Source organism: Rhinolophus ferrumequinum, chromosome 16, assembly GCF_004115265.2.
Source record: "Rhinolophus ferrumequinum isolate MPI-CBG mRhiFer1 chromosome 16, mRhiFer1_v1.p, whole genome shotgun sequence".
NCBI lineage: Eukaryota > Metazoa > Chordata > Mammalia > Chiroptera > Rhinolophidae > Rhinolophus > Rhinolophus ferrumequinum.
The window spans coordinates 7,602,034-7,705,142 of record NC_046299.1 but is presented as its reverse complement, the minus strand read 5'-3'; the positions used below and the strand labels follow the sequence as shown (position 1 = coordinate 7,705,142).

General features: G+C 48.5%; 2 protein-coding genes across 47 annotated transcripts; one reads left to right on the top strand and one right to left on the bottom strand.

The window, feature by feature from the left end:
* Positions 1-23,431: 23,431 nt before the first annotated feature.
* DMBT1 (deleted in malignant brain tumors 1) lies at positions 23,432-89,489 on the top strand. 46 transcript variants are annotated; one of them, XM_033130279.1, is made up of 41 exons: positions 23,433-23,548; positions 27,989-28,048; positions 29,677-29,706; positions 36,560-36,589; positions 37,364-37,390; positions 38,032-38,361; positions 39,322-39,351; positions 42,111-42,161; positions 43,389-43,415; positions 44,056-44,385; positions 45,347-45,376; positions 46,146-46,196; positions 47,355-47,375; positions 48,145-48,195; positions 49,341-49,370; positions 50,137-50,187; positions 54,127-54,177; positions 55,405-55,431; positions 56,071-56,400; positions 57,362-57,391; positions 58,161-58,211; positions 59,370-59,390; positions 60,160-60,210; positions 61,355-61,384; positions 62,151-62,201; positions 63,428-63,454; positions 64,099-64,428; positions 65,389-65,418; positions 66,186-66,236; positions 66,883-67,212; positions 68,173-68,202; positions 68,970-69,020; positions 69,691-70,020; positions 70,824-70,853; positions 74,966-74,995; positions 75,255-75,405; positions 76,825-77,033; positions 80,634-80,818; positions 85,020-85,408; positions 87,192-87,463; positions 88,886-89,489. In XM_033130279.1, the coding sequence occupies exons 1-41, from the start codon at positions 23,488-23,490 to the stop codon at positions 88,897-88,899; spliced, it is 4,311 nt and encodes a 1,436-aa protein (XP_032986170.1). In that variant the 5' UTR covers positions 23,433-23,487; the 3' UTR covers positions 88,900-89,489. The 46 variants fall into 46 exon arrangements, with proteins under 46 accessions (XP_032986192.1, XP_032986170.1, XP_032986172.1 ...); XM_033130281.1 differs by lacking the exon at positions 47,355-47,375; XM_033130282.1 differs by lacking the exon at positions 50,137-50,187.
* A 7,902-nt stretch (positions 89,490-97,391) lies between these two features.
* Positions 97,392-99,453, bottom strand: C16H10orf120 (chromosome 16 C10orf120 homolog). The gene is made up of 3 exons (XM_033130330.1): positions 99,254-99,453; positions 98,967-99,042; positions 97,392-98,141 (listed from the first exon to the last, which is right to left on the bottom strand). Exons 1-3 carry the CDS (start codon positions 99,451-99,453, stop codon positions 97,392-97,394), a joined length of 1,026 nt encoding a protein of 341 aa, XP_032986221.1.
* Positions 99,454-103,109: the final 3,656 nt, after the last annotated feature.

Here is a 103,109-nt window from a genome sequence, read left to right as displayed (position 1 = left end):
TGATAGCCTGGCTGCCATTTGAGTGTTTTATAACATAATGGAGCAATGAAAGCGACTGTTTCTGGCAGATTACTTCTGTGCTGTGGATTATGGATGTCATCTGAACTGCAGAAATACTGTAAATGATTAACTGCCGTGTAAAGATGGACGTTCTGGGTGATGTCCCTGCATTGGAAGGTAGGAGGAGGGCACGGTTTCTCATGTTCATTTTCACGCAAAGGAAACCAGCCTGATCAGCTGGGGTAGGCAGCTTCTGAGGAGGTGGGTTTCTGCAGCACCAGCCCGGGGCTCGTGGTTGAAGACATGCATAGCTTATGATAAAGTGAATGGGAAATAGTGAATGGTAGACATCTTAAAAATGACATTGACAAAGAACGTGGGCAGGAAGGCTTTAACTCTTCTAGATCATGGAGCCATGTTGTGTGGTGCTCAAGTCTAGAATTATACTGTATTTTAAAAATGACTATTTTTGAATAGGCTCCTTGGAAGACCAAGCATATAGAACACATAAACCAAACGGTGCACGTACCTTACAGGAAAGGGTTTGCAGCAGGATCCAGCGGGAAGCAGGCAGGAAAAAGCATAGGGTTCAAGCTCTCGCTCAGTCCCTTAGTTATTAGCTCTGTGCCACTGAGCAATTTTCTAGACTTTACTTCATCTCTAAAATGGGCCAGTGAAAACTACCTCATAGAATCGTGGGGCTTAGAGACACTGCACATGATGTACCAGCCCTGATGTCAGTCCTCATTCAAGAAAGGTGACAGCAGTGATCTTCACCATTGTTGTCATCCTTCAGCCCAACCCCTTAAAACATTTAAAGCAATGATTTGTGCCCGATCTTTAGAACTACTATATTGAGTACATTAAATGTATCCTGCGTCCTTATTTTTTTCTGGGAGGGATATATGAAATATTTTGTTCATCTTTATGGCCACCTTCCCTTCCACAGTTGCCTGGGGCATATTGCCTTGCAAGGAATAAGTGCTACCTACATTATGGTTGAGTTGAATTACAAGCTTTGGCAAAGCAATCTTGACAGAGGGTGGGGAACTTGGGTTTTTCACCCTTGAGCAGACCATAATTAAATGTCTAGCCCTGAAAAGAATCAACAGAGACCACTACGTCCACCTATTTACCTGCAGTTAAGATGCACAATGGTTCTTTGAAATACTCATATGTATTTCAGATTTTCTGCACACAACTTTGGAAGCTTCTGGCACTGGGCTTTGGACTTGATTTTAATAGCGAAGGGGATAGTTCAAAGCTCTTCAGTATCATGGTGCTTTTAGGTTCCCAGAGGAGATGGCAAGTGCTTCTGACGGTAGGGAGAACACATATAAGCCAGTGGTTAAGCAGGCAGGTCTGAAACCACTTAGACCTGGACTGAACCCCAGCACGGCCACTTATTATTGGTGATAATAGGCTACTTGCGTAACTTTCCCCAGCCTCTGTTTCCTCATCTGTAAAATAGGTGTGATATTATGAGTGCTTGTCTTATAAGCTATGGGAAGATAAATGAGATACTGCAGCTAAGGTACTTGACACAATGTCTGGAGCCTAATGAAGCTGATTGCTGTTACTGTCGTCTGGTCTTCCAGAGTAGGGTGGCACCCTCCCATTGGTGACCATGACTGTAGGACATGAATTTGCTATAGGCCTCCCTTCTCATGGCTGGTGGGGATGAGAACATCAACCTCTAAAGCTCAGACTCTTCTGAGAACTGGATGAAAGCCATGAACTCTATACCTAGGAATATGTACACATACTCTTCAGGTTAAGTGTCCATGGGACCCAAGCCCATAGGTCTATGGGACCAGGTTTCTCAAAGGAAATTAATAATGAAGGGATTATGGCGCACTTACAACGCACTAGGCTTGAGACTTGGCAGGATGCAAAATGGCACTGTCAGTTATTACTTCTCACCAGCCTTTTACTCTTTTGAAGCTGAGTGTCCAGGGGGCTGACCCCAGTCTTCTTCCTTCAATCACAAATACAGCCATAGTCAGACTCTGGGTCCTCAGTTGGGGGAGCCTCTCTTGGCTGTCTCTTCCAGGGAAAGATCTGGATGCTCCAGTTAGAATACCCATACTAATGCGGATCGCCTTTATGCCTCTTAAGTAAGAAGTATTTCTGTGGTCAAGTTCAAGCAAGCTAGCAAATAACCGCCTTATGGGAAAGGATGAGGAAAATCCTGCTTACACTGTTATTTTCTAGTGGTCGTTAAGTACATCCAATAAGTGACTTGGGTGACTAAAATAAAATAGGAGTGGATAAAGGGGAGAAACATTGGGTAAGTTCCTCTTTACCTGTATGTTTGCTTGTCTATTGTCCCTTCTCTAATCTGGAAGCACCAGGAGGCCAGGCCCCGTGTTCTTGGCTCAGTGCCCAGTGCCTGGATCATAGTGGATGCAGTAAATACTATAATAAATGAGGGAATAAATTGTGCAGTAAATGATGATCCCCGATTCCACTGTTACATGGCAAAATTCTGCCATCAAGCAGTAGAAGTGCTTCCATGGGCATGTTTGAAGGACCTAAGATCCATGAAATGATGTTGATTTCTCTATTTGTTGTAATATATATATATAGAGAGAGAGAAAAAAAAAATCATAAGTTCACATAGAGCAATGAGCCATCCCATACATCTTCCCTGAAGTCCTTGTAAACTAACAAAGCTGACACTGTTAACGCTAATTCAAATGTTTCCTTCATGGTTACAGGATCAACTTCACTTCAGCAGCATTTGCTGAATCAGTGGTTAATTTGTTGTTGATTTCTTGGCTAAGAACATAACACCTAACTATGACGTTGTTTTTATACGCTTTTCGGGTTATTTTCCATTAACACTTTAATAGTTGTTTTTATTACGAAGATGTTGCATATATGTGCAAAAGATTCAAACAGTGTCAAAGTTTATACAGTCCAAGGGGAAAGTCCCCTCATAAATGTGCACTGTCACTTTCACAGGTAAATATTCTTCATATCTCGCTGTTTAGTGATCCAGATCTTTATGGATGCGATAATTTGCTGATAGGACTGATAGGCCTGGAGATGATCTTGGCAGTGCAGGAACTACTCGTGTGAAAGAGTCTGACTCTCACAGTGAGGAAGTACAACCTCGTCCGTTCTCTCATACTCTGTCCGTTAAGTCAAAACATCCCGGTTTGGTGCTGGACTCCGTGCGTCTCCCTTTTAACAATACGGCAAAACTCAGGTGCTCATCCATGATAATCCAATCGATGTTTTGAAAAGAAGAGTGTGTCTTTATGAGCACATTTCCTGCCTCCAGGAGCTTAACAGTTTCGCTCAGGAGACGAGAAGTAAACCTGTAAGAAATTTGACAATGGCAAGTGACGTTAGTGAAATGCCTGAGAAGTGGGCAGACATTTTCTCATGCTCCCCCCAAAGTGGCAGTCGCAGGTGGGTCTTGACGGGTGGATAAGTTTGCAGAGGGAGAGCTGGGCTGGTGTAGGAAATGATAAGAGTTGAAGAAGGGTGAAGACTTGACTCGGACGTGGGGGGCTGGGAGAAGAACGTTGGTGCAGAGACAGGTAGATTGGATGGAGAGGGTGGGGGCTTTGCATGTCAAACTTGGAAGTGTGTCCTGTAGACAGCGGGCATTGAGGCTTCTAGAAGATTTGTCTGATAGCAGCTGGAAACAGGTCAAAAGGCTAAAGAACTGATTCAAAGTCCAAAGAAGATAAAGCAAAGTGGTAGCTATTACAGGCCTCTAGATCCATGAGAAATTGCCGCAGAGATGAGCTGAGCCTCTTTCTACAGATACTAAGGACATCTCTCTCTGGCCAGCTGTGGACAGGAGGCAGTCACTCAGGCTCCTGCTTGCTTCTGAAGCCCCACCTCTCACACTTGTACTTCTCACTTGATGCTTCACTCGCAGTTCTCCCAGTGTGCCTGTGCTTCCTGTCATCTTCATGGCCTGCACATGTTTTCCCCCTGCCCTGAAAGCCCTCCCCATGGGCCTGTGCCATCCCCACCCTCCTGCCTTATGACCTGTTATTTCATGACTTAGCCCAAGCATCGTCTTTCTGACTATGTCATCGTCTTGCTCTGTGTCACTCCCTCCAGCATGGGGCCTCTCCCAGGTGCCAGCAGAGGGTTGTTACCTTATCACACTGTATGGCTGTTACCTGCTTGGTAGGTCTCCCCACTGCATCTTAAGCTCTTCAAGGACCTTGTTTTACTCATTTTGAATCCCAACACCTGGCCCAGGACCTACCATGGAGCAGGAGCTCTATAAGTTCTTATTGAATGGGTGGTGCAGATTAACTATTCATTTTTTTCCTCCTGGGAACTGACTTAAACTAAGGCAAAATGTTATGAAGGAAAGCTTCTAGGATGTAAGTATAGGGAAACCCTAGACCTGCGGTTCTTAACTGTTGCACTGTGGAACCTCCATGTGTCATGAACTTTTTTCTAAAAGGGTCAGTAGAGTTGGATAAATACTTGAAATACATTTTTGTTATAAAAAATGTTATAAAAAATGTTTCATTATGGTGGTGTTGATCATAGGCTCATTGAATTAAGCAGGGCATCTGAAGCAAGGTCGCTCTTTTGCTGATCTTACTTCAAGGAAGAGTTAAGAGGCTTAGTGTAAAACTGAGTCAGAAACAGTTGTGGATGTGAATATATAAGAGACATATAGTCAGGGCAATATGATTCCTGATTAACAGAAGTTTGGTGGTAAAAGGCAGTTAAGTGAATGTCATATTAACTGTGGATACTTAGTGTGAAAATGCTGTTGTAACCTTTCATGTTGTTTGGAGTCTTTTGTTACTCAAATTCCTGCCAAAATTCGAGATGGGTACCACTGCCTTCGCACGAGTTCCTGAGTGGTGGCTAGGCCAGCAGGCCAACGGTCAGTGGGTAGCAGGTCTTAGGGCAGAGACCATGGGAGACAGGGTGGCTTTCTTGTTCCTTAAGCCTGATGCCATTTTAAAAAACCAATTACACGATAAAAAGTCAAGGATTTCTTTGCTCTTGTTTTTATGAGATTGTCACCGTTTGGCAACTTTCATAAATGTGTCTTGTATTCCAGATTATTTAATCATTTCCCAGTCATGCTATTCATGGGTAAATGATTTTCAGGCTGATAAGAGGAAAGACATTGATAATCACAGTGTGAAAACTTCTGCCTTTTCCGATTTATCTGAAATTGCATTAGTCGTTGGATTTTTATCAGGGTTTGGTGACTAATAGTTCCCTTTCATATACACCGCTTCTATATTCTTAACCATTTATGCTTACTTGATCTGTAAGTGTCTGAGAAAGAACTGCTAAAATCCCTCACCCTTGTGGTTTTATTAATTTCTCCTTACAATTGTATCAGATTTTGCTTAATATGTTTCAGGATTATTTTGGTAGATGCAACCAGTTTTCGGTAGAATGTTCCTTTTTGTTACTATGAAGCATTCCTTTTTATCCTTATTAATGATTTTTACTGTAAGTTATGTCATATTTTACTATAAACTATTATCACCATACAAACTTTGATTTAGTACTTTCATGACTTTTATAGACAGGACATAGCTTGATTTTTAAAATATACAAATGGATAGTCTGTTTCTTTTCAAAGTGTGCATAGTTTCTTTACATTTATTGTGATTTCTTATATATTTGAACTTATTTTAAACTTCTTTTGTATTTTGTGCTCACCATCCTTTTTATTTACTTTTTTTTCATCCTGCCTTTATTCCATCCTGATGAAATTTTTCTTGTTTCTGTTTCCTTCCTTTGCTGATACGGAAACTAGAAATTATGCATTTCTCATTTTAATTCTTACCCTTAAATTTCTAAACTTTATACGTAACTCTAACTTTTTCTAGAAAAATATAAAGTTGTTCAGTACCTACAGTCTACCATCTTAGTGTAATAGCTGTTGGCATTTGATAACTTTAGTTCAGTGTATTTATTATGTGTAAAAATGTTGTAGTGGCTGGTTAGCTCAGTTGGTTAGAGTCTGGTGCTAATAACATCAAAGTTGCCAGTTTGGTCCCCACATGGGCCACTGTGAGCTGCGCCAGGCAGTGATATTATCATAACTTACTACACCTTCACAGAGACCTACAAATATTTTATTGTGCATGTCTATTGTTGTGAGTATTTTGTCTTCAATTCTTTTGATAAGAGCTTTCCTTTTGCTTTTGGAAACTACGTCTTCCATTTGAGTAGGAATTGCCATGTTCTTAGAGCCTCCAGCAACTGGTCTTAGCTGATTGGCTCAGGGGTAAACATCTGACATAAATTAGGCCAACTGGAGACCTTCCTTGATTTTTTTGAGTGGGAACAGAAAAAAGAGGGATTGTCCTCTCTAGTCACAGACACTGTGATAGCTGGTATATGGCACAAGCATTGTCAGCAGTAATTCTCCAATCCACAGAGGAGGAGAATGAAGAAACAATAATACCCTCCAAAAATCAAATGATTAAACAGCACTTGGCTCTTCAGAAAAGAGGTCAAGAAAGAATATAAGAAACTCGCAGGAAGCTGTGTGAACAAGCAGAAGGGCCTGGGTGATCAAATGGAACACACAGCGTTTAGGGAAGAAAGTCCCTTTTATGCCTTAAGTATGAGTTATTTCCATTTTTCTGTGAGAACCGAAAAGAAAGGTCTTTCAGAATTGCCATCATTGCCTTCCAGGGAATAGTGCGACTGGGTGTGATCAAGAAAAGGTGTCCATACACACAGATATGCCACCATCTGAAGAAAGACAGAAGGAGGAACATTGGGATAAAAAGACGAAGCCAGAGTGAGATTGGAGACAAGTCTATGAAATCAGGAAGGGTGATAAAGTTATTCTTTCAAGTCCATGGAAGTGGTCCATTTAGAACAAGGAAAGGAACCATGAAATATGTTATGTTGGGGGAGGTAAATTCATACAGCACGTGAACCTGAGAGATGATGCTGTCTAAAATATAATGTTCAAAATAAATCTTGAAAAAATTCTGAATGACAGGCGTAATTTACTATGCAGCATCTACCTGAATCTCTTTTCATTCTCTGTGTGTGTCTGTGCATGCACATGTGTGCACATGTGTTTGTTTAGGGCCGAGGGTGCATCCCTGCCAGATGAGAGAGAACATGGGTCAGTTCAGCCCATTCCTATTTCTGCAGGTCTCAAGGAAGATGGAGGGAACGTTGCCTAGCGATGCCAGGACAAAGGGACATGGGTGTTTTTCCTTCCTTATTTTGGGCAGTGTTTAGAAAACTTTTATTCTCATGACTTTTGTGCTTTATTTCCCATGAGAAAGAGTGACTAAGAGTCGTAGACCCTCATTTTTTGAATGTCTTTCAAAACATGTAAATTTCACCATTTGGGGATGGTTCAGACATATTCTAACCTGAAGACTGAGGGATGGATACGTTGGCTACTTAGCAAGTCCTTTCTTGTTTAAGCACCCAGATATTACACCTACGTGTTCCATGATGAACACGGTGCGGCCCCAAACCCTGGCCAAATGCCCTAAAAGCGGGCGCCTAAAGGCACACCGTGCAGCTTTGAGTGTTAATTCACAAGCATGTGATGACTGATGGCTGCAATACTCTGGACACATCCCAAGGCAAAGAAAAACAGAGGGCGAGCCATGTAGGAAGTCTGTGAAAGAGACACCTGGGGAGGGATTCCTGCTCCAGACACGTGCCAACAGGAAAGTCATCTGGATGGAGACGGGCAGGTACCAATGGGGTGGGAAGATCTCAGGCCTGGCAGCCAGGCCAGGAATTAGAAGCCCAAGGCCCTTTGGCAGGACCACGTCTAACTTCCGAGACGGGGCTGCCCAGATATGGAGGAGCTGGTGAGAGGCTGAGCAAGGAGGCCCTGAGAGCAACCAAACAAAGCAGCTAGGAGACCTGCTGCTTTGGGTCCAGAAGAGCAGGTCAAAATGAAAGAGTGAGGCTGAGTAGGAAGGAGCTGAGAAAGATTGAGGCCCTGTCGCATGGAAAAACAGGTGGTAGGCACTGACTATGCAAGGTGGCAGAGCAGAGGTGACAGGGGGAGTTGGGCAATCTGTGTTGGCAGCATGAACAGGAAGCTGCCCCTTGATTTTTCAGCAACCTCTGCCACAGTCACTGCCACACAAAGAGCACAAGATAACCTGTCCCTGTGCGGGGCTTCTGAGCTATGGTGGATATTCATTAATGAAGAGTTTGCCCAGTCCTTCCGGAACACATTAACCTGCGATGGCACCTGCACAGCTCAGAAGCTGTGTGAGATGCTCCCTTACCCTACAGTGGCCTTGTGTGCTCGAACCTTCCTTCCCGTCATGCGTGTCCCCCACGGAACCCTCTGGAGAATAAGCAGCTCTCTGCCCGGGCCTGCAGCAGCCCCTTGCAGGGGGAGGCCTTTTCAGAGGCAGAGTGATCAGTGGGAGGGTCTGGACTCACTCCTTTGAATTTGGGGGGGTGGGGGTGGATTGATCTCCCTGGAGCTCTGCTTCCTCATCTGTAAAATGGGGGGAAGGAGAAGAGGACCGGATGTGAATGTTTACTGAGGTCCTCGCCAGTTCTGGGATCCTGTGACTTAAGGGAACCTTAGCTGCAGGTGCGGCCCTTTCCTCGCAAGGCGAAGGGGTCTTGAAAACTTGCATGAAGGAGCCAGGCCTTCCTACAGATTTAAGGCTGGATGCTCCCGCTCTTCTGTTTCAAGGCCAACCAATCTGCCTCCTGAATTTCCATTTCTCAGCCAAAAGGGAAAGAAATTTAACTCAACTGGAAAAGTCAGCTACACCTTTGAGGAACCCAATGCTTAAGAAGCCTGATTTACCCCCAAATCACTAGGAAATGGATTTTCAATGTTCAAGAGGGGTTCCCATACAAACAGGGTTCCAGTCACACAATGCTACTCCTGAAGTTTTGAGAGAAGTTCCATGTGCGAAGAAAAATGTAATAAAGGAACGTTGCTGGGGCCATTTCGAAACTCATCAATCCTTTGGGAACAGGTGGGAGCTTGTGTATGACAGGAAGCCATTTTCAAATTTTGTAACGTATTTAAAAATTATATTTGTCGTTTAAATTTTTGCTGGTAGAATCAATACATTGAATAGTCCATGGTGTCATCAAAACACAAATTTATTTTTGTCTTTGTCTCTTAAAAATTTCATCAGTGGGGGTATCTTCACCTGTGCCAGGAAGAGAACTGGGGCTGGACCTTCTTCAGAAATAGAGTGCCATGGTCACTTTAAGTCAAACGAGTTTGGGGGCTGCTTGACTGGGGGCCAGCAAAGGCCTGGGCACCAAGCCCAGGGGCTTGTACTCTAGAGTCACCTGCTACTGTGTGAGCCAGCTGGCCTGGGCAGGACGCAGGTCAAGGAAGACCACCTCTATGAAGTTACATGACGGGTAGGTGGGAGGGGAGGAACAGGGTTAACAGTGCCAGTCAACCACAGGGGAAGGAAGCGTTGAGGGGTTGGGGCGGGGGGAGTCTTGAGACCACCTAGGAATTGCCTGCGACCAGGTACCAGCCTAGGAGGCAGGAGGACCCCTCAGGAATGATGGGTATCGACCTTCTCATCAACATTGATGAAGGGGAGGTTTGTGTCAGGGTTTGATTGAATTAAGAAAAATTGATGTTGAATTTTTTCCATCTGAATATTTAGGGCAATTTATCACCCTTGTATGATAAAGATACAACTGTATTATCCTCAAAAATATTAATTTGGAAGGTGTATTTTACAGAAAGTATAAAGAAAAGGCAGTTTATCTTGATCTGTTTAGTCCTTTTTAATAAAATGAAACATTTCCCCCCATTAAAAAAAAATTGGACTTTTTCTTCCCTTATAAAATGAAAAATGACCTGGAAATTCAATTTTGATCATTTGTTGCAGCAATGTGTTGATGAGACCATTTTAGATCAAGCACAAATGATAGCTCCTGACTCAAATGATACCTTATTTTAACTCAGTCTGGCTGCTATTCTGTCAATACATTAGAATTTTCTAAAATGGGTTGTGATCAGACGCTCCCGGGATCTAGGGACCCATCTCCCAGCAGTAGCAACGATCGCCTTGACAGCGTCTGCCAGGTCCAGCCGAAGCCCTGAAGGGCTGTAAGTCTGGGCGAATCCCGGTGGTTGCTGGCTTCTGCAAGTCACCACCAGACCCAGCATGTGGTACTGCTAGTGATTTCATTGTTACCTTTTAAATGGAAATATTTCTGCACATACAACTCTAAACAATCAGTGATTTTCTAGTTCTAAAAAAGTGATGTATAACATACCGTGTTTCCCGGAAAATAAGACCTATCTGGACCATCAGCTCTAATGCATCTTTTGGAGCAAAAATTAATATAAGACCCGGTATTTTATATTATGTAATAGTATATTATATTATACCCAGTATTTATATTATATTATATTATATTATATTATATTATATTATATTATATTATATTATATTATATTATATTATATTATACCCAGTCTTATATTATATCAAAATAAGACCTGGTTTTGTATTAATTTTTGCTCCAAAAGACACATTAGAGCTGATGGTCAGACTAGGTCTTATTTTCGAGGAAACACGGTAGATGAAGACCTGAACGTGTCAATGTCTGGGCACTGCCAGGTACCATCTTGTAAATCTTTCACTATGATTGATTTAACACTTATCTGGGCCCCAGAATTCAGCTTGTAAAGGTCTTTGGTTTCACCTAAGTCTTTTTTTCTTAATCCAAGGTCGTCCGATGTATCTGGTGCATGCCTCTCACATCAACTCTGATTCAGAGGTCTTGCAGGGGCCAGGTGCTTTCCGTTGTTTGTTTTCTGCCGTGCTAGCGATTTTGCTCTCCAGCTGGTTTGTAAATTCCTTCAGGCAGGAATTACTTTATTCTTCCCAGTGACTTTGCAGACCCCTGGCACAGTGTGTTGAGTGTAGTTGTGCTCAATAAATATGTGTGCACCTCCATGCATTCCAATCTGGACACAATGTCGTTTCTTCTTCTGTCCCCTGTCTTTATACACCACCACTCTCCTCCTCAAAACCCTGCCAGGGGTTCCCATTTCCCACAGAATAAGATACAGAGTCCTCCGCGAGCTATTTAAGACCACCGCCTTACAGCTCAAAAGGGCCTTTCTGCTATTCCCGAATGAAGCTGCCGCTGTACCATCTGAATGTCCCCCTGAGTTTGCAGCCAGGTGGCCAGGCTCACAGTTGGTCTCTCAGGTCCCACACTTGGGTGTGCATCAAAATCATCCGGGAAGTTTAAATAGAGAACTCGCTAGGCTCAACACCAAACTTAAGTATATCAGAGTCTTGGGGACATGGGGCCTGGGCATCAGTCCCTGATTTTGGAATCAGCCCTAAGCAATCTCAGCAGCCCGCCACTGCACGTAGCACTATTGCAAAACACAATGGAAATTGTGTTACCTTAACCAGTGTAAGTTTCTATTGTTCAATGAAGACAGCTTCCAGTGGGACCTGGAGAAAGCACCCTCTTGCCTCGCCGTCCTCAGGAGGCCCATCCCCAGGGAAGGCCCTCCTCACCTTTGGGCCACAGGGCGATGGAGGCAAGGTGGTTTCTGGTTCAACCAGGAAGCCAACTTCAAAAAATCTGGCTCTCTTATCATCCCTTATCTAGTAGCTTTCGTTACAGCTTACTACTGGAAGGGCAGTAGTTATCAAGGAGCTGCAGGTAATAAATCATTGGAAATGTGTAAGGAGGCAGCAGATGGGATGGGACGACCTTTGATTAGGAGGGCAGGAGATTGGGTTCCAGACTCAGGAAGCTTGGGGAAGATTCCTAAACTTTTGGGGCTCAATTTTCCTCCTTGGAAAATAAGGGGCATCCATTAGGCGACCTCTAAATTCTCTTTTTGTATTGGGATGATATGTCAGAAAACAATCCTTTCTAATAAATCTGTTTTGTTGATTCCAACATACAGGCTATTTGTTCCTTTTCTGGGAATTGCTTCCCGACTGAGACACACTTTTAATATGTCGTTTCTTCCTTGTTCCTCTCTTAGCATGGTGACTAATCCAGTGGTGAGACTAATACATAATCCACGACATACTACACTCATGGACATTCTGTATGGTTTATATGGGGAACACAGCCTTTCTTTCCCTGTTGAATGTGTAGCTTTTCCCTGCTTCTCCTTGCTTTCTGAGGAGAGGAGAGAATTCTCCACAGGAGAATTGGGTGGGGTTGGGGAAAAGAGGTTGTAGGGAGTGGGGGCGGAAGGGGAAGGGAACGGGATCCAGATGTGGTGCTTCTTGCATGCGACTGAGATTCTTGTCTGTCTGTCTGCATAGAAAAGTGTCTCCTGGGGTACTAGAAAATAGAATAGGACGGAAGAATTTAATAAAGTCAAAGTTGAAATTCCTGTTGGCTATTAATCGAAACGCAGCAGGTGCCTATCTCTGGACTGCACAGGCCACCACGCATTGTAAGTGTTACCAGAAAAGAGGAGTAACTACAGTGCTGGAGCTGAGGTTGGTGGGGAGGAGGAGAGTGCAGAAGGAGAGCCAAGCCTCTCACCCCCTCTTCATCACACCCATGGCATCTCAGGGATGTGGGAATGTGGCTTAAAAGCCACTATCCTCATCCAGGTAATCCCTCCAGGAGCCCAAGTGGGAGACACTATGTCAGGCCTTGAGAACAAGAAAAGTAATGTCTCTAAGAATGGCAGATGGGTTAAATCTTATACTGATCTTATTTCCTTCTTTGCTTTGGCTGCTAGGAAGCTTAGAGCCACACTTCCAGTTGATCTCTAGTGACTAAGGTCCTCTAATGTGGGGCCTTATAGTATTCCTCAATTATGTGTTGTAATTTACCCTGGCTTTGTTTTCCTAGCCTGCCATTAGTTTTCCATTTACATTGTCTTGCTGAATATTTTTTCCTTTGCTGTTGCGTTTTATGTGGTTTTGAAAACTGCAATAAATTGTTTTGGAGCAAGACAGGGTGCAAACAAACTAGCAGAAATATATCATATCCCATCAGGGAATCTCAGCCAAGAAGATCAGTGAGTATCACCAGGAAGCTCCTATAGGATCAGAGTCAGGCAGTGGTGGGTTTGTGTCCTGAGCCTTCCCCACTCTCCTCACTTATTCACCATGACCTTCAGAGTAAGTATTTCACCTCTGCGGGCCTCAGTTTTCTTCATCTGTGAAGTGGGGATAGCATGGCTCTACTGCCACAACTGAGCCTCATCTGAAGAGTGAACATGACATTCTGTTGCCGTGTAGAGGGTGACACTATGTCAAGCTGACTGCGATTGTTTTTGCACTCTGTCTTCAGGTGCCGTTTGAGATCTGGCTGGCTGTGCAGTACTAGGGGAGTAGAAGCTCTGGCCCCCGATTTCACAAGGAGGATGCAAGATGGTGGCACACAAAATAATTAGAACCCAGCCCAGTGTGGCGCGTGAGTTATAGGGAGACCGAGGGTGCATGGGATGTCACCGTGCAGTGCTGCGGCTGTCAGAGCAAAGAGGCTTCGTGGAGGAAGGCAAGAAGGATGAATCCAACTTTCTGAAAATGGGTGAGGCGATGACAGAAAAGGGAAGAGATCTCTGAATAAGGCTCTTTGGGCTAACGGGGAAAGGGTTAAAGCTCTTTGCATGCCCTGGCACTTTTGGCATGAGGAAAGGGTTGGATGCTGGCTTGCTTCCCAGTCCGGGGCCCCTCGGCAGGGCTCAAGCCACCAACGTCTCAGGAGTGACCCCAGAGATGGTGGAGGGCATGGCTCCCAACATCCGGGGAAAGCGACTCCTCCTAGGGCTGGGAACCTCTCCTGCTGGGCTGGACCTCCTGCTGCAAATCTCTCAGCTTGAACGTGTTAAAAATGTGTTCATCCAATTCTATCCACCAACATGGCTGGTCAGGTGGCTCCTTGTAGATATATGTGTGCACACACATACACACGTACACACACATACACACTGGCTCCCTGGGCCTTGTGTCGTAACAAGGAAGAAGGAAATATGAACAAAACATTTCTCACTAAAGGAACCAGCCTGAGAGTCGGTGACAGCTTTGTAGAGGCCATCATTCGCGGTTTCCTTCTTCCCGGGTCGTGTATAAGAAGGTCCTTTATGGCTCTGCTGTTCTTAAGCTCTGGTGACACCGTACCACTTCTGTTTTCTTTGGTTTGGCTGTGTGTTGCGTGCCTTTCCCTGCCCTGTATGCATGTAAGAACCTCCCTTTGTTCCAATTTCCTTGGAGTTAGAGTATTTGTTGTGGTTTTCAACACTACCTGCTAAGGCCGACTAGGGGGTTGTTGGTGAACAAAGCAGTGGATTTGAACCATTTCCAGAACCCAATGTGAACCAGCTCTCCAGAGTGGGGGTAGGGGCATGGCGACGGTGTCTAGATCCCTGGGCCACACCTGCCACCTGAGTTCACTTTGGCACTACAGGGAGCTCTTCAGCCAGTGTGGGCAGCAGATGACCCCCCCCCCCTTTCTAAATAAAAAGCTTTCCTTTTGGGTGATGGGTGTTCTTTGGGTTTCTGCACTTGGCCCACTTTTCTTGCAGTTCGGAGCCACTGCCTCCATCCTAAGAGTCAGAACGAGAGGCTCGGCAGAGGTGGCGTCTCTAAGACTAGAGAGTTGTGGCTTGGGCCTGATGTCCCAACCAGAGGCCTGATGGGGACCCTGCAGGGCTCCTGCTGAGAGCTGGGCTCCCTTTGTGCTTTTCCTCCATTTGGGGGGCACAGTAAAGTGTGGGTATGGTCAGACTGGGGTGGAATCTGGATCATTTCTCACCAGCATCAGTCCCCTCCTGTGATACACCTGCTGCTTTCCTCTTTGCTCGGTTTCCTTCTTCCACTCTGCTTTTGTCTCACTGGTTTGAAAGGCCCACACTCCTGGTTGAAGGAGAGAGAGGGAGGTGGGCAGAGAGTTTCCAGACCACGAGGGGAAAGGAAGACAAGCTGCGCTGGAGGCCAGTGGGCAGGGGGCAGACATGTACAGGGAACAGCCTGAGTGGGACGTGACCTCATCATGTCATCCCACCCAGGACACTGGGGAAGGGGAAGGATGTGCCAGCAGTCATGGCCCTGGCGTGAGAAGTAAGAAGCGGGGCTGTCCCCGGACAACTGGACACGTGGTCCCTACTCAGAGGTTCTGCTTTGGAGCTTGGCCCTTACACGAAGCAGCATGTGTATCACCGGAGGGGACTGGTGCTGGTGACAAATGACAGGGTTGCCTGTCATGAGCCAAACGTGGCTATCAAAGTAGCAATCGCATACACATCTGTGTCTTTCCACAGCGTCGTCCTTTATTAGAGTAAAGCCATGGATCTAGTCCTACTGACTCGGTTTCCCACGGGCATTAACACGGCTCTGGCCACAGCGTAGCCTCCAATAGTCGAGGTAGAGAGGTTTCACATAAGAGGGTCACACAGGTTCGCAAGCGATAGGGTTAGGCAGGCAAACAGAGTCTAGGAAAGAAGGATGAGAGGGAGAGTCTGGTGTTCAGCCAGAGTCCCTTCCACCCTTGGGCCTGATGTCTCAACCAGAGGCCTGATGGGGACCCTGCTGGGGTGCGGAGCGTCAGGCATCAGGCCGGGCTGGTGAAATGGTCAGGAGGCGAGGGTTCAAGGGCTCCGTCTGGGACGAGCGCAGGTGCAGCTGTCAACTTGTTGGCTGGTTGAGGCCTGAGTGATGAGCCGTCAGACAGCTCTGACCTTGTGCTCGAGACTGGGTGCAGTGCACCCATCTGCAGTCCCATAAAGCCGTCCAGATGGTCACACTCCACCCTGTGCCGGCAATTACCTGATTAGGGCATTCACTGGGTACACCTTTCACGGGATGCTCTGGCAGAACTGTCACTTTGTGACTGACAGCTGTCACAATTATTAGAGTCCATTTTATGTTCATAATTAATGCTCTATACAGTTGCCCCTGGAGGCTTTCAGCAGGACGACACTGGGATCGCTTACGTGCTTTTTAAAGCTCATGCTACCTCTGTGTGGATCAAAGAATGGAGGGGGACAAAAGGAGTTGTGGGGCCAGGCCTGGCTTGGCTGGGGTCTGGCTCTGGGCTGTGGACTTGGGGGAAGCTCTCACTGGCCACGGCTTTGGCCCCTCTTAGCTGGAGATGCCCCTGTTGATTTCTGCCGCTGGCCCCCAGCGGTTGGCCCACGAATAGTGCCACTATGACAAAGACAGACTGGTCTGTGGCCAAAGGAGGAAACAAGGCCCCTTCTCTGGAAAGACTGTCTTTGAACCTGATTTTCCATCATTCCTGCCTCTCCTTCTTTAAATGTGCATTTGTTTTTGAAATGGTGGTGATGAAAACAGGGCTTCACAAACATCTTCACTTACCAAATAAAAGATGACAGCCTTGTGTTTGTTCCCAAAATAAAATGTGCTTGAACTTGACGGGTCCATAAACTCAAATGTTTGGAAACCACGGGTCCACCTTATGCCTGACGTGCAACGCCCAGCAGAGCCTCGCAGCTCTCAGACCTGCTCTGCCCAGCGACCTGACTCTCTTCCCCATGGCCACACCCTGGACCTGAGCGGCGTCCAGAACCTCAGCCTGATGTGTTGCTGCCAAGCCCCACTGTCCACACAGAGTCCCCACTCTCCTGCCCTCATTGCCTCCACAGGAATGGTGACAGATTCAGACCTCATTTCACTGGCAGCTCCACCCCCTGCCCCTCCAGTTCATCAGCTATCCCACCCCCAGCCTCACTTCTCTCCTTTTCATCACACCCATGTCCCTTCTGTTGCATGTGCCTTCCAGAGCTCCACCCCTGGAGCCCCTAACAGATGTCTCCACCCTCCCCCCAGGGGAAGAGGACATCACAGTCCAGTGGGCCTGGGTCCCTCTTATTTGTGGCCCAATGTTAGCCACCCCTGCTGCCTGTTAGTCCTTTAACATATCTTTTGCCAGGGTCCCTCTCCCATCCCCACCGGGCCTAAATCAACTAAACGTGTAGGTTAAGTTTTTGTGCAGGTGGAGATGACCAGCAGGCCGTTAGAAGGGAAGCTGGGGCTGGGTAGAGATAGTCGGGGTCCGTGGCACATCGAAGGTACATTAAGCCATGGGGGTACAGGGAGTCCACTGGGAGGAGGAGAGAAGAGGGCTGGGCAGGGCCCAGGAAAGTGCTTCGTCCCCACCGCCGAGGTCCCCTTCCTCCGAGGTTCCCTGTCTCTTGTGGTGGCTCCATCAGCTGGCGGTCCAGTGACTCAAACTAGAACTGGCCATTCTAGGCTCCTGTGTCTCCTTTGTCCCTATCCCTCTGACACACAGTCGCCCCCAGCTTCTCTTGCTTACTTTCGCTGCTGTCACCTCTGGACTCTCCTTCCCCACTTCCACTGACCCTGCTTTGTTCCTGCGGTGCTGACCTGTGTGTCCCTGGAAGGGAAACAGTCTGGCACGTAGGCAGTGCTCCTGGCAGGGTTGTTTAGTACAGAGTCCTCCATGATGAGAGCACCTCAGAGTAACCTGGACGACTTGTCCAAACACAGATTGCTGGGGCCCACTCTGCAGCCTGAGTGTGCACTTCTAACAAGTTCTCAAGCGGTGCTGATGATGGTGGTCCAGGGACCACACTCTGAGAACCAGGGGTTTAGAGCATGGAATGACGGGTGAACCTGAGCTAGTACTGGAGGTACGGTCTGGTCCGTCCGGAGGGAAGTGGGCTCTTCCTCATTCAGGGCCCCGGGCAGGAATTGGGACACTCTTAGGTCCGGTCACGTTTGATTGCACCTTATTCCAGTGTATTCCCATTATGTTTCCAGTCAACTCTGACCCTCCACTTCTCACACGCCCTCGGCGAAACCCACCCCACTGCCCCCACCATCCAGGGCAGGTGCAGTTGAGTTTTAGACTCAAGGACAGGTCTGATTCGGGGCACATTTAATCATGTTTGGTTTGCCCAGTTGTTCAGTCTTTCTAGATTTTTATGCGTAATGATGATAATTCTGTTTTCTGTTCCGGCCTCCCTGTATGTCGTTTTCCAATCATGGGAAAAGGAGTTGTAGGGACTGGGGATGAGGGACTGTCCTGCAGTTCAGGACGCCCTTTGCGTACACTGACCCATCATCCGCCCCTTTGGACCCAAGATTTCTACAGTAACTGAGCTCCAGTCTCTTAATTTAGCAAAAGGACCACCAAACGCCGCCCTTCTGAAACAACCTGAATTGAACGTGAATAATTATGAAACAAGCCCAGTTGGCTGTGGCCCACGCTCTCCCATAGTCTGGTTTGGGGGTGTCCTATTTAAGGGTCTCCTGTGTCTTACATACCAGGGGCCTCTTATCTGGGATTTGGGGGGGGCAGTCTTGACGATAAGCATTTAGAGGTGCCCAGAACAGTCTTTATGGAGTTCCTTCCCAGGAAAGGAAAATGATAGGCCCCATTATATTGATAACAGTTTCTTTTGGACACCATCCAGTTTCCTTGTTCTCATTCTTTGCTCCCCAAGCAAACTATGGGTATGTAATTTGGTCTCTCAAGCAGAATAATTCCGGAGCCAAAGTATACTCCTATTGTAAATGACTGGATTGACCTCCTGGCTCACCAGTTAGTGTCTGGTGAGTATAATTAGTGCAACTGGATTTGCTAGAACCTGATCGCCTTGGGATGAATTGAACTTGAAAAGGCTAAGACTCCATCGTGCTGCCATCCCACGTGAGGCACCCACTGAAATACGTGTCCCTACCCAGCACCCACTCCAGTCCCACCCCATGCTTCCTTCACTTTGTCACTGGACCTTCACTTTTAGGGGTCCCCTGCTCAGTCACAATAATGCCCTGGGAGAGGCAGTGCTGGGCTTCACTAAAATTATGTGCCTTAGTAGGAAAGAGTTGTAAATATAATAACTCTGGGGAGGATGGTGATTTTTGGTGAAGGAGAAATGGCTCCTGGGTGTCTGAGGGTGGGGAGAGAGAGGGAAAGGAGGGGAGCAGAGAGGGACCAGGGAGCATAATTCTTAGCATGCGGTCAGCACCCAGTAAGGTAGGACTTACTCTGTGTGGAGAGTCTGGGTCCTCTTCTTCCAGATCTGCTCAGACTCATTCAGTCTGCTCAAGTCAGTCTGCAAATGTTTCTTGAGCATCTACTATGTGCTGAGCATTGTTCTAGGGCATACAGCGGTGAACAAGACAGAAGCAAATCCCTGCCTTGTAGAGTTTGCATTTCAGTTGGAACAGACAGGAAGAAGAATAAAGTAAGGTACTGCAGGAGGCCAGATGGTGAGAAGTGCTATGGAGAAAGGGCGAGGGAGTGCTGGGCAGGGGTGGTCAGGGAAGGCTGCACGGAGGAGATGACACGTCAGGAAAAAAACCTGAAAGGGGAAGGAGCAAACCTACAGATTCCTGGGGAGGGGGAAGGGAGAAGTCCTCCCGGCAGAGGAAACAACAGGTGAAAAGCCCTGAGGCTGGACTTTCGCTAGAATGGGCTCAGGGGGAGAGAGGCCGTGGGAGCTGCTTGTGTGGGCCTTGTAAACTATGGCAACGGCCTTCAGCATTAGTCTGAGAAAGATGAGAGGATCATATCAGACTTTGGTTTTTCAAGGGTCATTAGAGGGCTGTGTGTGTATCCAGAAGATTCTGTAGTTGGATTGCATCCTGATGAAGAGAAAGCTAGACCAGCCCTCCTGCTCTCCATCCTTCTGAGGGGAGGCAGTTTCTGCTGTGAGTGCTACCTGGACACCGGCCCAGCTCTGTGTGTCACTTCCCCTCTCTGGACCTGAGTGTCCCCAGCTGGAGATTACATGTTGGTGACCCTGGAAAGCAGGAGCGCGGGGTCACTCTTCATACTCACCTTCAACAGCCAACGCCTGCTGGGAACCTGCTCTGCTTGAGGCTCTGCGATAATAGAGGAGCAGCAGGACATGAGGACACTCAGCTTTGGCCTCAAATCATGGCAGGGCGGGGGGAAGGCGGGGGTCCCTTGTAACCTGGTTGGGAAAACAGGCTCTCTGAAAGCCAAGCTGGGTGGTATTGTAAGCCTCAGATACATACATAGGCCCAAGGGGTGGTTATGATGGCAACGATGGCTCAGTTATGGTGTGCTACTCAGTGAGAGTAAAATTAGATTCTGGGGCATCAGTCCGACACCTGCAGGGGAGCCAAGGTCATACAGACTTCTGGGACCCGGTGCTGGGAAGCAAACAGCGATACCTGAAGACTCTGCAGCTCCCTGACCCTTCCCACGGAGACTCCTGGTCCTGTCTCTCCTCACCTAAGCTTAATACCCTTGATCTGTCCCAGGTCACGGGGCTCCCAGGCTCAGGGATGAGAGACGGCGGGCTATGTTACCTGCAGCCTCCCAGAGTGGCAGGCAGGGTGCTTGTCTGTGGGGTGAGCCAACCTCTGGAAAAGGGGCGCAGGCGACCTAAGTTGAGGGCAGTTGCCTGCTCTGGGCCCCCAGCTCAGCAACAAGGCAGAGCCCCTGGCAATCCCAGGAGCCTTGCTGGGTCTTTAGTTCCCTGTGCTGAGGGAGGGATTGGCCTCCTTCAGGGAACTCCCTCCTCTGCCTGCAGGCTGCACGGTAGGAGATGGCGGGTGTGGGGGAGCAAAAGGACGGTGAGGACAGAAGGAGGAAGAGCTGGCTGAGGTGACAGGGGACTCCCCAACCATAATCAGAGAGCTTCCACTGACCTGTTTTATGCTTTGGGGCTTCCTGTGAGGAAAGGGTTCTCTGGCTTAAAAAAGAAAGAAAGAAAGAAAGAAACCTTTCTTTTTATGTGCAACCCCTGTAGTGTTTTTCTCAGTGAAAACACCTCCAGGACTGAGGTCAAGTGCTTCACTCTACCTTCTGGAATGTGCAAGAACAGGTGATCATCAGGACCATATTTGCCTGGGGAAAGTCCCTTAGAAATGGGGCCGGAAGGCCAAGTCGGGAAGATTTAATGAGCGCCTCCTTCTTCCTATTGCTCTTACTGGCAGTTTTGGTTAGTAAGTGGAGCTCTGTAGCTCTGTTTTTTTACCTAGACATGTTGATGATGCAGATGCTTCTAGACGCTGGGTAGGGAAAAGGTGAGGTGGGCCCGCTAGGAGGGAGCAGACTCTGCTGGAGGCATGGGTCACCCCAAACTCTCCTTTCCACACAAGGGGAAGACCTCTCTGAACAGGGCCTTATGAACAGCACAAAGGACCTTGGGACAGGTAGCGTACCTGGTGATGAAGGACCCACACCGTGGTGGTACGTGGGTTCGTCCTGTACATCTAAGACCTTCACCTCCTTCCTGCTCCACTGACATCACCCATTTCCCCACCTGGGACACATTCCCAGGTGGCTTTGAAATGACAGGTAGCTTCCTTCCACTTCCTTCTTTCTGGTGTCTTCTGAACAAAAAGCTCACAAGCCTTTGTTGTCTTAAGATCTTTACTGCTAACCAAAGGGGAAAAGGACAGAGTCACCAAAATAACAAAAGTGGGGAGTTGTGCCATTGGGAGAATCTCACGGAGTTCTCAAGCAGGATGTTCCTGGTCTGAGCTGAGCTATCGATGGGGCTTGCGCCACCATCTCCTGGCAGGACACCTCCCTGCCTCTGTTGTCACACAGGCCTGCAACGTCACTCCTTGTTCCTCATCCGGACTTCCTATACTTGGTTGCCAGGTGACTCCTGTTTATGTTTCAAGACCTGGTTTAGGTGTCACCTTCTCTGAGAAATTACTTCTGCCATCTGATTTAGATGCTTTTTCTGTATGTTTCCATACAACTTGTATTCATACTTACCATGTTTCCCCCAAAATAAGACCTAGCTGCCGGACAATCAGCTCTAATGCATTTTTGGAGCAAAAATTAATATAAGATCCAGTATTATGTTATATTATATTATACCCGGTATCATGTTATATTATATTATAAGCTCCAGTCTTATATTTTGGTAAAATAAGACGGTATCTTATATTAATTTTTGCTCCAAAAGACGCGTTAGAGCTGATTGTCCGGCCAGGTCTTATTTTTGGGGAAACATGGTACTACTGCCTGTTAAAATTGTCATCATGCCAGTCTGTCTCTAAGATCAGGCAGTATGTTTCCGTGGGGGGAGGACACTTTTTATTCTTGTCTACCTCACAGATATTTAGTTTTCCTACCACCACTTTTCTATGTGGTGCTCAAGGCAGACATTACTAATCTATCCACCATTCTTTTTTTGATGATCCCAGATCCAGCTTCATAATCATTCTCAATCCAGCACTCCAGGAACCAATCATAACCCCCTATAAGAGGAATCTAACATGCTGTCTTGTTTTAGGCATGCCCTGGCAGATAGATATCTTTGCTGTCTTGTCATCTGATACTTACCAATTGTTGGACTGACAGTAGGAGAACTGAAAAAAAAATGAAAAAAGAGAGAGAGACTAGCCTGCGGAAATATGCCCATTCACACCAGGGGGAAAAGAGGAATTTGGGAACAATAGAAAAAGTTGTGGGATTAAAAAAGAAATCCAAGGTTGAATGTATTTCATCTGGATGAAGCCACATGCAGACAAGCAGCCCTAAATGCTCACTGGTGACTGACATAAGGCATGGGTTCATAGTATCTTTCCAGAATGAAGCACCAGGAGACTCTGGGTTAAGAAGGAATGATGGCAAGGAAGCCAAGGTGTCCTCCAATAGCCTCGGTGTCTCAGTTGAGAGGCAGGACACTGCTCACCCAGGCCAGGATAACAGAGGTAGTTCTGCAAAGCCATATGCTTCTAGCCAAGAGTTATCAACCACCGAGAGCATTTGGCTAAAAAAAGTAAGCGACAGGCAACCTTCTTGGTAGATTGTGGGGGGTTTACTAGAGGCTGATGATGAAGACTAGGGGTCCCAAAGGGCAAAGCAATATCTGTATAACAAACCCAAGGAGAAGGACTGTGGGCAAGGCAGGAGGAGGTTAGGGCAGGTTTCGTGGGTATGCCAAGCTCCAAGCATCCTGCAATGAATGCCAAGGGCAAGAAATGAAAGCCTGTGAAATGGTTGCAAGGGGTTCAGTCTGAGGTCCTGTGTTTCTGGAATTAGTGTGACATCCAGAAGATGGTGGCCAAGCTAGTATAGGCCCACGAACAGCATGGACTCACCCCTCATGCCTTCAGCTCTCTAGTCATGTCTGCACTAATGCCACTCTCATGCCTCCAAGGCAAGTGGCCAATGAGAAAACGCCCTGCCAGGACAAAGTATCCCAAAGAGATGCTTTCCCCCTTGGTACCATGCCCTGTATTTGCCCAGAAGCCCACATCCTGCTGTGCTCCGAACCTTGGGGCTGACTTCCCACAAGTTAATTCAAGTTCTCTATTCAGGGAACACTTGAGAGTCTTCCAGGCTCATCTAGAAGGAAGTGGGAAATTGTATCACGAATGTCAGTGCTGTTGCAGTTGGTAACTAGCCAGATTATTCATACGCAATCAATCTAACACACCCAAATTGTTCCCACAGATTAGTTATTGACTGTTAGGAAGGTCCCTCACTTCCTTTATAATGACTTATGGCAGCAATAAAAATATACCACCCCAGGGGGCACGCCTTCTTTCAGCTAGGAACATATAAATATCAAGGTGTTTTTATTCAAATTGAGAACTACCCAGCAAAATGGGGATCTCCAGGGTCATCCTCGAAATCTGTCTTTTATTGGGTCCAGTTCTATCTACAGGTATTATATTTATTTATTATATTTGTTAACTTCACTCCTGCAAATCCAAATGATGGCAAATTATATTTACTTGTTCTTGGTGCTAGGTTGCATCTCGAGGGGAATTTTGTATCAAGGAGGTTCTTTGCTGATAGTCGTAATTGCAAATATTTAGAAGGAATGGCTCTGTTTTGTTTCTGGCTGAGAAGTACAATGGTTGTGGTTAGAAAAAGTCAGTTACTATGTCAGTGTTTTCAGTGAGTCACTCAACTAAGGAAATGATTGATTGGTTTTAGAAAAAGTCCTAAAGTTGAGGGAAAGTATATGTGTACTGTTAAGAGGCCCTAAAACTTTGCCATCATTGGTTAAGCACACAGTTTGTGTACTATGAAAGTGGGCATTTACTGCCCCTGTAAATGCTTGTTATGTGACTTCTTTCTGCAGGTGTGTCTGGCTTGACAATAAATATTTACTGAGTAAAACCAGGTCAAGTAGCTGAGCAGACAAGATCATTAAGAGTCCAAGTCTGTGTCTGTCATTCACTGTTTTAGATAAATGATTTGAAGCTTAGAGTAACTCAGCATATCTTTATGTTCTTAGAGTGTCAAGTGATAAATTGTACTTGAAAGAGCCAGGGGCAAATCAGTGTGACCATTGACTCTCAATGTCGTTTTTACAGAGGTACTAAGTGAACAGGATGATTAGCCAGTCCTCTCTCTCTCTCTCTCTCTCTTTCTCTCTCTCTCTCTCTCTCTCTCTCTCTCTGTCTTTCTCTCTCACATCTATCTGTCATCTATTATCTACCCACCCTTTTTTTAATGTCCCCTTTTGCTACATTCATGAATTTCAGAAGACAGGACAAAAGTACCCTAATTTCCAGATAACTTCTAGAACTCTCATTCCCACCCCTAGGCTTCTAGGGGAAGTGCGGAAGATAAAGGTTCTTTTGGGAAATGGCTTTCATGACAGTAGCACCCTGAAACCAAGCCCTCCCAGCTCTGGTGATGGGGAGCAGTTTGCATTGTGTGATGTGTGGTGACACCAGCGGGCCAGCTCACAAAGGACACCCTCCTTCCCTTCTTGTCAGGAGGACCTCAGGGTGTACTGGCTCTAGGCAGTCTGGGGGCTGGAGGTCCTACATCTTCTGCTTGGCACTATGCCCTGTCATTGCGCAGAAGCCCAGAATATTTGAAAATGGGAGTCAATGTTCTTAGCTCCAGCTTTGATCACTATGAAGCTAATCCCTGGATTGACATGTCACCCCTGAAGGCCAGGGAGAGGATTGCCCTGCCTCCCTACAAAGGGGTTTGAGGCAGCAGCACTCCTGGATGGAGGAAACCTGTGGTTTTACCATGATGTCATGTGCATGCATGTGCACCGACATGTACACACATGTACACATACGTACATATGTTCCTGTATTTGCAGTTTAGAGGTGGGAATGAACCCTCTGCAGGGTGCTTCCTCTGGACCAGGTACTCGGCTAGCCAGTGTGCCTATATTCCCTTGTCTGAATCTACTAAACCCCCAAACTCAGGTCTCATTATTTCCACATTGCAGAAAAGGAAACTGAGGCTCAGAAAGGTTATGTAGCTTGTTCAAGGTCAGCAGCTGGTGAGCAGCTGGGTGAGCAGCTGGGTTAGCTGGGTTGATCCTAGAGGGCGTGCGCTGCCATTTGACTAGCAGTTTTGGCCCATTAACCCTCGCTGTTTCTGCAGAGAACCTTGGAGATGAAGTGTGGCATTTAGCTCAGTGCTGGAACCCCAAGGGGGAGCTCTGTGCTGGGTGAACCGCGGCAGCATGTGCTCTACTGTGCTCTGGTCTTTGCACAAACTCTTGAGAAAAAGTCAGTGCATCCACGTTTGGGCTGGGCTGGAGGGGCCATGGAAACCCTGCTCCTCCTCACCATGCCTCTGCGCTGCCATCTGCCACCTCTGGGGCCTCTGCAAGCCTCAGTTTACTCATTTGAAAAATGGGGTTGCGTTCCAGCCTTATAGGGTTGTGTGGACATGAGATCACACAGGAGGTGCCGACCTTGTTACTCTTCTAGGTATTGTGCTAATTTTTTATCCTAACATAACTCCCTAAATGCAAGGTGACATCTCAGGTTGGATCCTGGGACAGAAAAGAAAAAAAGGTGAAATCCAAATCAATTCCTGGAGTTTAGTTAACAGGAATGCACCAGTGCTGATTTGGTAGTCGAGATCGATATACCACAGTCAGGTAAGACATTCACATAGGGGAAATTGGGTAGGGGTAGGTGTGAAGTCTCTATTTACTCTGCAACTTTTCTAGAACTCTATAAAACTACTCCAAAAAAAATGTGTTTAACTTAACTCCCCTTGGTCCCACTTCTTCAAGGCCAACGGTTTGCAAAATGAGAAAGGCGTAATTGCTTGCAAATGAATTCCTAACAAATTGTTAATCCTCGTACTTCCGCTTTCCACAGTGTATCAGAAGTTTTGGCAACTATTAATGCCTTTAAAGAAGGAGAAATCTAATGGAGGGACTTTCAGGCATTGTGAGAATGTCTTTAATGCGGGTGGCATGTAAACTGGGGAGGCCCTCCTTCATCGGTCAGAAGCTTCCTATAGTTTGTGGCCTTATCCTTATGAGGTTATTTTGAAGGGGCAGTTTATTCAGTGTGTCTGTCCTTCCTTGGAGCCCCTTGCACCCACATCTTCCCCTCTGCCTGGCTCACATCTGCTTGTACTTCCTGGTAGAGCGCCAGGAAATCCCGGCACTGCCCCCCCCTCCCCCCGCCGCCAATCACAGCCCCTCGTCCCCTGTCCTCTCATTGCTTACCTGCACATCTCACCCTCCAGAGCAAATTTCCAAAGGAGGCATTGTGTAAACTCAATATTCCCCGTGCCTGATGGAGTTTAGCTTCTAGTAGGTGCTCGATACGTGGTTTCTGAGTGAATCGTTCCTTCCCACTCTGCTGAAATTGCAGTCTCATTTCCCTTGCATATGCTGCAGGACAGGGGGTTTCAAACTCATCTGGTGCGCTGGTTAAAACACATACCGCTGGGCACCCCCTCCAGAGCTCCTGATTCGTAAGTCTGGAAGAGGACTGAGAATTTGCATTTTTCACAAAGTCCACATACTGGCTGGTACTGTTGGCTCATGGCACCCACTTTGAGAACCATTGCTCTAGAAGAACTCTTCTAATGTGACTGGGACAGGTAGTTGGTTGGTTACTCAAAAATATTGTTTAAAATATGATACATATACATTTGACATGTTTTCTTTCTAGGTTAAAACAGACAAATACACCTTGATGTTCCAATTTGTTGCCGTCAGTGTTCTCTCAGTAGTTCTGTGATGTTTTTCTAGGGTAAACCTCACCCGTTTTGCGTATCTTTCATACTTGATTTTAGCTTCTTTAATGTGGAGCATGAAATGAAAGACATTTGCAGAGCCGTATGAGTGCACAAGTCCCATTGTTTCACGTATCTTTCTCCTGTTTTTTTTTTTTTTGCTGTCTCACTCGCCTGATTTCTTTTTAGCAACTTGATTTTATTTCCAAAGCACTCAGCCTTATTTTTTTTATAGAAAGACATCTTTCTTCTTGTCCCCATATTTCATCAAATTCCTTAATATTTAATTTAATTTAAATGCCAAGTGAAACTGGCATAGAACAGGTTTGGGAAGCATCTGCCTCTAGTTGATTGCACCGCTTAGTTGGTTGGAGTGGAAGTTGCCAAAAGTGTTAGAAGTTAGCCCACCAGCCCCAGTGTTCAATGGATCTGGCTAATGGGTTCCATACAAGACAGTTAAGAGAACTGCGTGTCTACTGCCATCTCTGGGATACCTTTCACCTAGAGTAGCCAGATATAGCACATACAAATGTAAGACACCCAATTAAATTTGAGTTTTGGATTAAAATATGTTTTCTTAAGTATAAGTATATCCCATGTAATATTTGGGATATACTTATACTGAAGAAGTATTCATTATTTATCTGAAAATCAAATTTAATTGAGTGTCCTGAATTTTATCTGGCAACCATACTTTCACCCCATTTTTTCTTGACATATGTCTATGACTCCTCCCAAATCTAGTTGACAAAGCTACTTCTCTCTGGTTCCTCCTGCCCTTCGCCCAAGCACATGAATTGCCCCCTCGGAGAGTTCCATGCCCCATCCACTCTGTGTTCTTCATAGGCCAAGAACAAACTGCCAGTCTGGTGGCCGAGCAGCCTCTGAACTCCAGAGGACTGAGCCTTACCCTCCATGATGGATCCCTCCTGTCCCCCCCAGCTTTTAACCCAGTACCTCATGTGCAGTCAGAGATTAGTCCCTATTTGCTGAGTGAATTAATTAATGAGTGACAGGCCCAGCTAACCCTCCAAAGTGCAGTGTGATGCACTCCCTCCCTTGCTCCTATTAGCAAGGGCGTCAGATTTAATGCTTGTTTTCAGAAGAGCTCTCAACTGGCCTTTTGTCTTTGTATTTTCAGTAATACCAAAAACAGAAGACATCACGGAAACCAGTTTTAAGGAGACACAGAGGCCAACTGGTAACTCTATCTAAACTCTGGGACTGGTGGTTGTGGGGCCCAAGGCTACCCTGGGTCAAGGACTTAGGAAGGACTACTGCAGAGAATTCTGCTGGGTTTTAGATGTAAGACAGGAAGTACATCCTCTGATGGGGTCCACCTGGGCCCTCAGCCTCTTCTTTGCGAGGTTCCACACTGGGCAGAAGTCAGGCCCTGAGTGTCCATGCCAGCCTCTGCCCAGCCATACCTCTTTTCTAAGATCTCTGCCCCAACCCCCACTCCAGTCTGCCTCACTGGGTGTCCTGCGAGGGTCACAGCCAGTCAGCGAGACAACAGAAGCAGGTGGGGACAGCAGCAACTAACTGAGGCTCTCTGGATATCATCACTTTTTTTTTCTTCTTTTCTAGAATTTGTAACAAGTCTTGGGGAAATGGCCAATACCCTGCCTCAGTCAACGCTTTAAGTGGTAGCTTTTTCTGCTCACTATTTCCTCATCTGATTATGGTCCTGTCTGTGCAAAAGTACAGACCATGATTTGGAGCAAATAACTCAAATGTTACAAAAATATATACCAGGAGGCAGAATAGTAAAATGGAAACGGTTTAAGAGCAGCTGTCTGAGTACAAATCCTACCCCATCACTTACTAGTCAGTTGATCTTTGGTCACCTTCCTGAGCCTCAGTTTCCCCACAGGGCTGTTTTGAGGGTTAACTAAATATATATATGGGAAGGGGGTGTGCCATGGGCACAACGAGCATTTCATGATTGGAACGGGACTTGAGTGGTCAGGCCAGAGGCAGAAGTGGGACCTGAAAGTGGCGTTGCCACAAAGGCCCCTCAAAACACAAGGTTGGCCGAACTCCACTGAAGAGGCAGAGAAGTTTAGCTTGTTAGGTTCAAACGCTAAAATACGCTAAGGAATCTTTCATTGCCCTGTCTTTTCTGGGTCCTCGATCACTGTGAAGGGCTCTGAATCACACCCAATCCCACTACCTTGTCCTGCAGAAGGAACAGACAGGGAAATCTCTATGCCTCCCTCTAGATTTGGCCTTGAGACTGGTAAACAGAAGGAGCTGGGGTCAGGGCCAAGTGGAGATTGTGCCAGATTACACATTGCTTAATGCCGTCATCACACACAGTGTCCCAGGAACCCTGGTACAGGACTCTGTTTTCATAAAGACAGAGTGAAAATTTCTCCAGGTGTGGGTCAGAAGGAACAGGCTATCTTATTTACTTATAAGATATTTACTTATTTAGGGGAGCCTCTGGGTGGCTATACCCAGTGATGAGTCCGTTCCCATTTCCGATGAGGGGAGATTCAACTGCCACCTAGAATCCTTGACAACCAGTGTGAACTGCCTTCTCTTACCCAGAACCTTCTTTCTAAGCATAGATAACATCCTGTGACTATAAACTGTAGTGTGAGGGGGCCTGGCGCAGACATGTACTTTATTATATTTAAAATAACTGAACATCCCATATCCAACCCACTTGTTTTAATCTACTATTGCAAACACCCCAAACCCTGTGAGCAAGCAGGTGGGAGGCACAGAAACCCAAGATTGAACCACAGCGCCCCCTGGCTGTAAATGTAGGTCGTTTACAATCAGCAGAACCTCCTTTCTAAGATGCATTTGGTTTCTTTCTAGGTCGGCGGATCCTCTGGACTACAGACTATGGTAAGACCTTTTAAAACTTGTATTCCTGGGGTTTTGCTCACTGGCTGGGTCAGCCAGTTCTGCTGCTGCTGTTGGCTAGTTGAGGCTGAGTGCCTTCTTGGCCCACGGGGCTAGAGCCTACCTGCCCTTTGGAATACAGAGGTGGAGACGGAGGGGTCAAGGAGTGCTGAGACCGTAGGCATGTCCCATGTGTCATTCTCCTGTTTTCTCTCTGCCTCTTGGTCATTCATTGCATGAGGTGAACTTTAGCTTGGCTGCAGGAGAGATGGGGGATGGGGGAAGTCAGTGCCTCTTCTCACAGCTAATGACAGTTATCTTGAAGACAGCTAACATCGCCCAAGCACCTGCTATGTACTCTGGGCAAAATTATTTTCATGCACCAAATGAGTTAATATATATAAAAGCATTTAAAATACTGCCTGGCACGTAATAAGTATTCAACTAATGCACATAGTAAGTACTGTTATTACAAAATTGTCCCAATACTTTGAGGTAAGTAGTTTTATTATCCCCATTTTTGCAGATGGGGAAGCCGGGGTAGGTAGTGAGGTAACTAGTCAATACTTATATGTCTAAGATCATGTGGTGGCTAAGAGGCCGGGCAGAGATTTGAACCCAGAGATTTGCCTTTGCCTCTGCCCACGATTCTTACTAAGTGCACCCATCTTTCCTCATTCTCTGCAGGGAGAGCGTACACACTTTACACCAAATTTCGTATGTCAGGGTCCTTTCTGTGCTCACTTAGGACAGCTGACCCGGCCATGGAGTTCTTGGCTCTCTTGAGGCCAATCCCTGCCTTTTTGGAGCATGCCCCGAGAGTCCAGAAATAGCCTGGGAGAAGCTTACAGGATAGCTTTCTGGTGATTGACACACAGCAAGGGACAGGCTGAGGCAGGGAGACTGAGAGCTCTTCTGCAGGGACCCTTCACAGGAGTGACCAGAAAGGGGCAGCGAGAAGAACAGGAGAAGCCCAGAATGCACCTTGGGAAGGCCTTAGAAACAGTCCAGTTGGCCTCTCCTCCTTCTTTCCCTGAACGTCCGCCCCCACAACAACCACAGCAACCACCTGCCCCCTTATTTTCCATCCCATTCCAACCTCTCTGGTCATTTTCTGGCCACAAATTTCTCATCACCGCAAACTCACCATTGAAAAGCCACAGCCAGGATTTAGCAGCTGCTGTCAGGATGTTGACCTGGAGCCCTCAGGACCTGCTGCCTGCTTTCCTTGCATAATCCGTGTGGGTGACTGAGCAGGATCATGTCAGGCAGGAAGGTGACGTGCAGGATGCGACCACTGACTCCCAGTGGTATCCATCTTTATGGTGGGAACCAGGTCTCCAAGCCCCTCACAGGAGGTGTGAAAGGCAGCTCGAGGCCCACTCTTAGACAAATGCCATCTTGCACTTAATGGGAGAGGAAAGGACACTGAGGCCTGTCGAGCAGTGACTTGAACATATCTGTGATTTATCAGGATAGAACTTGGGAGAGTCTGGGTGAGTTCGAGGATTCCTGTCGGTACAGGAATGGGCGCGGAGTGGGTTCTCCATAAATGCTGTTTGAATGAATGAATGTGGATGGATAAGAGAAAAGGAAGGGCAGGGGTAAGGAGATCAGCTGGGAGGCCCCTGGAGTAGGCCAGGCGCAAGACAAGGAAGAGCTAGTAAAATGGCGATGGGACTAAAAGGAGAAAACGACCTTGGTAATAAGTTAGACATAAGAGGTGAGGAGAAAGAGGAATCAAATGTGACAACCAAATTTCCAACACAGTTGATGTGGAGTTGGTGACACCGTTGATTCCAATGGAGAAAAAAGGTTGTATGAAGTGTGGGGTGATGAGGTGGGACATCCAGGAGGCCACTGAAAACGTTGGTCTAAGGTTTGGGGCTGGGGTTGTCAGGACCGATCAGCATTGGAGAGGTGGATGCGGGGGTCCTCTTTCTGGAAAGCTCTCAGTGTATGTGAGTAGGTCCTTCAAGGGGAAAGATAGAGTGCGAAGAGGGCTGACATAGCGCTTGGGAGAGGAGTAATGGAAGTTCTTCAGAGAGGAGAGAAGTCAGTGAAGGAGGCGGAGCAGTCGTCAGAGAAAGGAGAATAGTGAGCTCTGGGGGGTGAAGCCAGGGGAAGGGAGGCGGGGTGAGAGCGAAGAGCAGGGCTTCCTGCTCTCCATGCCTCTGAGGCTGGTGAACTGATCCGTGTCAGGGCCGGTGGAGGTCCTGTACTAAGGCTACTGGGGCACCGTGTGTGACGGCGGCTGGGACGCCCAGGATGCAGATGTCGTCTGTCGGCCGCTCGGCTGTGGCCATTCGGTGTCAGCCCTGGGTGGGGCCCACTTTGGTCAGGGCTCAGGGAACATTCTCTTGGGTGATGTGTACTGCTCGGGATGGGAGCACTACCTGTTGAGCTGTCCCCACAGTGGGTGGGACAACCATGAATGTGGACACAGGGAAGACGCCGGAGTCACGTGCTCAGGTAGTGCAGACATCACCTTGCACTGTCACCTGTGCCCCTTTGGGGACAGGAACTCCAGCTCTCCTTAACATGGAGGCACATATACGCAATGCTTTGCAGTTTACCTCTAAGTCATATCTTATTTGGTGTTAGAGGGCAGGTATCGCCGTCCCTTTTCACAGATAAAGAAATGGAGACTCAGAGGGCAAATGACTTGCCTAAAGTCCTAAAGCTGGGAGGTGGTAGAGGCGGGTTTCAATGTCAGTCTCCTCCAGAGCTTGCTGAGGCAGTCACGCAGGGGACTTGTTCCAATGCGTAGCACCATGACATCCCTGGCCTGGGATGACCAAATGCCTTCCTATATGACACCTTCTCCTCCTTGTCAATGAGGGGGGCAAGGGTTGGGGATTTCTCATCCTTAAAACTGAAATCTATGCCAAAATCAAACACTGGAGTAAGTAATGTTCTCTTTATTGGGGATTAAATGACAAGCAAAAGATGTTTACACCCTCAGTGGAAAAGAAAAAATTCTCCCTGATTCGACCTGGTAGATCCCAGGGCTGCATTTCTCCTTTTTCACAGAGTGCTGGTAGGTGTTCAAGCACGAAGGGGTCCTTTAATCCACACAGAAACCTGAGGATGCTGCCCATTGCATGTCCCCCAAAGGGGAGCTTCTAGTTAAGTTGTGCATCTTTAGAGCAGGCTCTCGCATTTGCTGTGTGGACTGGTGTGTGCACATGCCACCACACATAGAAAGTGACCCCAATAATCCAAGCACCACATGAGAATGGCTTCCCCAAGAGAGGGTGGCCCTCCAAGCAGTCATTTTAGTTTATTTAGGCATTTGGGATGCATCTCTAGAAAATGTCTTTCTCCTTTTTGGGGGCACCTTCTCAGGAACATCTCAGTGATTGTAGATATTTGTTACTTGAGGGTGTGTTTGAGCCATAGAAATCGTCAGCTGGTATTTGAAGTCCAAGCTTGTGAATAAGGTGGAGCTGTTAATTGACTGGGTGATTTTCTGGAGGGAGACTCTGGAAGCAGAGCAGGTGGGGGGATGTTGACAGGAGCAAAGGATGTCCCTGGTGTCATCCCAGCATTGAATGAGGCCAGGAAAGTGACAGGGAAATGAGTTCTGTTTCATAAGGAAGAAACATCACCTGTTAGCATCCAGCATCTTGTTTCAGAGCCAAGGAGTAGAGAGCCATTTCTCTTTAAATGAAAGCCAACATCAGATGGCCTCTTCTTCCCTCTGCTTTGTAACTTCTTTCCTTACCATGGAGGAACTCCTGATAACAACTGTGGAAGGTAATGTTTGTTACGTGGGATCCCAGTAGACTCATTACGCCCCTGCACCCTGATCCAGAAGAGAGGCACAAGGTGTAAAAGATGGGGGTGCTCAGCTTCCAAGTCGGGGGGGCCTCTGAACAAGGCTGCAAGCCTGAATGGATATCCCTTCCATGAACTTTGTCCCTGAGATTACGGAAGAATCAACCTACAGATGCGTCCTGAAGGAGCTCCAGGGTGGACTTTGGTGTCCTATCTTCAGGGGATTCTGTCGTGCATGCTGGGTGTACACCCTCAGTGCACACCTCACCAGTCCATGATGACCCCTGGCCAGGCTGAGGTGCTGAGTCTCTGGCTATAGGGCCTAGAGAGGCAAGTGCAAACGTGCTGGACAACATCCTTGCCTGTGCCCTGTCCTGAGCCCATATCAGGCTACCTTTGTTCTTCCTCAGGATAGAAGGACACTGGACTTTAGCCTGTGGGCAGCAGAAGTCCCATGCATCCCCTTGGGGTGCCTCCAGTGAGAGAGCTGGGAGGTACAGTCAATATAGCCTGAGGTTCTGACAGCCTGGGCTTTGGGAAGGAAAGTCATGGTCCATTTCCCATGGGAAACTTGGCAGTAGGACAAGAGAAGGACAGCCTCCACACCAAGGCCCCTCCCCAGGGCTCATCATGGATCAGTTGGGAATTCTAATGATATGCCTGTCAGGCATTTCTGTTCCTTGGGCTTTATGTTTTCCTGTTTCTAAGGCCAATGGGGTGAGGCCTGACTTCACCTTCTCTTTCTATTCCCTTTGAGTAAGGACACAGATGTCACTAGATCTGAGGATAAGATTGGCGTTATTCCAACTTAGCCATGTCTCTACCCAAGATTCTTCATTGCAGCAGCTATAAGATGAAAACTTGTTGCTTTCTGCAGTCATTTCCCCTGAGAACCCTGCTATGTATTAGGGTACTGGCTGGACCTGACAAGACTTTTCGTACAACTAGTCCAGACAGGGGTGCAAACAATGGGTTGGGGGTGCTTGGCTGCCTGCCTATGACACAAGACTGCAGACAGGACTTATCTAGAGCCGTTAGAACCTCTACTGGGGTTGGAGGTAGGGGTCACACTTCTTCTAGATCCACAAAGACCTCAGATAGAGGTAAAAGCCCAGTAGATAATTCACACAAAAACTGAGTGCTCTGGTTGCAGTAGGCTAAGAGTAGCTCTCAGGTGATCGTCTCTTCAAGCTCCAGCACCAAGCAGGCTGTTTCTGGAGCCTTGGACAAGCACCAGGGCTCCTCGAAGCAATTTCAAAACCACAGGTTTAAAGCCAGAATCTTAATGGAGAAAGATTAGAAGCATTTCAACTAAAGTAAAAAGCAAGGCAAGTATGCTCTTCAGCTCCATGCTATTAAAAATTGTACTAGCAATACTAGCCGATGCAATTAGACAGGAAAACTGAATTAGAAGCTTAAGCATGTGAAAATTATTTTTGCACCCATTCCCTGGAGCCCTGCATAAGTCACATGTGGGATGGTCAGAATTAGGCTCAGTAGGTTGATACCGAGATATTTCTCATCTAAAAATAGCCTTTTAAAGTGAAAGAACTCAAGGCGAGACAGGTTTCTTGACTTCTCCAAAGTTACACAGCAAGACAAAATCCAGATCAGAAATGACATCTACTATTAAATGACATTCCTATTAAAAATGACAATGTGAATCACAACAGGTAAATATCCCTCTCTAACCTTCCATGGGCACCCTCTCTGCTTCTAAAGATAGGTTGTGTTTGAGTGTGACAGGAGGAAGCTTGAGGTTTGCCCTTCCTCAGCCTCGTCACTGTGAAGGGGGCCAAGTGAGGGGTCCCTGAAAGATGCTCCCTCACTGATTAGTGTGAGCCATGGAGGCCTGATGAGTCATTCTGGGACCTTGCTCCTGTCTCAGGTTTTCGGCTGGTGTTGTTGGTATACGGGGGAGAGTGTGCAGGCAGCTGGGCTGCGGCTGGGCCAGGTCGGCTCCAGGAGGTGCCCGTTTCGGGCAGGGCTCAGGGCCGATTGTCCTGGATGATGTGAGATGCTCGGGGCACGAGTCCTACCTGTGGAGCTGCCCACACAATGGCTGGAACTCGAACAACTGTAACCATGGGGAGGACGCTGGCGTCATCTGCTCAGGTGGGCCCCAAAAATCACTGGGCCTCCTTCTGGGGTGATGTTGCTGAGAACAAACACAGTTTCCTTTAGGGACCCTCACCCACACCCCAGAGCGTCATCTCTGAGCCTGTAGTTTATCCCAGGGCAGCTGGCAGCCAGGGTACCTTGTCACGTGCTCTACTTGTAGACTTAGGTTGGTTACAACGTGTCACACGCATCTTGCAGGCGTCGCCCGAGTTCGGTTTCAAATGACTATGGCGCCCTTGTTCATACACACGGTCAAGCTTTCCGAGGGCAGAGCAGGACTTTGCACGTGCCCAAGTAGTGCGAGCTTACCTCTCATCCTGGAGTTCACCCTGGGTGTGCTTCTCAGGGTACACTCATTTATGAAGTGCCAGGGAGGGTTGGTGGGCAACACCCCTCTACGATGATTTTATTCCTTTTGGCTCTTCTGGCTTCCAACGCAGAAGAGAGGATGCTAGAGCACAGCATTCGTTGTGCAATATTGTGAGGAGAGGTCGGGAGAAGAGAAAGTGGAGATGGAATGCAAATGAGCCCGTTAGGACCTCGGGCAGTGTGGTGTGAAAGCTGGGGAACCAACCAGAAACTCTTAGACAGTCTCAATTTTATCACAACTCAAGGCGGAAAAACTGGGGTCTACCTCAAACTATTTTTCAGACCATTCTGTGATAAACCTTTGGTGTCAATGCACAGGCTGTGGTGCCCTGTTCCAGAAGTGACACTGGTTTTCCTCTTCGGGAACCTAAGCCTTTCAGGGCAGTGAGACCGGCACCGGTATTGGACAGAGCACAGAGAGGCTCTGGCTGGGCACTGGCAGTGTCCACGCATGGGCACGTGAGAGGCATCAGCTCAGCCTGTATCTTGGCATAGATACTCGGCAAGCGTCTTCAACCTTGGATCGGGGTTGAAGGGACCGGGCTCATGTATGCTTTGTGTCTGACTTCTCTTCATTTCCTCACAGCTACTCAGACCCACACCACATCCTGGACAGGTGAGGCACCGGCACCCTTACTCAGGATGTCCCTTTACTAGTCACCATCCTACACACTGATATTGAATGACTGCTCTTGGCGGCGGGCACCCAGGGGCACAGGATTTTGGCTCTAGGTCAAAGAGAATGTCAGCAGTGGTCATAAAGTACATATGGGCCTCCCCAGACTGCAACCCGTCCTGCATCCAGCTCAGTTTTAACCCAATCCGTTGATAGTGTCCCATGTGATTGGTGTCTCCGGTCAGAGAGGCGGCTTCGTGTTGCATGACCTTTGGCCCAGTTAAAATTGGTTCTGACTTGAAGGCTGTGAGTGAATAGCCGTCTATAACCCCTGACTGTTTGCTGATTAGACTTGAGACTAGGCTGGCTTCTCTCCCTCACTCAAAACTTGCCACACCTTGAGATTCAGCAGGGTCACACATGCATCCAAAAATGGCAGAGACAGTGCCCAGGGGATTCCAAGGTGATAAGCGATTATGTTCCAGTGGGTCCCACAACACGTAATTGGCTCCAGATAAGTTCACCACGGGCCCTGACTCTTTCTGTCCAAGATTCCAAGTCAGGGAAACAACCTCAGACTTCCCAGTAATTTCATGGCTCAATTGAGGACCTTCCTCCCAGATGACCTAGGGCAGAAGACGGCTTGTGCCCCCCTCACACGTGGCAAGTGGCAGATTGTACATGTGCATTTGTCACGATGCCCACCAACAATTTCTGCAGTGAGTTCTTTCTGTGAAGCTTAACGCTGGCTCTTGTCTTTCTCGCTACTTCCAGACTTCTGGAACACTGCATCGACAACAGGTAAATATCCCTCTCCAACCTTCCATGGGCTCTCTCTCTGCTTCTGAAGATAGCTTGTGTTTGAGTGTGACAGGGGGAGGCTTGGGGTGTGCCCTTCCTTAGCCTAGTCCTTGTGAAGGGGGCCGAGGGAGGGGTCCCTGAGAGATGCTCCCTCACTGATCAGTGTGAGCCATGGAGGCCTGATGAGTCATTCTGGGACCTTGTTTCTGTTCTGGTCTCGGGCTGGTGTTGGTGGTAACGGGGGAGAGTGTGTGTCCTGCATCTGTCTGGCCAAGGTCCCTTCACATGCTGGAGCTTTGCCAGACCAGCCGGGACTACACGAGAGCCAAACAACTGCCAAACCGGGCGATGGTCTTGGCCTGGCTTCAGAGCTATGTCCCTCTACTCTTGTTGTAGTATTGCGGTGGCAGGGCTGCTCTCATGTGTTGGGGTAATGGGGTGCTTTCTTACATAGCTGCATCCATAGACCTGAGCACGATACCATGTGTCTGCTCCTTTCCCCTGATGAGGGTTAATCCCGGGGCCAGTCCTAAGGTTTCCGGGGAACTTTGCCTAAGAGAACGTGCCCAGATTCTGGAAAATGTCTCTGACGTGATAGCTCCAGATACACACCGAGGGGGTGTTCCTGTGCCACACTCTAGGGTTCGGGACCGAATCGAGTTTGGCTCTGAGGCTGGTGAACGGAGGTGACCGGTGTCAGGGCCGGGTGGAGGTCCTGTACCGGGGCTCGTGGGGCACCGTGTGTGATGACGAATGGGACACCAACGATGCCAACGTGGTGTGCAGACAGCTGGGCTGCGGCTGGGCCAGGTCGGCTCCAGGAAATGCCCGTTTCGGGCAGGGCTCAGGGCCGATTGTCCTGGATAACGTGAGATGCTCGGGGTACGAGTCCTACCTGTGGAGCTGCCCACACAATGGCTGGAACTCGCACAACTGTAACCACGGGGAGGACGCCGGCGTCATCTGCTCAGGTGGGCCTCAAAGATCGCTGGGCCTCCTTCTGGGGTGATGTTGCTGAGAACAAACACACTTTCCTTTAGGGACCCTCACCCACACCCCAGAGCGTCATCTCTGAGCCTGTAGTTTATCCCACGGCAGCTGGCAACCAGGGTACCTTGTCACGTGCTCTACTTGTAGACTTAGGTCGGTTACTACGCATCACACGCATCAGGCAGGTGTCACCTGATTGGGGATTAGAGGTGCCTATGGCGCCCTTGTTCATACACACGGTCAACCTTTCCGAGGGCAGAGCAGGGGTCCTCTTCCATTGCCCACAGTAGAGTGAGCTTACCTCCCATCCTGGAGTTCACCCTGGGCATTCTTCTCAGGGCACGGTCATTTGTGAGGAGCCAGGGAGGGTTGGTGGGCAACACCCCTCTACAATGACTTTATTCCTTTGGGTTCTCCTGCTGCCAACGCAGAAGAGAGGATGCTAGAGCACAGCGTTCGTTGTGCAATATTGTGAGGAGAGGTCGGGAGAAGGGAAAGTGGAGATGGAATGCAAATGAGCCCGTTAGGACCTCGGCGAGTGTGGTGTGAAGGCTGGGGAACCAACCAGAAACTCTTAGACAGTCTCAGTTTTATCACACCTTAAGGCGCAAAAATGGGGGTCTACCTCAAACTATTTTTCAGACCATTCTGTGATAAACCTTTGGTGTCAATGCACAGGCTGTGGTGCCCTGTCCCAGAGGTGACACTGGTTTTCCTCTTCGGGAACCTAAGCCTGCAGGGTCAGTGAGGGAGGCACCGGCAGTGGACAGAGCACAGAGAGCTCTGGCTGGGCACTGGCAGTGTCCATGCACGGGGCACGTGAGAGGCATCAGCTCGGCCTGATCTCGCCATAGTCGGCGAGTGTCTTCATCCTTGGATCAGGGGTGAAGAGACCGGGCTCGTGTATGCTTTGTGTCTGACTTTCCTTCTCTTCCTCTCAGCTGCTCAGGCCCAGACCACATTCTGGCCAGGTGAGTCGCCGGCGTCCTTCCTCAGGATGTCCCTTTACTAGCTGCCCATCCGACACACTGATATTGAACGACTGGTCTTGGAGGCGGGCACCTAGGTGCACGGGATTTTGGCTCTAGGTCACGGAAAACGACAGCAGTATTTCTGAAGTAGATATAGGACTCCTCAGACTACAACCTGTCCTGCATCCAGCTGAGTTTTCACCCAATCCGTTGATACTTTCCCATGTGATTGGTGTCTCCGGTCAGAGAGGCGGCTTCGTGTTGCATGACCTTTGGCCCAGTTAAAATTTGTTCTGACATGAAGGCTGTGAGTGAATAGCCGTCCATAACCCCTGTCCATTTGCTGATTAGACTGGAGACGAGGCTGGCTCCTGTATCTCCCTGAGAGCTCTAGCTACTCCTTGAGGTCAGAGGGTCACAGGTGCATCTGAAAATGTCAGAGACAGTGCCCCGTGTATGGCAGGGTGATAAGCGATTATGTTCCTGTGAGTACCAGGACACGCGATTGACTCCAGGTCCAATTTCCACGGGCCCTGATTCATTAAAGCTTTACAGTCAAGAAATGACCTTCGACTTGGCAGTGTTTTCGTGGCCTAGGTAAGGGCCTTCCTGCCACATTACCTAGCTGAGCTGACAGTTTGTGCCCCACGCAGACGACTAAGTAGCAGTATGCACATGTGTAATTGTCATGATAGTCACCAACAGTTTCTCCAGTGAGTTCTTTCCGTGAGGCCTAACTCTGGCTCTTGGCTTTCTTGCCACTTCCAGACTTCTGGACCACCAAATACAGAACTGAAAGGACAATGCCATACACAACAGGTAAATCTCCTTGTCCAACCTTCCATGGGCTCTATTCTTCTTCTGAAGTAGGGTTGAGTCTGATTGATAAACAAAGACTCTGGGTTTACCCATCCTTAGCCTAGTCCCTGTGGAAAGGGTTATGGGGAGGGGTCTCTGACGACCAGGTTGACGTGTACTGTAGAGGGCAGCTATCGCTGTCAGTGGGCAGGTGTCCGCAGAGACCTTCCGCCATTTATCAGTGTAAGCCCTGAATCCTCCAGAATCATTCTGTGATCGGTCCTGACTCAGGCCATGGCTGGTACCCTTGGTGTACAGGTGAGAGTCAGTACCGATTTGTGTGGCTGAAGTCCCATCACCAGCTTGAGCTTTGCCAGGACCAGCCGGGGCTCATAGGAGCCAGCAAGTGCTGAACAGGGGGATAGTATTCACTTTTCCGTGGAGATACGGGGCTCCACCCTTGGTGTACCCCGTGTGTGTGGGGATGGAAGTCCTTCTCTCGTTCATCAGGGGTCATAGGTGCACCCATACACTGGAGCCTCCAAGACCTCCCAGGACACGATGTGTCTGCTCCTTTCCGGTGATGAAGGTGATCTTCTGATCGGGGGTGGTGGCCAGGAAAAGTACTTGAAACATGCCTCAGGCCTGTGAGATTACGACACAGCACAGTGTTCATTTATAAAATACAGAGAAATAGGTAGGGAGGGTAATGTTTGAGATGTCAGCGGCCATTGAATGGAATGCTAATGACCGGTTAGGGCCTTGGGGAGTGTGGCAGGACCCATGGGAAAAAACAGAGAAGCCATTATAAAGCCACATTGTCCTCACACATCATGGCAGATTTGGGGTCTACCTCATCCTATTTCTTTGGACCATTCTGTGATAAACGCTTGGCGTCGATGCATAGGCTATAGTGCCCTGTCCTAGAAGAGACTGTTTTTCCTATTTGGGAAATCAAGCCCTGAGGCTCAGCGGCAGGCACTGGCAGGGGACACAGAGCAGAGAAGCTGTGGGCGGCGCTGGCAGTGTCCATGCACAGGGCACATGAGAGGCCACAGCTCGGTGTGTATAGGCTGAGTGTCTTCAACCTTGGATTTTGTGTGTGTGTGTGGTGGGGGTGTGAAATTTGGTGTTTTGTGCCTGACTTTCCTTTTCTTCCAAACAGATACGGAGAGTCCGTCCACTATCTGGGCAGGTGAGTCTCCGGCATCCTTACTCGGGTTGTCCCTTCACTAGCTGCCTAACCAACACACTCTAATTGAACGACTGCTCTAGGAGGTAGGCACCCAGGAAAATATGATTTTGGCCCTCGGTCAGTGAGAATGAAGGCATTGCTTCTGAGCTGGACATGAACTACCCAGACTCCAAAACATTCTGTATCCAGCTCAGTTTTCACTCCTCCGTTCATACTGTCCCATGTAATTGGCTTCTAAGGTCAGAGTAGCAGCTTCGTGTTTCATGAACTTCGTCCTGTTAGAATTGGCAGAAGAAGAATGCTACGGGAAATGGCTCTCGATAACCCCTGACCTTTCACTGATTGGACATGAGACAAGGTGGCTTTGCTGCCTCCCTCAGAGCTGGCTATACCTTGAAATTCAGCAGGATCGCATGTGCATCCCAAAATGGCAGAGACAGTGTCCAGGGGATGGCAGGGTGATAAGTGCTTATGTTCCTGGGGTCCCAGGACACGTGACTGGCTCCAGGTCAGCTCACCCAGGGCCCTGACTCGTTCAGTCCAAGTTTCAGAGTCTGGGCAACCCACTCAGACCTGCCAGTGATTTCGTGGCTCAGCGGAGGGCCTCCTCCCAGATGACCTGCAGAGAAGACAGCTTGTGTACCACACACAGGTGTCAAGTGGCAGATGGCACATGTGCAATTGTCACGATGCCCACCAACAGTTTCTTCAGTGTGTTCTTTCCGTGAGGACTAACGCTGACCCTTGTGTTTCTCGCCATTTCCAGACTTCTGGACCACCTCATCCACAACTGAAACGACAATGCCAACCACATCAGGTAAATATCCCTCTCCAACCTTCCACGGTCTCTCTCTCTCTGCTTCTAAACACAGGTCGGGTTTGAGAGTGATAAAAGAAGATTACCATATTACCCATCCTTAGCCTAGTCCCTGTGGAAGGGGCAGGGGGCGGGGTCTCTGACCACCAGGTTGACGTGTAATAAAAAGGGCAGCTATTGCGGTCAGTGGGACTCTGGGTAATGGTCAGCAGAGCTCTTCCACCATTTATCAGTGTAAGCCCTGAATCCTCCAGAGTCATTCTGGGATCGGTCCTGGCTCAGGCCATGGCTGGTACACTGGGGGTACCGGTGAGAGTCAGTACCGATTTGTGTGGCCAAAGTCCCATCACCTGCTTGAGCTTTGCCAGGACCATCCGGGGCTCATAGGAGCCAGCAAGTGCTGAACAGGGGGATAGTCTTGACCTTTCCGTGGAGATACGGGGCTCCACCCTTGGTGTACCCCGTGTGTGTGGGGACGGCAGTCCTTCTCTCGTTCATCAAGGGTCACGGGTGCATCCATACACTGGAGCCTCCATAGACCTCCCCAGGAAATGATGGGTCTGCTCCTTTCCGGTGTTGAAGGTGAAAAGGAAGCCAATGCTTCTGAGCTAGACATGAACTACCCAGACTCCAAACCATTCTGTATGCAGCTCAGTTTTCACTCCTCTGTTCATACTGTCCCATGTAATTGGCTTCTAAGGTCAGAGTAGCAGCTTCGTGTTTCATGAACTTCGTCCTGTTAGAATTGGCAGATGAAGAATGCTACGGGAAATGGCTCTCGATAACCCCTGACCTTTCACTGATTGGACATGAGACAAGGTGGCTTCGCTGCCTCCCTGAGAGCTTGCTATACCTTGAGATTCAGCAGGATCGCATGTGCATCCCAAAACGGCGGAGAGAGTGTCCAGGGGATGTCAGGGTGATAAGCGATTATGTTCCTGGGGTCCCAGGACACGTGACTGGCTCCAGGTCAGCTCACCCAGGGCCCTGGCTCGTTCAGTCCAAGTTTCAGAGTCTGGGCAACCCACTTAGACCTGCCAGTGATTTCGTGGCTCAGCGGAGGGCCTCCTCCCAGATGACCTAGCGGAGAAGATGGCTCGTGTCCCACACACAGGATGCAGTGGCAGATGGCACATGTGCTATTGTCACGATGCCCACCAACAGTTTCTTCAGTAAGTTCTTTCTGTGAGGCCTAACGCTGGCTTTTGTGTTTCTCGCCACCTGCAGACTTCTGGGACACTGCAACCACAACAGGTAAATATCCCTCTCCAACCTTCCATGGGCTCGGTCTCTGCTTCTGAAGATAGCTTGTGTTTGAGTGTGACAGGGGGAGGCTTGGGGTTTGCCCTTCCTTAGCCTAGTCCCTGTGAAGGGGGCCGAGGGAGGGGTCCCAGAGAGATGCTCCCTCACTGATCAGTGTGAGCCGTGGAGGCCTGATGAGTCATTCTGGGATCTTGCCCCTGTTCCGGTCTCGGGCTTGTTTTGGTGGTAACGGGGGAGAGTGTGTGTCCTGCATCTGTCTGGCCAAGGTCCCTTCACTTGCTGGAGCTTTGCCAGACCAGCCGGGACTACACGAGAGCCAAACAACTGCCAAACCGGGCGATGGTCTTGGCCTGGCTTCAGAGCTATGTCCCTCTACTCTTGTTGTAGTATTGCGGTGGCAGGGCTGCTCTCATGTGTTGGGGTAATGGGGTGCTTTCTTACATAGCAGCATCCGTAGACCAGAGCACGATACCATGTGTCTGCTCCTTTCCCCTGATGAGGGTTAATCCCGGGGCCAGTCCTAAGGTTTCCGGGGAATTTTCCTAAGAGAACGTGCCCAGATTCTGGAAAATGCGTCTGACGTGATAGCTCCAGACAAACACCGAGGGGGTGTTCCTGTGCCACACTCTAGGGTTCGGGACCGAATCGAGTTTGGCTCTGAGGCTGGTGAACGGAGGTGACCGGTGTCAGGGCCGGGTGGAGGTCCTGTACCGGGGCTCGTGGGGCACCGTGTGTGACGACGAATGGGACACCAACGACGCCAACGTGGTGTGCAGGCAGCTGGGCTGCGGCTGGGCCATATCGGCTCCAGGAAGTGCCCGTTTTGGGCAGGGCTCAGGGCCGATTGTCCTGGATAACGTGAGATGCTCGGGGTACGAGTCCTACCTGTGGAGCTGCCCACACAATGGCTGGAACTCGCACAACTGTAACCACGGGGAAGACGCCGGCGTCATCTGCTCAGGTGGGCCTCAAAGATCGCTGGGCCTCCTTCTGGGGTGATGTTGCTGAGAACAAACACACTTTCCTTTAGGGACCCTCACCCACACCCCAGAGCGTCATCTCTGAGCCTGTAGTTTATCCCAGGGCAGCTGGCAGCCAGGGTACCTTGTCACGTGCTCTACTTGTAGACTTAGGTCGGTTACTACGCATCACACGCATCAGGCAGGTGTCGCCTGATTGGGAATTAGAGGTGCCTATGGCGCCCTTGTTCATACACACGGTCAACCTTTCCGAGGGCAGAGCAGGGGTCCTCTTCCATTGCCCACAGTAGAGTGTGCTTACCTCCCATCCTGGAGTTCACCCTGGGCGTTCTTCTCACGGCACGGTCATTTGTGAGGGGCCAGGGAGGGTTGGTGGGCAACACCCCTCTACGATGATTTTATTCCTTTGGGTTCTCCTGCTGCCAACGCAGAAGAGAGGATGCTAGAGCACAGCGTTCGTTGTGCAATATTGTGAGGAGAGGTCGGGAGAAGGGAAAGTGGAGATGGAATGCAAATGAGCCCGTTAGGACCTCGGGGAGTGTGGTGTGAAGGCTGGGGAACCAACCAGAAACTCTTAGACAGTCTCAGTTTTATCACACCTTAAGGCGCAAAAATGGGGGTCTACCTCAAACTATTTTTCAGACCATTCTGTGATAAACCTTTGGTGTCAATGCACAGGCTGTGGTGCCCTGTCCCAGAGGTGACACTGGTTTTCCTCTTCGGGAACCTAAGCCTGCAGGGTCAATGAGGGAGGCACCGGCAGTGGACAGAGCACAGAGAGCTCTGGCTGGGCACTGGCAGTGTCCACGCACGGGGCACGTGAGAGGCGTCAGCTTGGCCTGAATCTCACCACAGTCGGCGAGTGTCAACATCCTTGGATCCGGGGTGAAGGGACCGAGCTCGTGTATGCTTTGTGTCTGACTTTCCTTCTCTTCCTCTCAGCTGCTCAGGCCCAGACCACATTCTGGCCAGGTGAGTTGCCAGCGTCCTTCCTCAGGATGTCCCTTTACTAGCTGCCCATCCGACACACTGATATTAAACTACTGCTCTTGGAGGCGGGCACCCAGGGACACAGGATTTTGGCTCTAGGTCACGGAGAATGACAGCAGTATTTCTGAAGTAGATATAGGACTCCCCAGACTACAACCTGTCCTGCATCCAGCTCAGTTTTCACCCAATCCGTTGATACTTTCCCATGTGATTGCTGTCTCCGGTCAGAGAGGCGGCTTCGTGTTGCATGACCTTTGGCCCAGTTAAAATTGGTTCTGACATGAAGGCTGTGATTGAATAGCCGTCCATAACCCCTGTCCATTTGCTGATTAGACTGGAGACTAGGCTGGCTGCTCTCCCTCACTCAGAGCTCTAGCTACTCCTTGAGATCAGAAGGTCACAGGTGCATCTAAAAATGTCAGAGACAGTGCCCCGTGTATGGCAGGGTGATAAGCGATTATATTCCTGTGAGTACCAGGACACGCGATTGACTCCAGGTCCAATTACCATGGGCTCTGACTCTGTTGAAGCTTCACAGTCAGGAAATGACTTCCAACTTGGCAGTGATTTCGTGGCCTAGGTGAGGGCCTTCCTCCCAGATAAACTAGCTGAGCTAACAGCTTGCGCCCCACGCAGACGAATAAGTAGCCGGATGCACATGTGCAATTGTCACGATGCCCACCAACAGTTTCTTCAGTGAGTTCTTTCCGTGAGGCCTAACGCTGACTCTTGTGTTTCTCGCCACTTCCAGACTTCTGGACCACCTCATCCAGAACTGAAACGACAATGCCAACCACAACAGGTACATATCCCTCTCCAACCTTCCACGGTCTCTCTCTCTCTGCTTCTGAACACAGGTCGGGTTTGAGAGTCATAAAAGAAGATTACCATATTACCCATCCTTAGCCTAGTCCCTGTGGAAGGGGCAAGGGGCGGGGTCTCTGACCACCAGGTTGACGTGTAATACAAAGGGCAGCTATTGCGGTCAGTGGGACTCTGGGTAATGGTCAGCAGAGCTCTTCCACCATTTATCAGTGTAAGCCCTGAATCCTCCAGAGTCATTCTGGGATGGGACCAGGCCATGGCTGGTACACTGGGGGTACCGGTGAGAGTCAGTACCGATTTGTGTGGCCAAAGTCCCATCACCTGCTTGAGCTTTACCAGAACCAGCCGGGGCTCGCAGGAGCCAGAAAGTACTGAACAGGTGGAGTGTCTTGACCTTTCCGTGGAGATACGGGGCTCCATCCTTGGTGTACCCTGTGTGTGTGGGGGGATGGCATTCCTTCTCTCGTTCATCAGGGGTCACGGGTGCACCCATACACTGGAGCCTCCATAGACCTCCCCAGGACACGATGTGTCGGCTCCTTTCCTGTGATGCAGGTGACCTTCTGACCAGGGATTGTGGCCAGGAAAAGTGCTTGAAACACGCTTCAGGCATGCCATCTTAGGACACAGCGTAGTGTTCTTTGATGAAATACAGTGAACTGGGCCTTGATGGGAAAATGTGAGATGTCAAGAGGCCAGTGAATAGAATGTTAATGACGAGTGAGGGCCTTGGTTAGTGTGGCAAGACCCATGGAGAAAAGCAAAGAAACTATTACAAAGCCACAATGTCTTCCCACCTCAAGGCAGAAAATTGGGGTCTACCTCATCCTACTTCTTTAGACCATCTGTGATACACCCGTGGTGTCAATGCATAGGCTATGGTGCCCTGTCCCAGAAATGACTGGTTTTCCTATTTGGGAAACTGGGCCTTCAGACTCAGCACGGCAGACACTGGCAGTAGACAGAGGACAGAGAGGCTGTGGGCGGGCACTGGCAGTGTCCACACGGCGGCCACGTGAGAGGCTGCAGCTCTGTCTGTATAGGCTGAACATTTTCAACCTTGGATTTCGTGTTTGTATGTGGTGGGGTGTGAAATGTTGTGCTCTGTCTCTGACTATCCTTCTCTTCCAAACAGAAATCCCAACTCCGTGGCCAGGTGAGTCACCAGTTTCCTTACTCAGGATGTCCCTTTACTAGCTGCCTATCCTATACACTGTGATTGAATGACTGCTCTTAGTGGCAGGACCCCGGGGCACATAATTTAGGCTCTCAGTCACTGAGAATGAAGGTAGTGCTTCTGAACTAGCCATGAGACTACCCAGACTCTAAACCGTCCTGCATCCAGTGCAGTTTTCACTCAATCCATTGATGCTGTCCCACGTGATTGGCTACTAAGGTCAGAGTAGTGATTTCGTGTTTCATGAACTTGGCCTGTTAGCATAGCCCCAACAAGAATGCTACAAGAGACAAACCGTCGATAACCCCTGACCTTTCTCTGATAGGACTGAGACTAGCCTGGCTTCCCTGCCTCCCTCAGAGCTTGCTATACCTTGAGGTTCAGCAGGATCGCATGTTCATCCAAATATGGCAGAGACAGTGTCCAGGGGATGGCAGGGTGATAAGCGATTTTGTTCCTTGGGTCCCAGGACATGAGATTGGCTCCAGGTCAGCTCACCATGGGCCCTGGCGCGTTCAGTCCAAGTTTCAGAGTCTGGGCAACCCACTCAGACCTGCCAGTGATTTCGTGGCTCAGTTGAGAGCCTTCCTCCCAGATGACCTAGCGGAGAAGACGGCTCGTGCACCACACACAGGATGCAGTGGCAGATGGCACATGTGCAATTGTCACGATGCCCACCAACAGTTTCTTCAGTGGAGTTGTTTCTGTGAGGCCTAATGCTGGCTCTTGTGTTTCTCGCCACTTCCAGACTTCTGGACCACCACATCGACAACTGAAACGTCAATGCCAACCACAACTGGTAAATATCCTTCTCCAACCTTCCATGGGCTCACTTCTTCTTCTGAAGTAGGGTTGAGTCTGAGATTGATAAACAAAGACTCTGGGTTTACCCATCCTTAGCCTAGTCCCTGTGGAAAGGGTTATGTGGAGGGGTCACTGACGACCAGGTTGACGTGTACTGTAGAGGGCAGCTTTCACTCTCAGTGGGCAGGTGTCAGCAGAGATCTGCCATTTATCAGTGTAAGCCCTGAATCCTCCAGAATCATTCTGCGATCGGTCCTGACTCAGGCCATGGCTGGTACCCTTGGTGTACAGGTGAGAGTCAGTACCGATTTGTGTGGCCGAAGTCCCATCACCAGCTTGAGCTTTGCCAGTACCAGCCGGGGCTCATAGGAGCCAGCAAGTGCTGAACAGGGGGATAGTATTCACCTTTCCGTGGAGATAAGGGGCTCCACCCTTGGTGTACCCCGTGTGTGTGGGGATGGAAGTCCTTCTCTCGTTCATCAAGGGTCACGGGTGCATCCATACACTGGAGCCTCCAAGACCTCCCAGGACACGATGTGTCTGCTCCTTTCCAGTGATGAAGGTGACCTTCTGATCGGGGGTGGTGGCCAGGAAAAGTGCTTGAAACACGCCATGGGCCTGTGAGATTACGACACAGCACAGTGTTCATTTATGAAATACAGAGAAATAGGTAGGGAGGGTAAGGTTTGAGACGTCAGCGGCCATTGAATGGAATGCTAATGACCGGTTAGGGCCTTGGGGAGTGTGGCAGGACCCATGGGAAAAAACAGAGAAGCCATTATAAAGCCACATTGTCCTCACACATCATGGCAGATTTGGGGTCTACCTCATCCTATTTCTTTGGACCATTCTGTGATAAACGCTTGGTGTCGATGTATAGGCTATAGTGCCCTGTCCTAGAAGAGACTGTTTTTCCTATTTGGGAAATCAAGCCCTGAGTCTCAGCGGCAGGCACTGGCAGGGGACACAGAGCAGAGAAGCTGTGGGCGGGCGCTGGCAGTGTCCATGCACAGGGCACATGAGAGGCCACAGCTCGGTGTGTATAGGCTGAGTGTCTTCAACCTTGGATTTCGTGTGTGTGTGTGGTGGGGAGTGTGAAATTTGGTGTTTTGTGCCTGACTTTCCTTCTCTTCCAAACAGATACGGAGAGTCCGTCCACTATCTGGGCAGGTGAGTCTCCGGCATCCTTACTCGGGTTGTCCCTTCACTAGCTGCCTAACCTACACACTCTAATTGAACGACTGCTCTAGGAGGTAGGCACCCAGGAAAATATGATTTTGGCCCTCAGTCAGTGAGAATGAAGGCAGTGCTTCTGAGCTGGACATGAACTACCCAGACTCCAAAACATTCTGTATCCAGCTCAGTTTTCACTCCTCCGTTCATACTGTCCCATGTAATTGGCTTCTAAGGTCAGAGTAGCAGCTTCGTGTTTCATGAACTTCGTCCTGTTAGAATTGGCAGAAGAAGAATGCTACGGGAAATGGCTCTCGATAACCCCTGACCTTTCACTGATTGGACATGAGACAAGGTGGCTTCGCTGCCTCCCTCAGAGCTGGCTATACCTTGAAATTTAGCAGGATCGCGTGTGCATCCCAAAACGGCAGAGACAGTGTGCAGGGGATGGCAGGGTGATAAGTGCTTATGTTCCTGGGGTCCCAGGACACGTGACTGGCTCCAGGTCAGCTCACCCAGGGCCCTGACTCGTTCAGTCCAAGTTTCAGAGTCTGGGCAACCCACTCAGACCTGCCAGTGATTTCGTGGCTCAGCGGAGGGCCTCCTCCCAGATGACCTGCAGAGAAGACAGCCTGTGCACCACACACAGGTGTCAAGTGGCAGATGGCACATGTGCAATTGTCACGATGCCCACCAACAGTTTCTTCAGTGTGTTCTTTCCGTGAGGACTAACGCTGACCCTTGTGATTCTCGCCATTTCCAGACTTCTGGACCACCTCATCCACAACTGAAACGACAATACCAACCACATCAGGTACATATCCCTCTCCAACCTTCCACGGTCTCTCTCTCTCTGCTTCTGAACACAGGTCGGGTTTGAGAGTCATAAAAGAAGATTACCATATTACCCATCCTTAGCCTAGTCCCTGTGGAAGGGGCAAGGGGCGGGGTCTCTGACCACCAGGTTGACGTGTAATACAAAGGGCAGCTATTGCGGTCAGTGGGACTCTGGGTAATGGTCAGCAGAGCTCTTCCACCATTTATCAGTGTAAGCCCTGAATCCTCCAGAGTCATTCTGGGATGGGACCAGGCCATGGCTGGTACACTGGGGGTACCGGTGAGAGTCAGTACCGATTTGTGTGGCCAAAGTCCCATCACCTGCTTGAGCTTTACCAGAACCAGCCGGGGCTCGCAGGAGCCAGAAAGTACTGAACAGGTGGAGTGTCTTGACCTTTCCGTGGAGATACGGGGCTCCATCCTTGGTGTACCCTGTGTGTGTGGGGGGATGGCATTCCTTCTCTCGTTCATCAGGGGTCACGGGTGCACCCATACACTGGAGCCTCCATAGACCTCCCCAGGACACGATGTGTCGGCTCCTTTCCTGTGATGCAGGTGACCTTCTGACCAGGGATTGTGGCCAGGAAAAGTGCTTGAAACACGCTTCAGGCATGCCATCTTAGGACACAGCGTAGTGTTCTTTGATGAAATACAGTGAACTGGGCCTTGATGGGAAAATGTGAGATGTCAAGAGGCCAGTGAATAGAATGTTAATGACGAGTGAGGGCCTTGGTTAGTGTGGCAAGACCCATGGAGAAAAGCAAAGAAACTATTACAAAGCCACAATGTCTTCCCACCTCAAGGCAGAAAATTGGGGTCTACCTCATCCTACTTCTTTAGACCATCTGTGATACACCCGTGGTGTCAATGCATAGGCTATGGTGCCCTGTCCCAGAAATGACTGGTTTTCCTATTTGGGAAACTGGGCCTTCAGACTCAGCACGGCAGACACTGGCAGTAGACAGAGGACAGAGAGGCTGTGGGCGGGCACTGGCAGTGTCCACACGGCGGCCACGTGAGAGGCTGCAGCTCTGTCTGTATAGGCTGAACATTTTCAACCTTGGATTTCGTGTTTGTATGTGGTGGGGTGTGAAATGTTGTGCTCTGTCTCTGACTATCCTTCTCTTCCAAACAGAAATCCCAACTCCGTGGCCAGGTGAGTCACCAGTTTCCTTACTCAGGATGTCCCTTTACTAGCTGCCTATCCTATACACTGTGATTGAATGACTGCTCTTAGTGGCAGGACCCCGGGGCACATAATTTAGGCTCTCAGTCACTGAGAATGAAGGTAGTGCTTCTGAACTAGCCATGAGACTACCCAGACTCTAAACCGTCCTGCATCCAGTGCAGTTTTCACTCAATCCATTGATGCTGTCCCACGTGATTGGCTACTAAGGTCAGAGTAGTGATTTCGTGTTTCATGAACTTGGCCTGTTAGCATAGCCCCAACAAGAATGCTACAAGAGACAAACCGTCGATAACCCCTGACCTTTCTCTGATAGGACTGAGACTAGCCTGGCTTCCCTGCCTCCCTCAGAGCTTGCTATACCTTGAGGTTCAGCAGGATCGCATGTTCATCCAAATATGGCAGAGACAGTGTCCAGGGGATGGCAGGGTGATAAGCGATTTTGTTCCTTGGGTCCCAGGACATGAGATTGGCTCCAGGTCAGCTCACCATGGGCCCTGGCGCGTTCAGTCCAAGTTTCAGAGTCTGGGCAACCCACTCAGACCTGCCAGTGATTTCGTGGCTCAGTTGAGAGCCTTTCTCCCAGATGACCTAGCGGAGAAGACGGCTCGTGCACCACACACAGGATGCAGTGGCAGATGGCACATGTGCAATTGTCACGATGCCCACCAACAGTTTCTTCAGTGGAGTTGTTTCTGTGAGGCCTAATGCTGGCTCTTGTGTTTCTCGCCACTTCCAGACTTCTGGACCACCACATCGACAACTGAAACGTCAATGCCAACCACAACTGGTAAATATCCTTCTCCAACCTTCCATGGGCTCACTTCTTCTTCTGAAGTAGGGTTGAGTCTGAGATTGATAAACAAAGACTCTGGGTTTACCCATCCTTAGCCTAGTCCCTGTGGAAAGGGTTATGCGGAGGGGTCACTGACGACCAGGTTGACGTGTACTGTAGAGGGCAGCTTTCACTCTCAGTGGGCAGGTGTCAGCAGAGATCTGCCATTTATCAGTGTAAGCCCTGAATCCTCCAGAATCATTCTGCGATCGGTCCTGACTCAGGCCATGGCTGGTACCCTTGGTGTACAGGTGAGAGTCAGTACCGATTTGTGTGGCCGAAGTCCCATCACCAGCTTGAGCTTTGCCAGTACCAGCCGGGGCTCATAGGAGCCAGCAAGTGCTGAACAGGGGGATAGTATTCACCTTTCCGTGGAGATAAGGGGCTCCACCCTTGGTGTACCCCGTGTGTGTGGGGATGGAAGTCCTTCTCTCGTTCATCAAGGGTCACGGGTGCATCCATACACTGGAGCCTCCAAGACCTCCCAGGACACGATGTGTCTGCTCCTTTCCAGTGATGAAGGTGACCTTCTGATCGGGGGTGGTGGCCAGGAAAAGTGCTTGAAACACGCCATGGGCCTGTGAGATTACGACACAGCACAGTGTTCATTTATGAAATACAGAGAAATAGGTAGGGAGGGTAAGGTTTGAGACGTCAGCGGCCATTGAATGGAATGCTAATGACCGGTTAGGGCCTTGGGGAGTGTGGCAGGACCCATGGGAAAAAACAGAGAAGCCATTATAAAGCCACATTGTCCTCACACATCATGGCAGATTTGGGGTCTACCTCATCCTATTTCTTTGGACCATTCTGTGATAAACGCTTGGTGTCGATGTATAGGCTATAGTGCCCTGTCCTAGAAGAGACTGTTTTTCCTATTTGGGAAATCAAGCCCTGAGTCTCAGCGGCAGGCACTGGCAGGGGACACAGAGCAGAGAAGCTGTGGGCGGGCGCTGGCAGTGTCCATGCACAGGGCACATGAGAGGCCACAGCTCGGTGTGTATAGGCTGAGTGTCTTCAACCTTGGATTTCGTGTGTGTGTGTGGTGGGGGTGTGAAATTTGGTGTTTTGTGCCTGACTTTCCTTCTCTTCCAAACAGATACGGAGAGTCCGTCCACTATCTGGGCAGGTGAGTCTCCGGCATCCTTACTCGGGTTGTCCCTTCACTAGCTGCCTAACCTACACACTCTAATTGAACGACTGCTCTAGGAGGTAGGCACCCAGGAAAATATGATTTTGGCCCTCGGTCAGTGAGAATGAAGGCAGTGCTTCTGAGCTGGACATGAACTACCCAGACTCCAAAACATTCTGTATCCAGCTCAGTTTTCACTCCTCCGTTCATACTGTCCCATGTAATTGGCTTCTAAGGTCAGAGTAGCAGCTTCGTGTTTCATGAACTTCGTCCTGTTAGAATTGGCAGAAGAAGAATGCTACGGGAAATGGCTCTCGATAACCCCTGACCTTTCACTGATTGGACATGAGACAAGGTGGCTTCGCTGCCTCCCTCAGAGCTGGCTATACCTTGAAATTTAGCAGGATCGCGTGTGCATCCCAAAACGGCAGAGACAGTGTGCAGGGGATGGCAGGGTGATAAGTGCTTATGTTCCTGGGGTCCCAGGACACGTGACTGGCTCCAGGTCAGCTCACCCAGGGCCCTGACTCGTTCAGTCCAAGTTTCAGAGTCTGGGCAACCCACTCAGACCTGCCAGTGATTTCGTGGCTCAGCGGAGGGCCTCCTCCCAGATGACCTGCAGAGAAGACAGCTTGTGCACCACACACAGGTGTCAAGTGGCAGATGGCACATGTGCAATTGTCACGATGCCCACCAACAGTTTCTTCAGTGTGTTCTTTCCGTGAGGACTAACGCTGACCCTTGTGTTTCTCGCCATTTCCAGACTTCTGGACCACCTCATCCACAACTGAAACGACAATGCCAACCACATCAGGTAAATATCCCTCTCCAACCTTCCACGGTCTCTCTCTCTCTGCTTCTAAACACAGGTCGGGTTTGAGAGTGATAAAAGAAGATTACCATATTACCCATCCTTAGCCTAGTCCCTGTGGAAGGGGCAGGGGGCGGGGTCTCTGACCACCAGGTTGACGTGTAATACAAAGGGCAGCTATTGCGGTCAGTGGGACTCTGGGTAATGGTCAGCAGAGCTCTTCCACCATTTATCAGTGTAAGCCCTGAATCCTCCAGAGTCATTCTGGGATCGGTCCTGGCTCAGGCCATGGCTGGTACACTGGGGGTACCGGTGAGAGTCAGTACCGATTTGTGTGGCCAAAGTCCCATCACCTGCTTGAGCTTTGCCAGGACCATCCGGGGCTCATAGGAGCCAGCAAGTGCTGAACAGGGGGATAGTCTTGACCTTTCCGTGGAGATACGGGGCTCCACCCTTGGTGTACCCCGTGTGTGTGGGGACGGCAGTCCTTCTCTCGTTCATCAAGGGTCACGGGTGCATCCATACACTGGAGCCTCCATAGACCTCCCCAGGAAATGATGGGTCTGCTCCTTTCCGGTGTTGAAGGTGAAAAGGAAGCCAATGCTTCTGAGCTAGACATGAACTACCCAGACTCCAAACCATTCTGTATGCAGCTCAGTTTTCACTCCTCCGTTCATACTGTCCCATGTAATTGGCTTCTAAGGTCAGAGTAGCAGCTTCGTGTTTCATGAACTTCGTCCTGTTAGAATTGGCAGATGAAGAATGCTACGGGAAATGGCTCTCGATAACCCCTGACCTTTCACTGATTGGACATGAGACAAGGTGGCTTCGCTGCCTCCCTGAGAGCTTGCTATACCTTGAGATTCAGCAGGATCGCATGTGCATCCCAAAACGGCGGAGAGAGTGTCCAGGGGATGTCAGGGTGATAAGCGATTATGTTCCTGGGGTCCCAGGACACGTGACTGGCTCCAGGTCAGCTCACCCAGGGCCCTGGCTCGTTCAGTCCAAGTTTCAGAGTCTGGGCAACCCACTTAGACCTGCCAGTGATTTCGTGGCTCAGCGGAGGGCCTCCTCCCAGATGACCTAGCGGAGAAGATGGCTCGTGTCCCACACACAGGATGCAGTGGCAGATGGCACATGTGCTATTGTCACGATGCCCACCAACAGTTTCTTCAGTAAGTTCTTTCTGTGAGGCCTAACGCTGGCTTTTGTGTTTCTCGCCACCTGCAGACTTCTGGGACACTGCAACCACAACAGGTAAATATCCCTCTCCAACCTTCCATGGGCTCGGTCTCTGCTTCTGAAGATAGCTTGTGTTTGAGTGTGACAGGGGGAGGCTTGGGGTTTGCCCTTCCTTAGCCTAGTCCCTGTGAAGGGGGCCGAGGGAGGGGTCCCAGAGAGATGCTCCCTCACTGATCAGTGTGAGCCGTGGAGGCCTGATGAGTCATTCTGGGATCTTGCCCCTGTTCCGGTCTCGGGCTTGTTTTGGTGGTAACGGGGGAGAGTGTGTGTCCTGCATCTGTCTGGCCAAGGTCCCTTCACTTGCTGGAGCTTTGCCAGACCAGCGGGACTACACGAGAGCCAAACAACTGCCAAACCGGGCGATGGTCTTGGCCTGGCTTCAGAGCTATGTCCCTCTACTCTTGTTGTAGTATTGCGGTGGCAGGGCTGCTCTCATGTGTTGGGGTAATGGGGTGCTTTCTTACATAGCTGCATCCGTAGACCAGAGCACGATACCATGTGTCTGCTCCTTTCCCCTGATGAGGGTTAATCCCGGGGCCAGTCCTAAGGTTTCCGGGGAATTTTCCTAAGAGAACGTGCCCAGATTCTGGAAAATGCGTCTGACGTGATAGCTCCAGACAAACACCGAGGGGGTGTTCCTGTGCCACACTCTAGGGTTCGGGACCGAATCGAGTTTGGCTCTGAGGCTGGTGAACGGAGGTGACCGGTGTCAGGGCCGGGTGGAGGTCCTGTACCGGGGCTCGTGGGGCACCGTGTGTGACGACGAATGGGACACCAACGACGCCAACGTGGTGTGCAGGCAGCTGGGCTGCGGCTGGGCCATATCGGCTCCAGGAAGTGCCCGTTTTGGGCAGGGCTCAGGGCCGATTGTCCTGGATAACGTGAGATGCTCGGGGTACGAGTCCTACCTGTGGAGCTGCCCACACAATGGCTGGAACTCGCACAACTGTAACCACGGGGAAGACGCCGGCGTCATCTGCTCAGGTGGGCCTCAAAGATCGCTGGGCCTCCTTCTGGGGTGATGTTGCTGAGAACAAACACACTTTCCTTTAGGGACCCTCACCCACACCCCAGAGCGTCATCTCTGAGCCTGTAGTTTATCCCAGGGCAGCTGGCAGCCAGGGTACCTTGTCACGTGCTCTACTTGTAGACTTAGGTCGGTTACTACGCATCACACGCATCAGGCAGGTGTCGCCTGATTGGGAATTAGAGGTGCCTATGGCGCCCTTGTTCATACACACGGTCAACCTTTCCGAGGGCAGAGCAGGGGTCCTCTTCCATTGCCCACAGTAGAGTGTGCTTACCTCCCATCCTGGAGTTCACCCTGGGCGTTCTTCTCACGGCACGGTCATTTGTGAGGGGCCAGGGAGGGTTGGTGGGCAACACCCCTCTACGATGATTTTATTCCTTTGGGTTCTCCTGCTGCCAACGCAGAAGAGAGGATGCTAGAGCACAGCGTTCGTTGTGCAATATTGTGAGGAGAGGTCGGGAGAAGGGAAAGTGGAGATGGAATGCAAATGAGCCCGTTAGGACCTCGGCGAGTGTGGTATGAAGGCTGGGGAACCAACCAGAAACTCTTAGACAGTCTCAGTTTTATCACACCTTAAGGCGCAAAAATGGGGGTCTACCTCAAACTATTTTTCAGACCATTCTGTGATAAACCTTTGGTGTCAATGCACAGGCTGTGGTGCCCTGTCCCAGAGGTGACACTGGTTTTCCTCTTCGGGAACCTAAGCCTGCAGGGTCAGTGAGGGAGGCACCGGCAGTGGACAGAGCACAGAGAGCTCTGGCTGGGCACTGGCAGTGTCCACGCACGGGGCACGTGAGAGGCGTCAGCTTGGCCTGAATCTCACCACAGTCGGCGAGTGTCAACATCCTTGGATCCGGGGTGAAGGGACCGAGCTCGTGTATGCTTTGTGTCTGACTTTCCTTCTCTTCCTCTCAGCTGCTCAGGCCCAGACCACATTCTGGCCAGGTGAGTTGCCAGCGTCCTTCCTCAGGATGTCCCTTTACTAGCTGCCCATCCGACACACTGATATTAAACTACTGCTCTTGGAGGCGGGCACCCAGGGACACAGGATTTTGGCTCTAGGTCACGGAGAATGACAGCAGTATTTCTGAAGTAGATATAGGACTCCCCAGACTACAACCTGTCCTGCATCCAGCTCAGTTTTCACCCAATCCGTTGATACTTTCCCATGTGATTGCTGTCTCCGGTCAGAGAGGCGGCTTCGTGTTGCATGACCTTTGGCCCAGTTAAAATTGGTTCTGACATGAAGGCTGTGATTGAATAGCCGTCCATAACCCCTGTCCATTTGCTGATTAGACTGGAGACTAGGCTGGCTGCTCTCCCTCACTCAGAGCTCTAGCTACTCCTTGAGATCAGAAGGTCACAGGTGCATCTAAAAATGTCAGAGACAGTGCCCCGTGTATGGCAGGGTGATAAGCGATTATATTCCTGTGAGTACCAGGACACGCGATTGACTCCAGGTCCAATTACCATGGGCTCTGACTCTGTTGAAGCTTCACAGTCAGGAAATGACTTCCAACTTGGCAGTGATTTCGTGGCCTAGGTGAGGGCCTTCCTCCCAGATAAACTAGCTGAGCTAACAGCTTGCGCCCCACGCAGACGAATAAGTAGCCGGATGCACATGTGCAATTGTCACGATGCCCACCAACAGTTTCTTCAGTGAGTTCTTTCCGTGAGGCCTAACGCTGACTCTTGTGTTTCTCGCCACTTCCAGACTTCTGGACCACCTCATCCAGAACTGAAACGACAATGCCAACCACAACAGGTACATATCCCTCTCCAACCTTCCACGGTCTCTCTCTCTCTGCTTCTGAACACAGGTCGGGTTTGAGAGTCATAAAAGAAGATTACCATATTACCCATCCTTAGCCTAGTCCCTGTGGAAGGGGCAAGGGGCGGGGTCTCTGACCACCAGGTTGACGTGTAATACAAAGGGCAGCTATTGCGGTCAGTGGGACTCTGGGTAATGGTCAGCAGAGCTCTTCCACCATTTATCAGTGTAAGCCCTGAATCCTCCAGAGTCATTCTGGGATGGGACCAGGCCATGGCTGGTACACTGGGGGTACCGGTGAGAGTCAGTACCGATTTGTGTGGCCAAAGTCCCATCACCTGCTTGAGCTTTACCAGAACCAGCCGGGGCTCGCAGGAGCCAGAAAGTACTGAACAGGTGGAGTGTCTTGACCTTTCCGTGGAGATACGGGGCTCCATCCTTGGTGTACCCTGTGTGTGTGGGGGGATGGCATTCCTTCTCTCGTTCATCAGGGGTCACGGGTGCACCCATACACTGGAGCCTCCATAGACCTCCCCAGGACACGATGTGTCGGCTCCTTTCCTGTGATGCAGGTGACCTTCTGACCAGGGATTGTGGCCAGGAAAAGTGCTTGAAACACGCTTCAGGCATGCCATCTTAGGACACAGCGTAGTGTTCTTTGATGAAATACAGTGAACTGGGCCTTGATGGGAAAATGTGAGATGTCAAGAGGCCAGTGAATAGAATGTTAATGACGAGTGAGGGCCTTGGTTAGTGTGGCAAGACCCATGGAGAAAAGCAAAGAAACTATTACAAAGCCACAATGTCTTCCCACCTCAAGGCAGAAAATTGGGGTCTACCTCATCCTACTTCTTTAGACCATCTGTGATACACCCGTGGTGTCAATGCATAGGCTATGGTGCCCTGTCCCAGAAATGACTGGTTTTCCTATTTGGGAAACTGGGCCTTCAGACTCAGCACGGCAGACACTGGCAGTAGACAGAGGACAGAGAGGCTGTGGGCGGGCACTGGCAGTGTCCACACGGCGGCCACGTGAGAGGCTGCAGCTCTGTCTGTATAGGCTGAACATTTTCAACCTTGGATTTCGTGTTTGTATGTGGTGGGGTGTGAAATGTTGTGCTCTGTCTCTGACTATCCTTCTCTTCCAAACAGAAATCCCAACTCCGTGGCCAGGTGAGTCACCAGTTTCCTTACTCAGGATGTCCCTTTACTAGCTGCCTATCCTATACACTGTGATTGAATGACTGCTCTTAGTGGCAGGACCCCGGGGCACATAATTTAGGCTCTCAGTCACTGAGAATGAAGGTAGTGCTTCTGAACTAGCCATGAGACTACCCAGACTCTAAACCGTCCTGCATCCAGTGCAGTTTTCACTCAATCCATTGATGCTGTCCCACGTGATTGGCTACTAAGGTCAGAGTAGTGATTTCGTGTTTCATGAACTTGGCCTGTTAGCATAGCCCCAACAAGAATGCTACAAGAGACAAACCGTCGATAACCCCTGACCTTTCTCTGATAGGACTGAGACTAGCCTGGCTTCCCTGCCTCCCTCAGAGCTTGCTATACCTTGAGGTTCAGCAGGATCGCATGTTCATCCAAATATGGCAGAGACAGTGTCCAGGGGATGGCAGGGTGATAAGCGATTTTGTTCCTTGGGTCCCAGGACATGAGATTGGCTCCAGGTCAGCTCACCATGGGCCCTGGCGCGTTCAGTCCAAGTTTCAGAGTCTGGGCAACCCACTCAGACCTGCCAGTGATTTCGTGGCTCAGTTGAGAGCCTTCCTCCCAGATGACCTAGCGGAGAAGACGGCTCGTGCACCACACACAGGATGCAGTGGCAGATGGCACATGTGCAATTGTCACGATGCCCACCAACAGTTTCTTCAGTGGAGTTGTTTCTGTGAGGCCTAATGCTGGCTCTTGTGTTTCTCGCCACTTCCAGACTTCTGGACCACCACATCGACAACTGAAACGTCAATGCCAACCACAACTGGTAAATATCCTTCTCCAACCTTCCATGGGCTCACTTCTTCTTCTGAAGTAGGGTTGAGTCTGAGATTGATAAACAAAGACTCTGGGTTTACCCATCCTTAGCCTAGTCCCTGTGGAAAGGGTTATGTGGAGGGGTCACTGACGACCAGGTTGACGTGTACTGTAGAGGGCAGCTTTCACTCTCAGTGGGCAGGTGTCAGCAGAGATCTGCCATTTATCAGTGTAAGCCCTGAATCCTCCAGAATCATTCTGCGATCGGTCCTGACTCAGGCCATGGCTGGTACCCTTGGTGTACAGGTGAGAGTCAGTACCGATTTGTGTGGCCGAAGTCCCATCACCAGCTTGAGCTTTGCCAGTACCAGCCGGGGCTCATAGGAGCCAGCAAGTGCTGAACAGGGGGATAGTATTCACCTTTCCGTGGAGATAAGGGGCTCCACCCTTGGTGTACCCCGTGTGTGTGGGGATGGAAGTCCTTCTCTCGTTCATCAAGGGTCACGGGTGCATCCATACACTGGAGCCTCCAAGACCTCCCAGGACACGATGTGTCTGCTCCTTTCCAGTGATGAAGGTGACCTTCTGATCGGGGGTGGTGGCCAGGAAAAGTGCTTGAAACACGCCATGGGCCTGTGAGATTACGACACAGCACAGTGTTCATTTATGAAATACAGAGAAATAGGTAGGGAGGGTAAGGTTTGAGACGTCAGCGGCCATTGAATGGAATGCTAATGACCGGTTAGGGCCTTGGGGAGTGTGGCAGGACCCATGGGAAAAAACAGAGAAGCCATTATAAAGCCACATTGTCCTCACACATCATGGCAGATTTGGGGTCTACCTCATCCTATTTCTTTGGACCATTCTGTGATAAACGCTTGGTGTCGATGTATAGGCTATAGTGCCCTGTCCTAGAAGAGACTGTTTTTCCTATTTGGGAAATCAAGCCCTGAGTCTCAGCGGCAGGCACTGGCAGGGGACACAGAGCAGAGAAGCTGTGGGCGGGCGCTGGCAGTGTCCATGCACAGGGCACATGAGAGGCCACAGCTCGGTGTGTATAGGCTGAGTGTCTTCAACCTTGGATTTCGTGTGTGTGTGTGGTGGGAGTGTGAAATTTGGTGTTTTGTGCCTGACTTTCCTTCTCTTCCAAACAGATACGGAGAGTCCGTCCACTATCTGGGCAGGTGAGTCTCCGGCATCCTTACTCGGGTTGTCCCTTCACTAGCTGCCTAACCTACACACTCTAATTGAACGACTGCTCTAGGAGGTAGGCACCCAGGAAAATATGATTTTGGCCCTCAGTCAGTGAGAATGAAGGCAGTGCTTCTGAGCTGGACATGAACTACCCAGACTCCAAAACATTCTGTATCCAGCTCAGTTTTCACTCCTCCGTTCATACTGTCCCATGTAATTGGCTTCTAAGGTCAGAGTAGCAGCTTCGTGTTTCATGAACTTCGTCCTGTTAGAATTGGCAGAAGAAGAATGCTACGGGAAATGGCTCTCGATAACCCCTGACCTTTCACTGATTGGACATGAGACAAGGTGGCTTCGCTGCCTCCCTCAGAGCTGGCTATACCTTGAAATTTAGCAGGATCGCGTGTGCATCCCAAAACGGCAGAGACAGTGTGCAGGGGATGGCAGGGTGATAAGTGCTTATGTTCCTGGGGTCCCAGGACACGTGACTGGCTCCAGGTCAGCTCACCCAGGGCCCTGACTCGTTCAGTCCAAGTTTCAGAGTCTGGGCAACCCACTCAGACCTGCCAGTGATTTCGTGGCTCAGCGGAGGGCCTCCTCCCAGATGACCTGCAGAGAAGACAGCCTGTGCACCACACACAGGTGTCAAGTGGCAGATGGCACATGTGCAATTGTCACGATGCCCACCAACAGTTTCTTCAGTGTGTTCTTTCCGTGAGGACTAACGCTGACCCTTGTGATTCTCGCCATTTCCAGACTTCTGGACCACCTCATCCACAACTGAAACGACAATACCAACCACATCAGGTAAATATCCCTCTCCAACCTTCCACGGTCTCTCTCTCTCTGCTTCTAAACACAGGTCGGGTTTGAGAGTGATAAAAGAAGATTACCATATTACCCATCCTTAGCCTAGTCCCTGTGGAAGGGGCAGGGGGCGGGGTCTCTGACCACCAGGTTGACCTGTAATACAAAGGGCAGCTATTGCGGTCAGTGGGACTCTGGGTAATGGTCAGCAGAGCTCTTCCACCATTTATCAGTGTAAGCCCTGAATCCTCCAGAGTCATTCTGGGATCGGTCCTGGCTCAGGCCATGGCTGGTACACTGGGGGTACCGGTGAGAGTCAGTACCGATTTGTGTGGCCAAAGTCCCATCACCTGCTTGAGCTTTGCCAGGACCATCCGGGGCTCATAGGAGCCAGCAAGTGCTGAACAGGGGGTTAGTCTTGACCTTTCCGTGGAGATACGGGGCTCCACCCTTGGTGTACCCCGTGTGTGTGGGGACGGCAGTCCTTCTCTCGTTCATCAAGGGTCACGGGTGCATCCATACACTGGAGCCTCCATAGACCTCCCCAGGAAATGATGTGTGTGCTCCTTTCCGGTGTTGAAGGTGAAAATGAAGACAATGATTCTGAGCTAGACATGAACTACCCAGACTCCAAACCATTCTGTATGCAGCTCAGTTTTCACTCCTCCGTTCATACTGTCCCATGTAATTGGCTTCTAAGGTCAGAGTAGCAGCTTCGTGTTTCATGAACTTCGTCCTGTTAGAATTGGCAGAAGAAGAATGCTACGGGAAATGGCTCTCGATAACCCCTGACCTTTCACTGATTGGACATGAGACAAGGTGGCTTCGCTGCCTCCCTCAGAGCGGCTATACCTTGAGATTCAGCAGGATCGCATGTGCATCCCAAAACGGCAGAGACAGTGTGCAGGGGATGGCAGGGTGATAAGTGCTTATGTTCCTGGGGTCCCAGGACACGTGACTGGCTCCAGGTGAGCTCACCCAGGGCCCTGACTCGTTCAGTCCAAGTTTCAGAGTCTGGGCAACCCACTCAGACCTGCCAGTGATTTCGTGGCTCAGCGGAGGGCCTCCTCCCAGATGACCTAGCGGAGAAGATGGCTCGTGTCCCACACACAGGATGCAGTGGCAGATGGCACATGTGCAATTGTCACGATGCCCACCAACAGTTTCTTCAGTAAGTTCTTTCTGTGAGGCCTAACGCTGGCTTTTGTGTTTCTCACCACCTGCAGACTTCTGGGACACTGCATCAACAACAGGTAAATATCCCTCTCCAACCTTCCATGGGCTCGGTCTCTGCTTCTGAAGATAGCTTGTGTTTGAGTGTGACAGGGGGAGGCTTGGGGTTTGCCCTTCCTTAGCCTAGTCCCTGTGAAGGGGGCCGGGGGAGGGGTCCCTGAGAGATGTTCCCTCACTGATCAGTGTGAGCCGTGGAGGCCTGATGAGTCATTCTGGGATCTTGCCCTGTTCCGGTCTCGGGCTGGTTTTGGTGGTAACGGGGGAGAGTGTGTGTCCTGCATCTGTCTGGCCAAGGTCCCTTCACATGCTGGAGCTTTGCCAGACCAGCCGGGACTACACGAGAGCCAAACAACTGCCAAACCGGGCGATGGTCTTGGCCTGGCTTCAGAGCTATGTGCCTCTACCCTGGTTGTGGTGTGGGGTGGCAGGCCTGTTGTCATGTATTCAGGTAATGGGGTGCTTTCTTACATAGCAGCATCTGTAGACCTGAGCACGATACGATGTGTCTGCTCCTTTCGCCTGATTAGGGTTAACTCCTGGGCTGGTCCTAACAAGTCCTGTGCCCGGGGATTTTTGCTAAGAGAATGTGCCTAGAGTCTGGATCGTGCCTCCGCCTGATAGCTCCAGACACACACTGAGGGGGTGTTCCTGTGCCACACTCTAGGGTTCGGGACCGAATCGAGTTTGGCTCTGAGGCTGGTGAACGGAGGTGACCGGTGTCAGGGCCGGGTGGAGGTCCTGTACCGGGGCTCGTGGGGCACCGTGTGTGACGACGAATGGGACACCAACGACGCCAACGTGGTGTGCAGGCAGCTGGGCTGCGGCTGGGCCAGGTCGGCTCCAGGAAATGCCCATTTCGGGCAGGGCTCAGGGCCGATTGTCCTGGATGACGTGAGATGCTCGGGGCACGAATCCTACCTGTGGAGCTGCCCACACAGAGGCTGGAACTCGCACAACTGTAACCACGGGGAGGACGCCGGCGTCATCTGCTCAGGTGGGCCCCAAAGATTACTGGGCCTCCTCTGGAGTGATGTTGCTGAGAACAAACACACTTTCCTTTAGGGACCCTCACCCACACCCCAGAGCGTCATCTCTGAGCCTGTAGTTTATCCCAGGGCAGCTGGCAGCCAGGGTACCTTGTCACGTGCTCTACTTGTAGACTTAGGTCGGTTACTAAGCATCCCACTCTTCAGGCAGGTGTCGCCTGATTGGGGATTAGAGGTGACTGTGTTGCCCTTGTTCATACACACGGTCAACCTTTCCGAGGGCAGAGCAGGGGTCCTCTTCCATTGCCCACAGTAGAGTGAGCTTACCTCCCATCCTGGAGTTCACCCTGGGCGTTATTCTCACGGCACGGTCATTTGTGAGGGGCCAGGGAGGGTTGGTGGGCAACACCCCTCTACGATGACTTTATTCCTTTGGGTTCTCCTGCTGCCAACGCAGAAGAGAGGATGCTAGAGCACAGCGTTCGTTGTGCAATATTGTGAGGAGAGGTCGGGAGAAGGGAAAGTGGAGATGGAATGCAAATGAGCCCGTTAGGACCTCGGGGAGTGTGGTATGAAGGCTGGGGAACCAACCAGAAACTCTTAGACAGTCTCAGTTTTATCACACCTTAAGGCGCAAAAATGGGGGTCTACCTCAAACTATTTTTCAGACCATTCTGTGATAAACCTTTGGTGTCAATGCACAGGCTGTGGTGCCCTGTCCCAGAGGTGACACTGGTTTTCCTCTTCGGGAACCTAAGCCTGCAGGGTCAGTGAGGGAGGCACCGGCAGTGGACAGAGCACAGAGAGCTCTGGCTGGGCACTGGCAGTGTCCACGCACGGGGCATGTGAGAGGCGTCAGCTTGGCCTGAATCTCGCCATAGTCGGCGAGTGTCAACATCCTTGGATCCGGGGTGACGGGATCGAGCTCGTGTATGCTTTGTGTCTGACTTTCCTTCTCTTCCTCTCAGCTGCTCAGGCCCAGACCACATTCTGGCCAGGTGAGTCACCAGCGTCCTTACTCAGGATGTCCCTTTACTAGCTGCCTATCCGACACACTGTCACTGAATGTCTGCTCTTGGAGGCGGGCCCCCAGGGACACAGGATTTTGGCTCTAGGTCACGGAGAATGACAGCAGTGGTTATAAAGTACATATGGGACTCCCCAGACTGCAACCCGTCCTGCATCCAGCTCAGTTTTCACCCAATCCGTTGATACTTTCCCATGTGATTGCTGTCTCTGGTCAGAGAGGCGGCTTCGTGTTGCATGACCTTTGGCCCAGTTAAAATTTGTTCTGACATGAAGGCTGTGATGGAATAGCCGTCCATAACCCCTGTCCATTTGCTGATTAGACTGGAGACGAGGCTGGCTGCTCTCCCTCACTCAGAGCTCTAGCTACTCCTTGAGATCAGAGGGTCACAGGTGCATCTGAAAATGTCAGAGACAGTGCCCCGTGTATGGCAGGGTGATAAGCGATTATGTTCCTGTGAGTACCAGGACACCTGATTGACCACAAGTCCAATTACCACGGACCCTGACTCTGTTGAAGCTTCACAGTCAGGAAATGACCTCCGAGTTGGCAGTGATTTCGTGGCCTAGGTCAGGTCCTTCCTCCCAGATAACCTAGCTGAGCTGACAGCTTGTGCCCCACGTAGACGACTAAGTAGCAGGATGCATATGTGTAATGTAATGATGCCCACCAACAATTTCTTCAAGACTTCTTTCTGTGAGGCCTAACTCTGGCCCTTGTGTTTCTCACCATTTCCAGCTTTCTGGACCAGCACATCAATACCTCAAACAACAATGCCAACCACAACAGGTAAATATCCCTCTCCAACCTTCCATGGGCTCGGTCTCTGCTTCTGAAGATAGCTTGTGTTTGAGTGTGACAGGGGGAGGCTCGGGGTTTGCCCTTCCTTAGCATAGTCCCTGTGAAGGGGGCCGAGGGAGGGGTCCCTGAGAGATGTTCCCTCACTGGTCAATGTGAGTCGTGGAGGCCTGATGAGTCATTCTGGGACCTTGCTCCTGTTCCGGTCTCGGGCTGGTTTTGGTGGTAACGGGGGAGAGTGTGTGTCCTGCATCTCTCTGGCCAAGGTCCCTTCACCTCCTGGAGCTTTGGCAGAGCCAGCCGGGAGTACACGGAACCCAAGAAACTGCCAAACCGGGCGATGGTCTTGGCCTGGCTTCAGAGCTATGTGCCTCTACCCTGGTTGTGGTGTGGGGTGGCAGGCCTGTTGTCATGTATTCAGGTAATGGGGTGCTTTCTTACATAGCAGCATCTGTAGACCTGAGCACGATACGATGTGTCTGCTCCTTTCGCCTGATTAGGGTTAACTCCTGGGCTGGTCCTAACAAGTCCTGTGCCCGGGGATTTTTGCTAAGAGAATGTGCCTAGAGTCTGGATCGTGCCTCCGCCTGATAGCTCCAGACACACACTGAGGGGGTGTTCCTGTGCCACACTCTAGGGTTCGGGACCGAATCGAGTTTGGCTCTGAGGCTGGTGAACGGAGGTGACCGGTGTCAGGGCCGGGTGGAGGTCCTGTACCGGGGCTCGTGGGGCACCGTGTGTGACGACGAATGGGACACCAACGACGCCAATGTGGTGTGCAGGCAGCTGGGCTGCGGCTGGGCCAGGTCGGCTCCAGGAAATGCCCGTTTCGGGCAGGGCTCAGGGCCGATTGTCCTGGATGACGTGAGATGCTCGGGGCACGAATCCTACCTGTGGAGCTGCCCACACAGAGGCTGGAACTCGCACAACTGTAACCACGGGGAGGACGCCGGCGTCATCTGCTCAGGTGGGCCACAAAGATTACTGGGCCTCCTCTGGAGTGATGTTGCTGAGAACAAACACACTTTCCTTTAGGGACCCTCACCCACACCCCAGAGCGTCATCTCTGAGCCTGTAGTTTATCCCAGGGCAGCTGGCAGCCAGGGTACCTTGTCATGTGCTCTACTTGTAGACTTAGGTCGGTTACTAAGCATCCCACTCTTCAGGCAGGTGTCGCCTGATTGGGGATTAGAGGTGACTGTGTCGCCCTTGTTCATACACACGGTCAACCTTTCCGAGGGCAGAGCAGGGGTCCTCTTCCCTTGCCCACAGTAGAGTGTGCTTACCTCCCATCCTGGAGTTCACCCTGGGCGTTCTTCTCAGGGCACGGTCATTTGTGAGGGGCCAGGGAGGGTTGGTGGGCAACACCCCTCTACGATGACTTTATTCCTTTGGGTTCTCCTGCTGCCAACGCAGAAGAGAGGATGCTAGAGCACAGCGTTCGTTGTGCAATATTGTGAGGAGAGGTCGGGAGAAGGGAAAGTGGAGATGGAATGCAAATGAGCCCGTTAGGACCTCGGCGAGTGTGGTATGAAGGCTGGGGAACCAACCAGAAACTCTTAGACAGTCTCAGTTTTATCACACCTTAAGGCGCAAAAATGGGGGTCTACCTCAAACTATTTTTCAGACCATTCTGTGATAAACCTTTGGTGTCAATGCACAGGCTGTGGTGCCCTGTCCCAGAGGTGACACTGGTTTTCCTCTTCGGGAACCTAAGCCTGCAGGGTCAGTGAGGGAGGCACCGGCAGTGGACAGAGCACAGAGAGCTCTGGCTGGGCACTGGCAGTGTCCACGCACGGGGCATGTGAGAGGCGTCAGCTTGGCCTGAATCTCGCCATAGTCGGCGAGTGTCAACATCCTTGGATCCGGGGTGACGGGACCGAGCTCGTGTATGCTTTGTGTCTGACTTTCCTTCTCTTCCTCTCAGCTGCTCAGGCCCAGACCACATTCTGGCCAGGTGAGTCACCAGCGTCCTTACTCAGGATGTCCCTTTACTAGCTGCCTATCCGACACACTGTCACTGAATGTCTGCTCTTGGAGGCGGGCCCCCAGGGACACAGGATTTTGGCTCTAGGTCACGGAGAATGACAGCAGTGGTTATAAAGTACATATGGGACTCCCCAGACTGCAACCCGTCCTGCATCCAGCTCAGTTTTCACCCAATCCGTTGATACTTTCCCATGTGATTGCTGTCTCTGGTCAGAGAGGCGGCTTCGTGTTTCATGAACTTTGGCCCAGTTAAAATTGGTTCTGACATGAAGGCTGTGAGTGAATAGCCGTCCATAACCCCTGTCCATTTGCTGATTAGACTGGAGACGAGGCTGGCTGCTCTCTCTCCCTCAGAGCTCTAGCTACTCCTTGAGATCAGAGGGTCACAGGTGCATCTGAAAATGTCAGAGACAGTGCCCCGTGTATGGCAGGGTGACAAGCGATTATATTCCTGTGAGTACCAGGACACCTGATTGACTCCAGGTCCAATTACCACAGGCCCTGACTCTGTTGAAGCTTCACAGTCAGGAAATGACCTCCGAGTTGGCAGCGATTTCGTGGCCTAGGTCAGGTCCTTCCTCCCAGATAACCTAGCTGAGCTGACAGCTTGTGCCCCACGTAGACGACTAAGTAGCAGGATGCATATGTGTAATGTAATGATGGTCACCAACAATTTCTTCAAGACTTCTTTCTGTGAGGCCTAACTCTGGCCCTTGTGTTTCTCACCACTTCTAGCTTTCTGGACCAGCACATCGAAACCTCAAACAACAATGCCAACCACAATAGGTACATATCCCTCTCCAACCTTCCATGGGCTCGGTCTCTGCTTCTGAAGATAGCTTGTGTTTGAGTGTGACTCGAGTTGAGTTGTGACTCGACCTGAGTTGAGGCTCGAGGTTTGCCCTTCCTTAGCATAGTCCCTGTGAACGGGGCCGAGGGAGGGGTCCCTGAGAGATGCTCCCTCACTGATCAATGTGAGCCGTGGAGGCCTGATGTGTCATTCTGGGACCTTGCTCCTGTTCCGGTCTCGGGCTGGTGTTGGTGGGAACGGGGGAGAGTGTGTGTCCTGCATCTGTCTGGCCAAGGTCCCTTCGCCTCCTGGAGCTTTGCCAGAGCCAGTCCGGACTACACGGGAGCCAAGAAACTGCCAAACCGGGGGATGGTCTTGGCCTGGCTTCAGAGCTATGTGCTTCTACCCTGGTTGTGGTGTGGGGTGGCAGGGCTGCTCTCATGTGTTGGGGTAATGAGGTGCTTTCTTACATAGCAGCATCCGTAGACCAGAGCACGATACCATGTGTCTGCTCCTTTCGCCTGATGAGGGTTAACCCCTGGGCTGGTCCTAACATGTCCTGTGCCCAGGGATTTTTGCTAAGAGAACATGCCTAGAGTCTGGATTGTGCCTCTGCCTTATAGCTCCAGACACACACTGAGGGGGTGTTCCTGTGCCGCACTCTAGGGTTCGGGACCGAATTGAGTTTGGCTGTGAGGCTGGTAAACGGAGGTGACCGGTGTCAGGGCCGGGTGGAGGTCCTGTACCAGGGCTCATGGGGCACCGTGTGTGACGACGAATGGGACACCAACGACGCCAACGTGGTGTGCAGGCAGCTGAGCTGCGGCTGGGCCGTGTCGGCTCCAGGAAATGCCCGTTTCGGGCAGGGCTCAGGGCCGATTGTCCTGGATGACGTGAGATGCTCGGGGCACGAGTTCTACCTGTGGAGCTGTCCACACAGAGGCTGGAACTCGCACAACTGTAACCACGGGGAGGACGCCGGCGTCATCTGCTCAGGTAGGCCTCAAACATGTTTGGTTTGTCTTTCATCGATAAGGTTGTTTTTTGCAAGTTTATGTATCTAAAACTGTTTTTTTCCTCAATGTTTGTTTTTTTATTTCTCTTTTTTTGATGTTTTCTTAGCTCTCTGCCTATGTCAGTATTCGTTTTAATCTTAGTCAGAGTTTGAGATGGTGAATTAGGGCAAAGGTCTTATCTGAAGGTCACAGTGAAGACCTTCCTCACTAGTTGGTCAGTGAAAGCCAGAGGCAAGAGAGCAGTGCCACTAGGTTGTCTCTGAGTGGAATTATATGGCCTGGGATTGCAGAGATGTTCATATCACTGGCCTAGGTGTTGGTATTTTCTATCCTTGCATGTAACTCTTCCGAGGGCTTCATGTACTCTCTACTCCTGCTCTGCACTGTGAACCCAACAACCCCGACGAGGCCTGCCAGGCACAGCCTTATAATTTCCTATGGTCGGGTCTGAAAGATCACCCATGGGATTTTGACCTGGAGTTAGACTCCTCTCTTCCTCAGTGAAATGCTCAAAGTTCCAAGGTAGACAATTGTTCTTGGGCCTAGTAGGTCACTATATGTGATCACAGATTTCATCACCCTAACTTTGGAATGAATGGATGATGTCTTCCTAGACTTTGACGAGGAACGTCTTTCCAAGGGTCGGATGGCAAATACCCCGCCCTCCATGGCACGAGGCAAGCATTGACTGAGTGTCTGAGCTGCTCTCTTTCTTCCACCTTTGCTTCTCGTTGTGCCACCCTTCTGTGCAATACGTCTGATAGAACCTTCTCTCTCTCACAGATGCCTGGTCCCAGACCACAAGCCCGCCAGGTACGTCCAGCGCCTATGACTCCTGGCTGTCTCTTCTCCCTGTACTCATCTCAACAGCCCCCCAGCAGTAGCTCCAGGAGGGGACCGTGGAGTTTTCTGCCTCCCAGTACCTTCCCTAATCACTCTAGGGCATGTAGACAGTTCCAGTGGAGCCCCTAACACATTGGTCGTCTGACCTGGCTCAGCGGGATAAGAGCGTTCTGGCCACACAGTGCTTACCCTCCGCTTCTGGTGATGGGGGAGGCTCCATCCTGCCGTCAGGTCTGCTCGAAAGCTTTCTCTGGGCCAAATGTTATGTGTGATTGGAGAAGAGAGATTTTCATGCCCTATGCCACAGGCAGGTAAGTCCTGTAAGGGATGCTTTTTGCCAAAGAACACGCTGTCAGGAGAGCACTGTAATTGCTCTTGAAGATTGTAAACCTCATTACCACTACGAACTTTCAAGTGCGGATTTTGGCTCATTGCAAACTCTCAGAAAAGGCCTTTTTCTCCCCCAGCCCGCAGAGCTTCTCACACCCCACTGTTTCTGACCTGTCATAGATCACTAGACCCAACCTTGATTCTATACCCTCCTTTCTAAATCTGTTTCTCTCCAGACTGGTGGTATACAGGATCCAATGGCAAGCATCATTTGGATCTAGTCAATCATTAGCATTCAGCACCGTAGCCAACAGGCCTGGGTGAAGTTGTTGAATCTCAGGTTAAACCCCCATGCTCATCACCTCATCCAGTGTGGAGGGTTCCCTCTATCCATTAGAATTATGGGTTCCCTTCCCCTACCAGTTATGGGACATATTTGCCAGGACATTTTTGTTTGCAAGTGACAGCAACCCAACTCAAACTCTCCCATGGTTCACATATTTAGGACATTCTGTGGTAGGTCTAGCTTCAGGTACAGCTGGATCCAGAAGTTCAAAGACTGTCTGTCCCCTGCACTTTGCGTACCTCTACTTTCTTACATGTGTGGGCCTCACTATCAGCTTGCTTTCTGCATATGGGGGTAGTTTCAGCCCCAAGTCTACATTCCACCAGACGAAAGAATATTTGTCACAGTATCTCCAGCTGACAAGCCCTAGAGAAACTCTGAGCAGCTTGCTTAGCAATAGGTGACATCTCCCAAACCATCTCCCTGTGTTCTAATGGTCTAGTCAGGGTCTTATGTCCATATTCTTATTCACTGGGAGAAAACAAGAGGACGTGAGGCCTTCCCACTAGGCCCTACTTGAACCTCGTGGGAACTGGTTTTGGTTGTTGTCTTTTTAATAGGAAGGAGAGTTTCTGTTACAATAAAATCAGACAGGAGGGAGGTTTGAGACACACAGAAAGCACTCCCTATGGCAGCATGGCCTCCTTAAATATTCTCTGCTGGATGCTGGCTGGTGGTTCCCCAGCCCTCCCCTCCCCATAAGAGGGTCAGGGCCTTGCCTCTCCCTGGGGTGTCAGCTTATTGTGTCACAGCTTATTGTGGATATGGCCCTGGAGTAAAGCCAGGATCCTGGACTGGGGAAAATGGCCAAACATTTTCTGCTTGTCTGTTGGTTCAGTCTCTGGACTTTCCCCGACCATAAAGTGTATTGTTTTGACTGTACAGTCCAGTGATTTTTATATAGTCACAGACTTGTATAACCATCACCACTGTCTAGTTCCAGGATTTTTCATCATCGCCAAAGGAAACCCCATACCCACTAACCAGTCACACCCTAGTCCCCTTTCCCCTGGCAATCACGAATGTACTCTCTGTCTCTATGGATTTGCCTATTCTGGATATTACATTTTAATGGAATCAGACAATATGTGGCTTTTTGTGACTGGCTTGTTTCACTTTGCATAAGCTTTCAAGTTTCATCTGCATTGTAGCTTGTATTAGGACTCCCTTTTTATGGCTGAGTGATATTTTGTTGTATGGCTAGATCACATCGTATTTACCCATTCATCTGTTGATGGACATTTGGGTTGTTTCTATCTTTTGGCTATTGTGAACAGCACTACTACAAGCATTTGTATATAATTTTTGTTTGAACACCCATTTCCAATTCTTTTGGGTGTAGACCTGGGAGTGGAACTGCTGGGTCACATGATAATTCTATATTTAATTTACTGTGGAAACACTGAACTGTTTACCACAGGGACTGTACCATTTTAACTTGCCACCAAGTGTATGAGAGATTCAATGTCTCTCCATCCTCACCACCACTTGTTATTATGTGTCTTTTTCATTACGATCGTCCTGGTAGGTGGGAGATGGTATTCCATCGTGGTTGTGATTTGCGTTTCCCAAATGACTAATGATGTTGACCAGCTTTTCATGTGCTTGTTGGCCATGTGTATATATTCTCTGGAGAACAGGGCCCTCGTTATATAGATGTCAGCCTGAGGGCCAGAGGGTCCAGCTCACAGGCTAGCGAGGACACAATTCACGGGAGACTGAGATCATGAAGCCTAGTCCATTGGTATCTCTGGCAAATGTCTCTGGTGTCTCCTTCCTCCAGGGAGGCCTAAGTAACTCTAGCATTTTTTCTTCTTTTCTGCCACCCACAGTATATACAGCTAAGTGTCAGTGACAGTGACTCCTGCCCACTGTCATGATATTCACGGATCCATGGTTTGTTTAAGATTCAGGGCAAGCTTTGGGTTTGAAAGTGACCTGAGGAGGAGCTCAGTGGAATAGGAGCCTTCATGAGAAGCTTCAGGCCTAGTGGGGGGTCCCTATGGACTGCGTAAGTTGGTTCAAGGTGGAGTTTCCAGAGACCAGGTCCTAGGGCTGCTCCTTGGTGGGGGGCTGGGAAGCTGTCTCGGGTGGATTCCCCCTGCAGGTACCCAGGTTGTTCTCAGTGGTCACTGTGGATACAGGCTGATGACTTCCCCTCTTTGCCCTGCCTCCCATGGCTGGGCTCAGGAATTGAATTGCTGGGCATTGTTGGAAGCAATTTAGAGAAAATGCATAGCTCGGCCCACACCAAAGAAGCAGTCTATAAAACAGCCCCTTGAGGGTAAAGAGTGAGGAACAGGCTTCAGTCAAGTCTTATTGCTGGAAACATTAACCCAAACCCAGAAGCCTTGGTCGTATTTCTTCTGCTGGCTAAGTGACTTGTTTTAACTAAGGAGATCTCCTTCCCCTTCTTTTAAGTAAATAGGATAAGTGATACTTCAAAGAATAGACTTAAAGCCTTTTATTTCTTACAGTGTCTTCAAAGCTTTGGGAGGAAGATAGGAGATAATAACTAGATAATTTCACAAAGCATCATACTTTTACATGCAAATTCTACCTGATGATATAGCTACAGTTCAGTCACTTTCTATTGATTGCTCCTAAAAAATTACTCTTACCATCATTTTAAATACCTGCACTGAATTCCACTGGACAGCTGTGCCCACAAATTATTTAACTAGTCCCCAATTGCTGCACATTTCAGTTATTTATATTTCTTCATTATTATAAATGACCCCGTGAGGAAGAATATTTTTATAAGTAAATCTTTGCATACCGCCTCATTTTTTCCCTTTAGCAAAGAAATAGATTTAATGGACTAAAGTTAACCTAGTGCCTGGTACCTAGAATGTACTTAATAAATACTAACTCTTAGGATATGTTAAGTATTTTCAGATCTTTGCTGTGTCGATGGCCACATGGCCATAAAGAATGGTTGTAAAACTACAAAATAATGAAGCTGAGAAGAGAAATTGACCTCCTCCCTCAGATAGAGCCCAGTATTAAATATTTAATACAGAATTAATGATATAATTACAGTTGTGAGAGGTGTTTCAAAGGGAAAGATCCGTATACAAAGCGGACACATTAGCAGAGTTTACTTGATCCAGGGGCGGGGGAAGTTCTTTATGAAGTGACATGGTAAGGCTCACAAGAGAAGCAGGATCCTTTGCTCAGTTGGGGTCTGGAGCCAATGCTTTGGGCTCCCACCATCCCACTATGTTGGGAGTCAGTCTTTTCCGTCCCCTCCTCTAGGCTGTGAGCTCTCTGAGGGCAAGGCCAATAACCAGCACCTCACTGTGAACCCAGGGTTGACACCTTTCTGGCACAGAGAAAGCAAGCACTCAACAATTGTGTCAAGGATGCTAGGAAACTGATCATTCTCTTTTCTCTTTGCCAACAGCTCCTACGCTCCCTGTCAGCAGCCCAACCAGTAAGTTCTGAGCTCCCTGACAAATCCCCTTTCACTTCCCCTCATTGACAGTGACACTGGGGAGGGATGATGAGAATGATGAAAAGACGGCTTCCCTAAGTATAGCTGCCCGGGAAGGGCATCCTACAGACCCTCAGTGACGGTCCAGGTCTAGGCCACCTCCTGATGGATGTTTACCTTGGAAATGGTTGAAAAATCTCCCCCAGGTGATGTGCCATGTGGTCTAGGCAGCATCAGCTTTTCCATTTTGTCCCAACAGCAAATTATTCCTGTGGAGGCTTCCTGTCCCAGCCATCCGGGCACTTTTCCAGCCCATTCTATCCTGGGAACTATCCAAACAATGCCAGATGTGTGTGGGACATAGAAGTCCAGAACAATGACCGTGTGGCCCTTGTCTTCAGAAACGTCCAGTAAGTGTGTGGGTGCAGAACAGAGCGCGTGGGGGGCCCCCCAGACAGTTTAGAAGGGAATAAACAGTACCTAGCAATTTAGGAGAGATGTTTGCCCATTGACATTTTTTCTCATGGGTTCAATATTTGACCAGGCACAGAGGCAGCCTGTGCAGGTGGGACCAGGACAAAAGCCCTGGTTTAAAGTCTCGGTTTGTCACTAATTTGCTGTGTGGCCACAGGAAATCACTTACCTTTCCTGAGCCGCAGTCAAAAGAAGGAAATAAAATACCTGCTTTCCTCCCTTCACTGGTTCCTGGGAAAGTCAGAAGAGAGAAATATAGGTATATACTTAGAAAATGGTACCCAATGGGAGGGATTTTTGTTAACAGTAATAATAACACAAAGAATCCTATGAACAAGCACACCAGTTTTTCTGAGCCCTTTTCTCTCCTCTCCTTCTTTTTTGGGGGTGACTTCTGGGGCTCAGGCAGAGATGGAGAAACCACAGCTGCAGAGATTAGGTTATTTGTTCCTCATCCGACGAAGGGTGGGGCTCATTGTTTTAAGCAGAGAAAACATCATGCAAACCCCATTAATATATGATTGGTCCAAGGAGCGGGGGTGACCATGCAGAAGTACCAGTATTTTCTAGTGTCCTGGAAAGGAGAAAGTACCATACATTCTTCTCTAACAGTCATCACTGAACAAAATAGCTTTCTTTCTTGATTTCTGATTTGCAGTGGCCTTGGGGGCCTCTGCCTTGGAAATTCATTTGGGCAAAAGAGATAATATTATTTTAATCCTCTCACCATTATAGTTCCTTTTGGATTTGGGGGACTCTCCTTAAAACTCATGAAATCCTATGGACGAAGGTTGACCACGACTGGTCCTTTAGCCAGCATCTGAAAAGCAATGGCCACCACCATTTGTGACATTTTATGAAGCCTTTTCCATATATTGTTTCACTTGAGCCTCACAGCAGCTCTCTTCACTGTGCATGGATAGGGTTATTTCACGTTTGTAAATAAGAAACCTGAGCTTCAGAGAGGTTATTTGACTTGCCTAATATTTATTTATTCAATTATTTATTTCTGTCACTATGAACTCATGAATACTTATTTTATCCTAGGGGAGACTGGGGTCTTTTTCATTGAAGAAAAAGTCAAAGACAGGATGTGATCCCTTTCTTTCATGAGACAAAGGGCTGTTAGGAGAGGGGTTGTAGATGTCATATGTGTGACTCCAGAAGGGAGAACTAAGACCCATGTATGGAGGTCATGGAAGAAAAATCTCTGCTTGATTTAAGAAAATCTACTACTTTCCGTTACTAATATGGCAGAGTTTCTGGCACAGAAGTGTGACCCCACACTGAAGTCTGACCTCCTGCATCAAATCCTGGTGAAAAGTGAACCCCAACCTTGTGCCCTGTCTTTGCAGGCTTGAAGGGGGCTGTAACAACGATTACATAGAAGTGTTCGATGGCCCATACCACAGTTCCCCTCTCATTGCCCGGGTTTGTGATGTGTCAAGTGGATCCTTCATTTCGTCATCCAACTTCATGTCTGTTCGCTTCGTCAGTGATGGCAGCATCACGAGGAGAGGGTTCCAGGCTGAATACTACTCTAGTCCTTCCAATGACAGCACCAGTAAGTCCCCCTCAAGAGGGCTCTTTAGGGATGGGGGCACCTCTGAGAGCCTTCTACTGCTCAACCATTCTGTGGTTTTGGAACAAGAAACTAGAGCAGCTTTGTCAGGTCACCAAGGCTTGCTCTGGTGCTGAAGGAGTCCAAGGGCAGTGGGTCTTGGGACTCTGGCTGCCCAGAAATGAGGTCAAGGGCCAGAGCTGGCTGATAGGCAGTATATCGGCCTCACTGCAGTCAGCAGAGACTAAGTAGAAGGTGCAAAGTGATGCTTTCAACATATAGTGAGATGCCAATGCCAGGGACAGAGGTGACCACCTGGCTTGAGGCCTGGTGACCATCCCAGACTGTGGGACACCGTGACCATATCCTGAGGCCTAGCACATTTGGCTACTTATCCGAAGATGGACTGAGCTGGTCACTCAGCCACTTCCAGCAGAGGCCATGGCCACGATTCTAGCTGTTAAATGGACTAATTTACAGATTGGCCAGGGATTGGGCAAGGTGATGTCCAAGCAATCTTTGTCAGTCAGGATTTTCAGCATTGACCTGCACCAGAGCTAAAGGACCTTATTTCACAACATCTCCACAGTTCACCTGGAGCATTATTTTACCCTGTGGATAAATGGTAACTTGGCGAAACATCTCACTCATTTCACATCCTGCCTCCATTTCTTCATCTGAGGAATCCCAAGTCCCTGTGTCCTCATAGGGCTCTCATGAGGACGAGACTGGCTTGGGTCCTAGGGTACCTCAGGGTTGTGGTGAGGCGTGTCCTGATGTGGACCATCTTTGTCAGCCATTTTTTTTTTAAATTAGTTTCAGGTGCACAAGACAAAGTAATACTTAGGCGTTTATCATTTATATCCCTCACACTGTGTGAACCCCACTCCCCATCCACTATCCCTCTGACATCACACAGAGCCATTACATTTCCACTGTCTCTATTCCTAATGCTGTACTCCGCTTCTTGTAAGTATATACATACATATATATATATACATGTATGTATGTATATAAAATTAGAATTGGCATTCATTATTGTTCAGCTTCAGCTTCAGGTGTACAGTGCAGTGATCAGGCATCTACATCTTCCCTGAGGTGGTCTCCCAAATGAGACACGTGTCCATCGGATACCCTACAAAATCTTTACATTATTGATTACATTCCCCAAATTAATTTTCAAAACCCCGTGGCCATCTTGTGGTTACTGATTGTTTTCTAATCCCCTCACCTTCCTCCTTATCCCCACCCCTCGGCCCATCTAGCAACCCTCAGTTTTTCCTCTTTGTCTCCAAAACTTTTTCTGATTAGTTCATTCACTTATTCTTTTCTTTAGATAAGTAAGATCATATGGTGTTTGTCTTTCTCTGTCTGACTTATTTCACTTAACATAATGTTCTCTAGGTCCATCCATGTTGTTGCAAATGGTAAGATTTCTTTCTTCTTCATGGCTGTGTAATACTCCATTGTATAAATGTACCACAGTTTCTTAATCCAGTCATCTAGCGATGGGCATTTTGGTTGTTTCCATGTCTTGGCTATTGTGTATAGTGCTGCAATACACATAGGAGTGCATAAAGTTTTTTGAATTAGAGTTTTGGATTTCTCTGGATACATACCTAGGAGTGAAATTGCTGGATCATAAGGTAGTTCCATTTTCAGATTTTTGAGATACCTCCATACTGTTTTCCATAGTGGCTGCACCAATCTGCAATCCCACCAACAGTGCACAAGGGTTCCCTTTTCTCCACATCCGCGCCAGCACTTTTTTGTTGATTTATTGATGATAGCCATTTTGATTGGGGTGAAGTGGTATCTCATTGTGGTTTTTATTTGCATTTCTCTGATGGTTAGTGAGGTTGAGCATTTTTTCATATGTCTGTTTGCCATCTGTATGTCCTTTTTAGAAAAATGTCTTTTCATGTCCTCCGCCCATTATTTAATTGGGTTGTTTGGTTTTTTTTGGAGTTGAGTTGAGTGAGTTTTTTAATAAATTTGTGATATTAACCCCTTATCAGATATATCATTGGCAAATATCTTTTCCCATTCAGTAGGATCCCTTTTTGTTTTATTGATGATTTCCTTTGCTGTGAAAAATCTTTTTAGTTTGATGTAATCCCACATGTTTATTTTTTCTCTTACTTCCCTTGCGTGAGGGGATATATCAGTAAAAATCTTACTCCGGGTAATGTCTGTGAAGTTTCTGCCTATATTTTCTTCTACGAATTTTATGGTTTCAGATCTTACATTTAAGTCTTTAAGCCATTTTGAATTTATTTTTGTATATGGCGTAAGGAGGTGGTCCAGCTTCATTTTTTTGCATGTGTCTGTCCAGGTTTCCCAGCACCATTTATTGAATAGACTGTCTTTACCCCACCATACATTCTTGCTTCCATTGTCGTAGATTAAATGGCCATATAGGCATGGATTTATTTTTGGACTCTCTATTCTGTTCCATTGATCTATGTGTCTGTTTTTATGCCAGTACCATGCTGTTTTGATTACTGTAGCCTTGTAGTATAATTTGATGTCAGGTATTGTTATACTTCCCACTTTGTTCTTATTTCTCAAGATTGCTGAAGCTATCCAGGGTCTTTTATGGTCCCATATAAATTTTAGGATTATATGTTCTATTTCTGTGAAAAACGTCGTTGGTAGTTTGATAGGAATTGTATTGAATATGTATATTGCCTTTGGCAGTATGGACATTTTAACTATATTAATTCTTCCTATCCATGAACATGGTATGTGTTTCCATCTATTTGTATCTTCTTTCATTTTTTTCTTCAGTGTCTTATAATTTTCTGAGTACAGATCTTTTACTTCTTTGGTTAAATTTATTCTCAGGTATTTTATAGTCTTTGAAGCAATTGTAAGTGGGATTGTTTTTTTAATTTCTCCTTCTGATGTTTTATTATTAGTATATACAAATGCAACTGATTTCTGAATATTAATTTTGTATCCTGCTACTTTACTAAATTCATCTATCAGCTCTAATAGTTTCTTGGTGGAGTCTTTAGGGTTCTCTATATATAGTATCATGTCATCTGCATATAATGACAATTTTACTTCCTCCTTACTGATTTGGATGCCTTTTATTTCTTTTTCTTGTCTGATTGCTGTGGCTAGAACTTCCAGCACTTTGTTGAATAGAAGTGGAGAAAGTGGGCAAACTTGCCTTGTTCCTGATCTTAAGGGGAATGGTTTTAGCTTTTACCCATTGAGTATGATGTTAGCTGTGGGTTTATCATATATGGCCTTTATTATGTTGAGATATGATCCCTCTATTCCCACTTTCTTAAGGGTTTTTATCATAAATGGCTGCTGGATTTTATCAAATGCTTTTTCTGCATCTATTGATATGATCATGTGATTTTTATTTTTCATTTTGTTAATGTGGTGTATCACATTAATTGATTTGCAGATGTTGAACCACCCTTGCATACCAGGGATGAATCCCACTTGATCATGGTGTATGATCTTTTTAATGTATTGTTTGTCAGCCATCTTGATCCCTGCACCTATGTATGGGAGGAGCTCCTAGTGGGACTTGCTGTGGCTTGAGGGTACTGACTGACTGCATTATCTGCCTTTGGCCACCAGGGCTGCTGTGTCTGCCGAATCAAATGCAAGCCAACGTGAGCAGGAGTTACCTCCAATCCCTGGGCTATTCTGCCTGGGACCTTGTCATTCCCACATGGAACGGAAGCTACCATTGTAAGCCCCAGATAATGTCAAGCCAAGTGATATTCACAATTCCCTATTCAGGCTGTGGTACCACCCAGAAGGTAAGTCTGGGGCTTCCCACTCTATCTCCTGCTGAGCAAGCTTTTCTACAGTCACATGCACTGTGCTTCTTGAATTTGGGGTACTCGGAAGACATGATTATGGTATAACCAGAATGTAATAGGGGTGAAGATATAAATGTGTTCATTGGTGCCATGACGTAGCTGCAGCCACTTCCACATAGAAGGAAGGAAGAGAAGCGTAGGTCATTAGGCAGTTTTTCCAGCACTGCCCAACACGGATGGTGTCTGGCGGGCTGCCACTCACATCAGCCATAACAGTAGCAGATCCTGGGGCACAGCTGCAGGTTTTGTGGGACCTGAAGCTTAAACAGTTTGGGGTCAGGGTGGGTAAATGGGGCAGGTGCCTCATTAAGTGAAAGAATTCAGACATATTTTATTTTCATAAATCTTACCCAAAACTCATGGCTGTGCCAATACGTTGCCAGGCCTTGGCAGAACCTGTACATACAGGGAACCCTTAGCTTCAGCTTCAATAGCTTCACAGTCCATTGACCTCAGCAGCTGCCATTTTTTGAGCTGTCACCATCTAGGGTGACCAGCTGTCTTGGTTTGCCTGGGACTTGGCAGATTTAAGCATGGAAAAGTCCCGTGTCCCCGGAAACTCCTCAGTCCTGAGCAAACTGAAATGGTTGGTCAACCCACGAGTGGCAGACACTGGGATTAGTCAGTGTCACACTCCCCAAATCCCCACCAAGTATTCTCTCACTGTCATCCCACTTTAAAAATAGGGACACTGGGCTTTGAGGAGTGAAGCCATTTGCCCAAGACCACTCAGTCAGCAAGTGGTGAGGCTTACGCCATTATGCTGCGTGAAAGAAGCCAGGCACACAAGAGTACCTACTCTGTGATTCCATTTCTCTAAAATTTAGAAATGGAGAATAAATGCGTGATGGAAAGTCGACCTGGTTAGAGGGAATTGCCTACCAAGGGGCAGGACGGAGCTGTTTGAGTTAGTGGAAATGTTCTGTATCGTATTGTGGTGGTGTTTGTTGTCAAACCTCACTGAGTACACTTAGACTGGTTACATTTAATTTTATGTACTTTTTTTTCAGTTATGCATTCTAAGTTCTGAATTTTTGGCTGACACCTCAGTAATCTTTTTAAGATTTTTGTCTCAGGGAACAGACATAGTGAAAATACTTTTATTTCGCTTAGGACTGCAGTAAATACACAACGTGAAATGCTCAAATATGTACAATGTGTGTGACAAACACATTCCAAGGGCCTCAGGTTGTCATTCACCATGACAAACTGTGCTAGGTGCTCAAATGAATCTGCTCCTCACCTAGCAAGGTCATTCCTGATCCTTTAACACATAAGAAACAGTGAGACAGGACGGAGACATTCATTTAGTCAACCCAATTGGCTTGTCGGCCCGGGGTAGGTGCTGGGCCTCAGGGTCTGCAATCCAGGTCTCCTGAAAGGAACTGAGTGGGTCAGGGAGACTTACATGCAGAGAAGTGTACATATTAGTCAGGTCATGCAAACATTCTAGTCAACCTGGCTTTTGTATCTTGCCCTGTAAATTAATCGTGTGAATTCTGGTTTGTCATGAATTTCGTCGGTGGGAGTCAGTTCATCAGAAGTGATCACCCCTCCTGATTCCAAATGTGCACCTGGAGATTCTGACATCTCCGTTAGGAGCCGCCAAAGGAACATGTCAACCCTGAGTGGTTGTGGGCGTCACGTGCTCCATTCTGCTTCCTCCACTGATTTCAATACCCTACCCGTGCCACTACCAAGCTGAGTGCCTCAGCTTACTCATGTGTTTTATTCGTCTTTGCAACTCCCAGTGCCCCTGACATGGAGCCTTTCTAATCAGATTATTAACAGCTAATCTGTATGCCAGGCACTGAACTAAGAGTTTTACATGACTTTCAAAATTCTCCAGACAACTTTTGTTCCCATTCAATCATGAGGAAATGGAGGCTTACAAAAATTAAGTCACTTGCCCAAGTCCACATGATGGTGAACTGCAGAGCCAGAATTCCAGGTCCCCATTTAGCGGGTGTCTGACAGATGTTGGCTGGTGTGACTGAATAGCCGATATGAGAGGGAAGGACGCCAAGGCGAAGAGTCCACACCTCTGTGAGAACAGCAGTTGACTTACCTGCAAGACTTCCCGTGACATACTGAGTTCCTTTCAGGCTGAGCAGATCTCTAATAGCGAATTTTAATTTTAAATCAGAACTGCTTTTTATGATTTAGAAATAAACCCGAATTCCCCATTCATTTTTTTGGAGTGGATTCAGAATTCAGTTTAACCATAGAAACCAGAGACAAATGTGGATTCTACGAAAGCTCGCATGCTTGCGAGCTACTGTACAGAGTTCACTTCAGTTTGTCTCTGAAAGAGTAACAAGGTGACAACATGTACATGGTTTATTGTGACAGCCATTGACACTCAAATATAAAGCCAAGACATTTTTTTAAAAAAAAGAAAATATAATATACTCTCCAGGAACGCACAGAGCGCATAGAGACCATTCCAGATCTTTTCCCCAGACCTGAATCCTAAGTGCGGGCTCTGGCGCCCCCTGCAGGCCAGGCTGGCCCTGCCCCAGGTCTGGGACTGCAGAGACCTCTGGCTGTCCTCTGACAGAACAGGGAAACCGGTGATCAGAGAGAGGAGGAGGGAAGGGTCCTAGAGATGGCAAAACCACTTTACGTTACTTGTTAAACTTTTCTCTTTTTACATGTTGTTTACACGTTCTAAGGGTCAAACTCAGAACTGAGTTCTGTAACTGCAGACATAAAATGAAAGCCTCTCCAACTGGCGACGTTCTGACGAGTAATTATAGTCAAGAACAAGTGCTGGCTTCAGAAGGACACTTGTCTAATGTCCCACACGGCCAGGAATGGAGTTTTGCTCTTGTACCTGACTAAATGTGACTACATGACAAGCCTTCCTTCTCCTCCTCCTTCTTTTATAAAGTGTAATAACGTTGCCTTACATTTTAGGACTTCCATTTAGGCCACCATGGTGTTATTTTTGTGTGTTTTTTTTTCTTGCAAAAGCACCCATAGCTTGTGGGAACTTGTACCTGGCTAGAAGTTTGCTTCTGACCATCATAGCATTTGGGAGAGGAAGAGTTCCCCTCCCTCACTGCCCAGTCTCTGCCTGGCAATGCTTCACTTGTGCTCATCTCACTTGGGGCTAGATAATCATGATCATGAAGCTTCCAAGGGACTTTATTCACGCCTGTGTCCTGTTGGCCGTTTGGGCTGACTGCTCCCACCCCATTCGTCATTCATCACAGTACTTTTGCTGGGCCTCTATCCCTTCTCCCTTTCAGCCATTCCATGGGTGTTTATTGATGTCACTGACACTATCATTGACCCAATATCAAGCCCTGGGAAAAGAGATGCTTAGACATCATCCTTTCCTTGAGATGCTCAGAGAATACCAAGGTTCTCGTTCTCAGAAAAGTCACTCTTACAAGATGGTAGGCATATCAAATGGCATGAGAGACTAACATTCTTATGAATTTGCTGCTGGGTGAAAGATACAGTCAGAAACGGTCCTGTGGCACAGGGAATGACAAAGCAGTGTGTGACAGAAAGTGCTCCAACATTGCCATGCCCACCTGCCTGTCCATGTGAGCCTCTGGGGAAGACCCTACCACAGAGGTCAGAGACCCACTGGAGCCATAACTCTGGATCTCTTGTCGCTTCCAGCTCCCACAGCTTCAGACGCCAAGTTGCGATAGCTACTGACCCATTCAAACAGCACACTGAAAACTAACACCACCAGCCCCTCCCATGAGTACACATGGCTGCCTCTGCTGATTTCTCCCAGCAATAGTGAGAATAAAACAGAACTAGCCAGAAAGACCCCAAGCCATGGGGTCCAAACTCAGCTTAGTTGTACAGCAGAGCAAGGGATCATCCAGACACACCCATCTTCCCATGAGGAGCAGCTCCCAAGAGGCCCCAACACCTGGTCCAGACCATAGACCCCCACATATGGTCGAGAAAAGGGGCTGTGTGAGAGGAGGACGTCTTGCTAGTTAAGCAGCTAATGGTAGCCATGGCAGTAGGCACGTGCCATCTCTGTATGGTTCTCAGAGAGTTTTGAAGGCTTACTGAGCCACTTCCCTATCATTCTAACCAAAATCAGCGATGAGATTCCCTTAGCAGATGACATTTGCCTGACTGCTCTCCTGCCTGCCTCTCCTAGGTGGATAATGATACCATCATCTATTCCAACGTGCTCAAAGCAGATGCTGCAAGTGGCATCATCAGTAGGAAAAAGGACCTCCACATTCACCTCAGCTGCAAAATGCTCCAGGACACCTGGGTTGACACAATGTACATTGCTAATGACGACATCGAGGTCAAGGAAGTGCAGTATGGCAATTTCGACGTGAACATTTCCTTTTATACGTCACCTTCATTCTTATATCCCGTGACCAGCAGCCCATACTACGTGCACTTGAACCAGGACTTGTACCTTCAGGCCGAAATCCTCCATTCCGACGCCTCCTTGGCCTTGTTTGTGGACACCTGTGTGGCGTCGCCAGATTCCAGTGACTTCACCTCTCTGACTTATGATATAATCCGGAGAGGGTAAGGAGTGTCTTCCTGGGGTGGACTTGAACCTTTGCCTGACAACCCAAACATGAGTAGCCCAGAGGCTCAACGAATGCAGGTGTTGGTCCTCAAGCTCAGCCGGCCAGGTTATCATCTCTGGTTAACATACAGGGAGATGGGTGCCTGATGAATTGAGTGACTCACCAGTGGCCACCAAGCAGGTTAACTATAAACTGGGGTTAGACCCCATGTGACCAAACTCCAGGCAAGCCTTAGTATTAAAAGGACTTTGGTGAAGTGGCAAAGGCATTAATTTTGAAGCAGATTGAGACTGAGATGCCAGCTGTGCCACATACTAGCTGTATCACTCTGGACAGGCAGTCGCACCTCTCAGAGCCAGTTTCTTCACTCATCAAATAAGCACAGCGATGCCCACTTCATAGGCTATGGGGGATCTGATGAAAAAGAGCAGATGGGGCCTTGGGCAAAGAGCATGCATGCAGGTGGCCCACAAGGACAGTGGCACAAGGCAACAAGAGGTCTCGTGACCTACATCAGCTGGGAATAGACTTCTCAGAGTCCATGATTCCGGCCAAGCTCAAGAGATGCAGAGGTGAGGCCAGTGGTGTCCAGGCTGGGGTCACAGGTGCCCAGGTTGGGCTGCCCTACCATAGCCCCGCTTTCCTGGATGACAGGACTCTGGTGAGGTGCAGTTCACCTCTTCTGAGCTCACAGAGGGGTCCTGGACGCGGGCATGCCACTGTAACCCCTACTCTTTTGTCTCTGTCCACTGCTGTGGACATCATTTTTTGGCTTATAATTTGACCTTGTCTTAGTAACAATGTCTCACATAGAAGTTTTACTGACAAGAAAGGGCATCTGCTAGGAATTATGGTTGGGAAGTTAAATTTCACAGCTCCTTGAAACACTAAAAACAGTATCTCTTTCCAGGCACAGTTTGAATATGTGTTGCTTCGGTAAATAGGTGTTAAGGTTTATCTCGTTCATAGTCTGTGCAGTTGCTTCAAGTCACGGTAGCCTCCTTGACAGCCAAGGTGGGGGATAAGCTTCCCCAGACCCTCTTTTTTACAGAGTGACAAGGTGACATTTGAATTTATGTCAAACGATTGAGATGAATGCAAATGAGAGATTTGTTTCTTCTCTGCTAAAGGATTCTTTCTGGTCAAATTCTGGCATGTATGTGTACATAAGATATTGCAATTTTCTGGGGAGAAGGTGATATACATATGGAGTTAGATGTGTCCCAACTACACCTGGAACGCAGGGACTCATTGACTACATCTGGCCATCACTCAAATCACCTACCTGGATGCCCATTAGAATACCTTTGAGCTTCAAACACCTGGAGGGTACTCAGGACAGGTTGAGATGGTCAGGAGACACAGCCCTGGAGAGGGAGGGGCAGCAAAGACACCAGAGAGTAGCCAAATGTCACCTTGCCTGGACCTGAAATACCCTCATCCTTCCTGTCCTCTCCCTGAGCCCTGCTCCTCCCTGACTCACCTGGGTAACTGGGCCATTGAGCACGTGGTCACTGAGCACTCACTGTGAAATACGGGGCCTGCTTGTCAAGGTGGGCTCACTTGCTGCTTTAAGATGCTGCTGACCTGTCAGAGCTCCCAGGATTTTCCTGCAGGGCTGACAATATCTAAACCACACGTTCCCAAAACAGGAAGGTGAGATGAGGCCGGCGGCGTGGGCCTTGAGGGTGGGCTGTGGAGATCCAGCCCAGCACCTCCAAGTAGGAAGAATGCAGTGCACTGGTGAGAGCTAACGGGTTACTATTCTCTTCTTCCAGGTGTGTGAAGGACGAAACCTACCAGTCCTACCAACCGCCATCACCCCGTATCGCCCGCTTCAAGTTCAGGTCCTTCCACTTCCTGAACCGCTTCCCCAAGGTGTACCTGCAGTGTAAGATGGTGGTGTGCAGGGCCTACGACCACTCTTCCCGCTGTCGCAGAGGCTGCATTGTGAGGGCTAAGAGGGATGTGGGCTCCTACGAGGAGAAGATGGATGTCGTCCTGGGGCCCATCCAGCTGCAGGCCCCCGATGTTGAGAAGAGGAGCCTGGGTAGGTGGTCGCCTTCCCACCCCGCTGCCCGCCCGGGCCCAGGCCCATGACCTGCAGGGGCTCAGGCTGTTTCTGTTGGTGTCATGTGCCAACTTGAATTGGGCACCTACTATGTACCAAGTGTGCTCTGCTGTGCCAGGCGATATGGAGTTCAACTAGACCTGGCTCCCACCTCCTTCCAAGTCTCCTGCTCTGTGAGGGGCCCGTATGTAGGATTTGGTCAAGAGAGTTCTGACCTGGGGCACAGACCCTCGTGACCCCTTTATCCTCTGCGTTCTGAACTCCCAGAACCTCACACTCCCCATCTGTAAAACTAAGCTGTTAACACTTACCTCTTAGGACTGATGAGAGGGTTACATGAAATAGTGTTAGTGAAACTGCCTCCACCTCTGCCTGGTATAAGTCGCTGGGTGCGATAACGGTGGCGTTTGTTATTATTGTTATTGTCACCAATATTAACATTAGTGATAACATGTTATCATGAGAGTAATAACCACTCACTATCGTCCCAGTGGAAATGAAATCAAGGTGAGGGCAGGGCCATGGGGGTGCAGGTAGGATTGATCGATTCTGACTGCTCACAGGGGCTGACTCTGGACAAGCCATTTCATTTTCCTCATCTAGAAAGGGGACCATATTTCCTGCTGTGCCATTTTGTTGTGTATGTGGATGAGAAAAATGTTTGCAGAGTGACTTCTAGGATTTTGAGGCCACGCCAGGGCCAGGTCAACAGATGTGGTGGCACTGGTGACAGGGGCAGGTGTGGAATAGCAGTTGTCACAAATCCTCCCCTTGGTCACAGGGCTCCACTCCTTTCACAGCTCTCTCTCCATATGTCCCATATTCATTTGTCCCCACGTCCAACTAATTTGGGGCTCTCCTCACTTATGTATTCCACGCATATCTATTAAAGGCCTACTATGTGCCAGGAGACACACAACTGAAAACTGAAACAGATCAAAATCTTCAACACTAAGGAGCTTGCATTCCAGCAGAAGGGGACACAGTTCAGAACTCTAGTGCATGGTACCTCCAATGGGAGTTGGAGCTACGGAGAGGACAGCAGGGCAGGGTGATGGTGAAGGGCGCCAAGGGCTTGCTCACCCCTTTCCTCTCCCTTCTCTTCCCACTGGTGCTGCAGTAGCTTGGGGCCTGGGTACCTCTTGCCTGGGACTCTTGTACCCATTTCCCAGATGGTCTCAAATGCCCCAACTGTCTCCCCTCCTAGCCATCAGGAGCCTTCAGTAGATTTGCTCTCTCAAAGCCTTGCTCTGATTTCCTGCTCAAAAACCTTTTCTGGCTCCCATTGGCTGACAAGACACAGTGATTCTCCCTGCTCCACATTCATCTGCCCTTTGGGGTCTGGTCTCAGTTTCCCGTTTAGCATTCTTCTCTCCCATTCCTTTTTCCTTGTCCCACCAGACAACCAGTTCTGATGCCATCACCTGCCCTGGGACCACGGCCCTTCCTGTCATCCTGACTCCGACATCCTCTCCTTCCAAGACCTACCGGTGGCTGGCGTGGAGGAGAAGGCCAGCACCCAGGGGAGCTACCAGAGCACTGCCATCTTCGTGGGGGTTTTCCTGGTTGTGGTCCTGGCCGTGGTGGCTGTCACACTGAGGAGGAGCTTCTGCATCTGAACCGCCCGTGGCCAGCCTCTGAGGTCTACAATGTGACACCAGGAGAAGGCACACAGCCGCACTCAGGCATTGGCTGCACAGGCTCTGGAACCCAAGTGAAAAAGGAAGAAATGCGTGCCCTGACCTTGGCACCCAGCAACACCCAAACTCTTTTAACTCTGGCTCGGGCACTTAGGCTAAGATGGGGATGTACAAAGTCAGGGCAGGTGTTCCTAAAACCACAGGCTCGGTGCTGCGACAAAATATCAGGCAGCTGTGAGCCAAACCCTGGTCGCAGCGGAGCTTTCTCTAGATAGAATTTCTTTTCTGACTTCTTAGGCGTGTAGTATACATCTTAGTCTTTTGATTTATAGGACAAGCCAAATAAAGAATTTTTTTCAAAGCAAGTGTCAGCTTAGTCTTTGTTTGTAGTGGCTCGCCTAAGCACTGACAAGTAGGATGGTCTGCCAAAGGAATTTTAAAGGCCAGGGGGCTCTTCCCTGTGGCTTCCAGAACCTTCTAGAGAATGGATAAGGTGTCCTCATTTGTTCTTGGCATGTTTTGGCTCTGCCCAAAGCAGAAAATACAGGGTGAAAGGTTGAGAAAGGCCATAATGCTAACAGCACCATAATTTTTAGTGTTTGTGACTTAAAATGAAAGATGGTTGCCTCTATTTCTCCAGGAATCTGCCTCTTCTGGTTTTTTACATCATGTCCAGAATGTGGGCTATGGGGGTTCTGGGGAAGGCAGCAAACTCCTCAGGGCCCCGAGGATCTCTGGTACATAGGCTAGGCCACCAAGAGTCCTGTTTGCATGTGGTCTCCAGGGAGAAATGGATTGACAAGAGACCCCAGGATCTCAGGAGAGACAAAGGAATGGGGTGCTTTCCCAAAAGGCAGTTAATTTGCCAGAAAACGGGAGAGAAACCAGACCTTGGCCCTCTAGATCAGGCTGAGTAAAAATGGGAGTTTTCACCTTCTCCCTGGGAATGTCAGTGTTTGCCACTGTGAGCCAGGTTCAGGACCCCTACCCTGAGAAGGATGCTAAGCAACCCTAACTTCTGAGGTATGACTTGGGCGGGTGAGACCCGGCAGGACAGCAGCTGCAGGGGACCCCCAAGACAAGGGGGGTGTTTTAGATGCGTGTGGTGGATGGTGGGGGTGAACTGAAGAGGCCAAAGTGGACTCCTTCCCATAAAACTGCAATGTCACCAAAGAAAACATATCGTCAGCGTTCCCTTGAGGGCCAGTATTGCCAGAGAAACTTTGTGGCCTGGTTTCAGACATGAACAGTTTTCTTTTTTCTGTTTTGTTTTTTTTTTAATTAGTTTCAGGTGTACAAATGAATGTAATGATTAGACATTTACACCCCTCACAAAGTGGTAGCAACCCCAGGTCAACTACCCCTCTGACATCATAGATGGCTATTATAATACCATTGACTATATTCTCTATGCTGTACTTTACATCCCTTGGCTATATAAATTATATATACATATATATAATTATAGTTGACATTCAATATTATTTTATATAGTTTCAGGTGTACAGCACAGTGGTTAGGCATTTATATAATCTACTAAGTGATCCCCCCGATAAATCCAGTCCCCATCTGACACCCTACCTAGTCTTTAAACATTATCGATTATATTCCCCATACTGTAGTTCACATCTCCGTGACTATTTTGTGACTACAAATTTGTACTTTCTAATCCCTTCACCTTCTCCCCTATCCCCCAACTCCCCTACCGTCTAGCAACCATTATTTTTTTCTCTGTGTCTATGAGTCTATTTCTGTTTTGTTTGCTCGTTTATTATATTCTTTAGATTCCACATATAAGTGAGATCACATGGTATTTGTCTTTCTCAGTCTGACTTATTTCCCTTAGCAAAATACCCTCTAGATCCATCGATGTTGTTGCAAATGGCAAGATTTCACTTTTTTATGGCGGAGTAATATTCCTTTGTATATATGTATCACCTCTTCTTTATCCATTCATCTATTGATGGGCACTTAGGTTGCCTCTATATCTTGGCAATTGTAAAGAATGCTGCAATGCACATAGGAATGCATATGTATGTCTTTTCGAATTAGTGTTTTGTGTTTCTTCAGATAAATACCCAGAAGTGCGATTACTGGGTCCTTCTTTGTCTCCTGTTATTGCCTTTGTTTTAAAGTCTATTTTGTCTGGTATAAGTATTGCTATCTCAGCTTTTTTGTTTGTTTTCATTTTCATGAATACTATTTTTCCATCCCTTTACTTTCAGTCTCTGTATGCCTTTCCATCTGAAGTGAGTCTCTTGTAGGTAGCATATATAAGGGTCTTGTTTTCTTATCCATTCACCCACCCCATGTCTTTTAGTTGGAGATTTTAATCCATTTACATTTAAAGTAGTTGTTGATAGATGTGAGTTATTGCCATTTTACTATTCATCATTTCTCCTCCTCCTCCTCCTTCTCCTCCTTCTTTCTTCTTGGTGAAAGAAGTTCATTTGGTGGTGATGAACTCCTTTAGCTTTTTCTTGTCTGGGAAGATCTTTATCTGTCCTTTGATTCTAAATGATAGCTTTGCTGAGTAGAGTAATCTTCATTGTAGGTCCTTGCTTTTCATCACTTTGAATATTTCATGCCAATACCTCTCACAAGTTTCTGCTGAGAAATCAGCTGACAGTCTTATGGGAGCTCCCTTGTAGGTATTTTACCTACAAGGGAGAAACTTCTTTTCTCTAGCTGCTTTTCAGATTCTCTCTTTGTCTTTAACCTTTAGCATTTTAATTATGATGTGTCCTGGTGTGGGCCTGTTTAGGGTCTTCCTGTTTGGCACTCTCTGTGCTTCCTGCACTTGTATGTGTATTTTCTTTGTCAGGTTAGGAAAGTTTTCCATCATTATTATTTCAAATAGGTTTCAATCCCTTACTCTCTCTCTTCTCCTTCTGGTATCCCTATGATATGAACATTGGTATGCTTGATGCTGTCCCAGAGACCCCTTAAACTATCCCCTTCCCTTTTTTGGGGTTCTTTTTTCTTTTTGCTGTTCTGATAGGGTGTATTCTGCTACCTTATTTTCCAAATCCCTGATTTGATCCTCTGCTTCACCTAATCTACTGTTGATTCCCTCTAATGTATTCTTCATTTCAGTTATTATATTCTTTATTTATGATTGGTCCTTTTTTATGTTTTCTAGCTCCATTTTTAGGTTTCTTATCTCTTTGTTGAGGTTCTCATTGAGATCATTGAGCATCCTTATAACCAGTGTTTTGAACTCTGCATTTGGTAGATTGCTTTTCTCCATTTTATTAAGATTTAAGATCTTTTTCTGGAGTTTTGCTCTGTTCTTTCATTTGAGACCTGTTTCTTTGCCTCCCTATTTTGGCTGCTTTTCTGTATTTGTTTCTATTTATTAGGTAGAGCTATTATGTTTCCCAGTGTTGGTAAAGAGGCGTTATGTAGTAGGTGTCCTGTGGGGCCCAGTGGTGCAGTCTCCCTGGTCACCTGAACTGGGTCCTCCAAGTGTGTTCCTCATGTGTGTTGTATGTCTGTGTGCCCTTCTGTTATAGTTGAGCCTTGATTTCTGTTGACATGTCAATGGTATAGGTTGACCCTCAGGCTGATTGGTTGTGAGGACTAGCCATGATTATAGTGGAGAAGCTATTGTGGAGAGGTTAACCCTATGGAGCAGGATTCACTTTAGTGGGGCTATGGTGCCTGCTGAGTCAGCTCTTTGGGTGTGTCATTTCTGCAGGTGGTTGGGTGGTGCTCTGATGTGGTTGGAGGCTGGCCACTGGGTGTGTTGGTTCTAGGGTCTCTGGGAGGGGCTCTGTTGCAGGCCAAGGTCTGTTTTGTGCCCTGCCCTGGGCCACTTGGTATGAGCTACAAAGTGATCTGTAGATGGTTACCACTTGTGCTGGGCTTGTAGGTGCCTAGGAGAGGCTAAGCAGTGAACTGAGTCCAGCTGCTGCTAGTGCTGGGCAAGAGTTATGGGGCATGCTGAGTCCAGGTGCTGCTTGTTTCAGGTTTGTGAACCTTCAAGAGATTTTAGGGAAGTTCTCAGCATGAGCCAAGACAGGCCATATAGAAAAGCCACTGAGAACGGCTTGGGTGGGTCCGCAAGTTGTGTTGGGCGGGGTCTCGGAATCACCAGGGTGGGACAAATGTATTTAAGTTAGCTGGGTTGATGAAGACTGAGAAAAGGTGCCTGCTTGCATCTGCATGCTGGGTGTGAAGGGCTCTACAAAGGAACAATGACTTCTGCCAATACTTCTGTTTGGGAGGAAGCTACTTCTCCAGCTGTCACCTTTCGAGCTGCTGCCCCAGCACTGGAGCTCAGAACGAGTGAGACATCAGCAAGTAAGTCTGTGCATGGGCCCTTTAAGAGAAATGTCTGGGACCTCCCTGTCTCACTCGGTCACAATCTCTGCTCATTTATACAGCCAGAGGTTATGGGGAGTTCTCTCCCCAGCACTGGAACAGTGGGCTGGGTATCCTGGTGTGGTGCTGGGACACCTTGTTCCTCAGAGGGGACTTCCACAGCCAAGATAATCCTCCCGATTTTTAACCACCACACGTGGGTATGAATCCAACCATTCTGTGTCTCCACCCCTCCGACCAGTCTCAATGTGGCTTCTTTATATGTTTACTTATAGGACTTCTGTTCAGCTAGACTTCAGGTGATTCTCAATGATGGTTGTTCCGTACTTTAGTGGTAATTTTGATATCAGGTCACACCTTGTTTCTGAATGGCCTTGAACAAACCTGTTTTTCTCCCCTTCATATGTTCCTTTCTCATGGGCTGCTCCACTGCAGATTTTCTTCTCCTTCTCATGAGATTTAGTAGTTTTCTCCACCTTGTTCATAGACCCCCTGACTAACATCCTTCCACTGCATTAGAACTTTCCAACTCTCTTTCTCTATACTGTCCCATGGTCAATCGTCATCTCCTTCCCAACACCCAGGCTTTTATTTTATAAGGAAGAGTTGAAGGGTGTGTTGGGCATTTTGTAAGTAGCCTCCCCAGCATGGATTCCCTCTTTGTTAACAGAAAACCAGTTTTACTCAGATTTCTATTCCTACCCTGCATGTCTCATGGGTCTTTAGAGAAGCTGACCCCAGACCCAACTCTGAGAACTGGTCTCAGTGTGGGGAGGTGGTATGAATGTCACAAAGGAGGCTTCACCTCCTGCTAGGCAACTGATGCAGGAATGAGCATGTGACCCAAGTGGGCCAATGAAATGAAATGAAAGGCCTGGCCACAGAGGGCAGTGGAAGATAACTGCTCTCCACTTGGCACTAGCTGAGAGTGAAGTCAGCTCACAAGGGAGGCAGAGCCAGAGGATGTCGGGAATGTACAGCCAGAGCCTAGGTGATGTCAGCTCTGCAGCCTCCACACTTCCAGCTAACGGAGTAAAGAAAGACCTGTCCCTGTTGTTTAAGGCAATTTGAGATAGGCTTTCTGTCGATACAGCATAAAACATCCTCATCCCTACAAAGTCCCATGACTCCCAGAAAATAAAGTGCTTGCCCCTTAGAGAGTTATATCAAATCATTTTAAATTTGTAAAATGAGTTGAGTAGCCTTTTCACTTCCTCTAAGATATTTTGAAAAAGATAAAAATTATTGAAGACAGAGATATTTCCTTGTAAAACTGTCTATGGTCTTTGGAGCAGAAAGCTTGATTACTAATTCCATTTTTTAGGCAAACAATAAACATCTATTCAATCAAAGAATAATGAATGTGTGAATAGATAGTTATTTTTAATAAATCTGTGTCACTGCTCTTCTTTCCTTAAAACTATTTCTTTGAGCAGTTTTAAATTCACAGCAAAATTGAGAGTGAGGTCCAGAGATTTCCCATGCCCCACAAAAGCACAGCTTCCCCCGTTGTCATCATCACTCACCGAAATGGTACATTTGCTCCAGGTGATGGCTGCCTTAGATGCTGAAAGCTATACACCTCACCAGGAAGAGCGCTTACCATTTGGTAAGTAGTGGCCTCACTGGAATGGAGTGAACTTCGTTGTTGCATTAGAGTACTTTTGTGGATTTTAAATCTTTTGTGCTTAATCTCTCAGGTGAAAATTACTACAGTATACAAAAGAAAAACAGAGATGCAATTAGAACATCATTTAATCGCTACAGAAATTTAGATTTTTTTTTCACTGAAAATGAAGTCTTTTGAACTTTCTGGGTCTGTTTCATATGAAGAATTCTGAGTTTGTACCAAAAATGAGCGAAAATTACTCAAACTGATACTGATGTCCTTTTATTGCCATGTGCATATGAAATTGTAGCTGTGGATGGCAGTATGTGGGCCATCGTTCTAGTGGTGTCACAGTTTCTAGGTTTAATTTTTCAAAGACTGGTCAATAAAGTTTAAGGTCAATAGAATCATTTCATGTAAAACTTTAGGATGGGGGTTTTCCAAGCATTATATTTTGCATTGATTATTCTTTGATATTTATTGGGTTGTATTTTCAGACAGTTTTGACTGGCTTTTGGAGATTCTGGTGAAACACTAAATGGAAGTAGCCGGCACGTATATTGTAGGACCCCTAACCAGGCCTAAAAATTAAACTGATAAAGGCAGATTAACAGGAGAAAATCATACATATTTTATTAAATTTTTACATGTACATGGGAGCCTTCACAATAGAATGAAGACCCGAAGAAGTTACCAGAGCAAGAAGATCTTTATACCTTTTAGACAAATAGGAAATTGTGAAGATTTGACAAAACAAAGTGGTTTGGGCTAGGGCTGGTGAATTGTGAAGCAGTAAGTAGGAAAATAAGAGTTAGCCTAAGAAGGTTAGTTTGTTTGTACAGATTTCTCAGCCCCCAATTCCTCATCTCTGATCATAAGAATGTCTTCTTTCTTCCTGGTACAAGGAGGGTGTTTTTCACATGGGAGATTTATGACCAGTTTTAGGGAAGGAGGGCAAGGTGGGGAGAATTTAGAGTGAACTTCCTATTTGTGCCATTTCCCCAAACTCCTTGAACTTAAGATATTCAATACACCAAGGTGCCATATTTAAGAGTAACATGTCCTGAACCCCATATTCCTCCATCTGAAACTTCTCCCAAGCAGTTCATAGTCCAGATGCTGAGTTAGTAACTTATGCCATAACCCACTGAACCAATCTCCCATTCCTGCAAATTTCTATGAAACAAAAGAAAAGCACAGGTTAATGGTGAGAACAAAACTTAAACTAAGGTTTTGAGTGCAGCAGATGGTCAGTCAAGAAGACATCTAGATGTTGGGCTGGAAGTGTCTTCAGATGGAGTCTGGGCAGGTACTGGCAATCTGACAGACTCACCTGGCTTGCAGTTTGAATGTCCCTGGGAATGCCATCAGGTGTTCTGGTGAACTTCCTGAGTGGCTCATACAGTAACAGGTGCAAACATTGTCCAAACATAAGCTACTATGGTGCTTTCTCTAAAGTTTATATAACATTGTCCAGCTTTAGGTAGCAGGTCTTCAAGAAAAGGGCAGTTTGACTTCTCAAAGATTTGAAGGCAGAAGGGCCCCATCTAGGCTAAAGGCCAGTCCCAGTTCCAAGGTCTCTGTGGTAGACTGACTGCAACCAAGGTCCCAACTGTCCCTGTCTCCTTATGTTCATTCCCTTTACAGTATGACTTTGCAGTTTCTCCCAACAAGAGACGAGGTCCATTTGCGCACCCTTGCATCTGGACTGGCCTTGTATCTTGTTTTGGCCAACAGAATATGTCAAAGTGATGGTGTACCCATTCCAGTCTTGACTTCAAGAGGCCTTGCTAACTTCCACTTACTCCCTTGGATCCTTCAGTGGCCCTGTGAACATGCCTGGGCTAGCATGCTGGAGGAAGAAAACATGTGGCCCAGTCATTCCCATTGACCCAGCTGGTAGTTGTTGACCCCCAGAAGGAGAGCCACCTAACTGACCTGCAGTTGACAGCACACGTGAGGAACCCAATTGAGACCACGAAAACCTCCCAGCTGAGCCCAGCTTAACGTGCTGACCCACAGAATGATAAGCTAAATTAATGATTGTTGTGTTAAGCCACTACATTTTGGGGTAATTTGTCTCACAGAAATAGGTAACTGATATAGTCCCCATGGGAATAGATGGAAAAGAGGAGCCTGCATCCTGAGAAAGAGGGTGGGAGCTGAGAGCCAGGAGTTGCCTGAAACCAGGAAGCCTTAGCAGGTAGGTCTTTGTTTGAAGGCCCCCAGAAAATCAGGTCCCAAAAGAAGATGGGGAGGAAAGGCACCTGGGGTAGTGCTGCAAAAGTAATAAGGACCAGTACTCGGTTCACCATGGGGAATAAATAAAACTTTAATAATGGTGAGAAAGGGGTTTTCCCATGTACTCTTTCCAGACACTCTGTTCTTCCAGACAGCTGGCCTTCGTCAGATCACTGGGGTGGATGCCTCGTGATATAGAATTCTGGTTCATTAGCATTAGGTCTTCAGGGAATTCTGCTAACTGGAAAAGATTTCGGTTGGTTAAGCCAGTGATGGACCGGTCCACTTTCTTTGTGGGGAAGAATGGTTTCAGATCATTGGGATGGTATGTTAAACATTTTTTTGGTTCTTCTGACTTGAAAATTACATTCATTTTTATTTCTTGTCTTTTTGTGGTTTTGTTCTCTGCCTTTTCTCTCTTGTCTTGCGTGGCATCATCACAGTAATTGTTGTCATCTTCCTTTTTCCCGGCTTTGTGTCCTGCCATTGGGCCCAGGCCCCTGCCGGACAGAGATGAAGAGCTCCTATACCTTTCAGTGTAAGGTAAAAACTGATTATTTCTCAGGGCTCGAGCAAACTGCATTCGTGCTATGTGTTCACTGATGTTGAGCCTCTCTCGACGTGGCATTTTAAACTCCTCTGGGGGTATTATCACCTTGGCCGTCCATGTGTTTTCTAGGGGCCCACAGATGGCACAAGATGGGGAATGTTGTTTCTTATATTCCATTGCCCGTTTGTAGTCTGAAGACAGAAACTGTAGTTCCTTGAGCATCTTCTGTTCTTCTTCTTGCTTATAAGTCAGAAACCTTCTTGATGCTACAGTGTGAACGCCACCTAGACGCTGGCAATGGGACAAGGATTGTTAAAATAGCCACAGGACAGCAGCAGGGGGCACCCACAGAAAGAATTAGCTAGTGGCACCTTCTCCCTTTATTGCTAAGTATGTCTGAGCCCTTGTGTAATGGGAAATAAGGTGAATCTTTGGGGTCAGACAAGCCTGGAAACTTCCACTTACTCCCTGCGATCTTTCAGTGGCCCTGTGAACATGCCTGGGCTAGCCTGCTGGAGGAAGAAAATATGTGGCCCATCACTCCCACTGACCCAGCTGATAGTTGTTGACCCCCAGAAGGAGAGCCACCTAACTGACCTGCAGTTGACAGCACACACGTGTGAGGAACCCAGCTGAGACCAGGAAAACCTCCCAGCTGAGCCCAGCTTGAATTTCTGACCCACAAAATTATAAGCTAAATTAATGATTGTTGTGTTAAGCCACTACATTTTGGGGTAATTTGTTTCCCAGGATTCAAATCCTGACTCTCCTTCTTACCTACTATAAATATGAAGGAATTTTATTGACTCACAGGGCCGCTGTGAGGTCTCTGGAAGACAACATATATGCCAGTAACTAGTGCTAGGTAAGGGCTCAGGAAATGGCGGCTCCCCAAATTTGTCATCACTTATAGTTGTATTTCTAATTGGGACTTTGAAATAAGAGAGCAGTTTGCTATGCAAGCATGGAAGCCACTAGCAGACTCAGTCAACTCGAGTCACTGTTTGGGAGACTTTCGTCTTTATTACTGAAGGTTTTGGAACTTTTGGATGTCCCTAGCCTGCCTGCCTTCCATGGGGCCTCCTTGTGTATCAACTTCAGGGCATAGGATCTTACTAGGATCTCTTTCTCCAAGGGCGAGTATTTCCCAAGGGCAATGCGCGGGTCTGATCGGTAGGCATTGGTCCATATCCTGGAAGGCAGAGAGGCACGTGTATTATTAGAACTCTGGAAAAAGTCTTCCTACTTCTCCCTTTGGGAATGGAAAACCTAACAAAGGGTGATTCTACATTAGGCTAGGGGCACTGTGACCCGGGTTCCTGTAGCTACAGGGTGGGCTTTTCCACTTGACCTTGGTCTGAGATGGAGGGGAAGGAATGGAGGGAAACACAGGCTACACTCACCCCAAAGGTGAAGTGGAACATCGATCCCCTTGGCAGCACTGGGAGTCTTTATCCTGAAAGGAATTGCTTGTGTTGAATATTCTGACTGGCATTCCATTCTTATTTGACTTCCACTCTGCAGACTTCTTTTCTTGGGCCCTTGGATCTTTAGCCCTCTGTTCTCCAATCTTCTGGCAGCCATTCTCCCATTCTCTGATCATACTCTGGCAACAGGCTAGGATGGGATGTGTCAATGCCTGGAGTTAATCTTTCTAAGACAGTGTCATAGGAACTCAAGGAATAGTCACAAACTCCTCTTACATCATAACTGGCTTACTTGGGGGCTATTGTGAGGTCTGAGTTTAGGTGTCAGATGATCCCCTGGGGTGAAATGGACACACACCACCATGCTCCTGGCCTGCTGGAGTGGGCTGGGTGATGGTCTGATCATGTCATTGCTACTTACAAGCCTATAAAGACTGCCTGGCTCTTTTGGGATGAAGGCTCAGACAGCAGTCTCTCTCTCTGGTATTTGCTTGCTTCTCCAATCTTAGTTTCTCACGCTCCATCTCTGTCCATGGTTCTTGGAATAAGCTTCAAGCTGCTGTTTATACTCCCCGCGGGCCTCAATTACCTTTCTCCCACTTGGCAACTTGCTTGTCTTTCAGGGCCCAGCTCAACGGTTGCCTCCTCTGAAGATTTTCCTGCAGAGTAAATCATCCCTTTGTTTGTGTTCTCATCGCACTTCCTGTATCATGCTATGGTACTTTGCCACCACACGTTGACTTGGTTATCTAGTAAGTCTGTCTTTCCCTCTGCTCAAAAGCAGGCACCAACAGCATCTTATTTTTTACACTGTGGTTGTTTAGCATAGGAGTTGGTGTAGAGAAGACGCTCGGTTTGCTGACTCAATAAACAAATCATCCAGTTTTCCTGCCTGGTCAAAGGTGGGGTCAAGAATGTTGCTGGTGGGAATGAATATTGGCACAACCCCTGCAGAAAGGAATTTAGCAATATATGTCAAAAATTACAAATGCATTTACCCTTTGACCCAGCAGTCATGTATAAAACAAAACATGCTCAAGGTTTGTCAATGCAGCTTGGTGACAAATGAGACTGAGCACTTTTTCTATTGGCCATTGAGATTACCCTTTGTGAAATGTCTAGTCAAGACTTGTGTCCATTTTGTTCTAATCAGTTTTTGTTTTCTTATTGATTGTAGGGCTTCTTTATGTATTCTTGAGATAAATCCTTCACCGGTTAAATATGTTGCAGATATTTGCTCTGACTCTTGACTTGCCTCTCTCTTTTTCTTAAAGATGTTTTTATGCCAGCTGCACTCCAATTTATCAGTTTTTTTCTTCATGGTTAGTGCTTCCCGTGTCTATTTAAAAAATTGTTTCCTACCCCAAGTAAGAGTGATAATCTCCTATATTATATTACATATACATTTATAATGATATTCTCCCATATCATTCTCTAAAACCTTTGGGGTTTTTTTTCTTTTGAACTTATCTTAACCTAATTGTCTTAATTCTAATGTTTAATTATTTTCCATCTCTTTTTCTTAAGTACATTTGCCAACTTATTTTTATAACGACGATCAAGAAGTGTGTGCGTGTGTGTGTGTGTGCGTGTGTGTGTGTGCGTGTGTGTGTGTGAAAGCTCACGTCATATACAAAAGGTCGGGGACTCCCTCCCCACTCACCACCTCTGTCCTTATTGTCACCTCCTGGGCTCTGGCTCCCTCTGGTAGATGTTGTGTCCAATGAAAGGTGGCCCTCCAAAGTCCCACCAGCGTCTCTTTGCTCCAGGCTCAGATTCTCTATATAGACAGCCCCCTTGGTTTATGGGAGAGCTGCTCCCTTCTAACACTGCGTCATATCCAGACCTTACATGAGAAGCTGTGTGCTTTAACATTCTGGTTCCTTCTACAAAACCATTGGCTGTAGGCAGACCAGCCTCCTGCAAAGGTCTAGGCCAGTGTATCTCTGATGTTAATGTGCATATAAATCTGGATATTTGACTTATATTGGAAACGTGGAATTTCAGTCCCTGCTCCAGACCTGCTGAGTCACAATCTACATTTCAACAAGTTCCGCAGGTGAATCACGTGCACAGTAAAGTGCAAAAGGCAGCTGGTTGGCCCCTGTGAGGACTCCAATGATACACAATCTCTGTGTTGATGCCCCTTGGATCAGCCCAGAGGGCTTGGGCCAGGATTCACACTCTGTGCGCCAACCTGCTTTTAAAATCGTTTCCAGCTCCCTCGTCTCCTTCTTCTTAGCGTAATGACTGAGGAGATGCTGGCTGAAATAGTTACTTAGAAATGGGGTGAGCTGTGTCCCTTTTTGGAACCTCTTTGAGAGGTCTACCCAAAATAGTGGAACCTAATGATAGGGGGAGACTTATTTCTCACTTAGACCTCTGGGAAATGTTTTGGCTACACTGAGGTGTCAGAAACAGGTTCCTGATTCCTTTTTCTGTCTGAGGGGGAACAGGTTATTATCTGGAGAAGTTAAAGTCCCCGACGGCTGAGCCAGGATGATGATATTCCTGCCTACATGTGCTTTTTATTTTTCCCCACCAGAATTTCTGCAGGGTTTTTTACAGTCTCACCAGGAGGACTTCCCCTCCCAGATGGAACCTATCTTATTGGAGGGCAAGCTGATCAGACAGCCAGCAGGGTGCCAGAAGGGGTTTCTCACTAGTCCAATTAATGGAGACCACGGTCCGACACTATGTAAATTTCACCTCAATTTTAAAAACAGGGTCAGAAAAAAATCTGCTTAATAATAACCCTTGCTACAAGAGAAGTTAATTTTGGGTTGAGAAAATAAAAGTCAATATGGGTGAACAACAGGCTCGACTGCCAGCAATGCTACTGTGATGTTAGGCTAAACAGCTGGAAAAAGAAAAACATAAAAAACAAAAATAATCTCCTCAGAGAGGTGGTCTCCGGCCACTCTTTGTAACACGGTCTCATTCTTCATCAATCCCACTGGTTTTCTTCATGTGTTTCTAGCAGTGGTTCTCAATGCCAGCTGCGTTGGACACATTCAGAAGCTTTCTACAATGCTGATGCCTGGGTCCCACACCGACAGATTCTGATGTGACCTATCTGAGGTGTGGCTAGGCTCTGGGGTAGTTGAACGACCCCCAGGTGCTCCTACCATGCATCTGGGTTAAGAATCACCGCCTTGTAGTGATCTCTATTTATCTTGTTTGTTATTATCTCACTCTTCCCATTAGAACTCGAACTCCAAGAACCCAAGAACTTTATTTATTTTATTTATTGCTATTTTCCCAGCCTCCAACATTGTCCCTGACATATAGAAGGTACTCAAACATTTGGGGAATGAAAAGCAAACCTTAGCTAAGGTGGCACTTTGTAATGAACCAGGAGCTATAGGCCCTGGGTGGCAAGATTCACCTCTGCTGGTGAGGAGGTAATGGGAGGGGGCTGAGGATTGGGCAAAAACAACCCTCAGCTGGTGACAGCATGCACCTCTAGGGTTGGTCTGCTCTGGTTGCCTGGCTGAATCGCTTAGGTGAGGCCACACCACTGTCGGTAGAAGGGGTCTTCTTGGCGCCTGAGGGACAGGGCCGTCCTCAGGCAGGAAAAGGGCACATAGGAGAAGGGTTTTAAACTAACAGGAGAGACAATTATTGCCATTCTCTGTTCTTACTCTCTTATATCTAGGTCTTGAAAGGGCTAGCCATTCTTGCAGGTGGCCCTGGTGGTGAGGGAAAGGGGGCTCTGCCACATGGAGTAGGCTGGGAGCAACGGTGTGGGGACAGAATCCTAGAGAACAGTTTGCAGGCTCTCGGCCTCCCATGGAAAGGTGCTGGCTCGGGTAGTAGACGGCCATCAGCT

Bases quoted from the DNA above. Each gene is read 5' to 3' on its own strand.
- C16H10orf120 (XM_033130330.1), bottom strand. From the start codon at position 99,453: ATGATCAGAGAATGGGAGAATGGCTGCCAGAAGATTGGAGAACAGAGG. The intron at 99,043-99,253 runs GTGAGTGTAGCC...TCTGCCTTCCAG, and splicing joins TGTTCCACTTCACCTTTGGG to GATATGGACCAATGCCTACC. The intron at 98,142-98,966 runs GTAAGATCCTAT...TCCCATTGCCAG, and splicing joins CCTTGGAGAAAGAGATCCTA to CGTCTAGGTGGCGTTCACAC.
- DMBT1 (XM_033130279.1), top strand. From the start codon at position 23,488: ATGGGGATCTCCAGGGTCATCCTCGAAATCTGTCTTTTATTGGGTCCA. The intron at 28,049-29,676 runs GTAACTCTATCT...GTTTCTTTCTAG, and splicing joins GGAGACACAGAGGCCAACTG to GTCGGCGGATCCTCTGGACT. The intron at 62,202-63,427 runs GTAAATATCCCT...CACCACCTGCAG, and splicing joins GACAATACCAACCACATCAG to ACTTCTGGGACACTGCATCA.